Source organism: Peromyscus maniculatus, chromosome 14 (assembly GCF_049852395.1).
Source record: "Peromyscus maniculatus bairdii isolate BWxNUB_F1_BW_parent chromosome 14, HU_Pman_BW_mat_3.1, whole genome shotgun sequence".
NCBI lineage: Eukaryota > Metazoa > Chordata > Mammalia > Rodentia > Cricetidae > Peromyscus > Peromyscus maniculatus.
In genome coordinates, this window is record NC_134865.1 from 53,080,170 (window position 1) to 53,214,067 (window position 133,898).

At 44.7% G+C, this 133,898-nt stretch overlaps 1 protein-coding gene across 4 annotated transcripts; it reads left to right on the top strand.

Moving 5' to 3' along the window:
- Positions 1-21,727: 21,727 nt before the first annotated feature.
- Positions 21,728-121,643, top strand: Susd6 (sushi domain containing 6). 4 transcript variants are annotated; one of them, XM_076550960.1, is made up of 7 exons: positions 21,728-21,988; positions 38,640-38,805; positions 67,272-67,496; positions 110,664-110,861; positions 111,839-111,977; positions 117,878-118,305; positions 120,867-121,643. In XM_076550960.1, the coding sequence occupies exons 3-7, from the start codon at positions 67,376-67,378 to the stop codon at positions 120,890-120,892; spliced, it is 912 nt and encodes a 303-aa protein (XP_076407075.1). In that variant the 5' UTR covers positions 21,728-21,988; positions 38,640-38,805; positions 67,272-67,375; the 3' UTR covers positions 120,893-121,643. The 4 variants fall into 4 exon arrangements, with proteins under 4 accessions (XP_076407075.1, XP_076407074.1, XP_076407072.1 ...); XM_076550959.1 differs by having other exon boundaries at positions 38,640-38,757; XM_076550957.1 differs by lacking the exon at positions 38,640-38,805.
- The last annotated feature ends 12,255 nt before the right edge of the window (positions 121,644-133,898 follow it).

Below are 133,898 nucleotides of genomic sequence, written 5' to 3' on the forward strand. Positions count from 1 at the left end.
GAAGAGAGAAGTGGGACTACGTGGTTGGGAAATTTGCTTTGCAGACCGTTATTGAGAATGTCAAGCACAGGAGCCAGGAACAAAATGACATAAAACACAGGTCCTCCTCTCAGGAAGGTCACTTTCCAGTGCTTGAATTGAATAAGAAAAACAGCTACAGTTAAACTAACATTATGGGCGTCTAGGTGGGTTTTCATTTATTCGTGTGTGTGTGTGTGTGTGTGTGTGTGTGTGTGTGTGTGTGTGTGTGTGTGGTGTTGAGAGTCTTGCTATGTAGCCCAGTATGGCCTTGAATTTATGATTCTTCTGCCTTACTCTCCAAGTACTAAGATTACCGGTATATACTTCCTTTCTTCTTTCCTTTCCTCTCTCACAATCATGGCAAGCTACTTAATGTCTTGACATTTGACATTGCATTGTCTTAAAAAAAAATTGTAGCTGCTCTGTAAAGTGGCTGTGAAATCATATCAAATAGTCAGTTACTTGTTATATAGTAGATATGTGATAAGTACTGATTCCGTTCATATAGGTTTTATTTGATTTGGAGGGGAACGACTTCATCTTTGGAGGGAAAAATGCCTGCTATCCCTTATGCAGCTGGAATAATGTCAACATGGTTATTTGGGGAACCTCACCTTCCCCTACCCAGATACCCAGGCAAAGCATCATCCTCCCCACACCTAAATGTTCTTTATTCAACAGGAGAGGCCCGTGGTGTATAAGGTGAAGTGAGAAGGAGATGCAATGTGTCCTCCCCCCCCAACCCCCAGGCCTCTGCAGTCCCATTCTTCTGTATTCCGTGTGTTCCAGTGCCTACTGTGTACAGGCACAGGGCCAGTCCTGGGACTCAGTGATGAGCACACAGACTTAGCCACAGAGCTGGTGGTGATTTGGGGGGAAGGAGGGAGTGCTGGGGGGGGGATGGTGGTGGGGAGGCAGAGGGAGAGACGTGCACACATTGTAACAGACCAAACTGCAATTCCTGTAAGCTCATTAAGTGAAGAGTATGGGCTGTGAGAGGGGAGAACAGGAGGACTTAGCCCAGTCTGGGTCACTGGAGGCTTTGTGAACCAGGGATAGTAAGGGCAAATGGAGCTGGCGAGGCCAAGTGTGTGGGAAGAAGAGAACAGTTATGACTTACTCAGTCTTCCACTGCTGTGAAGAGACACCATGGCCACGGCAACTCATAAGGGAAAACATCTAACTGGGGTTGGATTACACTTTCAGAGGTTTAGTCCATGCTCATCGTGGCAGACAGGATGGCGGCATGCAGGCAGGCATAATGCTGGAGAAGTAGCTGAGATTTACATCTGGGTCTATGGGCAGCAGGAAGAGAGAGACTCTGGCGTTGGAATGGGATTGGGGGGGGGGTGGTTGTTGTTGTTGCTGTTTTTTCAAGACAGGGTTTCTCTGTGTTGTTTTGGTGCCTGTCCTGGATCTTGCTCTGTAGACCAGGCTGGCCTCAAACTTACAGAGATCCTCCTGCCTCTGCCTCCCAAATGCTGGGATTAAAGGCATGCACAACCGCTGCCCGCCTGGAATGGGATTTTGAAACCTCAAAGCCACACTCCCTCCAACAAGGCCACACCTCCAAATCCTTTCAAATGGTGCCACTCTCTGATGACCATGCATCAAATCTATAATCTATGTGTGTGTGGGGGGGTGTGTGTCTCAATTTAAACTACCATACCTAGCATCTTTCCATTTCCTTTTTGCCCCCCTTTCCCATCAACTTGTGGGGAGCTAGTGCAGGTGCCAAAAACCGCCAGGAAGTTCTACCTAAGCCTCACCTCCTCCCAGATCTTCTAGCCCATTCCCTCTGGCCTGCTTCTCAAATGGCTGCAGGCATGAATCTCCTTAAAGACGACATCAGAGAAACATGTCCACCTCGGGTATCTATTCCGAGACAGGTATGGACAAATTGTCTTCAAAGAGCAGAGCACCAGTGCTGAGATTCTCAGACACTTCCTGGACAGTGTTTTGTATGGCCCAGGCTTCCTTAAACTTTCTAATCCTTCTGGCTCTGCTTCCTGTTGCTTGGGTTACTGATTTGTGCCCCACACATGGCTTAGCTAACTCCATTTGTTTCTTTTTTTAAAAATTTATTTATGTGTATAGGTGTTTCCCCTTCATGGATGTCTGTACACCACATGCACACCTGGTGCTTGTGGAGGCCGTGAGAGGACATGGGATCCCCTGGGTGCTGGGAATCAAATCCAGGTCCCTTGCGAGAGCAGCAAGTGCTCTTAACTGCTTAGCCATCTCTCTAGGCCTCCATTTGTCTCTTGAAGTGCTAGAACTTGAACCCAGGGCTGTGTACACGCTAGGCAAAGGCTTTACCACCATGCTCTGTCCCTAGCTCTCATGTAGGGTGATGTCTTTCCTCTGTGCTTTGTGGCACTCACCAGCCTCAGCTCTGCCCTTCCTGCTCAGGTGTAGACAGAGGTCAGGTCTCCTGTTGGGCGAAGGGCACAGAGGTGTTCTATTGCTGGACCATCAGTCAAGCACAAAACAATAAACTTGATATCAATTTTGGGTGTGCCAAAGGCCAATAAATAGTCATCAAGCCCTAGAAGGACAGGAAGAAATCACCAAGAATGGAGCTAGGTGCTTTCTTGCTTTCTTCTTTCCTTCCTTCCTTCCTTCCTTCCTTCCTTCCTTTCTTTCTTTTTTTAATCTTCATTAGACTGGCAGATCAGAGCATGGCTAGTAGGTCACAGACAAGATCCTGGGGGTCCTTTGTGGATGGGAAAGGGAAATACATGCATATACATATATATTTCTTTCCCAGCCAAACTATAGCTATGTATAGTTCCAGTCGCAGATCGGTCCCAAATACTGTGCTCTTTAAGATGTATAGGTGCATCAGCAAACGTATGTGCACATGCGTATACCACACATACATGTACACAACCAACCAACCAGTCAGTCAGAAGACTTCACTGGGGATGTTACATAAGAGCGTGGTATAAATTCCACAACATCTTTACAACGTCCAAGAATCCTGAAATGCAACTAGTGTAAGAATGACGGGAAACAGTGTGAGAAGCGGAAGGGCAGAGACTGCCGGCTGCTGCCCACCCCGCCTGCGTCCGCTCAGCACACTCGTTTGTGTGCTCATGTGTGCGGGCAGGCAAACACAATCCTAGCATGTGTATGGAGGCGGGAGGACAAGCTCAAGAGTTGGTGCCCGTTTACCACCTTGTTTGAGACAGGATCCTCTGTTGACTGCCACTGCGTACACCAGGCTTCCGGGAGGGATTCTCCAGTTTCTGTTTCCCATCTCAACACAGGAGCACAGCACGCCACTGCACCTGGTCTTATGTGTGTTCTAGGGATCCAAACCCCAGGCCCTCATGCTTTGTGGCTTTACCCACTGAGCCATATCCCCAGACCCCATCTCCATTCTTCCCATAATCTTGCTGAATAAGGAAAGATACCCTGATTGACTTTACTGGGAGTAGAATTGTGGCCAGCCAAAAGGCTCCATTGTCCCACTTTCCTTGCAAATAAGGGATAGCCGGTGAGATATAACTGGAATCAGGGAAGTGCTCCTTTTGTCACGGGCTTTGTTCTGACTGTCTTCATGGGGATATGGCAGTTCTTTGAGTATCTCTAAGCTAATGGTAAGACCTCTTCACCCGCTGTCCAATGGATCAGTAGGACATCTGAAGATGTGTACATACCATTAAAGTCTGTAAGAGGCGTGGTGCTCGTGAAGATGTTCCGATGCTATTAAGGATGTGGCAGTAGAAAGGTTATGCCGGCAACCCATCAAGTCCTTGTGTGAGAAAGAAACACTCAGAATCCTTCTTGGTACCATTTTCACTCCGGTGATGCTAGTTCCAGAGAGAGGGAGAGGGCTGGGGCCTCTAGAATGTGGATGAAGGAGTCCAGGAGGGGTTCACTTGTGTCTCGTAGGATTTACAAGAACCACAAGCCAGAGATGATGACTGTTCGCTACTCTTGAATCCATTGAAATAGCCAGTACTACAAGGATTAAAGGAGACAGGATAGCGGTCCCTGAGAACCTTGGCAGCAAGGGCTCTGGGGAGAACTAAACATCTCAAAGGCTAGCAGCTGAGGACAAGCTCCTGGTGTCTTAGGGGGTGGGTGAGGAACAGAGAGTCTAGGACTTTCAGAATGACCACTTGGGGTTTCTAGGACAGCCACTGAGACCCAGTGGGAGTAGGTCTCAGGGCTTTTGGGGTGTTGAGCCAGAGAGGAGGGTCCATAGGTCCTATTGTAGGTTTAGAGGTCTGAGTGTGAAGGAGAATTTGTGTCCCTTGAGTTTGGTACATTGTTTTTCTTTCTTTCTTTCTTTCTTTTTTTTTTTTTTCTGGAGCTGAGAACCGAACCCAGGGCCTTGCACTTGCTAGGCAAGCGCTCTACCACTGAGCTAAATCCCCAACCTCTTGATACATTGTTTTGTGGGCCCAGTATTCACTGGATTGTTAGTTATGTGGCTTTTCTCTGCAAAACTGTTGTGATCTTTATCAAAAATACTTTTTTTTTTTTTCGAGACAGGGTTTCTCTGTGTAGTTTTGCGCCTTTCCTGGAACTCACTCTGGAAACCAGGCTGGCCTCGAACACACAGAGATCCGCCTCGCTCTGCCTCCTGAGTGCTGGGATTAAAGGCGTGCACCACCACCGCCCAACTCAAAAATACTTTTATTTTTACAAATTGTGTGTGTGTGTGTGTGTGTGTGTGTGTGTGTGTATGAGAGTGTGGAAGTCTGCCAGAGTCCAGCTCTGACCTGCTCCCACCTATTGAAGAGTTATTGGGTGGAGGAGAGAGGAATGAGGAAATATTAAATAGAAAGATAAAAGGAGACGATAAGAAAGACAGAGACACAGGATAGCTCGGTAGGGCCCTGGGTCAATACTCAGCTGCCCGGAACTTTATTCAAAAGGGCTTTTTATAATATGCCAAGGAGAGAGACGAAAGACCTCCCCCTTGCACAATCAAAGCACACTGCACAGCCAAGTGTAGACCCTCCAAACACCTGGTAAACACGCCCGTGGCCAAATCATCTCCTTAGGCAGGCCTGCTGGGTAGAGCAAGCCCAGATTCTCTGACCTTGAGTCAGGTCTCACTAGGAAGCCTCTGTGGGCCACCAGATGAGAGCAGGTGCACACGTGTGTCACTGTACTTATTTGAAGGTCAGAGGACAACTCATAAAATCAGTTCCATGTGGGTTCTGGGGATTGAACTCAGGTCACCAGTTTTAGTGACAAGTATCTTTAGCCACCTTGCTGGCCCTCAAATTATCTTTGTGGTTTTGTTTTGGTCCTTAGGCTTAAACCTAGAATCCTGTGTATACTAGGCAAGTGTTCTACCATGGGGCCATATCCCTAGCCGAATCAGTTGGTTTTGAGTATCCATGCCATAGCTTGTCACGAAAGCCTTGTGTCCATAGGTATTTTTACAGAATCATACTATAAAATCAAAGAACGCGGGCAGAAATTGTGTCTTTGTTAATCTGATCCCACAATATTTAAATGCTCCATAAACTAGATAGAAAGATAAATTCCTGGACACTCCCAAACTCCAAAAGACATCAAGTACATTCTAGAGACACCCTCTTGAACTCCAAATTCCACAGTTTATTGCTGGGAACTGATGAGGAATTCTGCCTGAGGGTCAGTATCAAAGTTGAATGTTAAATGTGTAAATCACACCTGTTGGCTCCTTGGGCTGAACAGAGCCAGCAGGTGCTGTGTAGAAGGGCTGGATCCAGAGCAAGTACGTGCAAGCCTTCCTTTTAACTCTGCCTCTTCCTTCATTCTTATCCCTCCCCAGCACCACGGAGATCAAAGCTGCTCAGTAGGCCGTACAAAGCCATTGCTGGAAAAAGCCACATAAACATTGTTGCCCTTTGCTGTTGGGGCTGGGGAGTTTGTGAGGGGAGCTTTTCAAATGCTAGATTAAACCTCTGGAGCGGATGTTGCTGGGTGGGCAGCCGGCATGGACTGGAACTCAGATGGCCCCAGAGACCGCAGAACAAAGATTCAAAGCCGCTTAAGAGGCAGAGAGGCAGAGAGAGAAGTGTCGGGCACTTCTGGGGAAGCCCATGCATTCCCCTGGGAGACAGGAATCCCAGGAAATCTTTTCAAACTTAACACAAAGAGTACAAAGCAAATGACCATGTGAATAGCTCTCCAGCATCTAAATTACAGAATGAGTGCTCAAAGCATAGTCCTCCCTACATCTCACTCACAAAATGCACAAAACATAGTTCTTCCTATACTTCAGCCACAGAGTGCTTGATACTTAGTCCTTCTTCCAGCTTTGTGTTCAGCTTCCCTATTTTTAGAAAAGGAATATTTAATGCCTGAAGTTTGCCAAGGTGTCAAGATTTAAGAATTGGTAGAACTTCTGGGCGATGGTGGTGCACATCTTTGATCCCAGCGCTCGGGAGGCAAAGGCAGATGGATCGCTGTGAGTTCGAGGTCTGGTCTACAAAGAAGGTTCCAGGAGATTGAAGGCTACACAGAGAAACCCTTTCCCAAAAAAACGAAAAATATTAAAAAGGATTGGTAGAGCCATTGTGGGCACCACAACCCATAAATACATCTGCACCCAAAGCCAATTCGTTCAGGTACAACTGACCAACCTACTTCCCGCTTCAGAAGTTACCAGAGAGGTCTGCCTACTGGAAGACATCCGTCTCCAAGGCACACCTAAAATTCCACCACTGCCAGTTTGAAGTACTCGGTAGACTGGTCAGGGCCAAAGAAGAAGCCAATGTAAGGGAAAGGTAGGATGGGGTTCAGTGGTAGAGCACCAGTGTAGCGTGCACACTTCATCCCAGTTCCAGAAGGACGGCAGGAGATCTGAGGAATACATCAAGCTTGGCCAACTGTTCTAACCTGCTCAAGACGGCTTTCCAGGAAAGACACCTCTCAGTGTAGAAAAAGTCTGTGGGCAGGGAAGCCTGGCTGTGAATCCTAGTGCTGGCCGTCTCTGGCTGGTGAGGTTGGCTGGGGAACTTTTCTTACCCTGAGAGGCAGTGCTAAAGTCAGGCTCATCTCGTGGAGTTGCCGTGGATGTGAATGTGCCTTTTTAATGGGCGCCTTGTGCACAGGCGTGGTTTATTAGAAGTCACTAGCAATGTGGTTTATTAGAAGTCACTAGCAATGTGTGTCTGGAGCTAGGGTGTCCTGTTAGCTGAATTTGCTTGGCTGTCATTGTTTGCCTTAAGAGTTCAGCTTATCCTTGGCTGGTGACTTCCAAAGCGAGTACCCCCGCCCCCAGTCCCTAAGAGGCGGGAGGCAGGGCTTCATCGAAGGCTTCCAGTGAAAATGACATTTACATTCAAAGCCAGTTTCCCTTTGTCATGCTTTTTTTCTTTTCTCTTCCTATTCTCAGCCTTTGGCGGAAGGGGCTTTCATATATTTCTAGTCATCTTGAAATTAATGTTCCTCTTAAAATATTTCTTACTACCAAAGACAGTCGGGCCCTACCACACAAATAAGCTCCACGGGACAAGGCAGGAGGGGAAGCTCATGTTCCCCACATGGGAGGGCTGACAAGACCAGGAGTCAGGAGTGAGGTCAGGAAAGGATTCCTCCCATAGCAGGCAGAGAGGGTGTGGGGAGCTACAGGTGACAGAACAGAACAGAACCCTTGAATTAGTGGGTCATGTCACCTCATCCGTAGCCGCAGGAAACAGCGACTCCTGTGGACAAACTGTCCTTGTCAGGATGCACAGCGGCCAGTCTCCCCAGGTTGGCACGGGGCACGTCTGTGTTGATCTGGAAACCCACACTGGCCCGCCCTTACAGTCTCAGTCTCCCCCCACCCTTTCTCTGTGCTCCCCCCCCTACCTCTTGCAGATTCTTGGGTTGATCTCTCTCCCAGAATCCTCTCCTGTACTACCGTCATTACCAGGAACAGCTAGTACCTGGGCGTGCAGCCCACATAGTGATAGATTGCATGCTTGGAAGAGCCCCGCCTCGCTTTCGTTCTCTCCACCTTGAAATTCTCAACATTTTCTTTTTTTGGAGACCTGGTCTCACTACATAGCCCAGGTTGTCTCTAGCTCGTCTTCCTCCCGCCTCTGTCTCCTGAGTGCTGGGATTACACCGTGTTATGTATGACACATTCTTTCTTTTTTTTTAAAGGTGTGTGTGTGTGTGTGTGTGTGTGTGTGTGTGTGTGTGTGTGTGTGTGTGTGCTGCTTGTGTGTAGATCCCCTTAGAGGCCAAAAGAAGACACTGGATCCCCTAGAACTGGACTTATATATGTGTTTATGAGCTGCCTGATATGGGTGCTGGGTGATAATCAGTTCTAGCAAGTGCTCTTAACCCTTGAACCCTCTCTTTTCAGTGTGCAGTGACTCTTTTTATTTATCTATTTTGAGCTAGGGTCTCACCTGTATAGCCCTGGTTGACCTGGACCTCACCTATATAGACCAGGTTGGCCTTGAGGTCATGGACATCTGCTTGCCTCTGCCTCCAGAGTGCTGGGATTAAAGGCACGTGCTACCACACCCAGCATGTCTCAATTCTTAACCAATTGTGTCTTTGGACCTGTGTTTGGTCAGCGAAGTCCAGTAAGGCCCTGAAGCATGAGTGTGAGCCGTAGAGATGAGACACCAGGTGGCTGCACATACAGGGCAGAGACTCTGTGGCCCTTTAGGGACACCTAGGCTTGTGAAAGTCTCTGTTTGAAACGAAGTCTCCCAGCGTATCCCTGGTTGTCCTGGAACTCACTGTGTAGATGAGAGTGGCCTTGACTTTGCAGCAGTCCTCTTTGTCTCTGTTTCCTCAGGGCTGGGATGACAGGTATGTGTCCCCGTGCCCTCTATGTCCCAAACAGTCTCGAAGCACTGGGCCTAGATTAGGCACATACAGGGACAACAGCAGCAACCACGGGAGAAAGAAGGAGCGACCCAGGGGGAGGTGCTGGGACCCTCAACTGGGCAGTCTGGTTCTCTGTCCTTGGCTGTATAAATAAGACACCAGGTTCAAGGGTAGGCAAAATTACATTTAAATGTCATTGTGTTCAATGGATGGAATTTCATGGGAAGCTCTTGTTAAACTAGTTATTAACAAGGCAGGTTTTTTTTTTTTTTTTTGGTTTTTCAAAACAGGGTTTCTCTGTGTAGCTTTGCGCCTTTCCTGGGACTCACTTGGTAGCCCAGGCTGGTCTCAAACTCACAGAGATCCGCCTGGCTCTGCCTCCCGAGTGCTGGGATTAAAGGCGTGCGCCACCACCGCCCGGCAACTAGGCAGTTTTAAAAATAATTTTTTTCTGGTAATTGAAACCACAGTAAGAATGCTTAAATGGATTCCTTAAATTATACGTCAAAGCTGAAGCTACTTTTAGTTCCTTGTGTGATTTTTTTTTTTTTTTTTTTTTTTTTTGGTTTTTCGAGACAGGGTTTCTCTGTGTAGCTTTGCGCCTTTCCTGGGACTCCCTTGGTAGTCCAGGCTGGCCTCGAACTCACAGAGATCCACCTGGCTCTGCCTCCCGAGTGCCGGGATTAAAGGCGTGCGCCACCACCGCCCGGCTTCCTTGTGTGATTTTTAATGTCAGCAGAAACATTCAAACACCATCGTGTAAGCCTACATCTACGGCTGAATTCAGCGGGCACAGTGGTAGGGACCTGTAGTCCTATACTATTTCATAATGAGTAAACATCTTTAAAGGCCAAGTTGTGTGACCCAGTATAGGTAGTAGCACCTATTTCTTGCTCTTTGAACAAAGACACCATGTTTTTTTGTTTTTGTTTTTGTTTTTTTTTTTTTTTTTTTTTATTTATTGGTTTTTTGAGACAGGGTTTCTCTGTGTAGCTTTGGTGCCTGTCCTGGATCTCTCTCTGTAGACCAGGCTGGCCTCCTACTCACAGAGATCTGCCTGGCTCTGCCTCCCGAGTGCTGGGATTAAAGGCGTGTGCCACCACCGCCCAGCCCGTGTTTTTATTTTGCATTATGCTTTACAAATTATGTGGTCAGCTCAGCCTTTGGCTCTGACATCGTTCTCTCTCTTCCAGGGAAGTCACAGATATTTATATTTGAAGAATTCCATGCTGGGTGTGGTGAGGCAGTCCTGTCGTCCCAGCACTCAGGAGGAGCAAGACCAGCCTGGGCTACAAACTAGGTTCCAAGCCAATTCAGGTAATAGGCAAGGATAAGATTAAGCCTTCCCACAATTGGGTGGGCATGAAACCTGTTGGCATGAAGCATTAAATTGACTCTCGTCATCAGGACTCATCATATCCAAAATGCCAACAGTGCTGTAGTTAAGAACCCTGCTCTTACTAAGTGTAGGGTTTAGGCCCAAGCAGGGCAGCCTCCATGGGGGAGGCTACAGGGACCTACAGGTGCCATCCTAGACCTCAGAATCTGCATTTTAACAAGACCCCTGGGTGATCTGTGGGCACAGCAAAGCTGGAGGAGCAAGCTAGGGGATGTCAATCTGTAGACATGTTATAGGGATGCCCTTCCAGTTCCTTAAGTGATGCTGTGGCAGTCTGTCCCTGTGGGGACTCACATTAGTTACTTTTCTCATTGCTGAATCAAGAGCATCTACCTGGCAAAAGTAACTTAAGGTGGGACAGCTTTGTTCTGGCTCATAGTTAGAGGGGACAGTCCATTGTGGCAGGGGAAGCTTTGGGGGTGTGAAGCAACTGGTCACATTGCATTTGCAGTCAGGAATGCTCAGCTCTCTTTCTCCTTTTTATTTGGCAGAAAACCCCAGCCAATGGACCAGTGCCTCCCAAATTTAGGGTGGGTCCATCCGCCTCGATGAACCTAATCTAGAAACTCCCTCATAGATATGCCCAAGGTCTGTCTCCTAGGTGATTCTGGATCCTGCCAAGTGACAATCGCTATTAAGCACCAGACTCTAAGGCCCCTGCAGTGCTATGCCCTGTTCTTCATTTCTTACTCTTCTCCTAAGGTGCTTACAGGCATGGTGCAGGGCAAGCCCAGGTGCCAGGACACCGTGAGCATCTCAGTCTCAGTATTCAGATTTTAAAGGCTCTTTGCTGTCAAGCAGGTGTGCGAAGGAGCAGAGATTGCCTGTGCTGCAGCAGCCTGGTGGTGAGGGACTGGACCCTGAGCATCCGTCTAATGTCTTAGCACGAGCCTCTGAACACGGGGCCCTCTCCCACTTTATCTGCCTCCTATTCAGCACTCGAGGCTCACTTATCAGCTCCGGCCAGAAGCATTTGGTTTTCCTCAGGGTTCCACAGCAGCCATCAGACAGGCCTGTGGCATTGGCTCCAAGCTTCAGGGCCTATAAAGATCTGGTAGGAAAGCGGTGAAAGTTGGATAGGGGTTGTGGCCAAGGGCAGGGCTCCTGACCATGTGAATTCAAACTGCAGACTTTTTAAAGACAGGTAGAAAAACTAGATTCTAAAAACATGAAACCTTCTAATTGTCTCTCACTGCAGCTAAATACAAGCTTAAACAAACAACAAACCACAACACATATCAAACCCCTCTGTGGAAGCTGGGGCCTGAGTACACAGTCTGTTCTACTGGGCTATATTGACCCTGTTGTTCAGCTGTTGTCTTGTCTCTCTACTCAGTCAGTACCTTGAGTGCCCGGCCTGGTGCCAGCTGTCTCCATCGTTCTTGTGAACAAATGCATGAAGGGTGTTTCTCCTTGCTCCATGGTTCCGGCCATTCAATATATGCAAAGCCTAACACTGTAGGCTGTTTGGACAGCCTGGGGAGTGTTCTAGGCTGCCGCTGAGAACGCATTTGGTGTTTAGTGGATAGGGTCCAGAGCAAGACAAATAATAGCAAACACTTATTTTTTGCTTATTGCATGTCAGACTCTGGTTTTAGGTTTTTAATGATATGAGATCATTTCATCTCCACACAGTCTTCCCTAGTATATTCTGCCACCAACCCCATCTCACAGATGAGAGAGCATTGGTTAGTATGCAATAGACACATCCTGTGTTGCATAGATCCTGCAGGCATGCCCTCATTTTGTTTTTATTTTATTTTATTGAGACAGGATATTGCTTTGTAGCCCAGGTTGACCCATTTCATGATACACCTACCTTTACCCAAATACTGAGATTACAGATATGCAGCCAGCCTTTGGGTGTTTAATGTAAGAAAAAAAAATCCTGTTATAATTAGAAATATAGCTGTCCTGTAGCAAAGAACAAAATTGCCAAGTTTCCACTTGTAGACCTGAATGGTCTGTGTTTTCAGGTTTACAGCAGTGGCATACTCCACTTCATAAAGGAGAGTAAGTGCTCCGTGGGGTCCAACAGAACAGCTTGGGTTTAGAGACAGGGAAGAGTTAAAGAAAGCAGGAAAACAACAAAAAGAAGAGCCACCATTTCAAAATCCTTTCACATCAGTCAGTGGAGGAGTAGAAACCTAACTGTTTAACATTGGGTTCACTGAGAATACCTGTTGCTACGTGCACAGACTAAGGCAGAGGGACCACTGTTATCACGTTGATTGCAACTGACCTGCTTGTGAAATTGGACTAACTCTTTAATCTTGGTTTCTTGGAAAGTTAGACAAATAGTTTAGTCTCAGATTAACAACTTGGAAACTTTGGCCAGTGTAGACTCTTTACCAATGTAGACTCTTTACCAATGTAGACTCTTTACCAATGTAGACTCTTACCAGTGTAGACTCTTGATCAGTGTAGACTCTTGACCAGTGTAGACTCTTAGTCCAAACAATGACCTTCTGACATTTATATTTCACATGTGCAAACTGCCCAGAGAGCATGCTGTATTTTAGCACTTTACTAAAGAGCTCACCATTTCAAAAGTCAAGGAAGCCAGTAGTAACAATGCCCAAAGCAGTTATGTCACAAAAACCACAGCCATGGTGTATTAGTGATTGCTTTGGCCAACTTTTTTTGTAAACTATATACTTTTTTCTTGTGGGAGGACAGTGGAAAGATTGAGGAAGGGGCTTAATATATAGCCTGGCCTGGCCTCAAACTCTCAGCAATATCCTCCTGCCTAAGCCCCATGAGTTACTGAGATTACAAGTGTACACCAGGATGCCTGGTTCAAAAAGTATATGGATCTTAAATGTGCATCTCTATGAACTTTCCCAAAATGAACATGCCTGTGTAATTAGCACCCAGATCAAGAGGCAAAATGAGGCTGGGATGTGTAGCTCAGTGGTAGAGCTTAGCATGTTTCTTGAACATACTTAGCATGTTCAAGGATTTTAATTTCATTCCTAGCACTGAAAAAAAAAAAAGAGGAGTCTTGGGAGTGATGGCACAAAATTATAATCCCAGTGTTTGGGAAGCTGAGGCAGGAGGATCATAAGTTCTAAGCCAGCCTGAGCTACATAGTGTGTTGTGGAATATTACTTTAACTATGTAAAGGTGTGTTACATTTGTTTATGCTGCATTAGTTTAATTATGTAAAGATGTGCTGCTGTATTACCTTGCCTGCCTAAGGCACCGGATTGGTCTAATCAAAAGCTGAACAGCCAATAGCTAGGCAGTAGAGGGATAGGTGGGGCTGGCAGACAGAGAGAATAAATAGGAGGAGAAATCTAGGCTCAAGAGAGAATGAAAGAAGAAGAGAGAACAAGGGGGAAAGGGAGGGAGATGCCCAGGGCCAGCCAGCCAAGCAGCCAGCAGCGAGTCAGACATACAGAATGAAAGAAAGGTAAAAAGTCCCAAGGCAAAAATGTAGATGAAGGGAAACAGGTTAACATAAGTTTAAGAGCTAGCAAGAAACGGGCGTAAGATAAAGCCGAGCATTCATAACTAATAATAAGTCTCCATGTCATGATTTGGGAGCTGACTAGTGGTCCAAAACAAAGCCTGCTACAGTAGTGAGATCATGTATCAATATTTTCATCATCCTGATAGTCCAATCCTAACCAAAATGTCCCCTAAAGGTGACTGCCATCCTGACTTCTAACACCTTAAATGAATTTTGCCTGTCTTGGAACTTGATATAAATAGTGATTAGTCAAAATGACTACAGAACAGTAAAAACAACAAAACCCCCATTTTAAGCCTTTGCAATTTTTGTGACAGAAATAACCTGCCGTAAAGAGTCACGCTGGGAACTGAATCTGTCAGAGTGATTTTCTGGAATCTGACAAGATTTTGCAGACACTAGATTAGCTGGTTTGCCTCTTGACCTGGACATTCCAAAGGACTTACCACTCTGGTTCCCAACACAGAACTTATCTCAGTTCTCCTTATCATCCCCAAAGAATGCTTTTTGTGTTGTGCAAACCTCAGCCCTGCTTATCTTACGTGAAACCTCACCTAGCTTCTGAACTGAGCCCACATCCCAGATTTGCAAATCTGTTCTGCACCCAAATAAAACTGTCTTTCCTTTATTTTAGTCTCACTTACCATTTCTTGATTTACAACAAAAACCACAGTGCATCCATTTTAATGTCTCGCTCCTTTTAGTTTTGATTCTATTTATGAGATTCATTCACAGCTTGGAAGTTTGTTTCATCTTTATCCACTGCATAGCATGTCGCCATACAGACATACCATAACCAATGGATCCATTCCTCCATTGGTGGACATTTGGGTTGTCTTTGGTTTTTGTTTGTTTTCTATCGCGAATAATGGTGCTGTGATCATTCTTGAACGTGTCTCTTAGAGAACATGTGCATGCATTTCTTATTTCTTGCAATGATGCTATAGGTCTTCATTCTATGGTAGTAAGGGCATCATCAGATTCTGGCTCTGCTAAAAGGCATAGATTCGGAGGCAGTGCTCAAAACCCTCTGGTTTGAGTTATTGCTTCTGCTCATGGTCTGTTTGTCTGTGCCATGACTGTCAGCTCCTGCTGTCCTGTTGGATGTGCTCTGTGTCAGGAGAATAATGTCGGGAGGCTGGAAGGATGTGGCTGGCATTTTCATTACCACTAGAGGTCACCTGCTTCCTCTCAGACCTGGCATCTTCATCTTCCATGGTAACTTGGGATCCAACTTTACTGGGAGAAAGAATAGAGGCAGATAGGACCAACACCAAGCATCTCTGGCCTCTTCTGCGGGCCCACTTCCCATCTTTCTAGTCATGTGTAAGGTGTCGAGGGTCCGGCTGCCTCCTTGAGTAATCCACCTTTTACCCACGGTCACTCACTCCAGTGGCTTTGCTAGTGAGTTTGGCTAATCCTGGGCCACCTGTGCTGGCTCCACCTCCTCCACTATTCCTGTTCATTCACATCTGTAGATGCAAGTATTGGAAACTGTTGAATATTTTTTCTTGTTAGGTGTATATATTCGCTACTTCAGATGTAAATGTTTGACGTGTGTGCTGAGGTGGGATCTGAATTATAGGATGTGTCAGTTTCTCTCGTGTAAACACTTCCACCCTGATTTGAGGCTGTCAGTGTGATGTTGCATATGGAGTTGGAAAGAGATGCCTTAACAGTACTGCATTAGTATTCTCAACACACAAATAGAGTAAATCCAGATAAACTTGAAAGCCGAGAGAAGAGTACAGTGTAGTAAAGTGATTAAAAAGTGATATCTTGAGTATCACACTAATATCACACTTTATTAAATTTTCTGTATGTGATTTAATTTTGTTTAACAATAAACTTAGAAATTTGAATTGTTTTTATTTTTATTTTTTTGTCTCTGGGGATGGGCCCCAGGATATTACACATGTAAGCATGTGAGCACTCTGTATGGCAGCTGTCAGGGCCTCCCTCCCCTAATGATCTGAAGGAGGAGACTACTCCATTCCTTCATCCACCGATACCTCAGAACTTGCTGAACCAATCATACAGCTCTCTCTTCTCTCCATTAAGTCATGGGGACAATGAACCATCAAGAAACCCGGAGGAGGAAGAGTCACCAAGGGACAGTGGTGTCAGAAGACCGAGAGCAGTGTGGGTGAGGTTTGTGGGTTGGCTGTAGCTACAAAGGCCTCAGGCCATCAGCTGCCCCCTGTTCCTTCCTCCTTCCAGGCTGGCTGTCTTCCAGAGTCCCTGCCCAGCTCTTGGGCAAAGGTGATCTGGTTGGCCAGCCTCGGGCGTGTGCCTGTGACAGGATCTGGCATTTTTCTCCCACTGGGTTACCACCTGGGCCACCTGAGGACGAAACAGATGGACTCTCATATTTGAATTCTTCTCTCCCTTTCTCACTTCTCTCTCTCCTTTTGTCCTTACATGGTCTCATTTGGTAGTCCAGGCTAGTGGATGCCTTCTATCTTGCCTTTCTTTTGTGTGAAAAATGGGTCCAACCCTTTCACCCAGATTACCAGATCTGTGTTGGGAATGAAATTGTGGTTAGAGTTTGGTGCTTCAGAAAATCAGAAGTGGAGCATAGTCCACACCAATAGGCCAAGCAGACTCTAGTACACATTTTCTTTCTTTCTTTTTTAAATTTTATTTATTTGAGACAGGGTTTTTCTTTGTAGTTCTGTCTGTCTTGGAACTCCCTGTGTAGACCAGGCGGGCCTCAAACTCAGAAAGATCTATCTGCCTCTGCCTCTTAGGTGCTGGGATAGATTAAAGGTGTGGGCCACCAAGCCCAGCCAGTGCATATTCTAAGGATGGGGGCAGGGTTGGGGTGCACATAGCTCTAGTTACTGTGATTTTGAACCTTGAACTTTACAAAGCCCTATCTGACTGGTCATCTCCAGACATCCGGATATCAAGTCTGGCTCTCTCGGGTTCCCATCAAGCCGCAGGAAGGAACATCCTTATGACAGTGTCAGGTCACAAACCCAGAGCTTCCTCCTTTGGATGGGATCTTCCTCTCAGCTCAGGCTTTGGGGGGGGCCCATGGCCCATCCATACTAGACTTCTGCTTTCTTTAGCAACTGAATACGTCTACTTCCCTTGGAGTCAAATAGGTTTCCTTTCTTGGACTGTGAAGGCTACCCAAGGAATCTTGAATTAAAACATGAAACTGAAACCAAGGCCTGTGTGAGATGAAATAAGCCAGTTGTCTCGTGGTGGTTTGAAAGAAAATGGCCCCCAAAGGGAGTGGCACTACTAGGAGGTGTGGCTTTGCTGGTGTGCTGTGTTTGTAGGTGTGTTCTTGTTGGAGGAAATGTGTCATTGAGGAGGTGGGCTTTGAGGGTTCCTATAAGCTCAAGCCAAACCCAGCGAGACAGTCTACTTCCTGTTGCCTTCTTATCAAGATGTAGCCAGCACAATGTCTGCCTGAATGCCGTGATGATAATGGACTGAACCTCTGAAACTGTAAGCTGCCACCTCAATGAAATGTTTTTCCTTTGTAAGAGTTGCCATGGTCACAGTGTCTCTTCACAGCCATAGAAATCCTAACTAAGACATCTCCTTACCTTAGCTTCCTTGGGTAAGACAGGGGATAGTCATGGATCTTCATTTTGTGGGAATGCCATGAGGATACAATGATCTGGTGTGTAAAGATGCCCTTTGAGAGAGAGGAACAGATACACACAAGGACCATTGTGTCATGTGTTGGCCCCCGACCCCCCAGGCCAGGGCTAGGAGAGGCTGTATGCCCCACTCCCCACTCCCCACCCCCGGTGGAAAAGAACGACTTTTGGAATAGACAAGCAACAAATTCTAGTTTTGCAACATACCTACTATGTGGTTTTTGGTAGGTTGAAACCTCTGTGAGCCTCTCTGGTAAAAATGACGTTGATGAGATGCTTGACTTGGAAGATTGTTACCAGAATTAGAAGTTACAGGGATAAAGTTCCTAACAAGTAAGTACCTGGCACGTAGTAGGTGCTCTATAAATAGTGGCTATCATTACAGCTGTTATATGTCACACAACAGCAACAATGATGCCACACTCTTATTTCTGAGCCGCCCACCCCTACTTTCCATCTCCCAGGAGCTAAGCTTCTCTGTTCCTGCCTGAGGGCCCAAATACTCCTGGCTGGGTTCCTGGGAAAGGAATGAATACTTTGCCTCCGGACCATTTCCTAAGGAACTGACCAACTTCCCCGGTTTGTCCAAGACTGTCCTAACCTTAGTGCTGGGTGTGCCACGAGTCAGGAATCCCCTTAGTCACTGACAAACTGCCATGGATGGCTTTTCTACTTCTCACTGGGATTAGCCCAACCTCTCTGGCATAGATATTAGGTTGTCTAGATATAGAAAATTACAGTTTGTTTTGGAGGCTACAGATGTAGTGCAGTGGCAGTCAGCATGCCTTAGCTCCTGAGCCCTGGGTTCCATACTTAGCATAGTGTCCTTCGGGGGTCCTGAAAATGTTCTAAAATTGACTATGGTAATAGTTATACAATACTGTAACTATATTTTTAAAACATCCAATTGTATATGTTAGATGTATAAATGTACATTTAAGCTGTGAATCGGTGATGAGTTGTATAACAAAATAAAACATTAAAAGATAATTTAAGGGGCTGGAAACATGGCTCAGAGGTTAAGAGCACTGGCTGTTCTTCCAGAGGTCCTGAGTTCAATTCCCAGCAACCATCTACAATGGGATCTGGTACCCTCTTCTGCAGGCAGAACTCACTGTATACATAATAAATAAATAAACAAACAAATATTTTTTAAAAAAGATAATTTAAGGTTTTAAAATGTATGTTTATGGGGGCTGGAGAGATGGCTCAGTGGTTAAGAGCATTGGCTGCTCTTCCAGAGGACCAGGGTTCAATTCCCAGCACCCACATGGCAGCTTACAACTGTCTATAACTCCAATTCCAGGGAATCCAACACCCTTACACAGACATACATGCAGTCAAAACACCAATGTACATAAAATAAAAAATAAATTAATTAAAATGTATGCTTATATAACTTTATTTATTTGTGTGTGTGTGTGTATAAGTCAGTTTTTTCCTTCCTCCAAATGTGTTCAGAAGACCAAACTCAAGTCATCAGGCTTATACCTTTCCTGGATGAACTGTCTTGCCATCCTTAAAGCTTCAAAACAATTTTTAAATAAAATCGGAGCATAGGATGTCATATGTCTGTATTCCTATCTCTCAGGAGGTAGTGGAGACCTCAGTTCAAGGCTAGCCTGGGCTTCATAGACTCTGCTGCAAACCAAAACTGAAAAGGCAATGCCAGGAGGCCCAGGATACATAGCGCAGTGGTAAGATGCTTGCCTAGCATGCATGAAGACCTGGGTTTGGAGCCAGCAGTAATGGCCCACGCCTTTAATCCCAGCTCTCAGGGGTGCAGGGACAGAGGCAGGCAGATCTCTGTGTGTTCAAGGCCAGCCTGGTCTCCAGAGTGAGTGCCAGGACTGCCAGGGCTACACAGAGAAACCCTGTCTTGGTGGGGCAGGGAGGTGGGAACCTAGGTTTGACTCCCTAGCACCATTTAAATTAAAAATAAAAAAACCCCTCCTCCTTAAACCAGTGTTCCTCTTATACGCTTGAGAATCTCATCAGTCCAAATCATCCTTAGTTATTCTGTCACAATTTCACATAAGAATATCTATGATGTACTTTGATCATATTCCTCATCATCCTCTTGTCCCCAGCCACCAAACCCTTTCTTATCAGCAAGTCACTTCTCTCCTACTTTGATGACTTTTTTGGTATGTGTGCCCTGCTTCATTTAATTAGGGTTGCTTGTGTGAGCATGGGTGGGAGCACAAAGCATTCTTAACCTCCATCTTAGGGTATCTCATCATTGGCAAAAACAACCCCCCCCCCAAATCAAACCAAACCACAACAAAAATTTACCCTAAGCCAGGGAGTACCATCTTCGTTTTGTAGGAGAGTAGAGCAAGGCTTATTATAAGCAGGATGTAAGAAGATCTTTGACCCAGATCTGTAAGGAGAATCGGAACGTAAGCTATGTGGGGTGGGAAGGAGGGAAGAGGTTGCTGAGCCAGTATTGACAAGACAGAAAAGGGATCTTACCCTGGTCCTGATCCTGGCAATACAAGGCGAAAGGAAAGAAATGTGTAAATGAAGCTACACCAAAGCACCACAGAGGGACAGAAGGGGAAGAGCTGCAAAGGGAAGAGGACACTCCAGGTCGGGGAGCAGGACTGAGAGGTGTGGCAGGTGGTGGCTTGTTAGAGATCTGCTACAGCCCGGGGAGGCCGGCCGGTCAGTTCTTCAGAGCCGTGGTGTGGTTGGATTTCTGCCAGACGGCGGAGAGTCCCGGACACGGTCTGTGCTGCGGACTTTGTTCTCAGTTGTGGACTCTGGTAGGCTGTGAGCAATAATAATACCACTTCACAGTGTGAGACGTGGCAAGTCCTTCACGAGGTCCCCTGTTAATGGTCAAACTGCCACACATGGCTGGAGACTGGGCTGTCCTTTCCAGTGTGCGCCTGCTTACCCGCTTCTTCCCTTGCCTCTTTTTCATCCGTCCGTTGGTTTTCTCCAGTCTCTCCTTTCCTCTTTCCTCTGTTCATTTCTCTTTGTCTCTTGGGTGTTCCTGCTAGGACCCCAAGTTTTAGCAAGCACGCCGCAGTCCTACAGCATTGCTCATCTTCTTTTTCGAGGCAGGGTCTTGCTTTGTAGCTGAGGCTGGCCTTGTATTTGGAATCCTCCTGCCTCAGCCTCCTTCCTCAGTGCTGGAATTACAGGATGTCCAGATCCTGCCGGGCTGATGTTTTTCAACCCCTTAATGGTCTGGGCAGTGCAGCTCCATTAGTGTGGGTAAGTGTGAGCAGGATGCCAGGTGTCCAGTTTTCCCAGGATAAAACAGGAAGAGGTGGTGGAACACTCCACCGGTTTCTCTGAGGCCCATGGGGAAGAGCTCTCTAGGGGGTGGGTGTGCTGTGGTGGTGCTAATTCACAGCACCTTTATTTGAAAGCTTTCTAGGTGAAAGGCCCTGGGGTGTAGCTTTGTTCAAAGGGCTTCTGGAAAAACAAACAACAACAACAACAAAACCCCACCTCCTTCCCAGTGGAGCTAGGTTGGGCACTTGCCTAGAAAAAAAAAGAATAGGGCAACTCCGTTAAAAGCTCTGCCTGATTTATGAGCCACTGATTTTCAAGGAGTGTCTCAACGTTTATTAAACACCTCTGAGACAGGTCAAATACAAGGACATGGGCACAAAGAGCCACAGTTTCCACTATCATGTGGCCACCCCTCTGCAGTGAGAGGTCACTGTTAAATGGATACCGCGGGCCGTCTACAGTTTGCTCCCCTGAGATGTGCTGAGAGCAGAGCAGAGTAGAGCCAGGGGCCATGCCCGCAGCTCCGGGTTCCCCAGCCCTTGCTGGGACGTCAGCTTTCCTCAAGCTGAGACCCACCTGGTGCTTTTGAGTGCGCCGCAACAGCACTTAGGGGCATCCATTAAAAAAGATTCCCGAAGTCCACCCCAGCTTTATAGACTCCAAATGGCTGGATCTACATTTCCACACCTACCTAACCCCTCGGGGGCACTTTTGAGGTCGTTAAGTTACACACCATAACCTAGAGTAATGCTTAATAGGGAGATAATAACCTGCTTCAGAGATAGGTCAGGCAACGTGTGCGAAGGAGCCTCTTAAACAGCAATACACTTCTTTGCAAATGACAGTAATTAAAACATCCAAATAATAACCAAACAATACAGTAAAAGGACTGGAGGGCGCTCCAGAAAGGTGGCGAACTAGAGTCCATAGTTAACAGCCGGTGTCGTCAGAGCGACTGTCTCTTTAAGGAACTGCCCACCCCACCCCCGGCCCCATCCCCTCTAGAGGCGTGTCCGACAGGGCCGGCTGCGCCTGCGCCTGCGCGCGACTCCGCGGGGGCGGTCGCCGCGACGCGACGCCGCCGGCGCTTGTGGCGTGCGCGCCTGGCCCCGCCCAGGCCCCGCCCCTTCCCTTCCCCCCCTCCCCCCCCCCCCGGCGGGGCCTCCCCCGCCCTCCCTGTACAGCTGGGCCAGTGACGCTGGCGCAGCGGCCGCGGCGCTCCATCCTCCGAGGCTGCTCCCCAGCTCGCGTCCTGCCTCCTCCCGTCGGCGTCCGACCGCACGAGCCAGCCCAGGGCACGCAAGGCGTCGCGGGGACCCCGACCGGGAGTGCAGCCGGGCGAGCGAGCGGGCGCGCGCGTGCAGCGGCGGAGCGGGTTCTGCGGCGCGGGGAGCTGCGAGCGCCCCCTTCTCGGAGGTCTCGGCGCGGACTCCCCGGGTGAGTTGTCACCACCGCGGCCCCCCGGGGGCCGGAGGGGGGCCCGGCTTTGTGTCAGCGGCGCGCGCGGGGCGGGGGGGACGACGACGACGACGACGGCTGGTGGTCAGGGCACGGGCGGGCGCGCACCTCCGCGGGGACCCCGGGCCTCCGCGCCGCCGCCTGCTCCCGCTCTGGCCGGTGTCAGCGTCGCGAGGCGCGCGCCGAGGTCGCCGGGCCCCGGGCGCTCCGAGGGCGGCGGCGTTGCCGGCTGTGCGGTGCCGGGGACCCGAGGATCGGGGTCGGCGCCGGGCTCGGGCTGGGGGAGCGCGCCGCGGGCGGAGGCCCTCGGTGTGGCCGCGCTGGCCCTCCGGCTCCCAGAGAAGCCGCGGCCCGGCGCGGCGGGACAGGCTCGGCCGAGGCGGGTTTCCTGAGGAAATCTTGCAGCCGCTCGCCAGTTGCGCGTGAGCTCTCCGGAGCCCCAGCCGCCTCCTCGCCTCTTCCGTCGCAGAAACTTTATTCTGTGGGCTGCAACTCGCCGAAGCCACTTCCTGTTTTGTTTTTGTTAATGTGACTAGATACAGACTTTCTTTTTGTTGAATCCTTGCACAAGTCCCACACATTGGCGAGTCCGAACGGCCCCTCGCGGTTGTGGTTGTGCCGCCACCGGGGTGGAAAAACTTAACCTGTAACGGGACTGGGAGGGCAGCGAGGCCCAGGAAAAGAGGAGTCAAGTTCATTGGGAACTTCATGGCTCCACGGAGAGGCCCAGTGTTGTGGCCACACACTTCTATGGTGACCAGGCTGTGTGCTGCCCTTTGTTGCTTTTGCTGACTGGGGTTTGAAGTGCTGTACAGAGAGAGGTGCGGGGACATGATCCCGTTCAGTTAAGCCATGGGTTTTCACTCCCTTCTAGATCTGCAGCGTCTTTCCATTCTTCACAGGGATCAGTTCGCTTTTTGCTGTTAAGAATCCCTTGAGTTAAAAAATTGACACACACACACACACACACACACACACACACACACACCAACCACACTTTTGTGTTCTGGGAATTCTACACCCAGATTGTCACCATCTAGTGGAGACTAGTAGAGACATGCCCTTGGCGTTGACTTCTTAGTTTTCTGAGCTTGGCACTTTCTGAGTAGATGCAAATGCAAATAGAAATGAGAATTGTCTGAGTTGGAGGGTGTCCCTGTACCTCAGTAAAGGAATAATTCCACAAAGCGGTTGACAATATGGAAAACTTCTTGAAGGTTTATTGTGTTCCAAGCTTGTGCTAAAACGTTTCACTTAAAAAAGCTACGTGTATTTGGTGTAGGTGAGTTCGAGTGTGTGAGCTTGTGTTTGTACACACCAGGGTGCTGGTGGGGAGGTCAAAGAACATCTTGCAGGGGCCAGTTTTCTGCCTCCCAGTGGTTGAACTTAGGTGATCAGGTCTGGTGGCCAGTGCTTTTAACCACTGAGCTATGTCACGGGTCCAAGTTTCACTTTGGATCTCGTTTAATAACATTTGAGGCAGGGTGGATGTTATCCTTATTTTTTCCAGTTGAGATAAAAGCCACACACGTTAAATAATTTAGGGCCACAAATTAATTTCTGGAGTCTCTAGATCCTTCTCAAAGCAACACTACTTGAGGCTGTTTCTCTAATTACAAGCATCCCTAACTCTCTCCTGGGTGCACATTTATGGTCGGTGTGCACAATACTACTTGTTCACCTTTAAAAAATTTTTTTCATTCTGTTTCATGTGATACACAGCTTATACCAGTGGGTGCCTTATATTAGAGATACTGTGATGAGTAAAACTGAAACCAGACAGGTCTTCATGGTGCTCAGTTTTTTTCCCCCTTGTTTTGTTTTGTTTTTTTGGGACAGGGTTTCTCTGTGTAACAGTCCTGGCACTCACTCTGTAGACCAGACTGGTCTTGAACTCACAGAGATCCACCTGCCTCTGCCGCCCAAATGCTGGGATTAAAGGTGTGCGCCACCATACCCGACTTGGTTCTAAGTTTTAAATTTATTTTATTTTGGTTTATTGTGGTAATTTTGCTCCTTTTGGGAACTTGTACCCATTAAGTGAGAGGACAGTTATGAGTTTGAAACCTGTAGATGGGAGTCCTGTCTCCAGAGGGACTTTGAAAATGTAGTAGAAGTGATACACGAGTCAAATCCTGACCTCCTGCTGTAGAAAAGCCTCAGTGTGTGCAGTCCTGGGAGCGGACCCAGCAGATGGCAGTTTTACCTGCTGTGTCCAGCTTCTCCAAATCTCACATTCAGGCTCACTGAAGGAAGAGGAAGACAGGTAAAAAGAGGTGCTGCAGCCTGGCCGGTGGCGGGACCTCAACACTCCAGCTGTCTGGCTGGTCTCCATGGTGTGGTGATTGATCTGGAGCTCTTATGTAATGATGCGTCTTCCTGACAGGGGATTTCCTTCTCTGCTGTAGCTGGGGCTACAGTTCCTGCTTCACCGCTTCCTACACACACACACACACACACACACACACACACACGTACCCTCCAAAGGGAGCAATTCACTGGGCTTCTAAAAGTAATTAAGCCTGTTTAAAAAGAAGTTTATTATTACTATTTTGCTCACGTTACGCTGGTCCATTTCTCAGATCAAAACTTGCCTTTGGTTGTGCAGTGTCTGTGATCTCAGCACTGGGGAGGCCTGAGGTCGGAGAGGCATGAGTCCCAGCTAGCCTGGATACACACAGTGAAACCCTGTGTCAAAATCAGATGATAAAAACCAACCGAAATCTTCCCCCTCCCCCAATATCCTTGCTCTCATTTCATACTTTTTCCTTGTGCTTTTTCTGTATCTTTAGCTCCCTTGATAGCTGTTCACTGCTGGTAATCCTCTGGAGGCTTAGAGAAATATAAAGTGTCTTAAAAATCCTTTTAGGGGGCTGTAGAGAGGGCTCAGTGATTAAGAGTGCATGCTGCTCTTGCAGAGGACTGGAGTTTGATTCCTAGCACCAAACCAGCTCACAGTCATTCGTAACTCCATCTTCAGTGGGGGGTTGATGCTCTTTTCAGGCTCCAGAGTGCACACAGACACCTCCATATAAACAATAACATCTTAAAAATTTTGTGGAGACTAGGCATGGTGGCGAGTGCCTAGTCTCTGGGAGGCAGAGGCAGAGTCTGAGGCCAGTCTGATCTACATCGTGAGTTCTAGGGCAGCCAGTGCTACAAAGTGAGATCTTGTCTTAAAAAAAAAAGAAAAAAAACAAAAAGTTAAAAATCCAAGAGGAACGTGATTTTCCTCATTTCAGTACCAAACAGGTGATCTGGGAGAACGAGGCAGAACCATTTGCTGGCAATGAAGGAAAACCAAAGAGCATACGGTACTTGTGTTTTCCCTTATTTCCATTTACCAAGTGACACTTCATGAGAGGCAGTGGCAGGTCCCTGGAGCCCACTTGGCTTGGCCACCTGTCTCACCTGTCTGCCATATATACATGAAACATTTTACTGAGCTCTTGGATTGGCATGCAGTCTAGCCGAAGCTAATGAGCGGAATTCATTTCCCTTTTTCTATCTGCCTGAACTCACAGGATCCCTGCTGAGAGCATTCTCTCAAACAGTATGAGAATAGAGAAAAGGAACAGATAAAGGGATCCTGTATCAAGTTTGAGGCCAACCTGGTCTACAAAGCAAGTTCCAGGACAGCCAGAGCTGTTATATAGAGAAACCCTGTCTCAAAAAAACAATAACAAAATAATAATAATAAAATAATTTCTTGCTGGGCAGTGATGGCACAGGCCTTTAATCCCAATACTTGGGAGGCAGAAGCAGGCGAATCTCTGTGTGTTGGAGGCCTGCTTGGTCTACAGAGTGAGTTCCAGGACAGCTAGGGTTACACAGAGAAACCCTGTCTTGAACAGGGTTTCAAAACAAAACAAAACAAAACAAAACCACAGCAACAACAACAAAAGAACTGCTGTGTTGCCGGCTTGAATGTGAAGATTATGACATTTGGGTAAAGGGCAAATATTGAAACAAATAATATGTGATAAGAGATTCTTGGGTTTCCTCTGAAAATTGCTTCTATGCAGGGAACACTCTCTGTCTCAGTCCATTTCCTGTTATTGTAACAAAGTACCTGAGATGTGGTAATTCATAAAGAAGAGCAGCTTATTTGGCTCACAGTTGGAAACCAGGAAGTTGGGGAGCTTGGCACCAGCCTCCTGCATCATAACACAGCATAGGGTATCACATGGTAAAGTGAGCAAACTTGGTAACTTGAGTCTCTTCCTCTTGTAAAGTCAGCATGGGTGCCCCACCCTCCAGACCTCGCTAATCCTAGTTATCTGCCAATATATCTGTTTGCCTTCTAGTCCCAAATAGACTTCATATATGACTTTGAGGATTTTCTAGTACTTGAGCTTTTAGGGGGCACATTCAAACCATGGGATGAAGAGGAGGGAAGATTTTGAATTCAAGGTTAGCTTGAGTTGCTTAGTGAGATCGTTTCCAAACAAACAAACCAACCAACCAAAACACAGCACCCACATATGTAATAATATATAAGCCTTCACCTAGTCGATTGGTTTTTAGAAAATTGATGCTCATAAGGTATATGGCCACATTGTAGGATACTTAAAAACTTAAAGCAGTGAAAGATACTGTGTGTGGGAGGGCTGTTTGCTTGCTGAAGCGAAGGAAGAATGCCGCTTAGAGTTGGGGCTAGAAGCTTTTTGATACAGCGTATTTGAAGCTGTTAATCTTGAGACCCAGGAAGCAGTCAGGCAAATCTTGGGGTGACTGACCTTGGGCATGAAGATCTGTTTACTATATCATGGCTGAGATTCCAGTAAGGAGACATTGTTCCTTTGGTTGATGTAGGATCATGAGTGCTGCCCTGTAAACACTTTTATGTAGGTCTGGCAGGCACCTGTTGTCTTCTGTCTTTATTCTCATATCTATGCCTGTCTGTTGTGTACCACTCCCCCCACCCCACCCCAGGTTTTTGTTGTTGTTGTTGTTGTTGGAAACCAGCAAGGTTTCTTCATTTGTTCTTTTGTCTTCTGGTCCTCATCTGTGTGTAGAGGTCTTCAGGTACCTCGTAGATCTGGAAGTGGTGCTGAGCTGGGTCACTGCTGCTTCAGTCCCAAGGCAGAGGGACAGACAGTTGGGTCTGTGAAGGTACTAGGTATAAGAGTAGCAGGGAGTAGAGCAGCTATGTGAGAACTGAGCAGGGGTTCAGACTCCGTGTTGTCTGTGATGTGTCTCCCACCCAGAGACATCTGAAGGCTGCATGCCAGGCATTCATGCAGTACTCCCGAAACAGCATTCTCTCAAGCAGAAACAGATGTAGTTGCCTGTTATTGTGGTCAGTGTTGAGAGAGCTCTAAGATTATCTGGTAGCCATGTGCTCTGCCATACTCCCTCCCGAGTACCAATTTAAGTGGTTTTTTTGTTGTTGTTGTTTTCTTTTGGTTTTTCGAGACAGGGTTTCTCTGTGTAGCTTTGCGCCTTTCCTGGAACTCACTTGGTAGACCAGGCTGGCCTCGAACTCACAGAGATCTGCTTGGCTCTGCCTCCTGAGTGCTGGGATTAAAGGCGTGCGCCACCACTGCCTGGCTAAGTGTTTTGTTTTTATTTTTATTCTTTGCAGTGCTCCATTACTTGACTTGTGAAGCTAGCCTGGGATTCCTCATGACAGCAGCAGACTCAGTGCTTTCTCAGCCTGCAAAGCTGGTGACCAAGCCGTTCTTCATTACTCAGAGCAGGATCTTTTATGTTGAGAAGAAGTTAAATGACTCAGGGTTCTTTACTCCTGTAGTTTGAGATTGGGAGCAAAACCTCAAGAGATTTGAATAGGGACTCTTCCATTCTCACTTGTCTTACTAACTTTTGTTGAGGAGGAACATGTATCCAATCTTCCCAAACCCAGTTTACCACCACTAGTGACTCATCGGCACCCACAGAAGTTTAAGCCTGGAGAGGAGTTGCTGAAGTTCTCCTGGCTGGACTAGGCTTGGGCTTTTGACGAGGCTGTGGTTGAAACTGGATTTTAGGACTAGGATAGCTGTGTGTTAGTCCAGATCTTCCTCCTTTGGGTTGCTCCCGATAGATCTCTGGAAACCACGGGGGTGGAAGTCTGAACAGGAACCAAGGAGCTGGGTTGCCTGTTTCGAATCTTAAATTGTAATTGTCTCTGCAGACTGAGGAAAGCCGAGGGGAAAAGGGTTACAGAGAGGTTGGAATACAAGGGGGGAAGATCGTTACTGGGCAACCCAACACGTCTTTTCTGTTTCTAACATCCTTTGTGGTAATCCTTAAACATCCAGTTTTGAATGCTGTTTTGCTCAGCATTATTCTTTAATCATTTTCCTTTGGTTAACCCTTAATAGTTCAAATGGCTTGTGGTTACATATATTTTCTAAGTTTGCTAAAGGAGATTTTTTTTTTTTTTTCGGCATTTACTGTGTTATTTTGTCATGTGACTTTTTAAAGAAATGGCTTTGTTGGCTGATAACTTACATGTCATAAAAATCCACCCATTTAAAGTGTGGCTTCTTTTACTTAGCATGCTTTTGAGGTTTGTGTTATAGTATGTTATTCTGTTTATTACTGAGTAATATTTCTTTGTATAGATGTACCACTTTTTAAGATTGTTGTATTTATTTTTTGAATTTTTTGAGACAGGGTTTCTCTGTGTAACAGCTCTGGCTGTCCTGGAAATTACTCTGTAGACCAGGCTGACCTCGAACTCAGAGATCTGCCTGCCTCTACCTCCTGAGTGCTGGGATTAAAGGCATGTGCCACCACTACCTGGCTAAGATTTTTTTATTTTTTGATAAAAGGTCTCATTATGTAGGTTCTCCTGGAAATCAGTATGTAGACCAGGCTGGCCTAGAATTCATAGAGGTCTGCCTGCCTCTGCTTCCTGAGTGCCAGGATTAAAGATGCATGCCACCACTGCCCAGTCTATACCACTTTCTTTATGCACCAGTTGATAGACACTTGCATATACAATGCACCTGTCTTTTAGTATGTCTGTATGACTGTATAAGACCACCCCAGTTTAACTTTAGACCACTCTGATCAACCCTCAGTGAAATCTATTACCTATCATTTCTCTCCAGTCTCCCCAGTCCTAGGTCACACCACTGGCCTACTTTCTGTGTATGTTTACCCACGTGGACATTTCATATTATTGTAATTATGGTATGTAGTCTTTAGTAACTGGCTTCTTTCACTTCTGGTTACTTTTTTTTTTTTTTTGCTTTTTAATGTGTATGGATGTTCTGCCTGTGTACCATGTTCATGCAATACCCTTGGAGGCCAGAAGATGCTGTTAGATTTCCTGGGACTGGCGCTACAAACAGTTGTGGGCCATTGTGTGGGTGCTGGGAATTGAACCTGAGTCCTCTGGAAGAACAGAGGTGTTCTTAACTGCTGAGCCATCTTTCCAGCTCCATTTACTATTGTTAAGGTTTATTGGAGTTGTATCATTTATCTGTGCTTCAGTCCCAGTTTATTGCCAAGTAATATTTCTTTGTATAGATATATCACACCATACTTCTGTATCAGCTGATGGACATTTGCATTGCTTCCACTTTTGAATAATGTTGCCATGTATTATAGTATGTGTGTGTGTATACACACACACACACACACACACACACACACACACACACACATATATATATATATATATATATATATATATATATATATATATATATAATTCTAGGCTAGCTTTGAATTTGAGATCCTCCTGCTTCAGCCTCCCAAGTGCTGGGATTATAGGCATGTGCCACCACAGTCAGCTAAGAGCATCCTTGTATAAGTTTTTGTGTGGACATGTGTGATCATTTCTTGGGGCTCTATTTTAAGGCTACGTCTATAGTTCTGGTTTTAGGTTAACCTACTTGACGATGCAGTTTAAGGAAAAACAATGTTAGAACAAATTCTCTTGTTCTTGTTCTGTTGTGATTGCCCTAAAATCGTTGGTGCAGAACCTAATGATGAGAGTTGACAGATAGAATAATATCTAAATTTACATATATTGCTTCTTAAAAAAAAAAAAGTAGAATTTTTTCAGTGTGAAGCCTCAGTTCTTTTTATTGGGGTGGGGAGGTGGTTTCCGAGATAGGGTTTCTCTGGTGCCTTTCCTGGAACTCATTCTGTAGCCTAGGCTGTCCTTGAACTTCACAGAAATCCGCCTGCCTCTGCCTCCCGAGTGCTTAGATTAAAGGCATGCACCATCACCGCCTGGCATGAAGCCTCAGTTCTAAAGGGTCATTGTACTTTTCAGAGAGATCTTTACCCAGTATGCCACAGTGCTTTCATTATTAAATGTGATCTCTAGTTCTCAGAAGTTTTTCCTTTCCTTGTGCCTTCTGGGGAGTTAACCAATAAGGTGGGGAGATCTGAAGTGGCTGTGAGTGCAGTGAATATGTAGGTGTGAGAAACAGTGCTCTTCAGGGGAGCTGCCACAGTCCTCACACAGGTGGACTTTGGCTACAGCTGAATTTAAAAAAAAAAAAAGATGAGGCTAGACACCAGAAGGAGCAGACGGTGCTGCTGAGAGGGTCATTTCCTCTGTGGGATCTGATCCTGAGCATTGACAGCAAGCCAGCCATCCCACTGGACTCATGTAATGGCTTGTCTCCTTTCGCCCTTGTCCTATTTGGAACTAGCCTTCGTAATCATCAGGTTTTGCTTTTCTTGCTTCTAGATCATTACTAAAAGCCCTTGAAACTAAACACTTACAGGCCACCTAGTTGTTTTTTTTTTTTTTTTTGGTTTTTTTTCGAGACAGGGTTTCTCTGTGTAGCTTTGCGAGTGTCAAGACAGTTTCTTTCTAGAGAAACATAGGGAAGGGCACATGCATTCCAAGACACAAAAATGGGGAACTTTAGTTAGCCTTCTCATTTCTGGAACCAAGTCAAAGATTAATCCTTCCGGAAAGTTCTTCAGGTGTGTGTATAAATATTCATGAATGCAGCTATAACTTACCTGGCCGAGTTCATTGTCTAAAATGTTGGAATTTGGAGTAGGCCCAACTGTTAATACAAATTCTATTCCTGAGTCCTAGAGTTTCAAGATGCCCAGTGAAGAGTCAAATTATTCTTTATTTATTTTTATTTTTTGAGACGAGGTCTATTTAGCCCTAACTGTTTGGAACTCATTATGTAGATCAAGCTAGCCTCCAATTCACAGAGATCGGCCTGTCTCTGCCTCCACAAGCTAGCCTCCAATTCACAGAGATCCGCCTGTCTCTGCCTCCACAATGCTGTGCAACACCATACTGGCATAAAATTTTTGACTGTTTAGGTAGGTTTCTGGATTCCATCAGGTTCTTGTGCAACAAAGTAGATAAAGAGAAAGTGTAGGCTCATTAAAGTTAGGAGAACTGGACTTGGAAAGTCTGAGTCCTCTTTCCCTCTTAAAAGAAAAAGGAGAAATGGAGTCTCAGAGCTTACTTTGAAAGGATCAGTGGAGAAGCCAGGCTCCTACCCCAGTATGATCACCGTGTCCTCTTGTTTCTTGTCCTCCTCTGAGCCTATCTTTAGAAAGTGGATTGGGTCCCCAGCCAAGTTTGTGACTCATATTGTTTTGTTTCTTTCTGAATAAACTCATGTTCTTCTATGGTGTGTTGTTTTTTGAGACAGGATATGTCATGTCACCAAGTCTGGTCTGGAATTGGCAAGTATCTGAGGATGACCTTGAACTGTGATCCTCCTGCCTGTTTGTCCCAAGTGATGAATTATAGGCTTGTATCTTGATTTACTTAGCAGTAGGGATAAAACCCAGGGCTTTATGAATGTTGGTAAATATTCTATCATCTGAGCTACCCTAGCCTCTGCAGTGGTGGTTTTGAGTCTAATAGTGAGCAACAAAGAGGAATGTGCCTTTATGATGTTTGAATGAGTACTTTAAAAAAAAGAGACTTTTTATTTTAGGGAGAGAGAGAGAGAGTGTGAGAGTGAGTGAGTGAGTGAGTGAGTGTGTGTGTGTGTGTGTGTGTGTGTGTGTGTGTGTGTGTGTGTGTAGGGGTATGTGTACTTGAGTACAGGTACCCATAGAGACCAGAAAGGGGTGTTGGATTCTCTGGTCCTGGAATACAGTTGTTGTGAGCCACCCAGTTACATTGCTGGGAATCAGTCTCTGGTGCTCTGGAGGCAGGCAGTGCATGGCTTAACTGCTGAGCCATCTCTCCAGCCCTGGGAATGCTTTCTTAATATGGGTACAGTTGCATGATAGCTAGGCTTCTTAACTATTTTTTTTTTCTCTGTGCTGTGCTTTTTTTTGTGATTCAGAAATGCTACTTGACCTCAGGCCAATGGGTTGTGTCCCCTGTTGTTTTTATTCTCTTTAGGTCTTCCAGGTGAGACAGTGGCAGGCGCTGTTAGCATCCTTGACATAGTAGGATTACTTGAAGATTGGGGGACAGCAGTCCTATGGGAGAACCCCACACCCCCACCTCCTGACTTATTACCTATCCCCCTCCCCACTCTGCTTTCTTCCTTCCCTTAGCAACAGAACCCCTTCATAGCTGTGGGTGTGACTTCCTGGGGTTTATGATGTGTGGAATCAGCCACCCACTTAAAAGACACTGTGGACGCACATCTGTAACAGTGTGTCTCTAGTCAGCTAGGAAAGAAACAGCTCGTATATCCTCTTTTCCCCCATTCCTGAAAGCTCGTGAATAAAGTTTTATATTTGGTGCTGTTGTTTTGTTTTGGTTGGTGTTCTCAGGGCTTTTCTAGACCATTAGTGAATGGTATGCTGACTGGTACACACCTTTATTGTTAGTCCTTGATTATTTCTCACCCATCTGCAGGTAGAAGCTCTGCTCTAGGAAGACCATCTTCTTCCTTGCTTAATCCTATGGGGATTTTACTCGGTACATAGCAGATTAGCAAGAAAAACAGGCTCTGGGTTTCTTAAGAGTTGATTGGTCCATCTTTTTTCCTGTTTATGTATATCCTCAAGTTGTAATAATTTATGAGCAGATAATCAGTTTGGGTTTTGGACTGATGAGAGGCAGGTAGATAGTTACTGCAAAAAACAAAAGGAAGTAAATTTATTTATTTGACATGAAGTGAATATATCAGCTAGGTGCCATAAATACATTTTGTTTGTTTGTTTGTTTTTTGAGACAGGGTCACTCTATGTAGTTGGCTATGTAGATCAGGCTGGTCTCAAACTCATAGAAATCATTCTGCCTCTGCCCCCAGATTAAAGACATGTGCCACCATCCCCAGCCCATATCTACAGTTCTAAAAGAGAACAAAGTAGTCACAATACTTGCCTGTATGGAGTTACCAGTCTGGGGAAATACTCAGGAGTTAATTTGGAGAACTCTGTTGTATACAGTAGACACAAAGTCTTATTGTTCTGGCTTTGTTAGTGGTTTCTGTATATTGGGTTTACAGTCACCCTGGAAGGAAGGAGGGGCCTGGGGCAGAATCCTTGGGGAGTTGCTTAATCTCACTAACAATGAACTACTTGCTAGATGTAGGAGCTTGATCTGGTTGGTGTAAGGCTTTTTTGCTGTTTTACTTTATGTAAAATCAGATTTTAATCCGAGGTGTTGGGGACCCTGGAGTCTGTGTCTTTATGTGTATATATGTGTTGACGGTGGAGGCTGAACAGTAGCTTGGGCTGACCTGACCTCTGAGAAGAAATGACTCTCCACTGAGATAAAAGTATAAATGGATTTAGGACTATTGGAAACCTATGTCTTTCACTGTTTACAAAGCCACAGTTAAATAATGTCAGGAAAAGATCTTACCAATTAATAATTTTAACAGGACATGGCCCACCTTGTCTATAACTCAGTCTATTCAGTCTGAGCCAGGGGGATCTCAAGTTTGAGGTCAGAAGCCATAAGGCGAAACTCCATTTCAAAAATAAGTAAGAGTTGTGTACCATGTGTGTGCCTGGTGCCTGCAGAGGCCAGGATCCCTTGGGACTGGAGTTTTCAGGCTGTTAAGGCTGCTGGGAATCAAACCTGGGTCCCTTGGAAGTGAAGCCAATACTCTTGACCATTGAGTAGTCCCTCTAGTCCCTGGCCTTGACACTCTTGCCTCTGCCTCCCAAGTGCTAGAGGTTATAAGTAGGTACTTTCATGCTTGGTTTATGTGTTACTGGGAATTGAACCCAGGGCTTTGTGCATGCTATGTGTGTCCTCTACCAACTCAGCTATGTCCCAAGCTTTCTACTGCCCTTTATTTTCTGTTGAGAGAGAAAACAGTAAGAATGTGGGAGAAGGGAATAGGTAGGATAAGTGGTGTGTATTCCATAGATACTTTTTTCCCCTCTCTCATTTTCCCCCAAGTCTTCATATTTTACTTTATTTATTTGATTTCAGGGACAGCATCTCACTATATAGCAAGGGCAGTCAAAAACAAACTATAATGGACTGGAGAGATAGGGCTTATCAGTTAAGAGTACTGGCTGCTTTAGAGGACCTGGGTTAAATTCCCAGCACCGACATCATAGGGGATCTAAAACCCTCTTCTGACATCTGTGGACACCAGGCACAAACATGGTGCATAGACATACATGCAGGCAAAACCTAGACACATAAAAATAATAAAATATTTTTTAAAGACACTACAGGGTTCTTTAAGTGTCATGGTTGAAAACAAAAAGGTATATTTGCTAATTTGCAGGTTCAGGTTTTGTTTCTATAGTTTTGTTGGCTTTTGTAAAGTCCTTGGTATCACTTATGCCCTAAAACCAATATATATGTTTGTTTTGCAGCTTAGAGAAATAAATATATTTGGCATGAATGTGAATTCAGTTATAGATAAGGAAATAGTTAACACAGGATGATTTGTTTTTTTGTTCTTCAGAAACGAATAATTCTGTTGGTGCTTCTCATTTGTCCTATGTGTACTTGTCTAGAAGTACATGCTTATTTTTAGAAATATAGATAATGGTAGCATGAACAGATAGATGTAAGAGCTGTTGGTGACGCCTTTAATAGGGAAGATATAGATACGGTGGTGCTAAGGTAAGGGATTTTTCAAGTAATTCATCTCAATTCATGTGTTAATTGTACAGGAATTTGTTGAATGCCCTCTCCCATATTTTTTGCAGCACAGGTTAACACCTAATGATGCATTATTTGAGTCATTCTCCAGTGTTCGCTTACACATTTCAAAATTCTTAAGTGTGTTTTAAATTTCCTCTGTTTACTCTATAGGCTAGCAGCAAAAATGCAAAAATTTTATACATTTTATAAGTTCTCACACAGGACATTTCATATAAAACATATGTGCCCTCCACAACCTTGGGAGTTTTTCATCTGTAGATTCAGCTAACCTTACATTGACAGTTTGCGGGGAGAAGAATGTGTCTCTATTGGGCAATGTGTAGACTTTTTTTTCTTGTTGTTCTCTAAATAATACAGCATGACAACTATTTGTACAGCATTAGGTCTTACAAGTAATCTAGAGAGGATGTAATATATATGGGAGGATATTTGTAAGTAACTGCTGTGCTGTTTTTAAATAAGGTACTTGAATAGCCTCAGGTTTTGGTATCCACAGGGATCTTGGAACCAGTAATCCTTGTGAATACCAAGGGACAATTGTACATGATTTTTAGTCCTGTTATACAAATGAGAAAAGCAAAACCTTTGACAATGAGTTGAGATTTAAAACAAAATTACTTTTAATGTGTGTGAGTGTTTTGCCTGTATGTATGTATATATATCACCTGTATGCTTTGGTCCCTCAGAGTCCTGAAGAGGGCATTGGATTCCCTAGAACTGGAGGAAGTTACAGATGGTTGTGAGCTGCCATGTGGTTCCTGGGAACCGAACCCAGGTATTCTGTAAGAGCAGCAAGTGCTCATAAATACTATCTCTATCTCCCCTCCCCTGAAGGAGCTACTACTATACTTATATAATTGAGGTGCTGACCCAGCCTTAAATCCAACATGGGTTGCTTATGCTGGGAAATGGAAACTTCCAGGGATTTCAGATCCATAAAACTTACTTGCTGAGTAACAGCAGTGTAATAGCAGTAGCTCCTTTCCTGTTCCCCTAGCTCAGCACAGGAGTCCCAAAGTCAGTATGTTTTTGTGTATGGATGGGGCGAAAATTGTAGTGTGGGGCTGGGGAGATGACACAGTAGTTAAGAGCCAGTACTGCTCTTGATGAGGACCTAGCATCTCTGGGTCCTCAACTGCCTGTAACTCCAGCTCTAAGGGGATCCAGCACCAACAGTGGCCTTTGCGGGCACTGGCACTCAGGCATGTTCATACTTGCACACAGACACACACACACACACACCCCGATAAAAATAAATCTGAAAAAAATGTGAATGTGTGTCATTTGAAAAGGCAGCCTTAATATCTTAAGGAAAAATGTTCCCATATAATACAAAGGAGGAGGAGGAAAGTCTCCAGAAACAGAAATACTATCTCAAAATCTATGTGGTGGACCATCAGATAGGAGTAAAACAAAGCAGAAATTCTGAGTTCATTAGTTTCCAAACACTGCCCTGGGGATTTTGAGTGGCTCAGCAAGTTCACCCCAAATTAGGTATTGTTGGAATCTTGGTTCTGACTGTCCCTTTGTAGTCATCTGGTGGACTGTTAGCCTGGTGGTGCTTTGGGGCTTACATAGGCTTCTGAAGACACTTACTTCCTTTTGATATTACCAGGAGGAGACCAGCATGGTCTCTGACTCTAAACCATTGTCCTTGTATTGTTTCTGGAGGCTGGAGCTGAGACTGTGTGCTGTAAGGACATTGTAGCGGCGGCAGCCTAGAATAGAAGGAATATGAAGGAGTGCCAGCATTCTTGGACCAGAGATGTACTTGGGCAGCCTGCCTGCCTTCTCATTTAGTTGGGAAAGTGGAGGAGTGAAACTGGCTGTGGGCCAGGTACAGTTTCCCTGTCCCTGTGTCCTTTGAAAATGACAGTTGTTTTCAGAAGACAGTACTTCCTAGGCGGCAGCAGAGAAGACAGTGGGCTTACATGACCTTGCTTCAGGCCCAGTTCTTCTACTTCCCAATTGTATGACCTTGAGCAAATTGAACTTTGATTTTTAGTCTTTTTGTTTTGTTTTGTTTTTCGAGACGGGGTTTTTCTGTGTAGCTTTGGTGCCTGTCCTGGATCTCGCTCTGTAGCCCAGGCTGGTTTCCAACTCACAGAGATCCACCTGCCTCTGCCTCCTGAGTGTTGGCATTAAAGGCGTGTGCCACCACTGCTTGGCTGATTTTCAGTCTTTTTGAAAGTTGTTTTTAGATGAGGTCTCACTATGAGGCCCAGGCTAGTCTCAACTCCTGGCAACCTTTGTACCTTAGACTTCCTAATGCTGAGATTCTAGGCATTCAGCACTGTGCCCAACTGATCCTTCAGTTTTGTAGTTTGTAAAATGGAACTGATGTTCACACCATCTCAAGAAAGGTGGCTTATTAACATATTAGTGATTACTCGGGAGGCAGTTCTACGTCATGAAGATAAGAGAAACTTTAACTTCATCTTCCCTCATTCTCTTCTCTCTTTCTTTCTTTCTTTTTTTTTTTTTTTTGAGACAGGTCTCTTTATGAGTAACTCTGGCTGTCCTAGAACTTCCCGTGTATATGAGGCTGGCCTCAAACTCACAGAGATCCTCTTGGCTAAACTAATTTCTTAAACTACTTTTCTGTGTCACTTGAATTTTATACTAGTGGTATATTTAACTTGAATAGCTTATTAAAACCACATTTCATGTAATTGATATAAAATCAGATGGACATATTTTAAAACAGAAGGCACAGTCCTGACAACTAAACAATACTCAGATAACAGTTCGAGGAAGAGATGATAAAAGCAGCTGACCCTTGCTTTCATACTGTTAGTTTTCTTTCTGAGTACATGGCTGTGAGTAATTCTTTTTGCCAAGCCTCAGCTTCTTCAACCGAAAATCGGGGTTAATAATTGCATGTACCACAGGCGTGGGTTTTGAGGATTGTATGCAGCGAGGACTGGAAGTGCCTGGTGTCTAGCACATGGGAAGGACTCAGCTGACCTCGGTCTTGTCGGCTCTTATTCTCATGACAGTGGCTTGAAGTGAGGTGGGAATTACACTTTAAAGTCACTGAAGGGGAGGCACAGGGTGATTAAGTGACTTTGCCCCCCTCCTTCACACCCTCCTTCTTTCCCTCTTCCTCCTTTTCTTTTTAGATAGGATCTTGCTCTATAGCCACCACAACTGGTTTCGTGTTTAGGAAGGCTTTCTGAAGGCCAGATGCTGGGTTACAACAGTGCCTGTGTGGTGTCAGGAAGCATCTGTTCTACAGTGTAGACTGGCAAACTGGAGGTCTTGGAGCTGTCCATGCATGTATTGGCTAGGGCTGTAGACCAGGGCATAGTAGAGCATCACTGTTCTGGCCCCAGGGGTTAGCAAGGCTCAAGTTTGATGGGACTGTGGCCAGTTCTGGACCTCATCATTTTCCCCACATCCTGAGTTACTAAAGGGTAGGACTTGTTTTCTCCCTTCCCCTTTCCACATCTACCTTGTTTGGTACGTGGCAGACTCTCTAACGTTGTCCCTGTTTGTGGTTCAAGTTTCTGAACTCTGTCAGGTCCAGAACATTGTAGTCTGTCTGCTGTGGAGCTGCCCTCACTTGCTGCTGGCCACCCTGACACCACAATACTGAACCTGTGCTTACATTCTTTCTTTTTCCCTTTGTCCCAACAGGCCTGCACAAGACAGGTTGAGCTTCTCCAGGGGAAGACCTCCCTCTCAATTCACTTTTGTGGTTCCATGATTATCTGCCTATTATTGGTGACTGAAAAGTTTAAGGGCCAACCCTAAGGTACCAATTTTCATACTTCAGACCATCCAGGTGCCTGTACCTCTTTAGGCAAGTCTGTCTGCATTCCTTTTGGCTTGGGTCTTAGGAGGATCTGAAAGGCCTCATGAAAGAGAACCTCTTACTGGTAGCTAATTTCAAAAATAAGAATCATTTGAGGAGAAGCATCCTCTTATCTCTTTGTCAAAAGTCCCCTTTTAAGCACAAGTTGCTGAGGACTTTTGTCCCTTTTCTCTGGTATTGATTTGGTTTTTGAAGATAGTCTGTTAAAGTAATTCTGGTTTTGAGGGTGATGACTGAAAGTTTTGGACAAGGTTCTTATAAAAGAACCAGGTTGTGGGTTTATTTCCAGGCTAATGATGAGTTTGCAGAAGCAGCATTAGGACACCAGGAAGAGAGACCTGGCACAATGTTTTGGAGCTGTCATAAAGGATTCTACCTTTTGGGAATCAAATTATAGGCAGTTCTTGGCCTCTGAAAACTCATGGCCGGATCTTACCAGAAATTAACCAGATAGGGACCAGTAATACGGCTTAGTGAGCATCGGTCCTCATCACCTGAGTTTGATCCTGGAACCTACTGAACAGTAGAAGTAGGTTTATCCTCTGACCTCCATATTCATGCCCCCCTTACAAATAAATAAATAAATGTTAAGACTTTTTTTTTTTTTAAAGAAATGAACCAGGTGGTATTTCTAATAAAACTGACTAATGTTCTTGCTCTTAGGATAAAATTAACCTGTAAAGGTGGGATTGTGTGCTCTCTTGCTTTAGGAGTTTTGGTCACATGTGGCGGGTCTGTTCTTACCATACAGAGACTTAGTGACTCTTCATCTCCATCCCTTCCGATTAAGGAGGTAGATGCAAAGTGACCAGAAGGTTGCTGATAGGACCATGTGTCTACTACAGAGTGGAGTCACTCATTTAGGGTAAGACTTTGAGGTTTTGAGGTATGATACCTTGAGTGATTATATCTAAGTAGTAGAGTAAGGGGAGAAGGACAGTCCTCTAGGGAGTAGGACAAGGCAAGAACTGTTGGGTAGCACTGTGATGGGTGTTTGACCTAGGCAATCTGGTTTCATTGGATAGGTTAGAACATCAACCTCAGTAACATGAAGTACTGTGATTTACTGTGTTGCAGCTAGAACTAAAATTGCAATGATTTTAGAGCCAGGGTTTCTTTCATGGCAGACAAAGTCTGTGGGGATAGGAATATTGAAGTGTGGGTTGAGTTGGAGAGAGAGGCAAAACAATTATCTGAAGAAAAGAGGGTAGGGCCATGCAAGGGTATTTAGGATTGGATTGTTTAGATGAAGAGTATGGGAAGGAAAGGCCAATAAAAACAGGCTAGAGTGGAAATAGAGAAGTCGAGGTATATTTCTGGGGGCGCATGTGCGCTATTTGAGGACAATTCTTTTGTGCGAGATGCTCCCTGGGATTTGTTTGGGGCGTAGAGGACCAGATAGTCTCTCTATTTAGGGAGGTGCAGTTGAGCCCCACAGGAAACCTTTTAGTCCCTGGTATTTATAGACTGGCCTAAGTTCTGTAAAAGGCAACTCCCCCTTCAATTAGCAAGGCAGCATTATATGCCTCTGAAGCATATATGGATCCCCATTTGGCCTGGTGGGAGGGCCTGAACAATGTCCCATTACATTAGCCTTATTCCCTGCTGCTTCAGAGGTCATTTCTGCAGGGGCAATACTGACATTTCCCTCTAAGTGACCTCTGGCCGCTCCCTTCCCTCTCAGGAATGAGTTGGAGTCTGGCCTGGGAATAGTAGCCCTCTTGTCTGTTCAGGCTGGCTAGGAATGCCCAGGAATGATGAATCCTGTTTGTTCCCCATCCTCTGGCTACAGGGCTGGTGTTGTTCTGTTCACAGTCTGACAACTGTGCAGTCAGTCTACTTTAACATGGATTTATTGAATATGTGATAGTGTGGGGTAGGGGTGGGAGAGTATTCAGAGATGATGGAGACAGGTCTCTGCCTAAGGAGCGAGATTGCTGTGTATTTCAGTTCCTACCCTTTGCCTAGTTGTTTTTCCTTATAGCAGGACCTGTCTCTAAGCTTTGAGTCTGATCTAACTTACATGGGTATTGTAAGGCTTGAATATAGTCACAATGGATTAAATCACATTTAAAGTGCATAAAGCCCAAATTCGTATAGAACTAAATTAATACAATAAGGTAGAATGATACTAAATGCCAACATGTACAGAACAATGTTTTTGTTTTGTTCATTTTGAGTCAGCATTTTGAAATTTAGCCCAAGGCTGATTTTTCACTATTCTTTGTCTCACTCTCCTGAATTCCGAGATTACAGGTGTGTGCCATCATACTATTGAAAGCTTTCTTTGTGGTAGACCCTGCTCTTACTGTTTTGTTCTATGTGTTAAAAAGCACAGACCATCGCAAGGAGTGGAGGAGTGGGGTTTGGGCTGGGGTTGGTGGGCCACACCCCTGCGCTGCCCTCTCAACCCAGGGACACTGTGGGGCTGGGCTGTTGTGGGTTGAGTCTCTCCGAGTGACTAGTCACATGCTGGGACAGGGATGTGGTTAACACTGACGTTTCAGAGGAACGGGTACTTGACAGTGGGTGGAGGACAGGGTTGAGGCCACACAGGCCACTAGAAGGGAGACTATTTTTGGGGACAAAATGTGCTAAATCAGAAGATGAAATGGAGGATGGGGAAGGTGGTGATGAGGTAAATATGAACAAGATACAATAATAATGAAAATGTCATAATGAAACCCATTGTATTGAACACTAATAATTAACCCCCCCCCAAAAAAAAAACAAAAAAAAAAAACAAAACCAAAACCAGGAAGATAAAACTGTAGCACTCTAGCTCTTCAAGTCAGTGCTCTCATGGTTGGGTCCCTGGCATCCATGTGTTCAAGATTTCCTCTGCTCATCTGCTGATGTTCCCAGCTCCTCAGGAGGTTGCACAGCTGCATGCAGCGGTCTAAACAGACTTGAGAATTTCCTGTTTGTCTTTTTGTGAAGGTGCATCCTAATCTACAGTTTTTATTTTAGATTTACTTTTTTAATGTGTATGTATCTGTGTGTGCCACATGTATGTGGGTGCTTGAGGAGGCCAGAAGAGGGTGTTGGGGATCCTCTGGAACTGGAGTTACAGGCTGTTGTGGGTTGTCTGACAACATTGCTGTGAAGTGAGTTCAGATCCTCTAGAAGAACAGCAAGTACTCTTAACCCCCAGCCATCTGTTCAGTCCAATATGATGTTAACATTTAAAATTTACAGTACCTGACATGAAACAAATTTATACCTCTACCAAGATTGCATGCTTTGGGGTCAGAGTGCTTAGTTTGAAATCTCACCCAATCTCTTTCTGTATGACCTTAGACTGGTTATTTAACCTCTGCTGCTAGGTTTCCCTGCCTAAAACAGGAGATAATAATTAGTACCTACCTTTTAGGTGGTTGTGAGGGCTAGATCAGATAATAAGTGTAAAGTGCTTAGATTCATGCCCAGCAGATAAGCAGTCAAATGCTAGTTAATATAATAATAATGGTATTTTTATCTTGAGTATCCTGGGATGGAATTATGACCACCTCAGTTATAGAGAATGAAAAAATGTCCCTCTGCCCACTAACACAGCCAGGCCACGATCTTGTAAACGACTGTTTGGCATCCATAGGAGGCCTGATCCTGGAAAAAAAAATCATGCAGTAACAAGTATTCTTGGGTCGTCTCCTAGATTTAGTTTTCTGAGGCCCCTGTGTGGAAGAATACAGTGTGACTGTTCTGGGGTGCTTGAATCTGTCGATGGTGGGAGGGAAGTACTTGTTTAGAAAATGTCAGAGAACTCCCCGTGTTATAACTAACAACACTTTGTTCTTCCTTCAATCTGCTCTCTTTCCCCCTTATGCTTATTTCATAGTTAGAAAAGTACTGGAATGCACTTTTCCTGTGTGAAGATACACATCTGAAATTGGTTCTCCCCGGATCTTGACAATCTTTTAGAAATCACAGATTGAGGGCTGGTGATACAGTGCTGTTGGTAAAGTGCTTGCTTAGCATGCCTGAAGCACTGGGTTTGATTCCTAGCATCACATAAAGCCTGGCTTGGTCATAGATGCCTTCAATCCCAGCACTTGGGAGGCAGAGGCAGGTGGATCTCTTTGAGTTTGAGGCCAGCCTGATCTACAGAGGGAGTTCCAGGACAGCCAGGGCTACAGAGAGACACTTGAAAAAAAAAAAAAAAATCAAAGTCAACCTCAGTTAATAGTAGGTTTCAGGCCAGCCTGGAATAATGAAACCCTACCTCAAAGAGCAAAAAGAAAAAGAAAAAAGGTATAAGTAAGGCTTGTTTATTTAAGACAAGGTCTTGCTGTATCCCAGTCTGGCCTTTAACTTTCAGTGGTCTTGGTCTACTTTGAGACAAGCCTTTTGCAGTGTCTGTGTGTCCTCTCTCCCTCAGGGTTGTCACCGTGAAAGGCTGTCACCCAGTTTTCAAGGATGCTGTGTACTTGGAAGCATTTTTGGCCTCATATGTTGACACTCGGTTCCTGGTTTTGTGCTCATTTTGCACACTGCAAGGAAGTAAGGAATATTGGGTTCCTCATCTGTGCAGGAACCAGTCAGGACTTAGGGCTCAGGGTTGACACTGTTGGTTCTCCTCCCTTCTCACTAAATGCTTTCTGGGAAGGCTCTGCCAAAAGGGGAATTGATTGTGTAAGAAGGGTACTTCCTTTATAGCTTTCAAAGCAAGATGCTTCCTTCCCCTTTTCTTTTCTTCCCATAATTGGAGTTACCAGTAACTGTAGTGCAGGACTCTTGAGATGTGTTTGTCATAGTGCGATGGACAGAGGAGTTGCCTGTGCTTGTCCTTATCTTCTCATCGATCCCTTATACACAAGAATTACAGGAAATCACAGCTAGCATATGAAACCACAAACAGATGGGAAGGATGGAATGTGTAACCCCCATTCCCAGAAGCAAGCAGAGCGCTGAGCTGACTGACCTTAGCATTTGGCATCTGTCAGCCGAGCCAAAGCATCGAGGTCTGAAGATAATGGCACCGTCTGGGGATGGAAACCTGAATCTTCTAGTTCTGCCCAGTGCTCCTCCTTCAGAGCCCTTCATCTGCCACCTTCCGCAGATTCCTGTCACCAGTATCCTGAGGAGGCTTCTTTTGTGGTGTTTTGACTAGCCTTCCAGGGTGCTGCAGTTGCTCATGCCAGGGTCAGCTAGCTCCCTTTCACAGTGCTTAGCATCTTAGGGGAGTAGGAAAGAGAATAAAAACTGTGTATCAGGGTGTGGCACCCCTGTTCTTTCCTTCCTGTGCTTCTGGGGGGCCTCTAGTTAACGCTGTGGAGTTTGATTAGGTCAGGTTTCCTGTTCAGGAACAGTTGTTTCTCACTGCCTACTAATCCAAAGGTGAGTTTCCAAGCTGGCCCTACTTGAAGAGTCAGTTGAATGCTTAATACTTGGTGGAATAACCAGAACCTGACAGGAGACAGAAACTAGGGAAACCAGTAAGAATTGTTCTGAGGATCTTAGAATGGAATTTATTTTCTGTTCTTCCCTGATCTTTGAACTTTCCCCATCTAGGATGTTTAACTTCAGTTGAATGTTCTGCTCCAAAAAGAATGTTCAAGAAGGACCATTCTTATGTCGTGTCCCCTGCCCCTTTGCTTCTTGATACTTTTTAATTGTTTTTTTTTTTGTTTGTTTTGTTTTGTTTTTTGGTTTTTTTGAAACAGGGTTTCTCTGTGTAGCTTTGTGCCTTTCCTGGAACTTGCTTTGTAGACCAGGCTGGCCTCGAACTCACAGAGATCTGCCTGCCTCTGCCTCCCACCTGCCTCTGCCTCCTAAGTGCTGGGATTAAAGGCGTGCGCCACCACTGCCTGGCAATTGTTGTTTTTAAGATGTGGCATTATTACGTAGCCCAGGCTGGCCTCAAATATGTGATCCTCCTGTATCAGCCTCCCAAGAGCTGGATTACAGCTTTATACCATTGTGATAGACTGCCTCTCAGTACTTTCTCAGCCTTCAAAGCTTTTATGTTCAACCTCCTTACTTTTCTTTAGAAGGCCTTCCTTGATTATCTTGGTTCAGATGAATTTCTTTGTTCTCTATTGTTTTTCATTATTTTGTTCATAACTCATAAGTAGTTGTTGCTTATTCTTCGTTTTCTCATTATTTATACTTCACCCTTCAACATTTATTGCACCCACATAGAATATTGAAATAGATCCTCCTATTTTGGTTTGCTGTCTGAGTCTGTAGTCTCCTTAGCTATTGAAAGTTCTGGTGGGTTTGAGGTCTATGCCTTCTGTACTTTTTACAAGCTGTGTAGAGAAGGTTGTTAGGACAGGATAAAACAGGGAGTGTGGTTCTTCACAATTTCAGGTGACCCAGAGGGTAGAGCAAGGATCTGGAGACTTGGTGCCATCCAGGAGATTTTAGGATGTTGAGAACTGAGAACCAAGACCTGAGAGAAACTGGCAAGTACAGGCAGGGTCAGACATACATCTCAAGAGTTTGTTCAACCTTGAGATTCTCCTAGAAGCTGAAATGTTTGAGTGGAAAATATGTTTATTCTAGAACAGTGCTAGGGTTGTTGGAATGGTGGTAAGAGCAAGTGCCTCCGTTTGATCCAGTTTCTTTTTGTGGTGAGTCACTCCAATAGAAGGTGTGAAGGATGCCTAGTCCCAGGGACCAGATAGGAGCACCAGTAAGCTAGACTAAGGATTTATTTATTTATATGTATTATTGACATTTGTATTGACTTTATCTGGGCAGCTTGGAGATTTGAACTTGTGCAAGTATGAACAGCATTTTTTCTTTGCTTTGTCACTGGCGGGGCTTATAGGCCTATGTTAGGTTTTTAATTCAAATAATAGAGTCTTGGATAAAATTTAAAGTGGTGCCTTCTACTTTTGACATGGGGGTAGAGTTTTAAGCATCATTGATTATGCCTACCCCCATTTCTCCTCTCCTCTGAACTATCAAGACTGTGGAACATTTGGTAACAACTGGGCAGGGACCAGCTTCAGCTAGATAAGGTAAAGTCCTTGGGTATATCCAGGTTTGCTGAAATGTGGTTGCATAGACGAAACTCAGGGAATTGTCATTCTTGTGGAAATGAAACCAGTGTCAATTTTCTTCTAACAACAAGACCTTCTCCAAACCTTTCTCTACCTCTATAGATCCTTTATTTTTATAAATGGACTTTGGGGTGGCAGCTCTACTGTGTTGTGGTGGATAAGCTAGTGAGTGATTCTCAGAATCCTGTGTCTTTGAAAAATGCTGCTGCCTCTTCCTATTCTTTTCTGCCTAAAAAGATGACTTGAATTTACCTAAGTGTTGCAGCATTTGTGATGAAGTTTAGTTCTTTGGTGGTGGTGGTGATGGTGACACACAGTACCAGGTGCACCGATTGAGTTGTGAACTAGTATTACTACTGTGTAAAAATTACTTTTCTTAATAATTTAAATTTTTTATAAACTTTAATTTAAAAATTGCAAATAGGAACATCGCATGCCAAAATTAACCAGACCTGAAGTCTATATTACTCAATTAATTTCTATACAGTTAAAGTAGTCATTCAGAATGGAAACTGTGGAGCTTTACATTTTACACTTTGCACTTATGTACTACCCAAAACAAAAACTCAGTGGCAGAATTTGAACTAGAAAAACAATTAGCTTTATGTCCTCTCTCGTAATTTGTGTTCACTACCTGCATTCAGTCCTTCCTGACCTTATATTTAGCCTTCTTATTCTCTTTTCTTTATGTTATACTGTATTACCCACATGTACATTTGTTTATGTATTTGTACATTATTGGTTAGATTCTACATATAAGCATATATACATTCTTTTTCTTTCTGAGATATGTGATTTCACTTAATATTATACATTCTAAGTTCATCTGTTTCCTGCAAAATTTTAAACTTCATTTTCTTTTTTTTTTTTTTTTTTTTTTTTTTTTTGGATTTTTCGAGACAGGGTTTCTCTGTGTAGCTTTGCGCCTTTCCTGGAGCTCACTTGGTAGCCCAGGCTGGCCTTGAACTCACAGCGATCCACCTGGCTCTGCCTCCCGAGTGCTGGGATTAAAGGCGTGCGCCACCACCGCCCGGCTAAACTTCATTTTCTTAAGAGCAGAGTAGTATTTATTCCGTGTGTGTGTGTGTGTGTGTGTGTGTGTGTGTGTGTGTGTCAGATTTTTATTGTCCATTAATCTGTTGATGGATAACTAAGTTGTTTCCAATTCTTTGCTATAATGAATAAAGCAGTAATAAACATGAGGACTTAAATATCTCTATGGTAGGGCATAGAGTTCTCTGGATATATGACTAGGAGTAAAATAGCTGGGTCGTATGGTAGTTCTATTTCATTATTTGAGAAATCAGTTTGGAGATCTGTCTTCCTTTATTCCTTTCCTGTTTTTGTTTTGTTTGTTTGTTTGGTTTTGTGTGTATGGGTGTTGTTGTTGAGACAGGGTCTATGTAGCTTTAGCTGTCCTGGAACTTGATGTGTAGAGCAAGCAGGTTTTCCTCTAATTCACAAAGATTTGCCTGCCTCTGCCTCCTAAGAATGGGATTAAAGGTATATGCCACCATGTCTAGCTGCCTTCTCCCCCACCCCAAAATAGGTTATAACTGTATAGTCCAGAGTGGCATTGAAGTCACTATGTAATGTAGGCTGCCTCAACCTACAGTCTTTCTCTTTTTCAGTATTAGGAATACAAGTGTGTGTGTGTGTGTGTGTGTGTGTGTGTGTGTGTGTACAATCAACAGCAAACTAGTTATTTCTTAAGATTCTAGGAAGAAAATTCTATACATTGTATGTGAGAGTTTTAATGTCATATAAAGAAAGAAGCAGCCCTGAAGGACAGAGACATATTCTGCCAAAATGGTACACTTTAGAGAAGTAATCTGAATGAAATGTGTTTTCTGTTTGGAATGGGTATTTTGCCTCTTTTGAGGAAGCCTTTGCAAAAGTGCAATGGCTCTGGAACTCACAGTAGTCATCCCCTTCTACCCTTAGCTGCCCTTCCCTTATGGGAACATTCATATGTTTTAAGAAGCAGAGAAAAAGTTCTGGAAATTAGAACTGTTTTTCCCTTTTAGGAGTTCAAGGTCCAGAGGCTGATTTTTATGGAGAGAAGGAAGTCTGGATAGAGTCATCTCACACAGATATAAACACCCTCACCTCCACCCATAGCTTTCTCGTGGTAGAGGTGAAGAAGTTCAGGACACGAGGCCTGAATGTGGCTTTTCAGTCCCTGCATCAGTCAGTCCTTTTGTCAGGCCGCTTATGTGTCCTGGCTGTTCTAGCTGGTTTTGGCCCTGAAGGCCAGGATCAGAAAGCCTTTATAATGACTTTGTGGTCCTGAGGATGAAACCCAGGGTTTCATCTTATGTGCTACATAAGTGCTGAACTACACCCTCAGACCTCAGAGCCATCTTTTGGCAATTGCACTGGGGTGTGTGGTCAGAGGAGGAATCTGAGGGCAGTGGAGGCAGCAAAGATACCTGGTCATTAGGCTGTTTTCATCAAACCTTTGCTTCAAGGTCTTGAAATAGATGACCACCAGGCAGTAAATGGGATAGTAAATAGATTTGACCCCTATTCGCCTCTTTCTGCATAGTAAAAAAAAATACTTGTGTGTGCATGGGGCAGGGGACATGGAGGTCAGAGGACAACTTGGAGTAGATTCCTTCCACGTGGTGTTGTGGGACCTAGGGATTAAACTCAGGTTGTCAGGCTTGGTAACATGCTTCTATTACCAACTGAGCCTTCTTACCATCCCCTTTTCTACACAGTTTTAACCAGCCAGCCAGATGTTGACAGGTAATTTTGCTTTGTTGTAAGCAGAGGAGAAATGACGCTTTGGCAGTTGAACAGCTGTACTTGCTGTCTGTTTAGAGTCTAGAGAGAGTTAGACTCCAAAAGTTAAGGAATGCTCTCTTCCACCCTACACATAGTCTGATGCAGAGTGGGCAACCTGGCTGAGAGCTGGGGAACCACAGAGCAATTGCTATTGAAAACAGATTGAGATGACAGGGCAGCTGGGCCCTGACACTAGGGGCTTGGCCCCTGGACTGATAGGTCAACCCCCTCCCCAAGGTTAGCTTCACTATAGTGATTGCTTCTCATAGCTAAGTTAGTGTGACCAGCCAGACAAGGAGGGTGGGCTCCTGGGGAATGGTTGTGGAGTCTTAATTAAGCTTGCCTGTACACCTCCTGTTCTGTACTGGTGGACCTCCCTCAGCTCTTACATTTCCAGGGGATCCCATTTTTTAAATATTCTCTCTCTCTCTCTCTCTCTCTCTCTCTCTCTCTCTCTCTCTCTCTCTCTCTCTCTCTCTCTCTGTGTGTGTGTGTGTGTGTGTGTGTGTGTGTATGTGTGTATGTGTGTACGTGCATGCTCATGTTCCTACACAGACGGAGACAGCCTCTCTTATGTTCTGCTTCAAATGCCTGCTGCTTTCTTTCCTGAAAAGACAGGTTGGTGCCTGCTTCTGTTTCCTTATGAGTTCTTCCTGCCACACTGGAATTCCTGGCGGCCAGTGTTACTGAGTTCCTCATCTGGTGGAGAGGCCTGGGTAAGAGCCCTTCCAGAAGTGCTCAGAATACACCTAATCCAGGGGCAGTAGAGCTGTGGCTGATACTGTGTCCTTGAGGGTTTAGTCAGCAGCCAGATTCTGATTGGGAAACAACCAAGGAAACTGTGTGAGAGAACTGGGCTCTGGCCATGGTTTAGGTGTTCAAAGGCCTGTATGCCTGGGCAAGTTACAACTCATGCTGAGGCCACAGTTTGCTATTAAATTGGATAGACAGGACATTATAAGATGGCCCCTCTAGTCATTTTAGGAGGTAATGGTTAGGGTCTCATGCTAGTAGCAAAGGTGGGATAGTTCCCACTTCTCTTCTGCCTCTAAATTGTTTCTTTTTGGAATGGCCCCTGTGCCTTTCACTTCCTCTTTCATTTATGTCTGGCTAACACACCTGTAAGGCCAGGGTCGGTTTGGGTTCCTGTATTCTGGGTGTCCCTCGCTTACACCACTGTTTTGCCCAGTTCTCTATTGCCATCTGTTACTTCTTTACCCTGGTATTTCAGTGAACTTCCTAAGAACAGATTGTCTTCTGTCACCACCTCTGTCACTGTTTCCCTTGTTGCTGCACTCTGCTTGGATTGTGGTATATTCACAGGAAATAAATGAATGTCCCCTGAGGCCAACATACCTCAGTGCCTCCTGGGAGCTGTACTGGGTCTTCCCCTAACTCCAAACTCCTTACCCAGACTCTTTCTGAGCTCTGTGGGTGCTGGAGAACTTTGAATAATGCTATTGATTTTGAGCTGTGCCAGCCCCCAGGCACTCTTGTAAGCAGTGAGTGATGGGCCTTAGTTTTTTCCTACTCTGCTCCATATTCAGCCATCTGCCTGGGGCTGGGGCCATCTGTTGCTTGTGAGAGACCTGAGCAGGGGAAGAGGTGTAGGGTGAGCAGCAACCTATTTTTTCAGAGACTAACTGTTTGGATGGGTCCAGGGCTCCCTCCCCAACGATGACTTCTGTTGCCACGCATGTTATACGCCCTAATCATTCTGCTAGGGAATACTTGCTGGTTTTTGTTTACTCTGTGAGTACTTTACCCTTTGCCCTGGTCCCTGAGAATGTTCATGTTATATAAAATAGCACAGCAGGAAGGAAACCCAGGAAAAGGAAAACCTTCAGAAATGAAACTTAGGATCTCTTTCAGATGTAAATAATGAACCTCTGCCTGTCAATTTGTGTCTTTAGGTTCATCAACTGCTTTCCACTTTTCCTCTTGGGATATCGTCAAACAATATGTATAGGCTGAATTACTTACCTGGAAGAGTTATAATTTAGGTTGTGGGTCAAGCTTGCCTTTCTTTAGCTTTGTACAGAGAAGGAAAAATACAAGGGAAAAGTAATGTGCCCTATTCACTCTTGGTAATCTTGAGGCTGGAGGTTCTGAGCTGGCATAAAATTGTGTGTGGGGTTATCAAGGGATATTGGGCAAAACATTAAACTTATTTTTGTTTTTGTTGTTATTTGTTTTGGGTAGCTGGCTGAATATAGTAGAGTGTTTAGCAGTATTGCTGACCTTAATCACTAGATACCAGTTATATTACTAATCATTGGATACCATTCCCCAAGTTGTGACGGCCAGAATTACTTCCAGACATTGATATGAGAAAGCAAACCAACATTCTTGGAAAAATAAATTACCAGCTTTATGCCTTCTCTTATGTAGACCCTGGGCTGGATTATAAAGAACAAGTCCCCAAAGCAGAGTATGTGATAAGATTGTGCTTCCCTGGGCTAGAGTGCATAGCTAAGAACTTAATAATTCATATTCCAGCTTGAGTTATTCTGTTTCTGCTCAAGGAACAGTTCTTTTCTGAAAAAAAAAAAATTATCTGAATTTGTAGAGGCCTATCAAACATACTAACACTTGAAGAAGACATTGTCATGACATGCTAGTAGATCTCATTCTTTAATGTTTATTTTTAACTTGATTTTATTTTGTGATGGGATGAGGACCTTCTGACTCATTTCTAGTGTGTTGATGTATTCCATTGTTACTGTAATATGGCACAGGGTTACAGGTTGGAATGTTAGAGGACATAGGTAATTTCCTTTAGTTTGATCGTAAAAGAGGATTTCATCTTGTTTCACTTCTTGGAAGATACTGTAAATATTTTTCAGACTATTGAATCTTTGTGCTCAATAGTAAGCACCATGGAAAATATTTGAACACATAATTATTACCGGTAGGGTGGAGCCTCCATTGCCTCTTGGCTTGCTTGGTTTCTAACAGTAGGTCTGCTGTGAATCTTTGTTCCTCTGTATGTAGTGGATCTATCCTTGCCCCACCCTTTAAAGTTTCTCTTCAACTTCGTTTTTCAACATTTTGATGATGATGTGCCTTGTATTTTCTTTTGGTGCTTCTTCTTGAGATTTGATGAAAATCTTGAATCTATGGCTTAAAAATTTCCATCAATTTTTAAAAATCTTTGACCATTTTGTCCTTAAAGTATTATTTCTTTGTCTCACTTGACTCTCCACTCCTTAATCCAGTTATTTTAGGCTATTTGATACTGCTCTGTAATGCTTTTTTTTTTTTTAACTCCCTTTTTCTTTTATCTTTCTTAGGATAGTTTCTCTTGTTACTTTTGTTTGTTTGTTTGTTTTTTGAGACAGGGTTTCAAAAGCTGTACTGAAGCTCCCATTTTAGGTCAGGCTGACCTCGAACTCAGAGACCAGCCTGCCTCTGCCACCCACATGCTGAGATTAAAGGCGTTTGCCACCACCTGTTGAGGCTTTTGTGTTTGAAACCCCCTCTCAGTTACTTTGCCTTGCAAATCCCACCCCCTTGTCCTCCTCCAAATTCCCAGCTCCACCCACTAAGATCGCTGAACTCAGGTTTCTTTCTGCTGTACTCTTTAACTGAAGACCTCTAGGGCATTAGCTTGAGCACACAAGGTTTACTGTATTAATGTCTGAAAACCGTTGTTTCATCTGTTTTTCAAGCTGTTTAAAGAAAGTGCTAGCAAGGTGGTCCAGTGGGCAAGGGAGCTTACCATGTAAGTTTGAGGACCTGAGTTCTAATCCTCAGAACCCAGGTAAAGGCCAGACGTGTTGCACAAGTATCTGAAATCCCAGTATCCAGTGGGGAGATAAGAGGTGGAGACAGGAAGATCCCTGACTTCATGGACCAGTAGCTCAGTCTCTGTAGAAGTAAAACAACAGAGACTCTGTCTCAAACACGGTGGAAAGTGAGAACCAGTAACCCAAAGGTTGTCTTCTGACCTCCACACATGTGCTGTGGCACATACACACTTGCATATTCATTCATATTCTCCACCCCCACCCACGTGGGGACTATTGAACTTAAAAAAAAATATTCATTGGACTCTGTAATTCCGTGAAGCAAATGCTGGTACTCTACTTTTTTCTTTGCTTGTTTTTTTTTTTTTTAAGATTTATTATTATTATTTTTTTATGTATACAGGGTTCTGCCTACATGCATGCTTGCAGGCCAGAAGAGGGCACCAGATCTCATTATGGATGGTTGTCAGCCACCATGTGGTTGCTAGGAATTGAACTCAGGACCTCTGGAAGAACAGCCAGTGCTCTTAACTGCTGAGCCATTTCTCCAGCCCCACCCCCTTTGTTTTTTCTTCATCAAGACAAAGTCTCACTTTGTAGCTCTGACTCCTGGAATTCACTATGTAGAGCAGGCTGGTCTCAATTCACAGAGATCAGCCTGCCTCTGCCTCCTAAGTGCTGGGATTTTAATCAGGAAGGAAGGTGTGCACCACTGTACCCAGAGGTGCTCCAAATTTGTATGTGACAAAACTCATATCCGTTAAGCAGTAAGCATGCATAAGTCCTAAGAGAAGCAAGAATCAGGATTTGACCTCTATTTATATGACCATAAAAGCCACATAGGATTTAGTAGACTGTTGTTTGATCCTATAATTATCTGTTTCACTTCTCTTTTCTGGGATGCAGCTTACCTTCCTGTTTTGTCTTTGACATATTGGTGGCATGTCTCTCATGTCTTTTTACTTTCTTTGTCATATTGTAATTCTTGGTGTTTCTTACACATACACAATATGCAGAAATCTGTTACTTCTTTAAGAACACATGCTTTGGGAGAGCTGTTCCTATATTCATCTTTCACGTGGCTGGGCAGGGGAGAAGTCATTCTCCCCCCTCCCCCATTAATACCTGAGGCAGGTGGGAGAGCTGGCCCTGAGGTCCAAAGAGAAGGAGAATTGTCCCTGCCCCTCACCAGCTGCAGTACTCAGGAGAGTGGCCCTTGCATGGTGTAGGTGTGGGAGAACCAACCCTGAGGATGTGAAGCAAGAGAATTGCCCCCCCCCCCACTTGCTCTTTACTGCAAGAGGTGAACTGGCCAGGGCAGTGCAGGAGAGCTCACCTTGGTGGTGAAGACAGGAGAGCTGGTGGGCTGACCAACCCTGCAACTACCTAGGCCCAGAACCAGGGTTATGTGTTAGCCTACCCAACATCCACCCCATCTGTGATCTGCTCAAGTACTGGGGGGAGGGTGTCCTGTGGACCCAGGGCTACAGGATCTCCACAATGCAGAGTAGCAACGGGATGTCCAGGAAGAGTCCCAGTGAGGGCCCAGCGTTGATGGTGTAGCAGAGACCAGGGGCCTCAAACCAGACCAGTGATTCTTTGTGGTGAACGCCTGCATGTAAAGATGTATGGATAAAGGGGTTTACTGCGTGACTCACTGAGTCACACTATAGCTTCCATGACGAGATTTTCTCTTCCCTTTTTACTTCCTTTTTTCTCTTAAATTTTATTTTGTTTTCTTTTGGGGAGGGGGTTGCAGAAGCAGAGGGTGGATGCAAGGGGACAGGAGATAAGTGGAATTGGGATGCGTAATGTGAAAGACACAAAGAATAAATAAAAAGGTTAAAAAAAACCCACATACTTTCACCCTTTGCACCCTCATGGAATCTAGTACTTGAAGGTGCTCAGTTTGTGTTCGGTAAACTCAGTAAGTCCCTTAGGAAAGTGTGTTAGGAATGAGTTCAGAAGCCTGTCCTGGAGGGGAATTATCAAATATCTCCAATAATATAAGATGCTTTTTCCTTGGGCTGTGTATTTATCCTAATCCCTCTTTTTAGGAAACATTTCAATTATGTTTTCTATACTTTGAGAATTTCATACAGTGTATTTTGATCTTATTCACTCCCTCATTCCTACTCCTGCATTTTAAATTTTATTTTTTTGGGTGTGTGTGGGGGTGGGGGGTGTGGGGGTGCACGTGTGTGCATCTCATGTCGTGTGAGCGGAGGTCCGAGGAAGCCAACTCTGAAGTTGATTCTCCTTCCTCCCTCGGGCTCAGCTCACTAGGCTTGTGCAACAAGAGCACCTTTCCCCCGAGCCGTCGTGCCAGCTCACCGTCTTCTAGTCACTGCGGCTCTTTTCCACGTTGTGTTTGTTTGTTTGTTTGTTTTGTTTTGTTTTTGACAGGAATTGTAGCCCAGATTGGCATTGAGCTTGTGATCCTCTTTACCTTTCATATACTGGGGCTAACTTCTTTTGGTGCCTTTGCCTGAAGTTTGACAAATTCAAGATTACTTTTGAAGTCTCCCTTTAGATATTTAAGGGAATGTCCCTGGATGTGGATTCACTCTGTTCCTGAGTGAAGACCCTACCCAGAAGGAACTTGAAATAAGATTTTAGTTGGAACTAAAACATATTGGATCCATCTTGGTGGAAGATTTTATACAGTTAGATGTCATGTAGAGTCTTTGGGGGCAGTGGCGTGGGACTAATTAAAGGGAACAGTTGGCAAGTTTCTGTTTCTTGTTTTTCCTTGGACCTGGCAGTCTACCCTTGGTAGCTCACAAGAAATCTGAGTAGTTTGTGAGGAAGAAGACAGGAAGAACCATGGTTTACTTAGAAGGCTTGCTGGAACTCATACATGGAGGCTTTTTGGACCCAGGGGCTGATTTGACTTGAGTGCTACCTCCTTGAGGCTGTTAAGTGTTAGTAGATGGGGGTGAAGAACATGCTTCTATCTACTAAACTTTATGAGTAGGAAGGAGAAAAATATTAGAAACTGTGGTCATATTTGTATACCTGAGAGACCCCTAGGTTGCCCATTTTCTCACTAATAAATCCCGCCAAAGAGAGCTCTCGGGAGATGTTGTGGGTCGGAAAGGCTTTTTTGTTGCTAAACACTAAAAAGTGGGTACCTTTCTTTTTTTTTTTTTTTTTTTTTTTTTTGGTTTTTTTTTTGGTTTTTTCGAGACAGGGTTTCTCTGTGTAATTTTGCGCCTTTCCTGGAGCTCACTTGGTAGCCCAGGCTGGCCTCGAACTCACAGAGATCCGCCTGGCTCTGCCTCCCGAGTGCTGGGATTAAAGGCGTGCGCCACCACCGCCCGGCAAGTGGGTACCTTTCTAATACAGAGCCCCAGAAGCCCCTTGCTAGATTTTGCCAGCTGTAACTGCTAGTTCAGAGAGACGCTTCCTAATGGGCTCTCTGAGTTATTATTTGGATGGTTCAGGGAGCTATGACTAAAATAATTGTGAGGCACAAGTCTCCAATAGCCTTTGTGCTGGTTAGATTTTATTGTCAACTAGACACAACCTAGAGTCCTCTGGGAAGAAGAAACCTAATTGGAGAATTGCTTTGTTTAGATTGGCCTATGGCCATGTCTGGAGATGTCTTGATGGATGGTTGATGCAGGAGGGCACAGGGCCCAGCCCCATGTGGGCAGCATCATTCTTAGGAGGTCAACTTGGGCTATATAAGAAGGGTAGCTGTACATGAGCCAGGGGAGGAGACACTAAGCAGGTTCCCTTCATGGTTCCTGTTTTTTAGTTCCTTTCTTAAGTTCTTGCCCTGATTTCCCTCAATGATGGATGGTAACTAAACTAAAATATACCCTTTCTTCCCCAAGCTGCTTTTGGTCAGAGTGTTCTAGCACGGCAATAGAAAGCAAACTAAACACCTGCCACCAGTCTGTCTTCTCACTTTCCTGTCCCTCTTCCCAATTAATAATTTTGTCCTATTTTATTCATTTTCCCCCTTCGAATTCATGCTAAAATCCATATAACCAGTGTGTATCATGCTAATGAAACTGCTTTTAACAAGACCACCAATAATCTCCAATCTTTTCTTTCTTTTTTTTTTTTTTTTTTTTTGGTTTTTCGAGACAGGGTTTCTCTGTGCAGCTTTGCGCCTTTCCTGGAGCTCACTTGGTAGTCTAGGCTGGCCTCGAACTCACAGAGATCCTCCTGGCTCTGCCTCCCGAGTGCTGGGATTAAAGGCGTGCGCCACCAACGCCCGGCTTCTTTTCTTTTTTTAAAGGATAGGGTTCTGTGTGTTCCAGGTTGGCCTGGGACTTGATATGTAGGTGAGGATGACCTTCATCTCAAGATCCTCCTGCTTCCTCCCAAGTGCTGTGATTATTGGTGTATGTACTGTCAGGCCAGTTTTTATGCAGTGTTAGGGACTGAATCCAGGGGCTAGGATTCAATACATCAATACATGATAGGTAAGCCCTATACCAGCTAAGTGAACTACACCCTCAGCCCCTAGGAGGGGTGTGTGTGTGTGTGTGTGTGTGTGTGTGTGTGTGTGTGTGTGTGTGTGTGTTAAAAGACTCTTTAAACAACAACAAAACTTTGGTGGTAGGATTAATCACTGTTAGAAATGTGGGACTGGATACTGTGCTATCTATCTATCTTTTAGGGCTTCCTTAAAAAGCTGCTGGGGAACCTTTATGTAGTGAAAGGTGAAGTGGGTAAAGTCAGATTCTGCTGGCCTAGGGAGGGAATGTTGTCCTTGGCATTCATGAGAGTGCCCTTGGCATTCATGAGAGTGCCGCATGGGTGAATATGTCACAGTGACACAAGGCTTTCCATTTTGGAAAGTGATAGATCTCATTTTAACTTCCTTGTGGATTTCCTTCTAGGTTGACTATTTCTTACTGTTTCCAACATAGAGGGTGAGGATGTTTGTTCTGCCAGGCTTTGCCTAATTTATCTCCCTTTCTTGTCTAGCACTCTTAAAAAAAATGGAAGAGAAAGTAACAAGAATCATAGGATTTGGAGCAGAGATGCTCTTCAAGTAGCACTTATCTGTCTCAACCCTTTGTTTCAAATATGACAATAATGATGATAGGTATTGATGATAATGAGACTGCCATCAGCCCTAACAGTAATAATAACTACCGTTTTTGATAACTTGCAATGTGCTAGCATTATTCCAAGTATTTTGTGTTCCTTTCCTTATATAGTACTTAGAAAAGCTCTGTGAAATAGGTATGCAGATAAAGAAATTGAGGTTCAGACAGGTTGGATTATTCAGATGTTGGGGTTATGGCTGCTGAAGCACCTCTTGCGCAGAGATGAAGTGCCTTTGTTTGCTCAAGGTCATTTTTCCAGTTAGAGGTGGTACATAAGTAGAACCCAAGTCTCTTGACTTTGACTTCTTTTGAGCACATTTTTTTTTTTTTTGTTTTATTTTGAACTGAAGATTCCTTCTCTGTGATATATTTTGTCTTCTTTCGTGCTCTCTACCCCATTTAATTTCAGTGAAATTGACTGAAATAGAGGGAAAGATGGTTTAAGTTTGGAGTTTTTGGTGAGATTTTAAAGTTTATTTTTAAGTAGGCAGCCTTCCAGACAGACTGGGAATGTAGCAGAAGGCCTGAGAACCAGGAAGTGACACAGACCTGTTTATATCATCCCACTTTGGAAAGCCATCCACATAGATGGTAAAAAGTAAACACAACTGCAACAGCCTTTTCCTTTGGGCTTGCTATTTTTGGCGTGGAGGAGGTGTTTCCTGCACAGCTATAACTACTTTGAACACTAAAATCAGGCTCCTAAATTTCCTTTCCTGTGACTTATTTAGATAGATAGGTATTTATTTCTTCTGTGATTCTAGGCAGACAAAATAGATTGTAACCCTCTTCATTCTTTTTAGTGACTTAGTCTTCTGTTTTGTTTTGTTTTTGTTTGTTTCGTTTTTTTGTGTGTGTTAGTTTTTTGTTTGGTTGTTTGTTTTTGATTGATGCAAGTAAGTAGTTTCTGCATGCTAAAGATTGCCCTAGAAGTGTCATCTTCAGTGTGTACTTAAGTACAGGGTACAGCTTACCCCACCCCCCATACACATCGAAAGTCTTTGTTCTTAACTCCTTTGTTCTCTCCTAGCACTATAAAATGTCCTAGTAACAATTTGAGTGTTAGAGATAACATGCACTTCTCCAGAATATTGTGAATTCCTTAAGAGTAAGATACCACATTTGGTATCTGTGACTACCCAAACCTTGCATAGAAGATAGCTAAATAAAGATTTGCTGAATTGCAGTATAGCAGTCCCTGGAAACACGGAGCCTGAAGAGTTCAGACTGAACAAATCACCTTCTTGAACTTTATTTGCAAAATGAGTATTGGAGCCTGTTCCTCTCAGCTCTGCTGTGAATCATGAAGAGGGTCTGATGACAAAGGATCTGTCTCTGGGGCCTAGAAACCAATTGCTTCGGTTTCTGCCAAGCATGTTTTGCTACCTGGTCAAAACTTGAAGATTGATATGCCCCTTCTCTCCTGGTTGATGCAGTGATTACCTGTAGTTTCTGTGTGGCTTCAAGGAGGGCGATATGCTTGGTTGTCTCAAGATAGAGTTGACTCAGGAGGCAGAGACTGGTGAATCTGAGTTCAAAGATAAAACTGAGCTTGACCTTTTATTTGGAAAACAAAAGAGCAGGGCACTCTTCAGCAGGCAAATAGGTATTTAATTTTTTGTGGAGCAGTAGTGCTTAGTAAAGAGTCCTTAAAAATATTTTGGCATTCAGAAAGAGCCTTAAGGTTGAGGAAGATTCTCTTTAACTCATTGGCTGTTTTTCGTTTTGTTTATTTTTTAAAATCTGAATTGACCTTGAGCCTGATTTCAGGATGTTTCTAAACCACATGCAAAGGCTGCCCTTTGGGAGTCCAGTGAGTATCAGCCATAGCGTGATAGAAGAAAGGGCCCTCACCACCGTAAACTGAAGTCTGCAGTTTCAGATCCATCCTGTAGCTCATGTTTATTTATTTATTTTTTCCACCACACATAGTCCAGTAGGATCAGTGTCATCCAGTTTGCAGATGGGAACTGAAAATGACTTTCCCTGGACCACCCAATTAATACAGTCTAAGTAGAGCAGAGATTCCGGCCTGGTTTTCTAGACTGTTCGTGAGAGATACTTAGTGGAACAGTTTTCCTTTCACTGATAGGGAAATAGAAGCACAGGAAGTGAGGTTTTGTCACAGGTCAGCCTATCAGACCATGGTAAAGCTCTGCCCTGAAAAAAGTGGCTTCCTGACTGCAGATTAGAAACTTAGAAGGCAGAGTTCCCTGCTCTCCTTGTTTCCTGTCAGAGTCCATTTTGCCTTGTTCTCCCCTTCTCCTTTCTCCTGCGTTTACCCTCCCCTCCCTAGGCTCCTGCAGTGCTGCAGTGCTCCTTATATGTAGAGACTTGGGGAGGTTGGCTTTTTAGTTTTGTATTGTGTTTTGTTTTTTCTCTCTCTTTGTTAGATGTTTGTTGTCTTTGGAAAGCACTTCGGGAACACTGTGTTCTAGGTGGTGGGTACAGATGTGCTGGTGGATTGATTAAGCTCTCAGTGGGAAAGAGGACTCTCCTGAGTTTACTGCAATACAGAGGGCGGTAGATACTTTAGTTTGGTCTTGGAAGAGGAAGGGGGAAAGATCTACTAGGACAGATTGAACATTTCTTCCTTTAGCTAGGACTTTTGTTGGTTTACTTTTTCGGAGGAAATACTTTTTGGGTGTCTTCTAGAGGACTTTGAATTCCTTAGACCTAAAAGGGCCTTGGGAACCATTCAGGTCCATCCCTATGCACTGGGAAGACTGGGTGACTTGTTAAGGTCAGAACCACTGCTTGATGCTGAAGCTGGACCTAGCTGTCTCCTGTGTCAGGTCCCTGCTGTAGTCTAACTGCTGCTAGGTCCTAGAAGAAAGGAGTTGGAGATTGAAAGAGAGGACTGAAGGAGGATATGGTAGTGTATCTACTGGTGTTCCTGCTTGCCTGGATCTTGGGAGAAAGTGTGATGCCCTGAGTGTATCAACAGCGATTCTTCTGGAGCAGCACAGGGTATAAAAAATATCAAAGCCATTCAAGAAAATCTCTGGCATGTTCTAGTAACTTTTAGGTGGCTTAAGAGGAAAGCTGAGAGTAATTTTTATAAGAGTAGATTAAATTTCAATAAAAGTTAGTTTTTAGCTCGGAATGGTGGAGCACCGCTATAATCCCAGCAGTCGAGACGCTGATACAGGAGCATTACAAGTTCAAGGCCAACCTGGGTTACCTTGCCGAGCCCCCTCTCCATTGCCACCCCGCCATACCTGCCTTGAAATGGATAAGGTAATTTTCTGCCATATGTTCCTCAAACCCCAGTAGAAGAAATTGTGGCAGTTGAAGCACTGACGTGTTAATGGTTCAGTGGAAATAGAAGTCAGTGACTGGAAAGATCCACAGGAGGAAGAAGAAATAGAAGGCATCAGAAACCCTTATATTGTCTGTAGGGTGTGGTAGGAGGTCCCAATGGTTTGAAGGTGAATGGGAGTGAAAGGGGGAATGTTATGCAGTCACTTCTAAGAAGGTGAGAGGTAAGGAAGGGGAGTCACTTTCTGATTATTCTCCTCTGGGAACTTTGGACTTCTTATCATGACATTCTTTAATGTAATGTGCTGCTTACATTCTGTTCATACTTCAGGAACTGGTCTTTGTTCTTTCTCATGAGGCAGGAGAGGATTGGTGTAAATGGTTGGTCAAAGGAATACACTATTTTGTTCTAGACTCTCTTACACTCCCTCCATTCCTTTTTATGTTAGTCTGAGACAAGAAAAGGTTTCAAATTTGTTTTCTCTTCCCAGTTCCCTTTCCTGATTAATGGATAAATGATCCATGGTTTATCGAATAATTTGTTCTAAAAATTATATGTGAACTGAAGCTGACTAACCTTCCAGTATGTGGAAGTCAAGGCCTACTGAGTCGGGCCCCTTTGACTCCAGAGAGGAGAGAGCTCAATGTGACATAATCACACACACACACCTGCAGAACTGTGGCATTCTCCACAGGGCTGTTCTCCAAGGCATCTGGGCAGAGGGACAAAGATGATGTGTGCCTGGCTGCCTAGAGAACAGGGTGCATGCTGTTTCCTGGTTGCCCCTCCTGCTGCTGCTTTCTCAAGTATTGAGCTAGAGTTGAAGGTGACTTTAGGGCACCTTTAACCTTTTTAGCAGGCTGTGTCATTAACCTGGAAGCATTTATGATAACAACAAGCAAGTAAGCCATATGAACTCTGGGCTCCAGTTGCAGGTTCTGGCTAAAACTGCACAGAAGCCCCAGGTCTAGTTTACAGGGTTTTTTTCCTCATTTTTCTTTTTTGGACTGGCTGAGCTTTATCAGAGCCTAGTGAGATAGTCAAAGCAAACAGTACTCCTCTCCCACTTTGTAAAGGAGGAAAGAGGCAGAGATGAGATTAGTGACTCCCCCAAAGTTAGAATCATAGCTTAGGGGCACTGTGGAAGCTTAGTGGCAGAATGAGTGCGCATCACATTCTGCAGGATGCAGCCCCCTAGGTTTTATTGTTAGTTCTAGTATTTCTCTAGGGATAATGATACTGTGCTGGCTAGTTTTATGTCAGCCCGACAGAAAATAGAGGCATTTGGGGAGAGGGAACCTTAGGAGAATGCTCCCACCAGACTGGTCTGTGAGCAAGCCTGTGGTGCATTTTCTTGATTAATAATTGATGTGGATGACCAGCTCACTTGGGTGGTGCCACCCCTGGGTCCTATAAGAAACAGTCCGAGCAAGCCAAAGAAGCAAACCAATAAGCAGCATTCCTCCATGGCCTCTGCATCTGCTCTAGTCTCCAGGTTCCTTCTTTGTGTAAATCCCTGCTTGACATCCCTTTGTGATAACTGTACCTGGAAGTGTGGGCTAAAATGTTCTCCTTCCTCTCTGTGCGCGTGCACGCGCCCGTGTGTGTGTGTGTGTGTGTGTGTGTGTGTGTGTGTGTGTGTGTACACATACATACATGCACATTCCTGACCCACTGAGTTTAGGATTGCCTGCATAGCCATGGGTCGGAAGTTATTTACAGGAGTGTAGATGACTTTTTAGTGGCTGTACTACTAAAGAAAGTGATGCCTCCTCTCCCAATTTGGTGATGTTTGAAAGAGTCTCATATTGTAGCCCAGGCTGGCCTTGAAGTTATAGCAGTTCTGTCTCAGTCTCTTGAGTTCTGAGATTATAGGTGTATAGAGCCATACCCAACTAAAGACTTTTTAAACTTCTGATTAAAGCAGATAATTCCTTATATAGATTTGATTTACTATATGACCCTTTCTCCACAGTAGCTGGGTTTTCTTATAGCTGGTGGTACTCTGGGGTCTTGGAAGTTGACTTTTCCTGTTTTACTTCTGAAGCAGTAACCTTGACCATCCTTTACATAAATACTTCCTGGATAACACTCCATTTATGTCTCCCCCGCCCCTTTCTTTGTAAAATTCACTCTTCCGCCATTCTCTGCATTCTATAGTTGATCAGGTATTCGGTTTCATTGGTCCTTGGTTCAGGTAGCTGCTTCAGCAGTACGAGAGAAGCCAGCAGTTGGTGAAACAGAACAGATCAGGAACTTGTACTCCTCCACTTCCCCACTCTTTGTTTCTTCCCACAGTATTCGAGAGTTTGGCAAACATTTGCAGTCTCCTGTCAAGTGCTGGGGTCTTTGCTAGCTCTTAAAGATTCCTAAATGAGTGATTTACAGTCTCTGCCTTCAAGGAACTCTCAGTTCACTAAGGTGAGGCAGATAAACAAATAGTTGTACTAGCCTGTTCAAGCTGAAGTAGTAAAGGGTTCCAAGGAGCTAGTTCTGGGGATAGATAGGCATGATAGAAAGTGTCAGGAAAGGACTCTTCCTGGAGATGCCCCTAGACAGGAAAGTCTTGCTATAGTAAGTTGATTTGTATTTCATCTCTTTGAACATTTAATATGGGTACAAAGTACAGGGCATAAGAAGATTGAGAGAAAACATAGTAAGAATTTTTTATTTTAATTTTTGCTTCCTGATTTTTAACCACTCAGTTCTCCTTCCTAAAGGCAGTGTTTCTTTTGTTTGTTTGTTTTTGTTTTGTTTTGCATAGCACTTGCTATCCTGGAACTTGCTCTGTAAACCAGGCTGGCCTCAAACTCAGAGATCACCTGTCTCTGCCTCCCAAGTGCTGAGATTAAAGGTGTGTACCACCCAGCAAGGCATTGTTTCTTATGCATTATTCTTGAGGTTTTTTTAGTGGATAACATACACCCCTTAAAAGCCCAAGCATGGGCTGTGTATAATGGTATACACCTGTGTAATCCTAGCATTTGGGAGGCTAAGGCAGCAGGATGGAGAGTTAGAAGTCAGCCTGGGCTACCTACCTACCAAGGTCAGCATCAATCTGGGCTACAAAGACTGTATCTTAAAAAGCTAAAATAAATTAATAATTAAAAAAATATAAATGTGCATTCAAATTTTTTCACACATTAATTTTAGAAACCTTTCATATTAACAAGGATTGGAATGCCCTGTTTTAAAGCAACTGAACAATATTATTGAGCATACTCTAACTAATTTTAACCAACCTCCTTTTTAACTTCCAGTTGCTCCAGTCTTTTCCCTTTCTAAACAATGCTCTGAGTACCCTACGCATGTATATGTTATTGCACACGTGTGATTTCTGAGGACAGATCTAGAATTAGAATCAATAGGTCAGAGAATATATACTGTTTTGGACCTTACATCATTAAGTTGCCTTCCAAAGGCATTATATAATAAAATATAAAATGTTAAGACTATCTTCTATCAGCTGGGTGGTGGTGGCACACAACTCTAATCCCAGCACTTGGGAGGCAGAAGCAGTTAGAGCTCTGTGAGTTCAGGGACAGCCTGGTCTACAAATCGAGTACACAGAAACCCTGTCTTGAAAAACCAAATACGTATATTTTGTGTCCACCAATTCTTTAAAATCCCTTCCAAAATAAAGTTGATCTCCTGAGGCTAGAGAGATGGCTTAGGGGTTAAAAAGGAATTTGCTCTTGTAACTTCCCTACTTAATGTCCTTGTCAGTTTACCTGCTTTTCAGAGTAGATTGTCAGCTCCTTGTCTTAACCTTCCTCTGAACCTCTACCAGGAGTACTCTGATTCACCTGTATATGGTAACTCTGTCCCCCTCCCCCCCATCTTACACATCATTTAGGACTCAGCCGAGCATTAGCTCCTCTGGGTAGTATTGTTTGACTCCTGATACTCATGTGCAGAACACCTAAGTCACTACCTTACATATCTGTACTCACCACTTAAATATGTACTGTGCACGTGCTGTGGTGTGGCACATGCATTTGGCATTCTTGATGATTCCCAGTTGTTGCTTTGAAGAGATGACTAAAGAATGCCTCATAGGGTTATCTAGTGTGGATGCACCACAGGTTCATTGTTGATCTGTCATTAGCCAGTAGGGCCCTGGGCATATCCTTTAACATCTTTGACTTTGAACACCCCCCCCCCCCTTTTTTTTTGCATCTGCAAGAAAAGTAGCTTTAAGATCCCTGCTCAGGTCTTTTTGATGACTGTAACAGCGGTGACAGTTGAGGACTTCAATAGGACTGGGCACTTTGAGTCTGAAACTTACATCAGAGCTATTTCACAGAGGAGACTGGGGCTAAAAGCCATGAGGAGCAAATATTCGAATATAACTGGGCATTCTAACTCTCATTTACAGCCGTATAAATGTGAACACACTCCACATGTGCACAGACATACAGACTTCTCCATGAACCATTCTGTCTGTAGCTTTAAAGGCTCAAGGGTGAAGACCAGTGGCTGGCTCTGTTCTTGATTCCTGGCTAATGTTTACTGAAGACTCTCATAACTGCTCTCTTTTGGACTGAGAGAACTCATGTTACTGCTTGCAGTTATCTTCTGGGGGGAGACAAGGGTTTGAGTCAAGACTTCAGACATATATAAGTTGAGTCTAGTTAACATCTTTGGCCAAGTATCAGGGAGTCCTTTATTAGGGTTATAGATGGCGGGCCCTCTAATCTGTGTCTATAAAACTTTATGTTGCGTGTATAGAATTTTTTTTAAAGGAACTGAATAGCCAGGTGGTGATGATGCACACTTTTAATCCCAGCACTCAGGAGGCAGAGGTAGGGGAATCTCTTGAGTTCGAGGCCAGCCTGATATACAGAATGAGTTCAAGGACAGACGGGACTACAAAGAGAAATCACGTCTTGAAAAATAAAACAAGCTAGGCGGCGGTGGCGGTGGCGGTGGCGGTGGCGGTGGCGGGTGGCGGTGGCGGTGGCGGCGCACGCCTTTAATCCCAGCACTCAGGAAGCAAAGGCAGGTGGATCTCTGTGAGTTGGAGGCCAGCCTAGTCTACAGAGTGAGTTCCAGGATAGGCTCCAAAGCTACACAGAGAACCCTGTCTCGAAAAACCAGAGAGAGAGAGAGAGAGAGAGAGAGAGAGAGAGAGAGAGAGAGAGAGAGAGAGAGAGAGAGAGAGAGAGAAGAGAGGAGAGAGGAGAGAGAGGAGAGAGAGAGAGATAAATGTGTCATCAACCCAACATCTTTCTCATTTAGAAAATAATCCTTAAATTCTTGACTACTGATTGGTTTTACTTGTTTGTTTGAGACAGGGTCTCACCGTGTAGTCCTGGTTGATCAGGAACTCCCTGTGTAGATTAGGTTGGTCTTGAACTCACAAAGATCTCCCTCCCTCTTCCTCCAGAAGGCTGGGATTAAAGGTGTGTGCTACCACACATGGCTTGATTCATTCCTCCCTCCCTGCCTCCCTCCTTCCCTCCCTCTTTTCTTTCTTTTCTTTTCTTTTCTCTTCTCTTCTCTTCTCTTCTCTTCTCTTCTCTTCTCTTCTTTTCCCTCCCTCCCTCCCTCCCTCCCTCCCTTCCTTCCTTCCTCCCTCCCTCCCTCTCTCTCCCTCCTCCTTTCCCTCTCCCCCTCCCTCTCCCCTTCCCCCTCCCTCCCCCCTCCTTCCCTCCCTCCCCCCTCCTTCCCTCCCTCCCTCCTCCTTTCCCTCTCCCCCTCCCTCTCCCCTTCCCCCTCCCTCCCCCCTCCTTCCCTCCCTCCCCCCTCCTTCCCTCCCTCCCCCCTCCTTTCCCTCTCCCCCTCCCTCTCCCCTTCCCCCTCCCTCCCCCCTCCTTCCCTCCCTCCCTCCTCCTTTCCCTCTCCCCCTCCCTCTCTCTCCTTTCCACTATTCAGAAGCCAGCCTCAACCAGAATGGGTGGTGGGGCCAATTAGCAACTACAGCCTATCTCTCACATCCCCATCATTGTGTCACCCCTCTGGTCACAGGTGTCTTGTCACAGGTGTATGGGTTGAGCCTTGAATAGTTTTGAGATTCATGGCTGTCGAGTCAGCTCCTCAGGACTCCTTAGTCTCTGACAGGTTAGGCCTCTGTGGCCTTGGCTCCTGCTGCTGCATTCCTTCTCTAGGCGGTGTGGTTATTCCTTTGAGACACGTGCTCACTGTTTTTCCTTTTGGTTAGCTGAAGTGGCTTTGAGGCCAAGTGACACAGGCGTAGCAGCAGCTCTGTGTCGGCAGCTGCTTTCTGCCGGAGCCCGTAAGTCAGTGGTCCTGGCAGGGCAGGAAGAAGTCTCTGAAAGCAGCCCTGACCTGGCTAGCCATGCAGGTGACGTCCAGGTGAGTCCTGATCCTTTTTGCAAGGGTCTGGCTGCTGGACCAGATTTTGACAACAGCTGGCAGCAAGCTTTGGCAGCTCTCCAGGAGGAGCTGAAAACCCATTTCTGTGCTTCTCTCTTCTCTTGGCAGTAAGGATTCAGTTGCTAGAATTCTTCCAACTTAGTGTGGGATTGCGGCTTCCTTGCAGAGTGCTTGTTTCTAACCAACTTATGGCTGAAATTTTCACTTAAGTCTTTTTGTCTGTTTGTTACAGGTGAAGCTGTTCCTGGCATGCTTTAGGATTCTTTCTTCTGGATTTTAAAGTTTTTTTTTTTTAATAAATAAATACATAAGTAAATAACATCGGACGGATAAAAGATGTGCCATGGCAGGATAGCACCAAAGAGCAGCTCAGCGTTTGTCGTGACCTCCGTGGGGCATGGAGTGTTCCTTCAGCTGGTGATCCTTAGCACTCTGTTTGGAGATGGATTAACCTCTGGTAAGTCCAGACCTGCCTTCTCTGTGTGTGGGAGTAGACTGTATACTAGTGTTTCTTCTGGAGCCTGAGGTAGGGGACTTGTCTTTTGTCAGGCAGTTTGGGAAGAACTTTTTTTCTTTTTTAGTCTGGTACGGGAGGGAGCTAGTTTTTTGGAGCCTAATGAGCTAATAGAAAGAGGTAGGGGAACCTGCTGGTGATTACGTTATCTCCCTTCCTTCCAGCTGTTGACATCTTCAGGCAAGAGAGAGGTGTAGGATACAGGGAAGGGAAAAGACTGGGATTAGATTGCCTGTGTTCAGAGCCCATTCCTGTTACTACCTATGATCCTGAGCAAATCACTCTGTTACTGTGAACTTCTAGCTTCCTCAGCTGCAGAGGGAGTTAGTAACAGTACCTACCTCACTGAAGATTGTAAAGGTATTAAATGTTGCATAGTAAACACTTAAGGATGCTCACTCTTTGTTTTTGTTTTTGGTTTTTTTTTTTTTTTTTTTTTTTTTTTTTTTTTTTTCTTGTTTTTCTATGTCTCTTCTCAGACCAGGTATGTAGTTGAGATCCTGTATCTTTGTGAAAATAGGGCCTGGTAATGACCACTAACATTGAATTTTGGACAAAGCCACTTAACTGTCCCATAGTTCAGTTTCTTCATGGGCTAAACAAAGGAGTTGACCTTATAACCTTGAAGGTTGCTTCTAGCTCCTCAGTCTGTACTTTCATGACCAAGAGCTTTTTTTCCATTGGGATTAATCTGGAAGGGGGACTATGGTCAGATTTTTCTTTGAGCTGCCAATAACGTCACAGAGACTTATTATTAATTATGAAAGCGCGGCCTTAGCTTAGGCTTGTCTCACTAGCTCTTATAACTTAAATTAACCCATTTATTTTAACATGGGATTTATGGGATTATTTAACATAATCCAATTTATGTTTAACAATTAACCCATTTATTTTCCATTATTTAACTCCATTTCCTTTATTGATTTATTTGTTTGTTTGTTTATCTGTTATCAGCTTGATACAGTATAAATTCTTATCCTGATAGTGAAATGTCTCATTGAGGCTTGTCCAGTAATTGAGTAAAACCAAAACATATTATAAGTCACAGTCATCCTAGGGTCCCCCCTGCTATGTAGCCTCCCTGGTTCTGTGGGTTGCAGTCTGATTGTTCTTTGCTTTATATCTAGTATCCACCTGTGAGTGAGTACATACCATGTTTGTCCTTCTGGGTTTGGGTTACCTCACTCAGGATGATATTTTCTAGTTCCATCCATTGGCCTGCAAATTTCATGCTGTCATTGTTTTTCTCTGCTGAATAGTACTCCATTGTGTATTTGTACCACATTTTCTTAATCCATTCTTCAGTTGACAGGCATCTAGGTTAAACTAGACATCAAAATACTGAGCACTCCAATTTAAAAAATGGGCTAAAGAGCTAAACAGAGAATTCTCAAAAACAGAATCTCAAATGGCTGAAAGTCATTTAAAGAAATGCTCAACATCCTTAATCATCAGAGAAATGCAAATCAAAACGACTCTGAGATACCACCTTAACACCTGTCAGAATGGCTAAGATCAAAAACACTAGTGACAACCAATGTTGGAGAGGATGTGGAGCAAAGGGAACACTCCTCTACTCTTGGTGGGAGTGCAAACTTGTACAGTTACTGTGGGAGTGCAAACTTGTACAGTTACTGTGGAAATCAGTATGGCGGTTTCTCAGAAAATTGGGAGTCAATCTACCTCAAGACCCAGCCATACCACTCTTGGGCATATACCCAAGGAATGCTCAGTCATACCACAAGGATCATAGCAGCACTTTTTGTAATAGACTAAGAGCTTTTTGATTGAGAATGATAAGCTGAAATGTTCCTAAGAGAGGCTGAAAATTCAGGAGTGAGCCATTCTGAATTTGCTGATCCTTGTTGTCTTTGACAGTACTCTAAAGTCCCTATTACTTCACTTTGTGTGGTATCCAGACCTGGCATACTTTCCAGAAAACACGTATTTGGGTGTACTCAGCAGGCCATTGGATGATATGCCAGAACTGTCTCTGTATCAATGAGTCCTGACATGAACATTGATGTTTAACAGTAATGGAATCTCTGCCAGAGTTCTTTAGAAAGACCTAGATGGCAGTTTTCTTGGACATGTTACCTGGAGAGATCACAAAGCTAATCTGGAAGGGGGACTATGGTCAGATTTTTCTTTGAGCTGCCAATAACGTCACAGAGACTTATTATTAATTATGAAAGTGCGGCCTTAGCTTAGGCTTGTCTCACTAGCTCTTATAACTTAAATTAACCCATTTATTTTAATCTGCATTCTTTCATGTGGTTTGTTACCTCATCTCTTCACACTGTCATGCTGCTTCCTCCATGTCTCTCTGACAACTCCATCCTTCTTCCTCCCAGAGTCCTCTCTGTCCCCAGAAGTTCCACCTATACCTCCTGCCTAGCTATTGACTATTCAGCTCTTTATTAAACCAATCACAGCAATGTATCTTTGACACAGTGTACAAATAACTGACAACATTTCCCCCTTTTTGTCTAAATAAAAAGGAAAGGTTTTAACTCTAACATAGTAAATCTATATGCAATAAGAACAATTATCGGGTAAGAATTACATTTACAATGTCCAGTCTGTCTGTATTTGGGAAAATTCAGAGAAAATATTTTATTATTTATGTTGGTTTTAAATTAAATGCGGTGCTTGTTACCGTGCAGAAAAGTCATGAGGCACAACAAAACCCAGTATCAGAGCTTTACTAGGAGAAGTGGGGGACAGAAGAGAGTGACCAGGCCAGTGAAAGACATGTGCAGGGGGAGAGAGTCGGGGAGGTGGAGAGAGCAGAAGAGAGGGGAGGAATCTGTGACTGGCTTTTAAAGGATTTCCCTGCACATACGCATGTGGGCTTACAGAGCTACGCCACGCATGCGCAGATCGCGTGACCACATTGTGCAAGGATGTTGTAAGACGTAAGGCCCCTTACTTGGCTACTGAACCACACACGTGTGGTCATGCAGCTGGAGGAGTGGCAGAATCCTAACAATTTGCCCTATCTTGGTGACTCAAAAGTTTTGTACTTAATTTACTTTCTATCCTAACTTACCAACCCAAAACTGTCTTTTTAGGCCTTAAAACATTATCTTAGATAAATAAGTTAAGCTTTTATGTCTTTCAACCTTATATACTTTATACCTTTTTGTGAGATTTTTTTTTTTTTTTCTGAATTTGGTAACAAGGAAAACTGCAACTATTTAACTGTCTAGTCTGTAACCCCATCAAAGACCAGAGAAGGATATACTATTACCTGAGTAAACAGGAAGTATAGAGCAAACGACTTCCAAAACTAAGAAACAGCATCTGGCTGCCTGGACAGCCACCCAGTGTTCCTCCGAAACGTTTGGTCATTTATCTTTACATCCTACAGGCCTAGAATATCTGACAGACTTTTTTGTGAAGCAGGAAAATTTTGAAGGCCTGTCCTACCTTGTCTTGGCAAAGTTTGGCAGTCACCTTCTTTTGTGTCCTGCTTGACCAATTTGTACAGCATACTGTCAGCAGTTGAGGCAAGGTCAGTTTCTTGCCCAGTGGCTAACTTAGCCACAATAAAAGCAAACTCCATATGGAGGTTCTTCAATGCCCATCATTCTTTTTTTCAAGTAAATTGGTGCTGCCAGGAGCACAGATGTGTCTTATTGTCATGAAAAGCTTCAGGTTATTAAACATCTTAAATGCCATATTCTGTAGGTCTCTGAAGTGTTTGAAGACCATCTGTCTGTCTAAAATATATCTCTGTTTGACCTTGAAAACATACCTAACATGGCCACAAATTTGATTGTTAGGTGACTAACTACTAGCCTGTATTTCTTAATTATCCTAAATAGTTTGTAATAATAACTTTAAAGGACTAGAAATTTATATTGCATTGTTAAATGAGCTGCATGGGTACAATACTTTAAACAAAAGTAGAAGTGTGTGTGTGTGTGTGTGTGTGTGTGTGTGTGTGTGTGTGTGTGTGTGTGTGTTAGTGTTATAACAAAAATAGCTTTCATATACTGTATCAGTGTAAAATATTTGAGACTAATGGTTGTTCAAAAGTAGATTCAACAATCTACCCTTTTATCCCATCATTTCTATACTATATGGGAAAGAGATCCCTGAATCTAATCTCCTTTGTTCAGCTCTTTTTCTGACGATTACCAATAACAACTTGTAACCAACCCCCTAAATGATGAAAAACATTCATAACCCACTGAATGACCAAAACCACCCACCCCACCTCTTGAGAATGTGAGCATCGTGTTCTGTAGACTGCTTCCTCTTGTCTGGGGATAACAGCATCTTTTGAGGACTCTGAGAAAATTGGGATAATGGTCAAGTCCTGGGAGAGCTAGTTGTTGTTTAGTCTCAGTGTGATGGGAAAGTGTAGAGCTTATCTGAAGTCCTGACTGGAGTAGTATGTGAGGCTGAACCATCTCAACTGGCAACATTGAAGTTTTTCTGGATACAGAATTTTGAGGAAACTGCAACAGGGGCATTCTGAGAGGCTAGATCACCTGTACTACTTGTCTTCATTGGTGTGTGGTTTTTTTTTCTGAAAACAGATAAACTTTTAAAAGTAACATATATATCCATATTAACACAAGTATGGAAGTGTGTACTAAAGATGTTTTTTTTGTTTGTTTGTTTGTTTTGTTTTGTTTTATGTTTGAGCAGGTAAGAGGCATCTGTCAAGTTTTATAAGTCCATTTGGACTGTATTACCAAACCTCTATCCATGCTATATGACAGGATGGCATGTAATAATAAGTCATGAGGATTCTGTAGCCAGTAAAATTAATCCTGTTTCATCCAGTCTGAGAGCTGTTCTCATATTGAGGGATCAGTTTATACATCACCTGTACATCTTGTAGTCTTTCTTGGCTCTTTCCCGCATGTCTGTAGCCAAGATCCTCAGAAGGTCTCCCCCAGTCAAATCTGATCTCGATTAACTTTGAAGGAATCCATAGCTTTTTGTTTCCTGTGGAAACAAAAGCATAACCTCTCCCCTAACACAACACATTGTCCAACTTCCATTAAAGCCAAGACATCCCTAAAGTCTCTAGGCTGGTTTAATTCAGCAGTCCCTTCTACAATCCAGGGTCTCTCAGCAGCTGTCCTTCTCTGTTCATTAGCATTAGAAAAACTTAGTCAACAAAGCACCATTCGGGATCCAGATGCCCTGTGTATTTCCCATCTTTATGTGGCTTTTTAAAATTTTTTTATTTATTTTACTTTACTCTCTCTTTAAAGACTTGGCTTTATTATTTTAAACAATTTTTTCTATGACTGTCTAGACCCATTTTCTTTTCTTTCTTTAGCATCTAAGCACACTTTTAAACATACTGTACCTTTTTTGATGTTTTCTGTGTCTGGACCTGGCTTTATACTAAGCTCCTGCAGCATTCTTTGACCACGTGAGCCAAACCTTAAACTGCTAAGTGGTGGCTAGACCCTCCACCACGTAGCTCCATTTAGAACATGGTGAGAACAGAACCTCATGCCTGCGGCCCCAGCCTGGGGCTGATCTATCTGCCCCAGCTCTACCTAATCTCCCACCACTGAGTAGTGCACCAAGTAGTGTGCTACCCACTACTCATAAACCCTATTAAAAGAGCTACAAGCACTGAGCCTACTTGGAACATTTTTTCTTCAACTTTCTGAGGCCCTGTGTGGATTTACATGTAGTGTGTTGGGCGCCAAATGTAGTCGGATTTTTCTTTGGGCCGCCAGCTTAGAAATAGTGACACAGAGACTTCTTATTAATTATGAAAGCTCAGCCTTAGCTTAGGCTTATCTCACTAGCTCTTATTACTTAAATTAACCCGTTTATTTTAATCTATAATCTATCACATAGCTAATCACCTCATCTCTTCATACTACTCATTTTGCTTCCTCCGTGTCAGGCTTGCATCTGTGCCCTTCTTCCTCCCAGAGTCCTCTCTGTCCCCGGAAGTCCCGCCTATACCTCCTGCCTAGCTATTGGCCTTTCAGTTCTTTATTAAGCCAATCACAGTAGTATAGCTTCACACAGTGTACAGATATCCCACAACAGAGGACCTTAACCATGACGAGGCACCTTATTTGTGACTGTGGACTTCTCGTAACTCAGTGCTTTCTCTTCCATTACTTACCATTTCTATTACCCGTTTACCCATATATACTGATGGAGCAGGTTCGCCTACTTTTGACATTCTTCCGAATTGTTGAAAGAAATAGTTACTGACTCTGTTGTTCCATTATAGCCTTCCCTGTCATGCACATACTTCCTTTTCTGTCTCCCCTCCTCCCACCCTATTCTGGGTCATACCTTTCCTTCCTAGCCATGAGGAGCCCCAGTACCATTGATGATCAGGACTCCATAGTATGGGACCATGCTTGTATGAAAAGGAAAATAAGACCTGACTATACCAGGCCTCTAGAAGTAATAGGTGCAGAAATATAGTGGAGTAGCTGTCTTGCTTACTGCTCTCAACTCTAGAGTGGAAGCTAGCAAACTATGGCCCCCATGATAATCTCCCCAACTATCCAGCCAGAGCTAGTCTGAAAAACTTGATATAATGCTGTAATGCAGATTGGCCTTGAGCTTGAGGTCCTCCTTCCTCTAACTCCTTAGTGCTGTGATTACAGGTATGTCCACCATGTCTGGCCTGCTACCTGCTTTGTGTGACCTATGCTAACTCTATGTTTAACTTGTTGAAAAAGAAGCAGAAAAGTACTATTTTGTGACCTGTAGAAATGATATGAAATTCAAATTCCAATGCTTATAAGTAAGATTTGAGTGGAACATGGTATGTTCATTATTGAATATGTTTTCTGTGACTACTTTTATGCTATAATGATAAAAATTAAATAGATATAGTAAAGACCAAATCTGAATTGTTTGGCTCCTTGCCTATAATCCCAGCATTTAGGAGACTGAGGCAAGAGGACTGTCAGTGAGTTTAAGGCCAGCCTGGGCTGCAGGGTGCGACTCTGCATCAGACAGACAAACGAGAGATTTGGTTCTTTATCCATTTTGTATCCCCCTGCCCCACTCCCCACAGTTAGCTTAGAACAGATGGTGCTCAGTAGGTATGTGCTGGAATGGAACAACTGTCAGAGCTAGAAGAAAGGGTAAAAGTCTCAGCCAGATTTCAGAGGTGGTACATTTGCCTGAGGTCTTACAGCTAGTGGTAGGGCCAGGAACAGAACCTGGACTAGTGCCTAGGACGCTACTGAAACCTGCCTCTCCCAGGATTTCTCCTGGAAGCTGCCCTGGCATGGTAAGCAGCAGTATGGGCAGCAGAGTATCAGAAGTCTTTAGCCCCTTTAGTTTCATTAAGCCATCTCATCTACTCCACCGTTCTTTTTATTGGTTCTATGCTTTCTTCCTTCCATTTCCCATCCCATACTCAACACCTTCCCTAATTTCCACCCAAGGTTTCAGAATGGCTAGATAAAGGGGTTATTATTTTTCAATGTGGGGAAACTGTGTGTAATGTGGACCCAGACTAGAATGGAAAAGTTGAAGTTACTTTTCCCCCTCCCCATTGCATAGACTCCTTCCTCCCCTATAACCCTAACATTCAAGTCATTTTTATTCCTCATAGAATGTGTATTATCTGGGAGCCGAATGCAGACAGGGAGAAGGGCCTTCACCATTACTAAGATCCACTGTGCCAAGTTGCTGCCAATGTTTTCCTCAGTGAAGTGACTTCTAGGGGAGGGTGATACCCACCCTTTTGGCCTGAAAACCCAGAGCACACCTGCATGGCTGTGACTGCCATGAGCAGGGTGCCAAGTATACTCACCAGAAAACCAAGACTCTCAGGTACAGTGAAGCTAAAGAAAGGCAGTTCCTTTCAAGAAGAAGAGCCTCTGCTTCCCCTTCGTATGTGTGTTTTGTTGGAGGGGGGCGCAGGGGGTGGTTACATGCATGTGAATTTGTAAGTTCATGTACCCAAACATGCATGTGGAGGCCAGAAGATATCTGGTGTCTTCCTCCTTCATCCTCCTCCTAACTGACTTTAGACAGCCTCTCACTGAACTAGGAGCTCTGTTTGGCTAGCTGGCCAGCCAGTGAACTCTTGGGATCCCCTTGTCTCCACTCCACAGTATAGACACACATTTTATAGGTTTTTTCTATGTGAATGCTAGGGATCCTAGCTCATGTCATCAGTCCTTAAGCTTGTATAGCAAGTGACCCTAACTTACTAAGCCATCTCCTCCAGACTTCCACCTTCTTGATTTTGTACTGTTTTTATTTGTTTGTTTGTTTGTTTGTAGCTGCTCCTGAATACCCATTTCAGAGATATCTCCTTGCGCTTGCCAGGCAAGCGCTCTACCACTGAGCTAAATCCCCAACCCCTCAGAGATATCTTAAAATGAATGTTAGTAAGATATATGGCCTTGTTACCAATGGACCCTAGTGGATAATAGACATGTGATCACATGTCACATACATTCATGGCTATGAGAATTCCCCAAAGTCATGGCAAGCCTAGTCTCTTGATTATAAACATCTTGGGCAGTCTTGGCTATAGTCTCAGGTTAAACAGAAAAGAATCATGTGTAAAGAGGCACTTGAGAGTTCTAGGGTACATTTTCATTATTTTGGGGGTTTGGAATCCATAACCATTCTGCCTGCCTGCCCTTTCTTCTGTCTTTTCTCTCCTCCTCCTCCTCCTCCTCCTCCTCCTCCTCCTCCTCCTCCTCCTCCTCCTCCTCCTCCTCCTCCTCCTCCGTGTTTTTTGAAGCAGTCTCAACTGTGTGGCCAGGCTGACCTTGAACTAGTGATCTTCAGCTTCTCAAGTGCTAGGATTACAGCTGTGTGTTACCATACCCAGCCTCTTATCTATAGCTCAGGATTTGGAATTATACTAGGGAAAGTATTAGAGAAGCATTAACCAAGGGCCAGAGTTTCCTCTGTTTTCTTTTCTTTAAGCAGAGAAGATTATTGGAGACTCCTTTTCAGGTATGGCAGAGGAAGCATCTCTTGTTCTGCAGTCACACCATGCTGTGAGAAGACCAGAATTAAAAACAAAATTGTGTATATGCTACTCAAACTACCTTTCTTGGACCAGTGAGGAACTAGGGCCCAGCTGTGGGGCAGTGTCTCCCAGCTCTCTCTGTCTGCTTAATCTGAAGAAATCTGAAGTCTGACCTTAAGCAAATCACTTGACCTCCCCATGCTGCTACTCAAGAGAAACAAATGTCAGGTTGGTGTTTTGTATAGACTAATGAAAATGATTGGAGGGCACATGACATATAAAACATGATGTAACTTCTAAACAACAACAGAGTTGTTAAGTGACCTACCATTGAGTCACTGCACAGGAGACTTCATGAAGACAACACCTTTGCTCTCGTGAAAACACGGAACTGAACATGCAGAGTCAGTGTTTGTCCTGATGAAGTGATTTGGGAGCAGGTGTTAAATTTGACCAGCAAGGAAGGGTTGATTACTTGAGGAATTCCTTTTGTCTTCCCAAAAGCTCATGTTTGCACAGTTTGATGATCTCAGTTGAGCTGGCCTGCTGGCACAGATCACAAGTTTTGCTTTGCATTCCCTGTCCTGACAGTACTTACTGACAGACTCAGTATTATCTTTGTTTCTGATCCCCTACTCCCCATGTTGCCATGACGCCCAAGACCCTGTTAAGCATCACAGTTCACACAAACTGCACTTTTAAGATAGTGGGGAAAGCAGCCATATGCATGTCTACATAGCAGAGTAAAGGAAAGAACTTAGTTTTTGTTGAAGATGGAAATTGTTAAGAACCAGGTTCTCTGTGATAAGATGTGGCTTTGGCTCTAAGCACTACTGTACCAGAGAGGTGTTGGCAGGTCTCCTTGGCTTACCTCCCAATCTCAAAGGATCTGGAGGTAGATAATGTACACTGATCTGGGACAGCAGAGCAGTAGATAGGAAACGTACCTAAGGAACACCATTTCTGTGCCACACTGAGTGAGAGATGAACTGAGTTGGGTGCTGGGTAGCTTGCTTGGACACATAATTGCAAGTGGTGGAACTGGCTGGGATTTGTGTTAAGTCTGATTCCGCTCATGACTTTGCTGGCATCGGCCTACCTGTACTGAATGGTAGGTGTCATTGGACCCATTTCTCGGTTTCCTGATTAAAAGACTCAGACCAGCCTTCAGAGACTTGTTGTGATAATAGGATAAAGACCCTATCTGTGTTCTTTCCTTGTGGATAAAAATCATACAGGAGTCATCTCTGGGTTACCATGTTTCCCTCTGAGGTTGTGTTCTTATCCACAATGGCTTTTGGTTGTTTGGTTCGATTTTAGAACAGGGTTTGCCAAGGCAGTTCTATTCCTGGAAAGGAACAATGGGAGCCATAGCAAAGTGTTTCTAAATGAGGATGTAGTTCCCAAAACATCCTCAAAGCATCTTCCTGTCAGCTGCAAACCCTACTGACAAAAGTGATGTAATCTCTCCATGGGGTAATTACCTGTGACTATAAAAAGACTTGGGGATTGTGGTAGGAGGCTGGATAGGTCATTACTGGATTTGTTGAACCCTGTGTCATGAAAAGACATTGAAAAATTACTCTCCACAGACTAATTGTGTCATGTTTAGAACATTCAGGTACATGCTACTACCTTTGTACTGTCTTTCTAACAAATGAGACCTGAGCCCACCAAATTGAATACCTGGCTGAATCTCATTTGGTTTAAAATCTTCATTAAACACAAACTTCCGTCTGTTCAGCAATGGTATCCTTTTACTCTGGTCTAACTTGTTAACTTGGAGGTTATTTTTCTTACCTGTCCATCTTTTTCATCAAAAGGAGATTACAGGGTGCTAAAGGGGAAAAATAGAGTTGGCAATCAGAGTCTCTAATGATTGTAGTAGGTTTCTAGATGAACTTTTTGTGTTACTTCCTACCTACTGGAAGATTCTGTTCTTCTTTGTCACTCAGGAGTATAAGCCTCCAGAGGGTGTGAGCAGCTCCTCACCCCAGGTGGCTTATGTTGCTGTGGCTGGGTGCCAGGACTATGGTCAGATAGGCATGACTTTGGCCTGCCTGCTGTTTACCTTTGGGGCTCAGAAGGACAGCAGTGTTCAGAAGACAGGCTTTCCATGGTACCCTGTGAATGAGAGCTTCATTGTAGCTTTCCTCAGCTCTTGTTCATCCAACTCACTTGAGCAAATTACACACAAGGAGGTCTAAATTCACAAGAAGATAAGGTTAAGATTAAAACTTGTTTTTTTTAAAGAGGATTGTTTCAACACTTTCTTTTCATGGAAGTGTGAACTGGTGGGATGGATTCGATCTGTGTATACCTTCAGTAGCAGCTCTTGTAGAGCCGCTGAGGTTAGGAGTGTAGCTTTGTGTTTATTATATGTAGCTGTCATTTGGCGTTGCCTCCCACCTTCTGTTTTAGAGAAGCACCATAGTCATTAAAAGTATGAACCCCAGAGCCAGGTTATCTGTGCTTGTATTTCCTCTGTTCCTTGCTATCGTGTTACTGGGAGTAGTTTTCCTGACCATGCTCTGTTTTCCCCCAGAATGGTGTATGATAGTACCAGACTTCACACATTCGTTGTAGGGATGAAATAAAATGGCATGTATAGGCCGTGGAGCAGCGCCTGGCACACAGAGGAGCAGTTCCTTATCGGGAATTCAGATTCAAGTATCATTTGAAGCCAGTGTACACTTCAGCTTTTATGATGGGTCAGCTGATTAGTTCAGACCAGTCATATATGAGGTGAGATGTTTCTTGTCCCTTCCGCGTCCCTTACCATTCTGTTTGAACCCATTAAGTACAGTCGTGAGTAGAGTTATACTAACCCTTATAGTTTCCTTAGCTGTGTAATTACCAGATGCTGCGTGTTGGCTGGCATCTTGTGTAAGATTAACATACCTATGAAATAGCAGGTGATGCCTCTTTGAGCTGTTGGTGTCTTCTCATGAGCAGTAAGCCTTTCCTTCAGTGAGATTGTATTTTGTTGGCATTTTAGAGCTGTGGTTTGTTAGGAGCCTGGGAGTCATATTTGAAACCTTATATGTTAAGTTTCAAAATGCCAGGGATATTTTCATTTAAAGACAGTTTATTTCACTAAGCACAGTGATGCAATTAAAGGATTACATTTTTGAAAGATCCCAACACATACTTGGAAGAATTGGAATTAAAAGAAAATAATCTCTATATTTCCTGCTTGTTTTTTTTTTTTTTTTTTTTTTGTCTTCCTTTTTTGATACAGGGTCTTTGCTGGCTGGCCTCAAACCCTGAGTCTTCCTGCTGTACAGCTTGAAAGCTGCGATCACAGAAGTAGACCTGTAACATCTGGCTTCTACCTTTCTTACTTGAATATCCTGTGTTTATTGGTGTTCCCTTTTAAATTTTCTCGTGTGTGTAGTGTACATGTATGTGTGTGTGAGTGCACATGCACATGGAGGCTTGAAGTTGATGTTTGCCGTCTTCCTTGATTACTGTCCACTTTTTTCATTGGGCCAGGGTCTCTTCTCACTTAACAATAAATAGCGTCCCAATCTGGTGGCTAGTCGTTCTGGGGATGCTCCATCTCGACCTTTCCAACTTTGGAGTTAATAGGTGGGCCGGCCTTCATGCCCACCCAGCATTAACAAGGGTTCTAGATATCCGAATTCTAGTTTTCACATGTAGACAGCAAGCACTTTAACAACTGGGCCATCTTTCCAACACAGCATTTCTAGTTGTAAGAACTTTTCCTTTCTTACCTAGGTTCTTTGACCTTCTAGGGATGGAGATTTCCCTTTGTTTGACTTGCCTTGTTAGCTTTGCCAGTAGCCACATATTAAGGTACAAGTGTTTAACCATTCAAAATTCCGGGCAGCAATACAAGGAAGATAAATACATTTTCTTCAGTTTTTCTTTTTAACAGAGCTTTTTTGAATGTAGAAAGTATTTTTGACATTTCAACTATCCGGGGGTGGGGCACAATTGGGTTTCAGGAAGTTAGGCTGAGTACAGCAGGGTTACAAAATCTTCTCTAGCTTTTATTATTCTGAGTAACAGGGAACACTTTATGAAATGTAGAGGGTGAGGTCCGCTCCACGTGTGTAGTAGACACGTATCTCCTCCAGAGGGCTTGGGACTTGTGTTGTCCCTGGCTTGAATTCTGACAGTTCAGCCTTGTTGACTTGGGAATGGCTTGTAGCTGAGATTATTGCCTACAGAGAAGGACTGAGTGGTCACGATGGCAGCCTGCCAGTGTTTCCTAAGTGTGGGGCCTAAGTTCAGAGAGATTTAGGGTCAAGTGGGAGAAGAGCCTCTCTCTTTCAAGTTGCTCACTACTTACGGAGGCTGGTTGCAAAGGACCCAGAGATGTTTTGAGCCACTGAAGCTCAGTTAGGCTCGTGGATAGCTATGCACAGTCACTCATCCTCGCCAGTCCCTGCACTGTGAGTTAGCTAGAGACTCTCTTAGGTTGTTTAGCTCTCTGCTTTACATCCTTACAAAGGAAACCCTTTTGTTTTCTTAGCTTTTATCTGAGCTTTTTTTTTTTTTTTTTTTTTTTTTTTTTGAGATCATTTACACTTAAGTCTGTCTTCAGTTATTGTTTTTTCTTTTGGTTTTATATGTATTTGCCCTTAAGCTTATTGAAAGCAGGGCAAAGTTATATGTTGTTCCTTTGCTATACCTAAGCTAATAATAATCGTAAGTGTGTCTTGGGGGAAAGTCCACCTTGGGTGGAGGTACTTCATTGTGGGTTGTCCTCTCTATGAGGACAAGTTGAAAGTCTAAGGCCTCATGAGGAGTAGCAGCATGGGGACCTCCCTGTTGGTTTATGGTTCCTGGTTGAGGCTTTTGTCTCCAGCATTCTGACACGGAAGTTAGAAGCACATGAAGATATTTTCAGGCCTCAGGAATGCAGGTGGAGGGGAAAGGATATAGTCAGATCCCAGAATCCATTGTAGAATAGGTTGATTTCCAGCCTGGGTAGGGACCTTAAAGTCCAATGTAGATTCCATTAGTTCTGGAGTAGAGAAAAGGGAGAGGAGAGGAGAGAAGAGAAAAGAAAGAGAACAGGGAGAGGAAGACCTTCATTGTTCCCATAGGTGGGGGAGAGGTCAGTAGAAGAGTGTAAGTGAAAACCATGGCATCTCTAAACACTTCTGCACTGAAGAGTGAGGGTGGGGTAGTGTCTTTTGAATAGGCTTGGCTTTACATCTTCACCCACAGCTTCCTCCTCTTCTGTCCACATGGCCTTTGTCCCTAAAGGTCATGCTAAGGAGCGTCTTTATTCCTCTTTACTTGAACATTAGCACTTTGAAGCCTGTTCTCATCCTATTCTTTCCATGGCTAGAATCCCACCTGCCTCCCTGCCCTCCCACACTTCTCTTTATCCTACAAGGTCTGGTTCAGAGTCACCTTTTTTATAGGACACCACCTGTCCCTTACCACTTAGGAGTTTGAATGAGAACTGTCCCCCAAAGGCTCAGGTATTGAACACTTGGTTCCTACTTGGTGGTGCTGTTGGGGGAGGTTGAAGTGGTGCAGCCTTGCTGGCGGACGTGCATCACTAGGGCGGGACATGCTTTGAGAGTTCATCCTCACTCTTCTTCCAGTTTGCTTCTCTCTGCTCTGTGCTTGAGGTAAAAGGTGTGACCACTCAGCTTCTACTCCTGCTGCCGTGCCTTCCAATTGCCTGTCCACCGTGATGGACTCATCCCTCTGGAACCTTAAGCCAAAGTAAACTCTTTCTTCCATAGGTTGTTTGTGGTCATGATATTTTATCACAGCAACAGAAAAGAGAATTAATAGCACCTAAGGAAGAAAAATGGGCTGTGCTGTATGTCTGTGCAGCATTAACAAGTGGCAGTGCAGAATTAACAAGAGTCTTTTTTTTTTTTTTTTACATTTCTCCTGAGTTCTGCTGGTCTGAGAATCATATGGTAAGAACCACCAACCACACATGGGGTGAATGGACCTATCTTACCCTTTTCAGAGCAAATTTTGATCAAATGGGGAAAGAAAGATGTAAAGATCCTGAATCTACTCACCAACTTAATTTTAAAACTAGGAAAAAAATCTAAATATTAAGGGAGGGTCTGCAGGCCTTTGTCTTGCCTCTTCCAGATTGATCTGGCTCTTGCAAACTATCCAACAGAAAGGAGTTGGACTTGGTAAATCTCTGACCTGGGTTACTGTGACCATTTCCTCCCAGTACTATTCTGCCCTTTCTGGCAGATTGAGCTCTAAAAGGCTGCATTGCATGCATTACAGGGAGCCTTTCCTCAGCTTGGGCTCTGTGGTATGAAGGAATAAGAACCTGATCTGGGGTACTTGCCACCAGTCCCATTTCCAGGGACACTAGCCCAGGTGGCCTGTGATGATAAGACAGATTTTTCCCTATACCAGAAACTTAAGGATAATTGTTACTCTCTTTGCATTTTTCCTGTGAGGACTGTTGATAAGCAGTACTGAATCAGAATGGTATTCAAAGACTGGCTGTCCAAAATGAAAACAAGTTGTGTGTGTGTGTGTGTGTGTGTGTGTGTGTGTGTGTGTGTGTGTGTGTGTGTGTGTGTGTGTGTTGTTTTCCTAATACCTGCTTCCAAGAGGAATGACTTAATGCTTCACAGGCTGATGATCTGTTCTTATTTCCAGGATGCATGGGATTGTTAGCCCACATTCTCCACTGTCTAGCACAGTGTGGGCTGTGTTATGATGGGTTGTGGCAACAGGAAATTGTATCTACGTCCCTCTTTTTCCCTGTTGTTTCTCCCTTAATAAGACTTGGTAAGGTTGTCTTCCTCTCGCCTGTTCACTTCCATCCTTCCCTCCTTAGCGCCTGTACTCATGGTAATTCCTCCCATTCTGTTAGAGCTGCTTATGTAGTGAGAGTATTAGAAGCATACACAAGTTGATCACCAGGGACCCTGAATAACTGTGGCGTGGCTCTTCAGGGCTCTCAGTCCCGTTCTCTTTTCTGTCCATGTTCTTCTGGGTAGCTATGAGTTACAGAATGTTTTGTCCTAAAGGAGTTTGCTGTTCTGCAAGTTGAGTTTGACCCTGTTTTCTGCCTTTATTTCCTGCTGGAGCCTGGTGATGTTTGTATTGGCAAGCTAAAGGACTTCTGACTTGAAAGGAATTAACATACTGCCTCGGAACCATTGTCTGGCCCTGTCTTTCTACCCTGTGACAAGGGAGCTAAAGATTTCCCAGCCCTTGTTCATTGTTGCGAGCCTCTCTGATCCAGCTGGGGCAGCTTTCAGGGAACTCAAGCACTGACTAGCCCAAGATCTCACTTGAAACAGGGAAAGCCTGAGGTTCATTTCATTCATTTTAAGTAAAATCACCAGTCTTTTGATGATTTCATTAATTTACTCCCTTCTGAACACCCTCTTGTTAGCAGTAATTGGAAATCCCGGCTGTTTCTCTTAACCCTTACCACACTGCTTTAATCTAGGCAGCTTGGTACCTCATTCTGCTTTTTCATCTGCTGCAAGTGTGGTTTGAAGATGATTTTAATGACTGGCTTTGACTGGATTTCCAAAAGCTGAGGCTGTTGCTGTGATTAAGTTCACACTCATCTGGAGCCTGGATGGGACAGGTGGAGAAGGGTCCTATCACAGAGTGCTCTCTTGTCCCAGGAAGTACACCTGCAAGTTTTTCATCACTCACCTTTAGCACTCAACATCTGTAGGCCTCCTGGAATGTGATATGCACGGTTCATGTCCCCAGTACCTCTCTTCAGCCTGTGTGGGAATGCAGAAGCTTCAGCAGTTGGATTCCAGCAGGGTGCTGGCTACACAGGGATCACTGGGCCTGCAGTAACACCTGTAAACATTTGCACAATTGTAGTTCTAGTTTCTGTGCTTTTCCATTCCCCCCCCCCCAACTCACTTGGTAGCCCAGGCTGACCTCAAACTCACAGAGATCCGCCTGCCTCTGCCTCCCAAGTGCTGGGATTAAAGGCGTGCGCCACCACCGCCCGGTTGCTTTTCCATTCTTTTTTTTTTTTTTTTTTTCTTTTCCATTCTTGACTCTAAAGAAAAATAATAATACAAACCACCTCAGGAGGCCAGAGACCTAACAGAAAGTGATAGCTGTCTGTCACAGCTATAATGTAGTGCAGATTTGTGCAGATTTTATTATATTGTTGTCTTTGTAGTAAGCATGACACAGTTTATAAAGGATGGAGCTGGGATTTGAACCCAGATCCTCTCATTGTAAACCAAATACTTAAAAAAAAAAAAGATTCATTTATTTTTATTTTATTTGTGTGAGTGTTTTGCTTGCATGATGGATGTACCTATGTGCATTCCTGATGCCTGTGGAGGCCACAGGAGGAGGTTGGATCCCCTAGAACTGGAATTATAGGTGGTTGTGAGCTGACATGTGAGTGCTGGGGACCCAACCCTGGTCCTCTGCAAGAGCAGTAAGTGCTCGTAACCACCAAGCCATTTCTCCAGGCCTCTAAACATTTTCTGTGCTACATCGTTTTGTCTGTTTTGTTTTTAACACTGACCTCTCATGCCATTGTCTAGTATTGTTTTAATAACTTAAAATGTTTTGCTGTTTTGAGACCCGGGATGTTCTCAAATTTGTCTCAGCCTCCTAAGTGCTGGAATTAAAGGCTACTGGGGTATCATGGATCATTTGTGTTTATGTACTGGGTCTTCTCACAGGAAGGAGGGTCCTACAGTATAATTGGGGGTAGGATAAGCTTTGAGAAGAGCCGAAACGTAACTGGGGCTGGTAGAAAGGCAGGCCCAAATCAGAAGGTTTCAGAGAAGGGGAGTTTTGGTTATCAGTTCACTGCTTGGCACTCTGGGGTGTAGGAAAGATGCTGAGTTTTGTTGCATCATTCATTAGACTTACAAAAACAGTGTCATTTGAGGTGATGCTTTTACCAGTCTGCTGGGCTGTAGTGATGGTAGGGGTCTAAAGGCGCTACCTGTATAGAAATTGTGTGTAGCCAGGCAGGAGCAGGTGGTACTTTGCAATGTTGCAGTCCTATAGGCTTCTGGTGTTAGACTGTCTGTCAGCTCCACAAGTGTTACCTTGTGTGGTCCCAGGAAGTTGGAAAACAGTTTTGAATCCAGATCTTCTCATCTCTACTAGTAGTGTTTAGTCTCCTTGTATATATGTTCACCACGTGGATGTACATACAGGATGCTCACACAGTTCTTGGCTGTGGCTGGCATTGCAGCTTCCAGGAAGGCTGTGGTATCAGGATGCCTTAGCCCCGAACACTGGCCTGTGTTTCTGTTCTTGTTCCAAGGTCTAGGCCTTGAGCCCTTAGACAGCTCGCTGAGCTCCTCTGGCAACGAGAGCCTGCATTTTCTCCTCTTTGGCTCCTTAACTGCTTTTATCCTTCAGCTTCATCTGTCTGCCCTCACTTGTCATCTCTCTCCTACTGTGTCCCTTCTTCCTGCCCTGGTTTCTCTTGAACTGTTCAGCTGTCAAGTAGCTGGCCACCTTGCTGTTCTCACAGCTAGTCCCGCCAACTGTTTGGCTCTCCCTCCATACAGCTGTTCTCAGCCTGCAGTACTAAAAGTGGGCAAGAAAAGACCACTTGAGAGAAACTTTAGCCCTGGTGCTGCAAAATTAATAGGAGGCAGCATAGGAGAGGTATTCTAGCTGGCTCACCAAGTGAGCCTGAGCAGCCTGCTTATATAGCCCAGGAAGAGGTGCTTGGACTAATCACAGCCATTGAGGCTTGTCTGTTGAACTAATCAACCTTGCTCCTTAGCACCAGTCATCAGCTTCTCTAGCAGTACTTCCTTTCTGGCCTAGGGTTGCAAGGTCATCTAGAGTTCACTGAGGCTGTGACAGCAGAAAGTCTGGTGAAAACTGTTTGAAACTGCCCTTGCTCAGCCTTTAGGATCCCAGGTCATCAGCTGCAGTTTCCTCGAGGCTGGAACATTGTAGATGGCTAGAGTTGGTGTAAGATAGTTGGGCTAGCTATTTGACTGACAGTTCTTGTAAGGTAGACAGGGCAGAAAGAGTATTTACCAGCTGCCAATTAAATTGTCACATTGCCTCATTCCCCTGCCATCTTTGCTTATTTACAGGAATGCTTATAATAAGAACTCAAAAAAGGCACCATTAGTTCTAACAGGGACTTTAACAGTGCTTAACACCTGCCCAGTGCCCCAGGAGTGGGGGATCCTTTTCATCTGCCCCAGCACCTCTCTACCCTTGCTGTGCTTTTAAAATCAGATTCTTATCCCTATATAGACCTGAGGAGCAGACCAGCAGCAACTCACATTCTTTTTTTAAGAAAATAAAAATGTGAAACAGTTTCTCAGATCCTCAGTTCTCTTCACTGAAGAAACTAATTGCATTTTTTTTTCTTTCAGAGGTAGAAACTTCACCCCCATTCCCCTTTCATTCTGTGGCAGTTGGTGAGGGTAGACCACACCAAGATACTAATCCAAAAACATTCTGGTGCCTTCTTTCAGAAAGCATGAGAGATCAAGGATCTGGATCATAAAGCTTGCCATCATGGAGGCCTAATTGGAAATGGGAGGAGTGAATGTAGGGGAGAGGATAAGAAAGGATATACACAAAGTTGACTGCAGCGCCTGGGGCAGTTGCTGGCCTCACTTGAAAGGCACATAGTAGACCATTGAGGCCGAGGGCCTTTCGGCAAAGTTCTAGCCTGCCTATAGTTACTTGTGTTACTCTGATGGATCCTGTCGGAGGTCTTAGCTTTCAGATGAGAGTGTTTTGGAGAGGGGCAAGGTCAGTCACAGCATTAGTGGAAATGGGTCTGCCATAGGACTTGGCAGTCTCAGTGAGTTCTTAAGATTTCTCTCTGTACTTAGAGACGAAGTAGGACCCGGGGTACTGAAGATTAGAAAACAGTTTTCAAGTTCCCAGATGCCTTGGTGAGAAATGATATGTCTTAGCTTGGGGCATTGCAAAATACCATCTATAAAGAATGTTTAGGTCGCCTCCAGTAACCTGAGGCAATAGCTGAAGAAGAGGTTAGCCCCCTAGAGGGGCCAAGCCCTGGTCTCAGCTCACCCGGACCTGCTTCTCGAAGAACTGCACAGAGTTGTGGCAACATTGCTTGAAAAATATAAGAAATTATTGGTTAAAAATATTGTAGATGAAAAAGAGTACTTATGTATGTAGTATCTTTGAGATATTAGCTACCTTTAAATCTACCATTTCTCCAAAAATTTGTAAACACTAAAAACAAAACAAGATAGTATATGTGCTTGGAGTCCCTACACTTGGGAAAATGAGCTGAGAGAATTGCCTAAGCCCCAAAGGTGAGAGACAGTCTCAGAAATAAAACAACAGACCAGTGTCCTCACACCTGGGGTCTAGATTCTTGTGCACATAAACGTATATTCTTCAGTAATGTAGAGTGTTTTCATGTGTTTAAAATTTTTAGATTTGTTCATTTTATTTTAATGTGTGAGTGTTTTGCCTGCGTGTGTGTATATGTGCACCACATGCTTGCTTGGTGCCTGGAGAGACCAGAAGTGTGTCAGATCCCCTGGAACTGGAGGTATGGATGTTTGTGAACCACCATGTGGGTGCTGGAAATTGAATTGAACCTGGGTCCACTGAAGACCAACGATGCTCTGAATTGCTGAGTCATCTTTCTAGCCCCAAAAGTGTTTTTTTGGGGGGGCTGGGGAAGTGGAGACAGGGTTTCTCTGAGTAGACCAGCTGGCTTTGAAGTCAGAGATCTACCTACCTCTGCCTTCTGAGTCCTAGGATTAAAGACATGGGCCACCACTGCCCTGTAACTTTTCACATTTTAACAGTTGTAACATTGTACTTATTTGTAATTATCATTAACAACTAAATTATAATTGTAATATATAATTGTGTTAATAAAATAAAATTGTCGTTGGGTGGTGGTGGCACATGCCTTTAATCCCAGCATTCAGGAGGCAGAGCCAGGCGGATCTCTGAGTTCGAGGCCAGCCTGGACTACCAAGTGAGTTCCAGGAAAAGGCGCAAAGCTACACAGAGAAACCCTGTCTTGAAAAACCAAAAAATAAAATAAAATAAAATTGTCATTGATTTATCTGTAGGTATTTTGTTTTCCACTCTTTAAACAATGCTGCAAAGAACATGCTTGTACATGTGTCATAAGATGTATGTATATACAGGGCTTGGCATGATAGTGAACACCTTTAATCCCAGCCCTAGGGAGGCAGAAGCAGGTAGATTTGTGTTTGAGGCTAGCCTGGTCTACATAACAAAATCCAGGCCAACCAGAACTACACGGTGAGATCCTGGTTCAAAACAAACAAACAAAAACAAAAAGCTATGTATACAGGGCATATACCCCTAGCAGCAGGGCTGTTGGATTGTGGGAAGTTTATGACTCCTACATTGTACATCTTGTCAGTTAGCTCTCCAAAATAGTTGTGCCAGTTTATGCTTCTACTGAAGTGTAAGAAATTGTTTTTTCTCAATTTCTCAACATACTTGTTACAGCTTATATTGTGTTTGCCCATCTAATGAATAAGAAATGAAATCTTTGAGACTTTAATTTATTCCCTTTGTCATTTCCTAGTGTATAAGTTATTTTAACTTTTTCTGTGGCTGAGATTCTCAGAGGGGAATTTCAGGCTCGACAGGGTTGAAACCATTTTCTTATTACCACTGAGTTGTTATTTGCCCTTTTTGCACTCATTATGTATGAAGCTTTTATTACAGAGGCTATGTGATATCATGATGTCATTGACAGTGTTACTGTCCATTTTGTGGGTTTTTTTTTTAAGAATTTATAAATAAATTAACTTTTCAATATGATTACATGGAAACAGTTTCTGCTTACTGGCTCAGGGTCCTTAATGATTTTGATTTTTTTTTTTTTCCTTTTCCCTGTAAGAGGTATTCCTTCACTGTGTTGCTCAGACTGTTTGGCCCCAAACTCCTGGGATCAAGTGACTTACCTAGCTACTTCAGCCTCCAGGGTAGCAAGAACTACAGGCACACACCACAACATCTGACCTACATATGCATGCATAGTACTTTCCCCCTCCTGCTAATGCCTTTAGTAATGGTAAAGGGACCTGAGAAAAAAGAGGCTGAGAACCAACACTGTGTTAACTGTTACTTTTAGTGGTATTTTTTCCTCTTTGGGGTGTGCTTCCTTTGTCCTGTTTCAGATACTCTCTCAGGATATATGAAATGGCTCAGGAGGTAGAAGTGTTTGCCATGCAAGCCTGGTGGGAAGAGAACCAACTCTGACCTCCTCAGGAACACTGCAGCACATGTGCCCCCACACACAATCTGTGTACACGCACCCTAATAACCATTTTTTTTTAGAAAACGTATTCTCTTATCCTTTATAGTTTTATAAAGATAGCCTCTAATATTTTCTTCTAGAAGTTTTAGAGTATATTTTATAACTGACACCTTCCATTTCCCAGGACTTTCAATTACTTGAACTAATGTTCAATTTATGTCTTCCCCCAGCACATAAAATTGGTCTGGAGATGGGATATGGGTGGGGATGGGAGCAGGGGTGCAGAGGTTCTGCCACTTTATCCAGACTGTCTGTAAAAGAGACAGCTGGCATTTTGCAGACTACAGCAGTGAATCCCTGAGGTGATGCATACTCTTCACCTTGAATCCCTAGTTTTGTAGCTTGCTGTCCAGAGGCCAGAATCTATCAGTGACAGAGATTCTAGAAGCATCCGCTCTCCAGAGGCACTGGTGTTCTTATTCCTGGTGGTATCTGTGGGGTGGATAGGTGGGCACACAGCCAGGTGGTTAATTGTAGGCAGGGCACAAATGATAACCCGCTCCGAGCAAGAAAATAGCTGACATGCAAGGTCTTATTCCTCTTACTAGTCTTCCTGTCTCCAGTATCATCTCTGTTGCTCTCTCCACACATCCCCTTCTATTATGCTGCCAAAATACCTCTTAAAATCTCAGGCTCGGAGCGATTACATACGAGCAGTTTTATTAAGCCTGTGATAAGACCACATTCCGTAGCAGCCTAACCCTCATCTTTCCTTCTAGCTTTTGTCTAGAACTTGCATCCCTACCATACATCATGGCCTGTGCCTCCTGTGCCTTGCTTATACTGTTTTCTCTAATTCCAGTGTCCCTCTCCATTTGCCTCTCAGACCCCACAAAACTCAACTGTGTTGTTCTGAGGGGATGATTCCCTTAGTCTCTCTGTTAACTCAACCAGTCCAATTAAAATAAAGCTTTCAAGTTAGCCCTCGGTACTGGGGGTGGGGGCAGGGTGGCATTTGCTTGCTAAGCAAGTACCATGACTGAACTAAATCCCTAACTCCTCCAAGTTAATTTATGTCTTTGTTTTAGTTGTGGCTTTGTTAGAGGAAGAAAGATGATATATCTCTAACCCTTCCCTCAAATTCCTTCCCTTAAATTCTATTTATAGGGTTGGCCCCTATCATTTTGCAGCCCAATTTTTTTAGTAGCTGCAAGAAAAGAGGATTTTTTACTTGTAGTTTAAGCAGCTGATGGAGAGACATCCTAATAAATTGTCTTTCAGTGTAGCTTGCCTGCAAGGAGGGAGCACATTGAACAGACTCAGAGAAACACTTAAGTTCTCCCTTTCCCCACTGTCGATACACATACTGCTCATTTTAAAAAGTAATAAATTGAACCGGCCAGTGGTGGCGCACACCTTTAATCCCAGCACTCCGGAGGCAGAGCCAGGCGGATCTCTGTGAGTTCGAGGTCAGCCTGGTCTACAGAGCGAGATCCAGGACAGGCACCAAAACTAGACAGAGAAACCCTGTCTGGGGGGGAGGGGGGCACAGAAAAAAGTAATAATTGATATCTGGTATATTTTAAAAGTGATGTGTGAGTTGTCTTTAAGGAAGACAACTGCTGCCTTAAGGAAGGCTCCAATCAGAGAAAGAATTCTGGATGGTACAGCAACGTTCAAAGTAAAATTTAATAAACTTGGGTAATAAAATTAAGGCAGATTAACTTCTGTTTTCTGAAATTGTTTCGTAGCAGGAATCCCTGTGGTTACCCAGAAAGGAAGCTCCTAATTTATGGTCTAGGGCCCAAATGGCAGCAGTAGAGGAGGATGGACTAGAGAGAAGGAGCCTACAGAGACACTTGGTGGGAATTCTGTACATCCAGTGGAGTTGGGCTTTCTTTAGCAGCATGTTTATGACCTTTTCATTATTCTTGAGAATAGCTGCTATAAAGATGAGATAAGTGGGATAGTAAAGGGGAGGAGGGGTCACGTGTTCCAGCCATCAGGAAAATGCTAGGGGTCACTGTGTTGCAAGCTGCCATCTAGCCAAGGCAAACAGGCTAAATGAAAATGAATTCTCAGGTTTGGTAGAGGTTTTATGCCAAAGAAGTAGAATTGGAACCCTCTCAAATGCTGTATGGATGTATAAAGTGTTACCAAGACGGCGGGGGGGGGGGGGGGGGGGGGGGGGGGGGGGTAGACAGGAACCTGAGGGAAATTTTCTTTGTGGGTGATGTTTTTCTTTCTTCTTACTTGATTGAAGAATATTTCTAGTATCATAGTAATATAGTAGTTTTAAAAGTGAAATAATGGGGATTTGATAAGCCTTGCATACTGAGCAGATTGATACAGATTGATAGTAATTTTCTGTTTTTTTCTAGTTTTATACATGTACCTGCTCTGAAACCAGCCACTCTAATATAAGTGAGAAAATCAGAGCTGGAGAGATGGCTCAGGAGTTAAAAGCTCTGGCTTCTCTTCTAAAGGATCTAGGTTCAATTCCCAGCACCCACATGGCAGTTCCCAACTGTCTGTAACTCCAGTTCCAGGATCTAATACCTTCACACAGACATACATGCAAGTAAAACACCAATGCACATAAAAAAGAAAGTAAGAGAAAACTACCTTATAATCTAACCAAGTATATGAAATGCAAAATGTACCCTCCCTCTTCTTTTTTCTCTTAAAAAAAAATAGTGTGACTATAGCAAAAAGTATTTACCACCCTCCAAAAAAAGTCACTGTACACTTGTTTTTATGTAACAAGTGCTGCGATGTATCTCTGATGTGATTGCATTTGCACTCAAGTTTTTTGAGCACATCCATTGTTGAAGATATGTAAAGAGGATACAGGGGCACTGGACTTCAGAGATCATGAAGGATAGGTACATCATCTGATTATGCTGGGATTCTGGAGGTTACACAGAGTTCCTGTTTTCCCCTGCATGCCTCATCTCTTCTGTCCCCGTATAGCAGCTTTGCCAAGGATGAAGGGCCTAGATGTCAAATCCTTTGCTCTCTGCCTTGGCAGGGAAGCTGTTCTGGTTTCCAAGAAGCCATTTTTGCACTTAGGGGCTTTTTTTCCCTTTCTCTTATTGGAAGTTGCTTCATCATTTCCCAAAAATGTCCAGCACCTCTTGTTTAAACAGGGTGCCTTTTAAGAGCTTTGGAGCCTGCAGCAAGGGTGGGGTTGTGAAATCTTTTGTTTGATGCTTGATACAAGTTGGAATGTGAGCTGTCTGTAGGCAGAAGTCTCTGCATTGGCTAAGACTGGGTCAGAAGTGGCCTGTAGAAAGGAGAGGCTCCCTGGAACACAAGAACCATGGACATGCACATGGCTTGTCTATGAGAGGTATCTGCCGTCTGGACACAGGTTCTGTCTGGTGTTTGTTCAATGGCTTTAATATGCTCCAGGTGGTGAAAGTAGGTGTGCTGTCATGAGTAGCTCATGGCTTCTGGACAAGGAGGACACACACACACTTTAAAATAGTGAACATAATATTGTAAGATTGTGTGCTTGATTGTCAAGATTGGAGGCGAGTTCAGAGAAGGAAATTTCTGTAGGAGATGCTAAGATACAGCTAGTGTTTGATTTGGGTTTGAATTCACTGTGGAAAGGCACTTATTTGGCAGAAACCCTGAGACGTATAGAAAGAAATTGGCAGTATTTGAAAGATTCTGAAAGAAACATGGTGAGGAAAAATGTGCTTAGAAAAGGTTAGCCTGTGAGAGCACAGTGGAGTGTGCCTCTGTGTAGGCAGCAGAAAGAATGCCAGCTGCCCATAGCTGAGAAGGAAATACTAAAGTTAGGCACTGGGAAAGAGGGGTGGCTGGCAGAAGGCTGCTGCTTTTGCCTTTGTCTTGGGTGATGTGCAGTGTTGCTACCAGTTTCTCTCATGGGACCTAGCAGTTAAAGCCCTAGGTGGTTGCTGGCTTTGTGATCAGCTGTTGGGTACCACCACTCTGAGTAGAGCTTTAGCTAGGTCCTGCTGCAGGTGGAAGTGAAGTTCCCAGTAATCCCAGTGGAGTCTATCATAGCATGATCATTTTAGGATGAGCTTGGCTAAAGATTACTGCCCAGGTGCTAGGGACATCAATCCCCTCGTACATGGTTGGCAGTGAAAGAATGTTTCTGAAAACCCTAGCCAACATAGAGTGAAACAGCCTTCCCTTGTGACTATCCCTTATACATTTTCAATAAGAAATTTGGGGAGCTTTGGGGTTTGACTAAATTAAAAGAGGTAAACGTCAAAGGTGTTCTATTTATGTGTTTATTTATTTGGGGGGGTTGGTGGTTTTTTGGTTTTGGTTTTGTTTTTTTGAGACAAGGTTTCTTTGTGTAGTTTTGGAGCCTGTCCTAGAACTCGCTTTGTAGACCAGGCTGGCCTCGAACTCACAGAGGCCTGCCTCTGCCTCCCGAGTGCTGGCATTAAAGGCATGTGCCACCACTGCCCGGCTGGGTTTTTGTTTTGTTTTGTTTAATAATACAGAGTTTCTTTGTGTAGCCCTGGCTGTCCTAGAACTGGCTCTGTAGACCAGGCTGGCCTTGAGACCAGGCTGGCCTCCCCAGTGCTGAGACCACCACCAGTGCCCGGCTAATAAAACTGTTTTGTTTGGCAAGAAGGTGTTTTTAATAGAGAGAATGTAGCTGTTGCTCTTAGTAAGAAATGGAAATTAGAAAAATTAATATTTATTGAGAGATTCTGTAGGAATGAACAAGCATTAATCTCAAAAATCTATTAATTCCTTATAGAAATGGGGAAGGTAAAGTGATTTCCTACGGAAAGTGAATGCATTTCTCTTTCAGCTGCTGGTCCTGGGTAGAGCTGCCACTCCCTTACAGACCTGGCTCGGGTACGTGGCAGAGACCCACGGCATGGCCTGTAGCCCTAGAAAGTGAGCATTTCTTTGCAAATCAGCCTCATTTGTTACCAGGCCAGGGTGAGGCTCCACCAAGGAATTTGGGGCTTGTAAGGCAAAAGAAGTGCTAAGGAGGAACCCTGAGGTTTTTGGGGTTTTTTTGTTTGTTTGTTTTAAGATTTATTTATTTATTATGTATACAGTATTCTGTCTGCACATATCCCTGCAGGCTAGAAGAGGGCACCAGATCTCACTATAGGTGGTTGTGAGCCACCATGTGGTTGCTGGGAATTGAACTCAGGACCTTTGGAAGAGCAAGAAGTGCTCTTAACCTCTGAGCCATCTCTCCAACCCCGAGCCCTGAGTTTTTAACATTTGCCCCGTTTTCTGCCCTTAAAGAGCAAACTTTCTCTTCTCCTGAAAGCTTCTGTTTGGGTTTGCGTGTGAAGTATCTCATGGTTGAGTTAACAGCCCTCATCTGCTAGAGTTACAGAATTTTGCAGTTCGTCTAATTTTGTCCCACTCTGAGAAGATTGAGGATACTCAGGAAAGGCTCAAGGAGGAAGCACCAGGCCTCGAGTCCAGAATCAGCCCTAAAACATATGTGCCCTTTTCAGCGGAGTGGTTTGGTTTGGTTTGGTTTCGCAGGCAAAGGACTGATCTGAGAGGACATTGTCCACTTGTATGGAGAAGTGAGCACATTGATTCTGTTTGCCATGGGCTGAGCTGCTCCCAGCTGGAGAAGAAACTATTGTGCTCCTAATAATATTCCACCAGGATGCCTGGCTGGAAGCATCTTCAGGACTATATCTGCATAGTTGACAAGTCTTTTCCACAAAGTGTAGGAGCTGGAGAAGCCCAGGATGAGCTGTCCTGAGAGAGAGCAGGCTTGTATAGGTGCTGACTGCTTGACTCTCCTTATGAGGCACAGCAAACCGCTGACTGGATGCAGGCCTGCTTTCTGGAAAACGCAGGTGTATATGTTGAATGCCAGAGATCCTTGGTCGTAGCCACATTCCTCTTTTGCTGTTGAGGGTACCTAAGGATATATTTTCTCTAGTTGTATCGCAATGACTGGGACCTTGGAAGTGAGGGCCTCCAAAGCAAAATTGAACAGTTTGCTTCTGGACATTTGGGAGCAGCCTGCTTTCTGGTCTGTTGTAAATCAGTGCCCAATGCCTCTGAATTTGGACAGTTTTGCAGGAGCCGATAAAGAACTCGACATCATACTGTGAAAGCAGACTCAGACTCTGACCTGTGTGGCTGGTTCTGTCTACTCTGCAGCAGATCTTTTAGAATTGAACCTTTATTTTGTAGGGTTAAACTGAAAATGGTAAATGAAATTGCTGGTTCCAGTTATAAAAAGGGTAGGTCATATAAAGTTGACATACATACTTGAAAATTTTGGAATTTAGTCAGTGAATGTGCCAGAGGTGAGGGGGGTGGGAGTGTGGGCAGAATATTTACTTGAGTGTGAGTCAGCTTCCCTGCTCACCTATGAAGAAGAAAACACGCACAGCTACAGACTGTTGTTTGAAATACCCAGATTGTCCTGTCCCCCAGTTACAGTCAAGAGGCAGGGTATAATTAGGCATTTTAGTGTCTTTTTTCTGGCTGAGAACAGGACTTCCGTTTAATATGTAAGTCCATTGTGTGGCATTGAGGGACCATTCGGGAAGTAGGGGGACAGGTTCTACTGTAACTTTAAGTCATACAGAAATAAAACTTCTTTGTAAATATAAACAGCCTTTCCAGAACTGAAATAAATTGTGTGGCTACCTAGCCTCTTCATGTATTAATGGCTGCACATTGTACTCATTCGTATATGCTCATTTCTATCATCTTTATTCCACTTAGATATATTTAACCCATGATTTTAAGTCTAAAATAAATTCTACCCTGTTCAAATATTGTTAACTTTCTCTGACTTGAAAAGGCTCAAGTTTGAGGAGTCAAGAGAACCATCAGTCAGTAAACCAGCTCCTAAACTGTGAACCTTTTCTAATTTCTAGCCCTTGTCCCCAGTTTTGTGAGTATTGAGTTGTTAAGTGTGTACTTTAAATAATAAGATTTTTAGGAAAAACTAATTAATATCCCACACTGGGTTACCATTGTCCTAGAAAAATCTCTAATTGTAATAGTATTCGGAGCCTCTTCAATGCCTAGGCGGTCACTGAGTAGAGTTGATAAGTATACAGTGTCTTTCCTACTTGCTGTTACAAGATTTTAATTAAGAGAATTCAGCTGTGGCACCAGCTGGGGATGTCTGGTGTTGTAGAAGATTGCAATTAGATGCTGCATATTCTGTCTTCTTTTCCCCCTTCAACTTTGGTGGAATGCCTTTGAGAAGGAGCTTTTAGTCTCAGCAGTATAAATACTTTAATATGCTTAATTATGTAATCATACAGTTATACTCCTCTGTGTATATACACGTCATTTTATGGATTCTTTAATCCCTTTTCTAATACTGAAATGTCTAGCCTGCTTTTTGGTTGGAGGCAAAAAATGCATTGAACATGAAAAAGAAGACCAGAGACATTTAGTGATTTTCATCTAGTTATCCTCTATCCTTCTGTCTCCCTACTTTATGATCACATTCTTTTAGTCTGAGACAATTAACATCTCATTTTCCTAGAAAATTCCAGACAATTTATGTAAAATTAGGTTTTTATAATTCTCTTATCTTCTATTAATTCACAGACGGAGTCTTTTAAAGTAAGTATGTCCTTTTTCACAATCCTCTGTTCCAAGTACATGTAGGATATAAGCCTGGGATAGGAGAGTCTGACATGCAGGCACAATGGGACCCATTGATTTCTGGCATTGAGTTTGTGCAAAGAGGACCTGTGACCCCAGCTGTTAAAACTAGAACTGGGAGCAGCTGCTTTCTGGAATCCAGTCCTCTAGGGATGCACTCCATCTGCTGCCATGTGACAGGTCCTGGGAAAGAAATTGACCCGAGTCATCTTTATATTCCTTTTCCTTACCCTCCAGTTCTTTTCCTGTCGCCCTGCAAACCTGAGTTACAGGATGACGTACTTCCCCGTTCTTCCCCCTTTCCTCATTCTACTCCCTGCACATCCAGTTCCATCAGGAAGCACCTATTTCAGGAGTATATAAGCAGCTTGGCTTCTTCTGGAGGATTGGTACCATAAAGCAGACTTGCATTTTACTATGAGCAGTGCACGTCTACATTTTAGGGCTAAAAGGATTCTCTGAATGCTCATCGCTTGGGAGAAGAACTCAAAAGTTCACATTCCTGTCTTGCATTTAGGGCCTTCCCTAATTATCTGAATCAGACACCAGCCTGACATCCCTCGCACTGCTTTCCCCTAAGATGGGAGCTGACTGTGTGGACCTGGCTGGCTTGAACTTGCAGCCTGGCTGAGGCTTCTCAGTGCTGAGATTAGAGGTACATGCTGCAACACCTAGTTTACCAGACTGATTTTCTAAATCTCTGTCTCCTACTAATACTGGACATATTTGTTTCTACTTATACACAAGCCACCCCTCTTTGCTTCTCTGTCTTTGCCCTGTTTCCACACCCCGTGTGTTCTTCCTGCCCTGCTTATCTCTGTCACAGTCGTTGATCCTGTGGTCACAGGTCCTGTTTCCCTCCACTTGGAACTCGGATTTCTTCCATCTCCTCTCATCACTTCTCCATTGGATGAATCCTTTTTCAAACCTCTTGTGTCCCACACTAATTTATGCTGTGGTCACTTATCAGACACGAGTCCCCAAGAGAGTAGGCCTCTGCCCTTTTCACCATTCCACCTGCCTTCCTCCATTGCCTGGCACAGTGCTTGGGACTTAGTAAAACCTCCTCAAGGGGATGGATGGATGCATGTAATCCTATGTGAACTCTGAAGCTTAAACAGAGAGGAGGTGTTACTATTACTGTAACCTACTTCCGGCTCTTTGTCTATAACCCTAGAGAGACTGGATTCTCTTCAAGATGCTGTATTATTTGCTCTTGAATTTGTAGCACTACCCTGGGACATAGTAAGTATTCAATAGATGATTTCTAAGTTAATGAAGGAATTTCTGCTAGGAAAGTAATTTCCAGTAACAATAGGATGAAGACTCTTAATTTTTTTATTGTCTTCTAGATAGAGCTTATTAAATCTAATCTTTAGAAAGATGTAAGATTAAAGAGTATTTCTGTTTACTAAATGTTGCATCTGTATGTTACTCTGTCTGTAGTCACATAGAGTAGGTAAGGCTCATCTGTAGACACAGAGTAGGTGAGATTCCATCAGATAATATCTCCTGACCAGGACTGTTAGACTGGCCAGTCAAAAAAAAGGTTTTTCAGGATTTAATACTCACCGAAGGGAACAGGGTCATGATCTTCAACCTGATTTAAAGCCATTCTGGTCTGCGTAGAGTTCTAGGCCAGCCAGGGCTACATGGTGAGACCCTGTCTTAAAACTAATAAATAAGCCAGGTGTTGTAGTGCATACCTTTAATTTTAGTGTTCAGGAGGCAGAACAGGCAGGTCTCTGTGAGTTCAGTACCAGTCTGGTCTACGTAGTGAGTTCCAGGACAGCCAGGCAGACGCAGAGAGATTCTGTCTCAAAAAACCATAATACTGTGCCGGGCAGTGGTGATGAACACCTTTAATCCCAGCACTCAGGAGGCAGAGGCGAGCGGATCTCTGTGAGTTTGAGGCCAGCCAGAGCTGTAACACAGAGAAACCCTGACTTGAAAAACCAAAACCAAACAAACAAAAAACATAATACTAAATAAAACATTGAATTGAGACTGTATAATTTGTCTAGGCCTAAAGTTTCACAAATCAGATACAGACAGATTATTTAATATATGTATTTATATGCTTGGTTTGTTTTAAGACCAAATCTTACTGTGTAGCCTGGGCCAACTTTGAACTTTGTATCAGCCTATTCAAGTACTGAGATTACAGATCTATGCCACCATGCAGGCTCACAAATTGCCGTTTTGAGGTTGCTTTATGTGATGGTCAAGGGACACATTCCAGAGCCAGACTGCTTAAGTACAGGCTCATAGAACAGGCAAATCCTAGATCTTTGGTAATGATCAAGCACTTGCTTTGGACTCTGCATGAGCTTAGACTAGATTGGCTATAGTTCAAGGCAAACTTGGACTTCATAGCGAGTTCCAGGCAGCCACTGCTACATGGTGAGACCCTGTCTCAAAGAAAGAAGAGAGAGAAACTTAAGTGGGGCTGAAGAGATCTTAAGTAGTTAAGAGCACCTACTGCTCTTGCAAAAGACCCGAGTTTGGTTCTTAGCACCCACATGTGGCTGCTCACAACCACTTCTACAGGCACCTGTACATACAGAGACACACATGTACACATAATTGAAAATGAAAACTGAGTGTGGCTTCCTCAGAGAACAATACATGGAAGGAGTACCAGGAAAGAGCATAGGAAGAGTGGAGGATTTTTCTGAGCCTGTGCAGAGCAGCCTGATGGTCACCTTGTTGGATGTCATCATTGGAAGACAGAAGGGAAGAACAAGAACAAAACCAGACAGGACTGGGCTGCTCAGTGGTGGTGTTTGCATAGCATTGTGAGGCCCTAGGTTCAGTTCTTAGCAGCACAAAACAACAAAGAAACAAAAGACTCACAGCCCTCAACAACAATATAAATAATCTCACTGTTCACGATCAGCTGGCACAGAGTCTCCTTGTGGGACATGCAGATCAAACCATGACAATCTGCTTTTATGGTGATGTACATGTGAGACAAGGTGATCGGAATCCTGTGGGTTAACATTATTTAAAGCTGAGACTTCCATCCCCGACAGCAGTGGTTCTCAACCATCCAGTTGCTGTGACCCTTTAATATAGTCCCTCATGTAGCAGTGACTCCCAGTCATAAAAATTATTTCATTGCTACTTCACAACTGTAATTTTGCTACTGTTATGAGTAGCAACGTGAATATCTGATATGCAGGATACCTGATACAACCCCTGTGAGGGTCAAGACCCATAGGTTGAGAACCACTGTCCTGTGAGGTAGAAGAGGAAGAATACCTAGATCTTGGGACGTTGTACCTTTTGACTCTTTCTACCCATATACTTTCATTGCCTTGTTCCTGAGATGTTTTGGTTCTGAAAAAACAAAACAAAACAAAAAAAAAACTAAGACAAGGCCTATACTTCTGATAGCACCCTCCATCTCTCATTCCTATCCTGTTATCCCTGTCTCATGAGAGGGTGGACAGACACACACCCTCTGCAGAGTGCACAGAGCTCACTTCATAGTATGTCTTAGACTGAGTCTCATCTCCTTCTTGAGAAACACTGTTCAGATCTCTACCCCCTAGTTCCTGTGGGTGCTTTTCAAAGACCAAGGATATGATGCCACTGCCTCAGCAGAGCTTTGTGGCCACCCATAACTAGGATTTACTGAATGCCTCATTGTTCTAGGTTGTCCAGGCCTCGGTGAGTACAGTGCCTCGTGAGCCAGTGGAAGCAGCCTGCACTGCCTGGCTCACTGGTGGGATGCGGTAGGGCTGTTTGGGTTTCAGTAGAAGTACTTCAGTGGCCCTGTGTATTCTGCATTTAGTGGTAACATCACTTTGCATTTCACTTTTGAAAATACTCCCACCGCTCCAAGGTGTAGCTTTGGTATCTGTGATCTTTAAATAGTTTATCTGTAGTGAAAGAAACTGCCTTTTCTCCCCGGCCTTGCTGGGGAAATACTGCCTGCTGATATGTGAACACAGGAAGCCTCTATGTTTACAAGCAAACAACCCATCTTTACTCCACTCTAGACAGGAGTGGCAGCACCTTGTATTCATGCCTCTCATCCCTCCATGTGATATATTGCAGTGTGGGGGAGGTTTTTGTTGTTGTTGTTTTTGAGACATCTTGTAATCAGGGAGACTCCATTAGCACATAAGGGAAAATCAGAAAATACAGATTTGACAATTTAGCAGCCATGTTCTATCAGGCCATTACTAAATTTGTCAGAGTTTTAGTTTCTTAGTCTGACTAAATTCTCATTACACCTCCCTTGTAGGGTGGGAGAATTGAATAAGATCAATGTAGTACCTGTTGATAAATGTTAATTCTCTTCCGCATTTGCACCTCATGGGACAACAGAGACTAAGTTTGTTTTACACTTAAATGTATGCTTCTTAAGTGGGTGTGCCTAGACATTGCTTTCAGATGGTAGAGGAAATGAAACTACATCTTTGACCTTTGTACTCGGGCCTCTAACTCTATTTTCTCTGGAAGCCCTCAGTTTATTATCACAGTTACCCTCTACAGTGTCTGAGCAGCTGTCTAGGGATTCCTCCTGCGGTGGGATTCTGGAGGGTAAAGCATACCATTAGACAGCTAGGTAGGAGCTAGGGGGAGGAGATGAGACTGGGCAGCCATTGCTACTGAGGGAAAATACAAACTCCTCCGATTTCTCTTGACCCTTCTCTACCACCCCTGGGTAGCACAGTAATGTGTTAGCACACCCAGAATACCTTTGTGGTCATCTTTCTGTCCTGGGCGTAGCTCACTGAACGGGGGACTGGGGCCTGGACCTGGAGTCGCGGCATAAATGCCCTCCTAGCCTGTTCTTCCAGCAGTCACAGCAGTGGGGAGGGGAAAGGACCCAGCCCAGCTGCCGGCCTGGTCTTCCCTCCCTCCTGAGCTGTGAAAACAAGAAGAGGTAACCGGGTGGCAGACCATGTGGAGGTCACTTGTCAGCCAGGTGCAGCCTCAGCTCCGCAGCTGCAGGGGAGTGGAAAGGGGCTAGCTCAACTGCTGAGACGGTGAAGAGAGCGAGCAGCAGCCCCCAGTGCTTCATCCTGATGTTTGCTGCCTGTCCCCTCTCAACATCAAGAAATTCTGAAATAGTCCTTTTCTACTGTAAAGCCTTTGCCCTGCTCCATTCAAAACTCAGAAATATGGGGCTTGGTTTACTCTGGAGTAAATATAAACATGTTTTAGTGCCTGTTATATGTGCAGCACGATGCAAGCATTTTCATGAATGTTGTTTTTATTAGTTAGCTCATCACACTGGTAGAACCACATACTGCTATTGAATAAGACTCAGAGGAAAACAGGGCAGTTGACAGGCCACAGAGTGGATCCTGGGGTCAAACTCAGATTCATTTGTTTGAGATCTAAGACCATGCTCTGATCCTTTGTGGCCTGATCCTGTTGGGCAGACAGTATATTTTCATGATTAGCTAGATGCCTGTTTAGAGAAGAAGAGATTTACTTGCAGAGAGATTCTCTATTACGTGGCCCATTCTAGTTAGAAGCAAGACAGGATTTGCGGTGGACAGGCTTTTGCAAGCTCATACCATTTTCTACTAAGTATTTACTATCTGTCATATTATTTATGAAGCATTGGGGACCAAACATGAACAAAACACATCCCTATCCTATAGTGTGGACAGATGGGTTGTGGCACTTAGTGGAGAAATGGAGGAAGGGTGACCTGTGGAAAAATAAATGTAAAAACAATATAGTAGTAGTTTATCAGGAGGAATGAAGTTGTTACAGGAACACAGAGGGGGGAAAAAAATAAAGTTCCTGCTTACTAAACACTGAGTATGTAACAGACCCTAAACCAGGTACTTGTCCTATATATTGGAATTAATCTGCACAGCAACTATGTGAAGTAGATACCTTTGTATCTCCCCCCCCCTTGTTTTAGATGAGGAACCCAAGGAATAGATCTTTTTAAGACTGTAAGGGGGGCCAGGCGGTGGTGGCGCACGCCTTTAATCCCAGCACTTGGGAGGTAGAGGCAGGCGGATCTCTGTGAGTTCGAGGCCAGCCCGGGCTACCAAGTGAGTTCCAGGAAAGGCGCAAAGCTACACAAGAGAAACCCTGTCTCGAAAAACCAAAAAAAAAAAAAAAAAAAAAAGACTGTAAGGGATAACTTTTGAAGGCAGCAAACAGGGTGGACCCAGCTGGCTGTGGCTGGAGAGGCGTTCAGGAGCTACAGCCTTATAAAAGTGGGAGTTTCAGCTGGGTGTGTGTGCTTTAAGGTCAGGACCCTTGGCCAAGGTAAACAACACTTGATTCTGAGTGACTAAGGGGTTTTTGTGCCCCTCTCCGTAGTAAGAGTTGCCATGTTTGAGACAATAAAAGAAAATACTTTTCCTCCTTCTGAGGTTACTTGTAAAAGAGAGGGAAGGAAGGAGGGGGAAGAGTCCAGTCCTAAAACAAGGACAGTCTCAGCTAGACTTGTCTGCTAGTTGCTGATGTCCCAGAGCAAGGCTTGAGCTAGGCCTTTCTTTGGGAAGATGATGGGGACTGGGAAAGGCTGCAGGGAGACAGCCTTGGTCTGTGTGGTTCCGCCCTGTGCTCTCCTATCCCAGCACCATCCACACCCTGGGAAAGGCTTGAGCTCTAGCAGGCTGGCCCTACCCCCAGTGTGTGGGAAGTTCTCTAAGAAAAGAGATTCTGGCTGGACAATGGGCTTCCTGTCTGACTGCTGGAAGATTTGTTTTATATGAGAAGGCTGCAAATGGCATGAGAAATCATCTTGATTCCCTCTCACTGCATCCTGATTTAGACTTTTGACTACTCAAGTGGTGATCAGTAATGCAGAAGGCCAGGAGAGCCATTGGGAAGCAGCCCTAGGTGTCTTTTAGAAATGAGATTTCTGTTTTCTGGCTCCCACAGCAGGCCTGTGGTAACAATCTGTTCCTTTGAAGGAGCTCTTTCCTCCGTGAACACAAGGTGCTGCCAGCCCTTCATACCCGGAGGTCAATTTAAAACCACTTGGCTGTAGGATTTTTATAAACTAACCACGTAGTCAACTTCAGACAGCTTTTTAGTGTCAGAAGTGACCTCAGAGGTGTTTTAGTTTAGTGCGTTTGCGTATTAAAACAGGCCTAGAAATGACCTCAGTGTCTGCTTGCAGTGTCCAAATTGTCCTTGTTGCTGAGCTTCTCACTGAGACCCCTATGGCAGGTTGAGGTTTGGAGGAGAAGCTAGACTCTGAGACCCTCTGATGTTTTGCCCCAGCCTTACCTGCTGGCTAGCATTGAACAAGTATCTTGACTTCTCTTCCTTAATTTGCTCATCTGTATTGTGTTATAAATATATTTAAGACAAATTTGTGTGTGTGTGTTGTGAAACATAAAGGAGTTCCACGTGTAAACTCCTTAGAATAATGCCTGGCATATATCAGTAAGCATAAGCTGTTAAGACTCAACTTGTCAAGGATACCTCACAGAAACCTTTGACCGCCACCAGATGGTCTCTTTTTCCTCCTCCTTTCTCCCTTTCTATATTTATAATGCTCTAATTCCAACTTGTCTGGGATGAACAGGCACATAGAGGTCAGCCTTGGGGAAAATCATTCAACTCAGAAGAGTCTCCTTGTCCTCATGTGTAAAATGCTTCATGTAGAAGGAACTCAAGAAGGTGCTTGGTACATCCAGAAAGCTGTGTACAGTAACTACTGCTTCCTGCACAAAACAGCATATTTGAACAACTTTACTTTCTATAATCCTCTTGTCTTTTCTCTGGCTTTGCTGTTAATAAACTGGAAGTAGAAATTGAACCTTTATGTATCAAAGTTTGACAAGTGAATAAATAAGTCCACTTAAAAATAACCTTTAAAAATAACCTTAAAGGGTCCTCTGTGTGAAATGCTGGGTTTTTATGTGACTGCTTTGGGGGAGGGGGGGCAACATCTCAATGTGTTAGCCTAGGCTTTCCTTGAGCTCAGAATCCTTCTGCTTCAGCCTCCTGATGCTGGAATTATAGGAGTGTGGCCACCACATCTGATAACATTTCATGACCATCATATAGATCATTCTGCTGTTTTTTTGGGTCCACAATCCTATCTTCCAATATTTAGCCAAGGACTCCTTTCACTGAGGCTCTGCTGACCATTACATTAGCCTTTACTAGCCCTGTTAGTTAGCTTTCTGTTATTGTGACAAAATGCTGGAGAAAAGCAAGTTAAAAGGAAAGGGCTCACCATTTCAGTCCACAGTCACCTGAGCCTGTAGCAAGGCAGAACAACCTAGTGGGAACACATGATGAAACAGAGCTGCTTTTTCCTGGGGTAACCAGGAAAAAAGGAGATGGGTGTATGGTGGGGAAAGGGGAGGGAGGAGGTCATACTGCTAAGGAGCCAAGGAATTTGGACCCTAGGCTCTATTCATAGTGTAATGCTCTGCCTTGTTACAGTCTTTACAGCCCTCCTAAGGAAAGGGACCCCTCTAATTGTCGTCTGGAATTACATACAGCTCAGTAGGACATTAACAGTACTCCCTCAGCCCTGCTCCGACGATCACCTCTCTAGAATTGATGCTTGGGCCTGGGACCCTCTTTCTCTTCCCCTCCCCCATCCTCAGTCCCCATGTGCTGCTAGGAATAGAACCCTGGTCTTCTGGAAGATCAGTCAGTACTCTTAACTGCTGAGCCATCTCTCCAGTCACCTCATCTATATCCCAAATGCTAACACTCTGATTTTAGTGTGAAACTGTATTATTTCAGACCTGTGAGTGAACGATTAACACAGAACAGTTGGTTAAGCCTGTGGCTCCTGTGTTCGACAGTGTAGTGTTTTCTTGGTGGCTGTTGGCTAGAAACCTTTCATTTAGTCTTTCAAAAATACGCTAGATATTTTAATGTATGCCGGCCCTTCTCACCTCTAATCCCTTAAAAACCCAGAGGCTGCATACCCCTCTTTTCTATAGCTTCCTACTTGTTTGGAAAGGGTTCAAGTCTTTGTTCTCCCCTCCCCACCCCACCCCCCCCCAGGTCTTCTCCTGGAGTTTTATTTTGCTTGTTGAGCTATTATAAAAATGAGTTTTGGGCTAGAGAGATGGCTCAGAGGTTAAGAGCACTGACTTCTTTTCCAGAGGTCCTGAGTTCAATTCCCAGCAACCACATGGTGGCTCACAACCATCTGTAATGAGATCTGGCGCCCTCTTCTGGCCGGCAGTCATATATGCTGTATACAAAATAAATAAATAAATCTAAAAAAAAAAAAAAAAAGCCGGGCGGTGGTGGCGCACGCCTTTAATCCCAGCACTCGGGAGGCAGAGCCAGGCGGATCTCTGTGAGTTCGAGGCCAGCCTGGGCTACCAAGTGAGCTCCAGGAAAGGCGCAAAGCTAAGCAGAGAAACCCTGTCTCGAAAAACCAAAAAAAAAAAAAAAAAATGAGTTTTCTACACAGAGAAACCTTGTCTCAAAAAAACAAAAATGAGTTTTAATTTGTCTCCTTCCTGAAAGACTGGGCACCAAAACAACAAAAGCAGGACAGTTAGAAAGGCTTTGGGATTCCTGTTGGTTTTTGAGGAAGTGGAAACTTCAGCCGGATCATTTCTCTCCAATGTTTTCCCACTGCTGCCCGGCTAGATGGTCACCAAATGCTCACAGTGTGTTAGTTCCCCTGGAGACACTGTCTTCTGATGGGTTAGCCCCTTCCCTTGAGCGTTTACTTTGCAGTATGAAAGTAAACAGAATTATCAATATCTGTCATGTACGTGGAATGGTACAAGACAATTTCAGATATTACTCTACTCAGAATCTATGGAGCTGAGTGTGGCTGTAGAGAAAGTCTCAGAGGAGAAAGGACACTTAACACTAGGGGCCTAAGTATCTGTGGGAGACAGTAGACTATAGAAGCAGCTAAGAGGATGAATTTTTTTCCCTGTAAAGTCATCTGGCTTTCTCTTCCTCTTAAAAATTAAGTAGTATTGCCAAATCAGATGAGTTCATTGTCTTCCCAGGGCTAAGAACAGAGCTTGAAATTCCCTCTTTAAGTGAGGAATTGTCGAAGAAAACCTGAGGTATAAATTGTCAGCCTCCTGGCCGGGACCATGGCTCCCAGAAGTTGCTGAGTGTTTCATTTGCTTTGTGGGTTTTGGTTTTCTTGTGTATGTGTGCCCTTGATATCTCAAAGTGACCTTGCCTGTTCTGTTTGCTGACCCTTCATTCTAAAACCTCTTTCTTTTTTTTGGGGGGGGGGGGGGGTTGGTTTGGTTTGGTTTTTCGAGACAGAGTTTCTCTGTGTAACAGTCCTGGCTGTCCTGGAACTCACTTTGTAGACCAGGCTGGCCTCGAACTCACAGAGATCCACCTGGCTCTGCCTCCTGAGTGCTGGAGTGCTGGGATTAAAGGCGTGCGCCACCAACGCCCGGCACTTCTTTACTTTCTTGAACCTTGGTCTGACTGTCTTAATGCTGAACCTACTGTATTCCAGCTTGCTGCCTTTGAGTGACTTTCATGGATTAACAAAATAATTTATACCAAGTTTATTTTTGCTGTACTTCGGAAATAATCTGATCCACCTTAGACTAGATTCAACTCTTCTTTATAAAGAATCTTAAACATAAAACAAGCCTCTCTTACTGTGAGTCAAAGTCCTCTCTAAGGTTTTTGTTAATCAACTCAGCTAAACTGGGATACTTTGATTCTCTGGGTTTAACTCACGTTCTCCAGTCTCAATGCATTTGCTTCCCCTTGCCCCTCCCTCCTGATGAAAAGAAGTCTCACTGAGGCGCCACTTCTCCCAGAGTTGTTCTGAGCCCCCATACAAGCTGTTGTTTCTGCTGCTCTTATGCTCCCTCTCTTGAAGCAGGAAACCCATTCTTTGGGACATATTATAATAAGTCTCGATGCGGAGATTTTTTAGAAGCATAAGGGAAAACTACATGCTGAGTGTCTTTGGAGGGAACTGATTGGCCAGAGCACAAGAAGATGTCTGGCTTTTCACTGTACATCTTATTTTTTAACTTTATGCCACATATATACTGAGATCCTATCTATTTATGGGATTTTCAGAGGGAAACATGGAGCAGAGTAGACATGGCTTTAGAATCCTAGCCCTTCCTCTGAGAGCCTCTTCCAGCACACTGGCCTCTTTGGGTCCTGCCTACTCTACTCCCAGGAGTTACCCAGAAGAATGTTCAGCATTAATTATGCCCAGGAAATGAACCAATTAGACACAGTCTGCAGAGACACGAGGCAGTCAGAAGGTCGGGGGGTGGAGGTGGGGGGGGGGCGGGGGGAGCGGGGGGGGGGGGGGGGGCGGAGGGCTTACTACTCTGAACAGAAGATGGAAAATGCAACAGTAAAGCAGCTGATTTGCTGGCCAGCTCCCTGGATGACTTAGCCACCACTTTGAGAATTACAGAAATGTTTGCATTCACTTTCTTCCTGTTTGGGACTTTGAGCTGGGTGTGTGGTAGGGATATCAGAAGTGTGTCCTTCAAGGGGATAGGGTCTCCTGTTTGTATTCATCTTCTAGTTTCATAGTTGCTGTCAGAGTTCTAGATCCTTTGTCAACGTTTAAAATTAGCAACTTTTAAAAAATTGTTGAGCTGGAACTGTAGCTCAGTGGTAGAGTATATACTAGTATGTGTAAGGCCCAGAAATCAACTCTCAGTACTACCAAAGGAACAAATAAATTGGGAAAGTAAATGGGAGTGTCTCAGTGATAGAGTGCTTATCTAGCATGGACAAGTTGCTGGTTCAGTCCCAAGAAATGACCAAGAAAAATTACAAATGTACTTAAATGACAAAACAAAAGAAACTATCTCTAGGGATGTGCAGCCTGAGGGCGAGGATCTTTTTTACATCCAGTACCTTCCCCCACCAGACTTGATGTCAGCCTGCCTGATAGCATTCTGGGTCAGAACTAGTGGGAGGCTGCAGGGTAGAGCTGCAGAATGTGGTCTGTGGGGCATTCACATGGAAGTGAGCCAGGGCCTTATCGTGATAGTCAGACACTCCTGTGTGGCCCCAGTCACTCTGAGCCTGTTGGAGGAAGTGAGAAAAGGAAACCACCATTCTGACTCCCACACAGATGTCTCTGTGATACAAGGATAGGCTGGCATGTAGTCAGCAAAACTGAATTTCCTTTGGAAAAATCTTTGTTGTGTCTTGTGTTTGTAAAACATTTGGAAAGTTGAAGGTCATGAGTGCCTGATCATGCTGCCTTCTCCCAGGCTAGCCTTTCAGTGGCTCCTTAGCACCCCCACCAGATGCCTCAAGTGTGGCTAGACATACCTCCTTTCGCTACCAGGCTTGGTATTCGGGTCTGTAATCTGTCAGAAATAGAAATCGTTTCCCTTCTCCTAAGAGCTGCTCAGACCTTCCAGCTCGTGTGATCCTGTGACAGCTTTTCTTTTTTTTCTTTTTTTTTTTTTTTTTTTTTGGTTTTTTGAGACAGGGTTTCTCTGTGTAGCTTTGCGCCTTTCCTGGAACTCACTTGGTAGCCCAGGCTGGCCTCGAACTCACAGAGATCCACCTGGCTCTGCCTCCCTAGTGCTGGGATTAAAGGCGTGCGCCACCACCGCCCGGCTTGTGACAGCTTTTCTAATCCACAGTCCCACCACACCCACACCCTGTTCGCCATCTCTTTATTCACCAGACTGAGAGAGTAGAAGGAAGTGATCTTGGTACACAGAGCTTTACAGATCAGGCGACTCATGGGATAGGGGTTGGGTTTCGTCGGAAAATGAGCTCAGGGTTAGAATCAGAGGACCTGACTTTGGTCCCAAGTTGACATTCACCCTGCCCTAATTTTGGCTAAAAGTTGCCTCACTTTGTGGGATGTAATGTCCACATTGTCAGGGAAAGAAACGATAACTATCGCACAGAATCCTAAGAGATGAGGATGACTTTAAAACTAGATTGTCATGCCTAGAGGAGAAATGTGGAGTTTATGGGACAGAGGCGAGTGAAGCCTGGCAGACCAGAGAAGGTGCACAGGGCTTGGGAAGCCTCCCAGGAAAGCTCTCTGAACTCTTCTCAGAAGCCAAACTCATGCTTTGATTACACCACGGAGTCCTTCCTGACACTGATGTTGTAAACAGCCTAACACTTGCCATAATGAGTTGCCCATGCTTTATCCCCTCTCAGTCTGACTCACTGTTAGTAGGCGCGGTTAGAATCAGATCCAAAGTGCAGCAGGTACAGAACTTTTCTGGAGTCTGCTGGCCAGCGGGGAGGAGAGCTGCTGTAAGCAGCCAGACTGACTGGCACACTTCACCTCTGTCAGTGACAACTTATTTCCATACCAGTTCAACGGGCTTTTCCAAGGATGGTTCTAATGCCCCTCAGATTTCGGGGTCACGCTGGGAGAGCACATGCCCACTGAAAGCCTCTCCCTCTGTCTTTGCAGTGTGCCCTCTGCCCCCAGAGCCAGAGAATGGCGGCTACATTTGCCACCCCCGGCCCTGCAAAGACCCCTTGACGGCAGGCAGTGTCATCGAGTACCTGTGTGCAGAAGGCTACATGCTGAAGGGCGACTACAAATACCTGACCTGCAAGGATGGCGAGTGGAGGCCGGCCATGGAGGTCAGCTGCCATCTCAATGAAGGTCAGTCTGCAAGTGACACGGGGTGCTGCCCGGCCTGCTCTTTCCCAGTCTCTGGGGAATGGCGTGGGCTTTCTTGAGAGCTCCCTTGGCTGTGTTCAGCCCTTTGGCCTCTCTTTCTTTGGCATTCCATGTCTTTGTGGATGTCATTGGGGTTGCTAGTGCATGTCACGTTGCGTTCCACTGAACCATTGAGAAGCTCTGTGTCTTTATGGAGGCATCTGCCTGACTATGTAAAATTCCTTTGATGTCAGGATCTCTGTTTGCCTAGTCAGATGCTGACGGCCTTAGGCTGTTCTGTCTGCTCGTAAAGTGAACAGCGAGCACAGAGCTAACATATTTTCCAGTGTCTTCTCCATTTTATTTTTCCCTTGAATAGAAAGTGACAGTTTTGTTATGGAGTTACAGCCCAGCTGTACAGAATCCTTCTGTTTCTTTCCTGCCTCTTCTTGTCTTGCATGACAGGAAGATGCAGATTCCTAAAAGGAAGTGTGTGTTGTGTGGCCTTCTCTCTGTTTCACACTTGGGCCTCAAGACCAGAGCGTGCTTAACCCATAACACCTCAGAAGAGGGTGGGAAACAGTACGGGGTTTACAGTGAAGCTGAGGGCCTTAGAACAGGACCTTATTATTTGCCCTCTTCTTAATTATCCTGCTATATGGGGGAAAACATGGTGGAACTCAGGGTGGTTGAAAGATGTGGCCCTTTTAATGGTGGGTGTTCGCCAGCCTGCTATTGGTGTTTTAAGAACTCCAGAGTTAAATGAGTTTAGGTACCACTTGATCTGGGGGGTGGGGGTGGGGATATCTTATTCAGGGAATACCTAGGCCACTTTATAAGATTTTCCTGAAAAGGCCCAGCTGTCAAATAAATGTTTCTGTCAAATATTCTATATTCTGTAGGAAATATTTGGCTGCATCTGTAGAGGCCATGTGTTATGCTTCTGGGTACCAAATGTTTGTGATGACTTGTTTCCTTAGACAAAGAAACTCACACGTCACTCGGGGTCCCTGCGCTGTCCATAGTGGCTTCCACTGCCAGCTCTGTAGCCCTCATTCTTCTCCTCGTGGTGCTGTTTGTACTGCTGCAGCCAAAGCTGAAGTCTTTCCATCATAGCAGGTGAGCACACTGTTAGTCAAGCATCCCCGTGAGACCGACCTTGGACTAGTTATAGAAAGCTGTTGGCCTATAGCCTCTGCTAGTCTGTATCTTAGGGCAGTGGAGAGGAGGGTCTGGCTGTGTGTAAACTCCTGGATATGCCTGGCACTGTGCTTGTTGGTTCACATACATTGCTTTGATCCTGATGGGAACATTACAGACAAAGAAACTGAGGCATTCACGTTATATCTCAGGATGATTGCAGAACTGAGATTTGAACCTAAATCTGTCCAGCCTCAAAGCCTTAGCATTTCCACTTGTCTCTGGAGTGTGGGTCTAGCACCATTGGCATCACTCCTGAGATACTTTGGAGCTAAGGCACAGTGATAGGATTTATAGTCCTCTGTATGATGCTGATCCATGGTTGTATTTGCAAGCTGCCTCTTCCTGCTCCTGGTTTCTAATCCTTAGTGCACCTCGGCTTCCCCCGAATTCTAATTTATTCGGTTTGGAGTGGGATCCAGGCCTTAACATTTTCTAGAAAGCTTCTCAGATAGTTTTAATGTGTAGTGAAAATCCAGGATCATAGTACCATTCTGAAATCAGAAGTGGGTTTTATCTGCAGATTCTCCTTTTTCTCTTACAGAATATTATCTATTAATCATCCTAGACTCAGGAGATGGGGGGGGGCGGCAAATGGTGGGAATGGCCCTGAGTGTATCTCTGATAGGGGACTTTTCTCCTGCCCTAACTTGGCCTCTGTAGTTGCTTAACTCTTGAGGGTGCCTCATGTCTTTGAAAAATAGATTGTTTAGATTCATTCATAGCCCTGCATTAGTCACTGTCTTAGCTCTCAGGCATAGCAGTCCAGACTAACCACATTCTATAAAATGCTCCACATTTGGAACTTGATACAGACTACCCTCAAGTTAATTTCTGTATAGGAATGTGATTTTTCCTTCTTCCTCTTGTTTTGTTTAGAAGAAAGGAGGAGTAACAATTATTTTTAAAGAGTTTTTTTTTTTTAAGATTATTTATTTATTATGTATACAACATTCTGCTTCTATGTATGCCTGCATGCCAAGAGGGCACGAGATCTCATTACAGATGGCTATGAGCCACCATGTGGTTGCTGGGAATTGAACTCAGGACCTCTGGAACAGCATGCAGTGCTCTTAACCTCTGAGCCATCTCTCCAGCCCCCTTAAAGAGGTATTTTGAAGGGAACTATTTATTTATGTTTACTATGTGAGTGGACATGTGCCATACCATGATGTACATGTGGGGATCATAGGACAACATACACTGAATAAATAAATTAATTTTCTTTTGTTTTTCAAGACAAGGTTTCTCTGTGTAGTTTTGGCTGTCCTGGAACTCACTCTGTAGACTAGGCTAACCTAGAACTCACAGGTATTGGCATCCCTCTGCCTCCCAAGTGTTTGAATTAAAGGCATGTACAACCATGCCCAGCAAAAAATACTTTTTTTTTTTTTTTTTTTTTTTTTTTTGAGCTGAGGATTGAACCCAGAGCCTTGAGCTTGCTAGGCAAGCATTCTACCACTGAGCTAAATCCCCAACCCCCAAAAATATTTTTTAAGTTTCCTTTTTATTTAGAAATCTCTGGGTACTTTTAGGGATGCTAATTGTCTTCAGTGTATATGTTATTTGAATTGGGCAATGTAGATTGTGTCTGTCAGGTACAAGTAAGGAAATCAAGAGTTGTGAGCAATGGTAATGCCAATATAGGCTGGCATCTGTACAGGCCTCTCATCAAATTCCCCTCAGATGCCTGCCCTGACGAGATTTCTCCCAGTCCTGGGGAAGACACTACAAGCCGCAGGGATATGAATCTGAGGGATATCAAATGAATCTACTTACACAGAACTCCTTAGTCCATACACTTTGTTCTTCTGAGTCAGAATCTATCTGCACAGCTTCAGCCCTGTTCTCTTCTCTGCCCCTTCCTCTCATGCCCTCATTGTTCTGTCTCCATTCCTTCATCTTCGTTCATCTTCTTAGCTCTCTCCTCATCTTTGCCAGTTCTTCTAGTCCTCTCTCAAGTCTCTGAGGCTTTCAGTTATATGCCCATACAAAGCAGCAATTCTCTCGCCAAAGTAAGGTCACAAGGCTTGAATTCTTACAGGGTCATAAAGGCGGATAAGAGTTTACCTTAGGCAGTGACTGTTAGGCTTTCTTTTACAACCCAAAAGGGGAATGGTTAAAGTAAGTGGGATCAACTGAGAGCTAAAATCAGTTAATATATCAAAAAAGGGGAATTTGTGTGCTTAAACTACATTCCTAGAAGTGGTTAGGTAAAATGTTAGGAGTCTATAATGTTAGTATAGATCATGAGTAAAATAAAACTGCCTATATTTCTTTAGGAGCCGTCACTGTAAAACTTGGCAAGGGTAACTAGGCAGCCTGCGTCACAGCTTGATGTACCTGGTATGAAAAAAGCCCTTTTGTTTTGAATGTCAAAAGGGAAGTCTAAAGATAGCACTAAGGCTGTGTAAGAAAGGAGGGTCTGAGTTTAATTTGCACAGAAACAAAGCTAACATCCACCTGGCCTAGGCAGTGTCTCTGTATAGATATTTACCTTAATTCAGGAGACTAGCAGGTTGTCTGGAATGCTTATTCTGTCTGTCGTTTGTCCTTGGATGTTTGAGAGGTATCTCAGGTAAAATGCTTTTTTGTTTGGAGCTGGCCCTGGCCTTGAATGCTAGCTAGCTAAAGGAGATATCTGATTCTAATGCTAAAAAGGAGAAACCAAAAGCCTGGAAGAAGGAAGCCTTGCCTGTGTGACTGTTATCCAAACACCTTAATTGTATATGGAAAAACTATGCCCAAAGAATGATCAGTACACTGCAGTAGCACACGAGAAATTCAAAGCAGGAAACGGCTAATATTCAAAAGCCAATATCACCAAGACTCCTTACGACTTGGCTTTGTCCTCTGGAAGGCCCTTGACTTTGTCATAGTCAGCTGAATTCCTTCTTCATATTTCCGTGGCTTGTAGCAGCCTCTCAGTGTGGAAAATGAACACATCTTCCCTCACCTGGACACTTAAAAAACTGTCAGGGTCTCAAGGCTGGAGAGATGAGCCAGCAGTTAAGAGCACTGGCTACCCTTCTAGGGGACCCAAGTTTAATTCCTGGCATCCACATGATGGCTTACAGCCATCTGTAAATCCAGTTCCAGAAGATCTGACACCTTCTTCTGGCCTCTGCAGTGTTGCGCCCGTGTGGTGCACAGACATGCATGCAGACAAAACAGCCATACACATAAAAGAAAATAATTTTAATTTTTAAAAAATGTCAATGTCAGCCGGGCGGTGGTGGCGCACGCCTTTAATCCCAGCACTAGGGAGGCAGAGCCAGGAGGATCTCTGTGAGTTCGAGGCCAGCCTGGGCTACCAAGTGAGTTCCAGGAAAGGCGCAAAGCTACACAGAGAAACCCTGTCTCGAAAAACCAAAAAAAAAAAAAAAAAAAAATGTCAATGTCATAAACTCTAGTGGATACTCTAGAGGGATAGAGATGAAAGGGACGGGACAACTAAACACAGAGTGTGTGTGTGTCTCAGGGTCACTGATGCTGTGACCAACTTCCACAGCCACAAGCCTTCACCGAAGGAGGTATGGGCTGAAATTTAAGGCAGGAACCTGGAGGCAGGAACTGATGCAGAGGCCATGGAGGAGTGCTGCTCCTCATGGCTTGCTTAGCCTGTTTTCTTATGGAACCCAGGACCACTGGGATGATCCCGCTCACAATGGGCTGGGCCTTCCTACATTAATTGCTACTCTGCAGGATTACCTACAGCCCAATTTCCTCAACTGGGATTTTCTCCTCTCAGATGACTCCAGCCCAGTGGTTCTCAATCTGTGGATAGCATGCATCCCCCTTGGGTTCAAGTGACCCTTTCATTGGGGTTGCATATTAGATATTTACATTACAATTCATAACAGTAACAAAATTACAGTTACGAAGTAACAACGAAATAATTTTATGACTGGAGGTCACCACAATATGAGGAGCTGTATTAAAGGGTCACAGCAGGGCTGGAGAGAAGGCTCAGAGGTTAAGAGCAATGTCTGTTCTTCCAAAGGTCCTGAGTTCAATTCCCAGCAACCACATGGTGGCTCACAACCATCCGTAATGAGATCTGGTGCCCTCTTCTGGCATGCAGTAAAACATACTGTATACATAATAAATAAATCTTTAAAAAATAAAAAACAAAGGTTCACAGCATTAGGAAGGTTGAGAACCACCATTCTAGCCTATGTCAAGTTGACATAAAATTAGCCAGCACAGTAAGTTTAATTCTGGATAAAAAGAAAGAACAGAGCAGCAGTGGGTGATTTTACAGTTTGGGAAGTTGGTATATGGTACACTATTGTTAAGTTTCTAGAATGTAGCAACACTAAGTTATATGGGGAAAGAAGTCCTGAGGCTTATACAAAATTATGTCTTCACCATGCTTTCAAATGGTTCCAGAGGGGGGGAAGTGTGTATATAACAAGAGTGAACCCCAGAAAATGTGTGTGTATAAATAAATCTCACAATGTTCACTCAAAAGAAGCCAGAGGGGTTACGTGTCTAAACATATAATTTAAAGCTAAACCAGTGTTGAAGGATTTTGTGTTACAGTCAAACTATTAAATACAAAGTAAGAGCTGGGTGATAGGTGACAAATGCCTTTAATCCCAGCACTTGGGAGGCAGAGGCAAGTGGATCTCTGAGTTTGAGACCAGCCTGGTCTACAGAGTGAGCTCCGGGACAGCTAGGGCTACACAAACCCCGTCTTAAAAAACCAAAATAAAAAGTAAACCAGGCAGGACTGGAGAGATGGCTCAGTGTTTAAGAGCACTGACTGCTCTTCCAGAGGACCTAGATTCAATTCCCAGCACCCACATGGCAGCTCACAACTGTCTGTAACTCCAAGATCTGACACCCTCACACAGACATACATGCAAGTAAAATAAAAATAAAAAAATTATTTGGGGGAGCGGGAAGTAAGCCAGGCCTAGTATTGTATGCCTGTAATCCAGCACTTGGGAACCTGAGGTAAAGTAACCCTGAGTTCAGGATTTGTCTGAGCTTAAATAGTAGCAAGACATGTTTCTTTAAAACAAAATCAGCTGGTGTGGTGGTGTATACCCTGTCTCAAAAAAAAAAAAATAAAAATCAGAGAGGTGGTTTCCATGTAAGTCAGGGCACAGTGGTGTGAGGAAATGGGGGGAACAGGCTGGGCACAGAACGTCTGCGCTGCAGTTCCTGACCTCAGTGGGAGTGTACACCAGTGCCACCTTTGATCATGCAGGGGCCTGTATGTAGGCTTTGCCACATGTTCTTTTCTGCATTTGTGTTGAAATTCATCATTTTATGTATAATTTTTTTTTTAAAGACAAGAGTCTCATGCTGTAGACTGCCTGGCCTCAAACATATTTTTCTGCATCTGCTTCCCAAGTGCTGGGATTAAAGGCACGCACTGCCATGCCCAGCAAGATGTATGAGTTTTTTGCCTACATGTATGTCTGTGCATGATATGTGGATACTGGAAAGCAAACCCCAGGTCCTTTGGAAGAGCAGCCAGTGCTCTTAACCATTGAGCCACCCTCTCCAGCCCAAGAACACAAGTCTTTAGAAGTATGTAAAACTGGATTCAATCCCAAGCCCGTCCCTTACCGGCTCTCTGACTGCTAAGCAGTTACACTAGTTCTCTGAGCCAAGCCCACACTCTTGGTGAATCCCTACGTGAAAGGATTCAGGTGAGGATCCAGTCAGTGTGTTAAAGTGTGTAAATCACTTCCTACTTGCTGACATATAGTAAGTGTTGGAAAATGATGGATTTTGTTGGTACAATGTTATTGATTCATCTCTGTGTTGCTCAGATTCTTTCCTCTTTTTCTTTTCTGATACAGGCGTGACCAGGGGGTTTCTGGGGACCAAGTCTCCATCATGGTGGATGGGGTCCAGGTTGCACTACCTTCATACGAGGAAGCTGTGTATGGCAGTTCTGGTCACTGCATGCCACCGGCTGACCCCAGAGTACAGATTGTTTTGTCGGAAGGGTCTGCGCCTCCTGGGAGGAACATGCCAAGGGAGCCACAGCTGCAGGGCCAGGGGGCCTGCTCCTCTGCAGGTGGAGAGGAGGAGGCCCCGGGCCATTCTGGGCTGTGTGAAGCCTGGGGTTCCCAGGGCTCAGAGACTGTGATGGTGCACCAGGCAACCACCTCTTCCTGGGTGGCCGGCTCCGGGAGCAGCCAGCTGACACACAAAGACACCGCAGACTCGGAGAGCAGTGACATACAAAGCCTTTTATCCCTCACCTCAGAGGAGTACCCAGATGGTAAGCGGTCTTTGCTGAACATGGATTACGGGCTGTTGGAATCCTTGCTGGGAGTGAGGAAGCCCCGTGGGCCACTCTGATAATTGGTGTGTTTTCACCCTCCCCACCCCCCAAAAAAGGGGTAATAGCCAGAGTGTTAGCCTACAAAGTAGGATTTGGTCTTCAGAATGCCAGGTAGAGCTTTGGGCTCTCCTAGGGAGACTTCATTGCTAGCTATGAATCTTGATGGCTCTGGATCTAATACTGTTCACAGCCATAGGCTCTGCTAAACCAACCGGATGGGTTTCAGGGTATAGGGCGATTAAAAAGTTTTGTATTCATAAAAGGCAGAAAATAACAAGGAGAGCTTGTGCTGTAGTGCTGAGAAAATAGTAGCCTGCGTGTCTTGTAGAGAAGAGCGCGCCTTCGTTTTACACAGGAGTGTAACCCTGGTTTCCTTGTGCTGTCCGTCTCAGTTAAGCTTGATAGTGAGTGCTAGGTATTTATGACTGCCCCATTTTACAGATGGAGAACATAGGGCCCAGTTTCACTTGTCATTTATCACTGGTCATTGACAGATGTAAAACTGAATGACAGGCTCTAAACCAGCATTTTTAACCTTACAGTGCCATGATGGCTCCCAGGTAACTCTATCTCCTTTGTGTCAGACTGGCCATAGAGTGCAATGGTTGTTGCCTACTGACAGTCTGCCTTTGCTGGAGCCTGGAGAGTTTAACTACAATTCAAATCTGTCACTTTAAAGAATATCTGTAAGTGAAATCTCAGTGTAGTTCAGGATCCAAACAAAGCCTCGAAGTTCCCAGTTGGTAGTAACACTTTCAGTCTTTCTGAAGGATCCCCAGAGGAAACTTCACAAATCCTGGTGTCCTGGATAGAGTCTTATGTCTAACACTTAGAAATGTGTCTGTCGGTAGCCTGCCTTCTTTGCTCTCTGTTGGAGAGGGATGTCGAGGATCCTGTGATCACTGACCCAGTTTGGATGTGGCAGTCAGTGACCTCGGGACCCTCGGGCACATGTGGCTAAGGACACCTAAGGACACGTGGCATCCTTTATCCTTCCTCAGGAGCCATGGAGGTTCCCTGCTCTGCCTTGATGGCTACTTGGTTTTTTTTTTTTTTTGTTTTTTTTTTTTTTGGTTTGGGGGCTTTTGTGTTATTTTATTGTTGTTTTCAGGGACGGGGCCTCTCTGCATAGCCTCAGAAACCGTTGTCCTTCTGCCTTAGCCTCCCAAGTCTCTGATCACAGTGGTCTACCATGTGCTGGCTTTTTTTTTTTTTTTTTTTTTTTTTAAAGACAGAGCCTCACTATGTAGGCTTGGCTGGCCTGAAACTCACTGTGTAGACCAGGCTGGCCTCAACCCCACAGAGATTGACCTGCTTCTGCCTCCAATTAAAAATATTCTGCTGGAATTAAAAGTATAGGGTTGGGGATTTAGCTCAGTGGTAGGCCCTGGGTTCGGTCCTCAGCTCCGGAAAAAGAAAAAAAAAAAAAAATGTGTCATCACACCTGGTTTAAGCAAACCTTTGAAAGCCTCATCTGTTTGGTGCCAAATGAGGAAACATGCCCACTGCTGCATGGAGTATCAGTTGAAAGGACAGTGGGGCCTGCATTGAAGAAATTATGGAACCAATAATTGTAGTGCTAGCCAGATATGGTGCCTCAGGCCTGCAATACTAGCATTTCAGAGACTGAGACAAGAGGACCACAAGTCCAGGTTAGTTTGAACTGCATTGACCCTATCTCTAAAACAAATAAGACCAGCAAGATGACTCAGCAGGTAAAGGCACTTGCTACCAAGCCTGATGGGCTGAATTTGATCCCGGGCCCCACATGGTAGAAGGAGATGTACACACACATTAAAAAAGAAATAAAGTTTAAAAAAATAGAATAATGGCCTGACAGTGGTGGTACGCGCCTTTAATTCCAGCACTCAGGAGGCAGAGCCAGGAGGATCTCTGTGAGTGAGTTCCAGGATACAGGCTACAGAGTGAGTTCCAGGATAGCCAGGACTTTACACAGAGAAACCCTGTCTCAAAAAACAAAACAAAACAAAACAAAAATAGAATAATGAAATAAAAACTGGAGAACTGATGCCATAATGAGGTATTCAGAAAACAAGATACTTAAGACTGATGTCCTAGGAACTCAGGAGCTTGACACATGGGTCTAACCTTCTCCCCTCTGGTGACATAGGAGAAGACCAGAACCCAGAAAAACAAAGTGATTTGTCCAGGTCCACACACATGGCAGGGGGCTGTAAGGACGTGCTGGGACTTGGGGAGGACTTTGTGGCTTCTTAGACCAGCAGAGAAGAGAGACGGGGTTGTGTTGGGGGACCAGCAGGTGTTTGAATGCCAGGCTCGGCATTGAGATTTTATCATTCAGGCAGTAGGAGAGATGAGGCAGAAAGCAAGAAATCTGACTAGTTTAGATGTGTGCAGCAGAACGTTTATTTCTTTAAATGGGTGGGGGCTGTGGGGGGGCTCCTCAGGTAGAGTTGGGATGATATTGAGAGACACCTTTAGGTAACTACAGGCCTTTCCTCCCCATCTTTCTGCAGATATCCCCCTGTTGAAAGAAGCGTGAGGACTGCCCGTCCTCTCTCCTCTCTGCCCGTCCGTCCTCTCTCCTCCTGTGGGTTTGAGTACCGTGTCCTCTCCAGCTGCCCCACCTGGATGCCTGAGCTGCCACCTGTGTATCTGTGTGTACCTGAGGGCCTGCAGGCCACCCCGCTGGATACGCAAGGAAGAGTCTCACCATCTGCCCGCTGAACAGCTGGAGGATCTGGCTCTTTGCCTGGCCCGGCCTTCCCATCTGTCAGGGACATGTCTGAATGTGCTGGATTGAACCCTCCCTTTCCCCGAGCCACTGGGTCCCTTGCAGCCAGCTCTCTGGTGACAGCCCCGCAGTCACGAGGGCCCGAGCACTGCTGTGTTTACTTGTGCCTTCCCCCGCCCTGTCCAGGTCCCCTGTGTGCAGGTGGGTTGCTGTCCACAGGCCTCAGTGGCTGTTGCTACCTGTACACAGGGGCTGGTCCTGGGGCTGCAGAAACAGATTGAGCACTTAGGCCCTCAAAGCAGGAGAGACTCTTACTGGGGCCAGAGTGTGGGTCCCTGAACTTGCCCTGTGTGTTGACACTGATGGCATCTTCCTTGACTGAGGATAGAAGGTTTGGGAGGTCGTGCCAGACCTGCCCGGCACTCAGCTGTTCAGCTCGGGTGCAGGTTCCTGACTCTTTGGAGTTTCCAAGAAGCACCCAGAAGACCTATGGGAAGGAAGAAGGTTGTCAGATAATGATTGTCTTCCTAATATGCAAGTTCTCACTTCCTGCTTCCAGCATTGGCTGCCTTGGCCTTGGTTTCTGTTCCTGGATAAGGGGAAGTTGCATGCTGCCTCCTGGACTTCGTCCTAGGTAGCTCTGGCTTCCTTGCAGCCCACAGAACCCCAAGATTTGCTGAGATGCCAACAAAAGCTCATCTGGGTTTTGGCAGTCTGGGCAAGTTGCCCATTTCTAGGTTTGTGGTGATGGAGGAGAGGTTGAGAGGTACAGACCAAGTCCCCCGTGGCTGCAGGCAGCTCCGGCCAGGTCCCGAGGATCCTCCTCACCACAGTCACGTGCCTTAGTAACTCTGCCCAGGAAGTGGCCTGCTGAGCCGCGGCTTCTCCTGCTCTGCTCTCTTCTCCACGCTCTTCCACATAGCATTGCTGACAAGCCACTCTCTGTCTGTCCTGCAGGCCTGAGAAAGGATTCCCAGCACCCCTGGCTTTACCAGCTAATGTGGGTCGGCGGGTACCCAGAAGCCTGAGCAGTAGGCCTCGGGAGTGGGAAGGTGCTGGCATTGAAGGGGTGGGTGCTCCAGTCATTGTGCTGGGCCTCCTATGGCACTGAATACCTGGGTAGCTGAGCCCCACCAGGTTTCTGCCATCTTCAGAAGACATATGTGGCATTAGATTCTCGCTCGCTCGCTCCCTCGTTCTTTCTCTCCCTCCCTCCCTCCCTCCCTCCTCCCTCTCCTCCCTCCCTCTCTCCCTCTCCCTCTCCCTCTCCCTCTCCCTCTCCCTCTCCCTCTCCCTCTCCCTCTCCCTCTCCCTCTCCCTCTCCCTCTCCCTCCCTCTCCCTCCCTCTCCCTCTCCCTCTCCCTCTCCCTCTCCCTCTCCCTCTCCCTCTCCCTCTCCCTCTCCCTCTCCCTCTCCCTCTCCCTCTCCCTCTCCCTCTCCCTCTCCCTCTCCCTCTCCCTCTCCCTCTCTCTCTCCCTCTCTCTCTCTCTCTCTCTCTCTCTCTCTCTCTCTTTCTCAAGCCTCAAGGCTGGGAAACGTCAGAGCCAATCCTGGACTGCACCTGTGATGTTTCTCCCTGAGCCTCTCTGGGGTGGTCAAGATAATAAAAAGCCCAGTGTATTTATAGTCCTGACCTAACGGGTTAGTTCCAGGCGTCAGTGGCCTCAGATGGGGAATGCCGTCCCCTAGCCCACCACTGCCCACTGCCTCCACTTACAATGCACTTTAGTCCCTGGCATGCCTGCCTTCCTGCCACCCTCATCTCCTTTCCTCTCAGGGTAAGGGCAGTGCCTGCTGTCCCTGCTGGCCACTCTCACACCCCCACCCAGAGGGCCAGTCTGTTGTGCCCAGTGTCCAGTGTGGTTGGCTAGGACTGGACTGGAGAAGGTGCTAGAACTAGAAGACTGAAGCCCAGAGGAGACAGTGCTCACCTCTTAGCAGCTGCTGTCAGCAGCCACTGTGGCTCTCCGTCACCCTCAGTGGGGCCCACCCTCCTCAAGAGAAACATGGGGCAGAGGGGTGGGAGTCCTCCGAATGGGCCTTCCTCTTCTGCTTGCTGCTTTTCTAAAAATCTGAATTCTGCTCTAGGAGTTTTTAAAAGAAAAATGGAAGATCCTTCCCTTTCCTGTATCTTTACTCTGGGTTTTTGCCTCTTAACAGATTGCACTTTTTGTTTTGGATTTATTTAGATACATGGTAACTGGCTTGGCCCTTGGGTAAAAGAACCTCCCAGTGCCTCCTTCCCTCTCCCCATCCATTAACCTGCTCTCTGGGGATCACAAGCCAGGCTCATCTAACTGGAGGATGAGGCCATGTTCCCATCCTCTAGTCACTGGTTTCGAGAAAGTCTGTTCTTGGAGTTTCCCATCTACTGCTGCTGGCATCTGCGACTTCTTCCTGCGTTGTTCTCTTTCTTCTAAAGCAATTTCTCAACCGTCAGCCATGTGCTGGTGGTTTTGGGGGCATCTGGACTTTGTCCCTTACAGAGGGACCGGGGGACTTAATTGCCTTGAGGTGGAGCCTGGCTAGAAACAGGGTCAGTGGCAGGTGCCAGGCTGTTGGGCAGGAAGGAACTTGGAGCAAGTGGGAAGAAGCCAGGCAGCCTGCTTTGCTGGGCTCACCTCCAGGGACATCCTGCAGACTTGTCCAAAAGGCAGTCGGCACCAAAGGACTTCTACACAGAGGTGTTTTTTGTTTTTGTTTTTTTACTTTGTTTTTTGGTTTGGGAGATGTTTTTGCTTTTTCATACTTGTGCTGACTCAATGCAGGTTTTATATCCTGGTGACTTGCTGTCACAGTCTTACCAATTTCCAAGGGCCAGAATGGTGAAATAAATAAATAAATAGAAAATTCCGTCCCTCCATGCCTTAGTTTAACAGGTAGGCTCTGTCTGCCCAGATCTGTATTTTGTGTGACATTTCCATATTCCTGTTTCACTGGGTGAGAACTGTGAAATGGGCGGAGTCCTGACCACTTTGTGGATTCGTTTTGCTTTTATAAGGCATTTCAATGTACATTCGACAAGCACTCCATTTGCAAAGAGAACTTAAAGTAACACCGTCTTCCCTATTCGTCTTGCCCTCCTCCCTCCACCCCCAGCTTTACAGTCTGTAGAGAAGCCAGGCTACAAGACAAAGGTATACTTTTCCTGCTTTGTGAAGTGGCCGAATGGGGATAGATGGCAGTTGGCCTTTTCCCTCCCAATCCCATCAGAGCTCTTGAAACACTTGGCTTCCTACATAACAGTGTCTCCTCTGTTCCTGAGGAACATTCTAGAGTAGAAAATGGAATATGCTGCAAACATTTCTAGATCCTTGCTCCCTCCCTCCTCCTTACAGAGCAAAGAGGGGCCAGAAGGGACACATAGCACGTCTGCTGCACAGCTTAGTTCCAAGTATGCTTGCGCCTGGCAGTGGCTGGAGCCTCCTCGTGGGGCCTGCTGCGTCTTCTGCGCCTAGAGAATGATTTTCTTGGCAGATATTGGGCTGAGTAACGTGGTTGCTGGTTCCCTGGAAAGCCAAAGTGGCGGGGCCAGTCTTTCTGAGGTGTGACTTAATTTCCAGTTGAAAACGTAGTAGAGTTTTGAACAAAGCCCCTCCCCATCCCACCCCACGCCCCCCAAAAAGCTCACTGGGTGTGGTGCGGGGATAGAGCACTTAGATTGCCAAGCAGGGAGAGGAAATGGCTGTGGGCTGCATGGCTGTATGCACACTAGCCTGGCTTCATAAGGTTGTGCACCACTATGGGATACTTTGCAGAATGGTACTCATGTAATGGTTTAAAACAACACATGCATAATTGATTGTGCAGGATGTCAATCAATCTGGGTTTGCTTTATTTTATTTTATATATATATTTTTTGGTATCCTGTACATTGCAGTGGGTATGAAGATAGTATTTTAATATTTGTACAAAGTTTAATTTAATTTTAATTGTTCTATGTATATAACTGCATTTCTAAATAATAATAAAAATTCTTATGAAGGCAGTTTTGGGAGATGTAATCCTTTCCAAAAAGCTTTACAGAACTCTAGATGATTGAAAAGAATAGGTATAGGGGGCAAAGCTCTAGCTTAGTGTTAGAGTTCTTATCTGGCATGTGAGAAGCCCTAGGTTCAATCGCCAGTACCACAAAAGGAAGGAGAGAAGAAAAACAATTGGTAAGGTGTTTGTAAGCATGAGGAACTGAGTTCAGATCCCCAGTACCCACATAAAAAGCTGAGCGTAGTGATATGATCCTGTAATCCTGAAATGAGGACAGAATCAGCTTGGCCAAGCCAGTCTAGGTAATTAGTGAGCTCCAGGTTCAGTGAGAGACTGTCCCAAAAAAATAATCCGGACAGCAATAGAAGACTCTTGATGTCATCCTCTGGCCTCTGCATGTACACACACACACACACACACACACACACACACACACGCAAGAGCTCACGAAGAGATGTACTGTGAAGAGGCTTTCTGGCAACAAGGTTAAGGAACTAGACAGACTCATAAACTGCTCATTAAGAACATAGAACCAACAGTTTGGTGATTGACTGGATGAGGGGGCTTTTTGGGGGTGCACAGACCACTGCTGGCAGTGCAGAGGAGTGTGGCCCTGGGAGAAGGACCACCAGCTATCATCAGTGGAAGCCCATTGTCTCTTGATCGAGTATCTTTTCTTTCAGGGTGCCAACCACTGTACTTAAGCTGGGATTGAACATTGGAGCCTGATATGGTTGGGGCCAGCATATAGTGTCAACTGGGCCAGGAGAGTAGACAATGAAAAAGCTTGTTGTGATTGATATAAACCGGAACCTACAAGAAGGTGGGATGGGAGCCGGGCGGTGGTGGCGCACGCCTTTAATCCCAGCACTCGGGAGGCAGAGCCAGGCGGATCTCTGTGAGTTCAAGGCCAGCCTGGGCTACCAAGTGAATTCCTGGAAAGGCGCAAAGCTACACAGAGAAACCCTGTCTCGAAAAAACAAAAAAAAAAAAAAGAAGAAGAAGAAGGTGGGATGGGGTACTCAAAGAAATCCTTCAAACTGAAATACAGCTAAGCTGTGTGAAGGAGTGTAGATGTGAGCCTGGAAAGGCCAGGTATGGGATGCAGCTCGTGTAGGCACAAAGGGAGCCATGTGCACATGCAGTGTAAAGTTATTCCTGCACTTGAGGGGACAGTGACTTGGACCACAAGGAGATTATGGAGAATGGGGAGCCTCAGCAGCCCACTAGGGATGTTTGCACACCCTACGAGCATAGAAATCACCTTGGTAGGTCTTGGCAAGAACTAAAGTTGAAGGGATTGGGAGATGAGTCTAACTGCATATAGAGAATGGATTTAGAGGTATAAGACACTGCTGAGCCGGGGAGGTGGCTGTTGGGATAGAAACTGGCAAATTTATGAAGGCACTTGTTAACACGAAGAACACAAAACCAACAGTGTTGACTACATGTGGGGGAAAATAGACATCTCAAGGGTGCACAGACCTGCTGGCAATAGAGAAGCAAGCTAGAGGGAAATAAGAACTGCAGGAAGACCAGGAGCATGTTGTAGACCTTTAATACTGCCTTTCAGAGGCAGAGGCAAGATTGGGGGTTGAAGGCCAGCCAGGGCTATGCGGTGAGACCCTGCCATTTCAAAACAAGGGCTATGTGACTCAGTGGAACAGCACTTGCTTGCCTGTCATCCTTAAAGCCCCAGAAGTTTGAGCCCTAGCACCACAAGGAAAAATTGTAGTTTAGGGAAGAAGGCAGTGAGGTCTGAATTATACGAACTGGGAGTGGTGGGGCACACAGATCTGAGTTTGAGGCCATCCTGGCCTACATAGCAAATCTCAGGCCAGCCAGGGATATATAGTGAAATGTGGGTAGGTAGGTAGGTAGGTAGGTAGGTAGATAGATGATAGATAGATAGATAGATAGATAGATAGATAGATAGATAGATAGATAGATAGATAGATAGATAGATAGATAGATAGATAGAGGGTCCATTCCTGTTACCCAAGAAGCTATAAAAATGATAATGGTCAGGTCACTTAGCAGGCACAAGAGAGAAAAAGGAACTTAGGTGTGGTGGAGAAGTAATCGGGAGAGTCAAACAAAAGACAGCAACCAGCTATCTATGGAGTGTATTCTTGGCTCCGTCTACACTCTGTCCCCTGGTCCCCAGCAACTTGCTGGGGCTGAGGCAGAGATGGGGAAGTGGAGTAGTGGCAGGCTGGTCCACCTGATGAAGGGGGCTCAAAGTTGTAACTGCTGGGTACTGGTTTATGGCTTGGGCTATATAGCAAGTGCCTATCTCAAACAACAAAACCCATAATAGGGATGGTGATTGACCCAGCAAGCGCACAGTCTTGTGGTCTGTCCATAATGATTAATAACAAAACTGAGAAGTGCTTTATCATAAGGTCACAGTGCTATGAAGCGATGGACTAGAACATGACTATCTTCCAGCCCACGTTCTTGATAGATGCCTCAGAGAACTCAGCCCATAACCCCAGGCTGCCTCGTGATGCAAGACCGGAAAACCACTCAAAACTAGCTCTACCAAGACAGCTTGAAGGTGGTTATCCCTCACCTCCTGGAACTCACTTCAGTGTTGGAAACAAACCAGACACACACACACACACACACACACACACACACACACCACAGTGGTCATTCGCTTCCCAGCTTTGCAGGTGAGGGTACCGATGTATCAAACCAGACACACACACACACACACACACCACAGTGGTCATTCGCTTCCCAGCTTTGCAGGTGAGGGTACCGATGTATCCAGCTATGTGCTGACCGGCCAACTGGCCAAGCAGGCATGGAGTTGAGCACTACTGTGTGTCTCTCTCTGTCCCACCACCCCTCAGCAAGTCTACACTTCTCATTTCTGCTTGGCTTTTTTTTTTTTTAGAAACAAAACAAAAAGTTTTAGACACTATATTTTGATCATGTTTTTCCCTTCCCCAATTCCTCCCAGATCCTCTCACTTCCCTACCCACTCAAAGTTCTCTCTCTCTCAAAAAAGAAAAAAATCCAACACACCCATAAAACCACAAAACAAACATCAAAATAAAAACCAAAAAGACAAAAATAAATAAAAGCCCAAACAAAGCAAAATAGACCAAAAAGTCTACAAAAACACCATTGAGTTCATTTTATGTTGGCTAACTCCTCCTGAAAATGGGCCTGTCCTGAGGTGTGTGGTTAATAGACCCAGGGAGACTTCACTAGAGAAAAGGGATTTTTCCTTTGCCAGCAGGTTTTAATTGTAGATAGCTTCTTGATCAGGGGTGGGAGCCCATGTCTACTTCTCCCCTTGTTGCTTATTTAGTCTCAGGGTCTTGGCCACCTTTTCAGTGTCAGGTATGGGTTCTGTCTCATGGACTGGCCCTTAAAGCTAACCAGAAAGTGGTGGTTCTCTCCTCTAACATCTGTACCACTCTGGCACCGGTATGTCTTACAGGCAGGCCATTGTAGGGATGTAGGGATGGTAGCTGGGAGATACTGATGATTACTTTTTCCTCTGGTAGCATGCAGAGCACCTTCTAGTACCTTGAATGCTAGCCAGTAGTGGTGGTGGTTCTAATCAGACCCCAGCTCAACTTCCCTGTGTTTGATGATATCTGTAAGTTTGGTCTTCAGCAATAAGACCTTCAGGTTGTGGAGAGTAACCAATAGCTTCGATTGCTTGGTTTTTTTTTGTTTGTTTGTTTGTTTTTTCAAGACAGGGTTTCTCTGTGTAGTCCTGGCTGTCCTAGAACTCACTTTGTAGACCAGGCTGGCCTTGAACTCTGAGTGTTAGATTAAAGGCATGCACCACCGCTGCCCGCCGATCTGCTTGGCTTTTGAGCTAGGCCTTCATCCTCCTCTCCAGCTCATCTTCCCTCTGTCTGCAGGGCACCCTCTGCCGCTGCTTGCTTCAGGTAAGTCAGAGCCACCTCAGGGAAGTTCAAGGGAAGTTACTCAGCAAAGACTCAGTTTGACTTGAGGGAGGCTCATCGTTCCCTCCCTGGCTTCCTCAGATAGGGCCTAGGGAAGAGGTACAGAGAAAGAGCCCAGCATGGATAGGGAACATGTCCCAGAGACCTAAACCTAGGCAATGCCTTCTTCATTTAAAATTCTGTCTGTCCTCTTCCAGATTAGAGCTCAGCGCCCAAGCTTTGGCTGATCTTCAGCCTGGACTAGAGCATTGGTGCTGAGACAGGAGGAAGCTCCTGCCCGGCAGCCTTTGTCCTGTGGCCTGGAAGTGGCAGGCTCTACTGCTTTAGGATGATCAGAGAGGAGGGAGCTGAGACTCCGCCTCTTCTGCTCTGACTGGTCAGAGGACAGCGCATAACCCCTACTCAGAATGCCAAGGCCCAGCTGGAAGGAGAGACTCTATTTGCTCCAAAAGGCCTTGAGCATAGAACAAGGAGCCAGGAGGGAATCTGAACAGCCCACCCCATGGCAGGAGTCGGTGGTCTGCCTCCTCAGCACTAGCCCAGGATAAGAGGAACATACTGTCCATTGCAGTCAGGAAGCCTGGCCTTCCATGGACAGTCTCAGGCCTGTCTTCAGCACAATGAATTTTATTGCTAATACACTTGTGCCCTAACAGGGACAGTGGCCTGTGAGGAAGCCACTTTGCAAGGCAGAGACTATGCATTTCACAAGTGAAAAAAGCAAAACTCAGATGGGTCCAAGTACAGCCTAAGACCACAAAAGTTACCAGTCACTCACTGAACTAGCATTTGAATTCAGGCATGCCACCCTGAACTGATCCCACGGGATCACTAGTCACCTCTACATTCTGTTTCCCCGCTCCCCCTGACTTCCTGATCACTATTCCCTGGGAACATCCTCCCCAGCACTTGGTCCCATTCCACCTATCATCCTGGCCACAAATTCCTCTCCAGAATTCCCAAAGCCAGGGCACCAGCCTGGTTAGAGCCAGACCTTCGGTCTCTGGGGTGTGGCTTTGCCCCAGGGGTCAGCATGGTTCCTGGTCCTAGGTGGGTTGGGTGAACCATGAGCCATCCTGCATCTCCTGTCTGCCCCTGGCCCAGAGGAATGCTCTGAATTTCAGGATCTAGTGCTGGGGTATTAGCCAGGGTTTTCCCTTTTACTGTGAAATGAGATTTCATTGGACTGTGAACCTGCTTTGGGACAGGACACATTCCTGAGCTGGGCTTGGCTCTCCTGCAAGCTGCTGGTGATAGAGGAACATTATAAAAGCACAAGAAGCATCCCATCCCACACCCAGGAGGGGAACAGCTGCCTGGGTTTCTGGACTTCCCCTGACACCCCACTGTCCTCAGAAAAGGAAATTTTGCAACTTAGACGTGGCCCCTGCAGTCTGCATGGGCAGCTTTTGTGTGCCTGGGATAGCCATTGTTCCAGGGTTCTCAGCCCAGCAAGGCAGAGGGTTTGGCAATTGTGGACGTCCCCCCAGCGGAGCTTTCCCAGGGGAGTGAACAGTCTGTTTGTAGAAGAAGCCTTCCCGCTGAGTTCAACATCTGGAGAGACTGAGCAAACCAAACACAAACACACAGAATTTGTGTGTACAGGATGGCTGTTCCCCCACCTCTGCGCCCATCATTTCATTGTTCTTTCATTAGTTTTGAATGTGTCCAGTAAACTGTTATCTGGCATTGCACAAAGCCTGGTACCGGCTTCTCAGAACACAGCGGTGAGTAAGACTTGGTCTACACCCTCAGTGGTGTGGTGGGGAGATGCAATGGGGAACAGAGGGCTTTCACAGCCACCTGGAATGTTAGAGCTTAAAAAGAGAAGAAAAGGCTGTAAGGATGGATCTGCAAAGTGGCTGGGGAGCAAAGAGGACTCGGTCAGTGCTTTGGGGGAGGAGCAAGGAGTCCCCAGGGAAGAAGATGCCTCTGTGTCTTAAAGGATAAATTGTGTTTTCATACTCTTCCCGGAGAAGTGAGTGAGCAAGGGGCTGTTGGATGAAATGGGAAGAAGGGGGCCTTCCAGGATGTAGACATCCACACATCTGTAGGAATTAAAAAAAAAAAAATTTATATAGCCGGGCGGTGGTGGCGCACGCCTTGAATCCCAGCACTCGGGAGGCAGAGTCAGGTGGATCTCTGTGAGTTCGAGGCCAGCCTGGGCTACCAAGTGAGTTCCAGGAAAGGCGCAAAGCTACACAGAGAAACCCTGTCTCGGAAAACCAAAAAAAATAAATAAATAAATAAAAATTATATATGTGTGTGTGTGTGTGTGTGTATGGTGAGGAGCTACAAGAAATTGCCCCCTTCCTTTTTTTTTTTTTAATTTTATATTTAAACTGAGGCAGTTTCAACCCAACCTCTGACTACCTTGAAACCTGCTCAAATTGAGTGCCTTTCTTCTCAGGGTTAGACTTCAGTGCTTTTAATCAAAGACGCAAGAATAGGTTACCCACAAACAAATGCTGAGAGACTTCCCTCCTGAAGACTGTGGTTTACTAACAGAGAAGCAGAACTTTCTGGGGACCAGCCAGCTCCTGCCTCTGCAGATGAAGGCATCAGATGTGTCCAGGACAGACCAAGCTGCTTTCTCTCTGGCTGGGACAACACAAGACGCACCTACTGTGCTTGCCGGGAAGTTTCTGTCAGCAACAGCCAGGCAGCTAGCTACTCCAAGTTACAAGTTACTCTTTTCCTTAGTGCTTTCCAGAAATGAGGGGGGAAGCCAAGCCCTATGGCACAGGTCTGTAATCCTGTCTACTCAGGAAGCTGAGGCAAGGGCATTGGAAATTCAAGGCCTGCCTGAGCTACTGACTTGGTTCAAACCCAACCTGGTTTTGAAGAAGTATATCACAGTGATAGAGTGCTTGCCTAACCTGCATGAGGCCGCAGGTTCAAACCCCACCCAGTGCTGAACCCAGAGGGACAGTGTTTACTCAGAGGGACAGTACTGAATCTGGAGGGACAGTACTTCACCCAGTTACAACATTCTTTCCTGGTCAATTTCCATTCGTCACTGGAGGCATTCAGAAATGGTCAAGTTATCTAATAGTGGCCAGCAAAGCATCAGAAATAATCTATCTGGCCTGCCACGTTGACCAAAGGAACAAAAACAACAGCAGTAAAACTTGGAGCATTCGCTGGGCACGGCGGCGCACGCCTTCCATACCAGCACTCGGAGACAGAGGCAGGTGGATCTCTGTGAGTTCGAAGCCAGCCTGGTCTACAAAGCAAGTTCCAGACAGCTAGTTGGTCTGTTACACAAACCCCGTCTTGCTGGGCAGTGGTGGCGGCACACGCCTTTAATCCCAGCACTCGGGAGGCAGAGGCAGGAGGATCTCTGTGAGTTCGAGGCCAGCCTGGGCCACAGAGCGAGTTCCAGGTCAGGCTCCAAAGCTACCCAGAGGTCCTCATTCTCTCTCCTCTCTTTGAATAACTCTTTCATAAAGACACTGTGCAGCCAGAGCTGCAGAGATGGCTCAGGGCCAACAGTGCTTGCTGCTCCATTATGAAGACGCACGTGTGAATCCCAGTGGCTCCCAAACACCGGTAACTCCAGCCGCAACGCAAGGGAATGGGGATCTCTTCTGTTCTTTGTAGACACCGTCCTCACCCCCCTTTTTTTTTTCAAATCTAGAGTTGGAGACATGGCTAGCAGTTAAAAGTATTTGTTGCTCTTGTAGAAGACCTGGTTTCAGTTCCCAGCACCATGGCCACAGCTGTCCATAACTCCAGTTCCAGGGAATCCAATGCCGCCTTCTGATATCTGTAGGCACCAAGCATGCAGGTGGTGCACATACATACATACAGGCAAAACACATACACATTTTTAAAAAAATCTTTGAAAAAAAAAAAAAAAGATACTGAATGGTGCTGGGTAATTCATGCCATTCTTTCCATCCATCACTCTGGAGCCAGAGGTAGGTGAATCTCTATGAGTTCCAGGCCAGTGTGGTCCAAATAGTGAATTCCAGGCCAGCCAAGGCTACATAACGAGCCTCTGTCTAAAAAAATAAAAATAAAAAAGAATCCAAGGTCATCCTCTGGTACATGGCAAATTTAAGGCCAACCTTGACTACTAAGTCTCAAACAAAATAACACATCATGCAGTGAAGAGAAGGGAATCACAAAGCTTGAAAGTTAGGAAGATTCCCACACCAAGCCCCTCCAGGAAAAAACAAACAACAAAAAAGCCAAAATAAAACAAGAAAAAAAATGGGCCCCTGCAGTGCCAGATTACAATGGATGGGAGAGTAATCTCACGGTTTTCTTTCTTTTTTTTCTTTCCTTATTTCTTCCCCTTTTTCTTTTCCTTCATTCTTTTCTTTCCCTCCCTCCCTCCCTCCCTCCCTCCCTCCCTCCCTTCCTTCCTTCCTTCCTTCCTCCCTCCCTCCCTCCCTCCCTCCCTTCCTTCCTTCCTTTCTTTCTTTTTTTGAGGCAGAGTAGCTCTGGCTGCCTGTAACTATGTAGCCCAGGTTGGCCTCTAACTCATAGATCCTCCTGCCTCTGCCTCCCGAGTGCTGGGACTAAAGACGTGCGTCATTATAGCCATCTAAACTCATGGTTTTCAACAGACAAAAATTGACAGAGCCCCCTTTGATAAAGCAATGCAGAAATAATGTGGATGTGCCTATACACACTTGCTGTATACACAGATATTCGTAGGTTCTTCCCAGGGGACTTGGGAGCAGTGATACCCCAAGGACAGTGAGAAAAGTACACTGAGATTAGAGTCGTTGCTTTTACTGTTTTTATTATTGTTGTTGTTATTATTATTTACATGTGTGTGTGTGTGTGTGTGTGTGTGTATGTGTGGTTTTTCAAGACAGGGTTTCTCGCCAGGCAGTGGTGACACCTGCCTTTAATCCCAGCACTCAGAGGCAGAGCCAGTC

Excerpts from the sequence above, each read along its gene's own strand:
- Susd6 (XM_076550960.1), top strand. The coding sequence starts at position 67,376 with ATGTGCCATGGCAGGATAGCACCAAAGAGCAGCTCAGCGTTTGTCGTG. Across the intron at positions 67,497-110,663 it reads TGGAGATGGATTAACCTCTG|TGTGCCCTCTGCCCCCAGAG; the intron begins GTAAGTCCAGAC and ends CTGTCTTTGCAG. Across the intron at positions 118,306-120,866 it reads CTCAGAGGAGTACCCAGATG|ATATCCCCCTGTTGAAAGAA; the intron begins GTAAGCGGTCTT and ends ATCTTTCTGCAG.